Raw genomic sequence first — 144179 nt, forward strand, 5'->3', positions numbered from 1 at the left:
ATATGTGTCTCAGACGACAGACCCAACTTTAATCCCAAGTAAACGTGTCTTTGCTAGATACTCATTCCATTGTTTTGCATGAATCAGGTTGAAGCGTAACGTCTTGTGTTCTCTGCCTTGAGACATCCTGTGGTTGTTAGGTATTATCTACAGCTTTGCACAAACCATTCCTAGAGAAAGAGACTTTGATTTGTTTGGGAGTGGAGGTTTGTTTGCTTATTTGTTTTGTTTTGTTGTTATTAAGGACTACAAAGATAAGAAAATGCAAACTCAATCACTTTGTATTCACAAAACTCCTGTATTATTAGAATGTGATGTTTCATCGAATTGCATACTTTTAAAACATAAAACCAACAAAAACTCCTCCTAAAAATGTATAAATTGTGTGGCCACTGCTTATTTCTTGTACTTACTAATTTTTATTTTTCCCCTTTCCTTCCTTTATTTCACATCTTCTCTATCCCTTTAAACTCTCTTGTGTCACTTATTAAACACCTCCGTGGTGACTTCTGTACCTTACAGCCTCTGTCAGGCAGTAGGTGGCCCACAAAGCAAAGAGCTCATGGCTAATTAGTGTCCCTGGCCTAGCGTCTTTCGATATTTCATTTGTTTGTTTGTTTGTTTGTTTGTTTATTTAGGTCATTCTTTTTTTTTTTTTTTCCGGAGCTGGGGACCGAACCCAGGACCTTGCGCTTGCTAGGCAAGCGTTCTACCACTGAGCTAAATCCCCAACCCCTTATTTAGGTCATTCTTAAGTGGCTCGGGCTAGCCTGGAGCTCCCTAGGTAGCCAAGGTTGACGGTTAATTTCCGATTCTCCTGCCTCCATCTCCCTGAGTGCTGGGATCACAACTGTACAGGTGTATGGCCCTACATGTTTCATGTGCTGCTGGCGTTTGAAGCCAGGGTTTGGGTGTACTCAGTGAGCAAGCATTCTACCTACTGAGCTACAGCCCAAGCCTGCATTCTCTTCTACTAAAACACTAACACAACATACTTTCCTAAAAGGTGCTTAACAGAACACTACTGTGCGTTCATTGCAATTTAAATTAAGTTTAGAATTTTCACCACTTCAAAATGAATGCATTTCCCGAAATTGATAAATGTTTTAGATAGCCAAGATGGCACCCATCGATGGTTCTGGCTGTGAGTATTTTGGTTTGGTTTTAATCAAAGATGAGAAACCCATTAGCATTCAGTTTCCGTGTTTCCTTTCTCCTGCTGGGTGTTGTGTCCCTCTGGAGCGTCTGACATAACTGCTAAGTTGCTGGTGCTGCTGGCATGTCCCGCCCTGTCTAATTTGCTAGGAGAGGGTTTGGCACTCCTAGGATGACCATGTAAACTTCTTGACCGTAGGCAGGGGAATCCTAAAGTCTGGTGTGGCTTCACAGACAGCAAGTTTTCCTTTTCGGGCCTGTCGGAGACCGTGAGGGCTGAACGGGAGATCTGAGGAGCCAGAAGAGATCCTCTGTGCTCATCCTCAAACTCATCTTGGGAGGCTGCTTCGGACACAATGTACGGGATGTCTGTGCTGCGGGAGCGTGTGATCCTTTGAACTTGACATCTCCATTCTGCCGAGTTCCATGTTTGGTCCATGATTGAACTGTACTCGGCACCCCAGTTGCTAAGACCTCGGACAAGCTTTCTTCCTTCAGAATAGACGAAGCTTCTGGACTTCATTGTTTTGTAGGTGTTGGGGTCTCCCGGGTAGTAGCGCGCGAGTTTGCTCTCCCGCAGTGGGTGGGAAACAGTGCTTTCGACGGTCAGCTGAGTGCTCGCAACATTCACTGTGTTCAGACTTGGTGCAACTTCGGCGCTCTTGAAATCTGCCGGCGGATCAGGCTCACCCGCAGAGATACCAGGATCCAATCCAGGTCTCAACTCTGCGCTCAAGGGACCATCAAGGGCAAGCCGGCTGCGACCTGGCGTGGCAGGCGGGCTGGGGCCTGGGGTGTGGTGCAGGCTACTTGGCTGGTCCAGGTGTGATTTTACATCCTCTTCCTTCACGCGGAAGGAGCAGGTTTTTTTCCGGAACACTGTCCCTGGCGAAGTGGAGAGGGCAGGCTCCTCAAACAGAAGCTCCTCGCCATTGAAATGGTAGCGGTACATGCTGTAGCCATCGGCGCTGTTGATGCTGCTCTGCCGCAGCAGGTAGGTGGCCTCACATTCTGAGGATGCTCTTGATCGAGCCTGGATCAGATCTGACCTGTCGATGCCTGCCAGATTCTCCAGAGCGCCCACCATCCTGCCAGATAGCTCCTCCAGCTGAGAGAGCCGAAGGTCGACAGTCTGCAGAGACGCCTTCATGAAATTTTCTCTTTCGTTGATTTCCTCCAGCCTCATTGACATATTTTCAACTCTGGTAAATACAGAAGGATAGGTTTATTAAATTGAGATTAGTTCACTATTGAACACAGTAGAGATAATGTCGTTGTTTGAGCCCCCAGGCTTGATCACCAGCCTTGCTGAACCTATTTGTGCGTGTTCCCTACCCCCAATACAAGCTCTCACTTAAATTATGAGATTAGGAAACACTCACTAACATATAGTGTTTACCGAACGCCAGACATTCTGTTAGAGCAGTGGATGCTCACTAATATGTCTTTACTCAGGGCTGGTTTACACATATTTAAATCCCATCTCCTCCCTGTGGGGTAAGCACTATTACTGCCGTCCCCATTTTACAGAAAGGAAGTTAAGCAATGGAACTTGGACGCGCGATTTGAGCACGCGTTTGCTTTAGCCATTGCCTGTCAGCTGGTTCCTCACATTGCCTTAGTAACCAAAAAGATACTGTGATGGCTGTTTGACAGTCATCTCCATTGGAATCATTGGAATAAGGAGCCTTTCAAGCACCCAGGACCTAACTGAGTACACAGGGCATTTCCACAGAGGATGGATTGAGGGGGGAGATTCGCTGTGTGCAGCACCTTCTCATAGTCTGGGATTCCCACTTTTAAAAATGGAAGGAGAAAGCTGCCACAATAGTATACCCACGAGCCAGATTATCATGTGGTTTACTTAAAGACAATGTATCAGTAAATAATATGCATACAGATTATTATTTATACTTAATATTTATATTTAATAATTTCTTAGTGAGGTTACACAAAAAAAAAGATTATGGCAAATTATAAATATCCAGTGTTAGACAATTTAAAAAAAAAAACTCCTAGACCATCAAGCAACATCTTATGAAACTAATGCTACTTGGGTTGGAACCTGATAGAATAAGCCTTGTTTTATATTTCAGTGTATACACTGTGGATAGGCTCACGACATACATCTCTAGGAGGCAGTGAGGTATGCCCAGGATTTTGAACTGCCTTCTAGAAGTTGAATTTATTCCAGATGTGAGTTGGGAGTCCTGGCTCCAGGGTGCTTCAGTGGCTTGTCCAGGCAGGTTCCTCCCTAGATGGTAGCAAATACCTTGATGTAATGCCACCATGCTTTGATTTCTGTCCCAAGTTTCTTAAGAGAAAATGTGTGGTTTCCATAATAACTTGGCTTGCAGCACAATCTGTTTCCAGAAGGTCTTTGGTGCCCTTGCTACATATCATCGTAAACTCCTCTGTGTCCTGCTGACTTTCTGGATACCTACGCTGTGAGAGTCTGCCCTATGTTTTTCTCTCTCTCTCTCTCTCTCTCTCTCTCTCTCTCTCTCTCTCTCTCTCTCTCTCTCTCTCGTTATAATCTGGGTGATGCATGGTGCTCTTCTTGTACCACCTCTGCCCACACTGGACATCTGGTGTGCCACACATAGCTTACCATTGCGCCAGCAACCCTTGCCTGGCATTTGCCTAGAGTTGTACTGGTCAGTGCTGGTCTTCTACTGCCCACACTGACAGCTGCAGTCTGCTGCATGGCAGAGTCCTGGTTTCTATTCTTAACTCTATTCTTGGAAAGAGAGAGAGAGAGAGAACTATTTATATGCCCCTTGATTAGCCACATCATTTGATCAGGGGGATCTGGCTTCCTGGAAGCTTGGGTTAAGCAGAACCTAATTCAGTGTGGACGAGAAGACATGGCTGCCTTGTGGTAAAACGTTTCTCCACCAGCCAGTCCTGTTCTGCAGATTCTCTCTGCTCTTGCTCTTTAGGGATGTGCAGATGAGTCTCACTGAAAACTTTCCATTACTTATGAAAGATACTTGGAATCCACCGTTAAATGTGTTCCTTGCTATCCTCAGTCTACCACGTCAAACCACAATGCCTTTGCAACTGTCAAAGGTGAAATCCTTCAGCAAACATCACAGCCGTCTACACAGTGAAATGGAAATGAACTGGAAAAAGTAAAAGTAGGCATCTTTCCTCTGACATCTATAATTATCTGCCCCCCATATTAGCTAATTAAGAGAGCAGCTCTACAGCTTCTCATATATGAAGGAAGAACCCTCGACGTCATTGTTCCCCTTGTGCTGATGACCTCCCTAACTCTCCGTCCCACCACCCTGAATCTGGTCTAGCCTTGGAAGGGATCCCATTTTGGCCTCTCACATCTCGCTTCTCCCAGGCTATTCTTTCCTGAAGCTGAGGAAGAGATCTTTGTCATACAATGGAGCTCAGGAGACACTGCCAGGTGCTAAGTTGGACCCCACAAAGTGCTGCCACTTAGAGAAAGCAAAGTTTTAGTCACTATGCCAGATGGAAGGAGCTTGACCTGAGGTGGGGTTCTTTTGTTTGTCTTTTTCCCTTTCTCTCCATGCTGAAATGTTATAGTTTAAATGCAAAAAGAAGGGGAAATGGGCAGAGTTCATTTACTTTTGAAATGATTAATGAAAGTAACAAATTATGAATGTCTTAGTTACTTTTCTATTGCTGTAATAAAATATCATGACCAAGGCAATTGTTTATGAAATTTGCCTTTTAGTTCCAGAAGGTTAGAGAGTATGATGGAGCAAAAGAACAGTTGAGAGATCATATCTTGATCCATAACCATGAGATAGATAGATAGATAGATAGATAGATAGATAGATAGATAGATAGATAGATATGAATGAAGATAGATAGATAGATAGGAAGATAGATAGATAGATAGGATAGATAGATAGATAGATAGATAGATAGATATGAATGAAGATAGATAGATAGATAGATAGATAGATAGATAGATAGATAGATATGAATGAAGATAGAAGATAGATAGATAGATAGATAGATAGATAGATAGATAGATAGATAGATAGATAGATAGAACAAACTACTGGGAATGACATGGGCTTTTGAAACCTCACAGTACGCCCCCACAGTGACACACCTCCTCCAACAAGGCCACACCTCCTAATCCTTTCTGAACACTTCTACCAGCTAGGGACCAAGTACTCAAATAAATGAGTCTATGGGGGCTACTCTCATTCAAAGCACACACTTCATTCCCTTAGCCTATAGGCTTATGGATATACATAATGCAAAATAAATTTAGTTCAACATTAAAAGTCTTCATACTCTTTCACAGTCTCAACATAGTTTCAAGGTCCAGAGTCTCTTCTCAGACTGAAGACAATCTATTGATTGTAGTTCTGAAGTGGAAACTTAAGTGTTCTTTGGAAAGTCATTAGGATGGCATTTTGCTGGGGCGATCAGGTGAAGGACTGTTTAGCTGAGGTGGACACAGATAAAAAGCTAATGCACACTTGTGAAGGAATATTTAGCTGAAGCAGACAGAGGTGAAAGGATGTTCTGTTAAAGCAAGTTTGTGAAAGGACACGTCATGATGGATTCTTTGCTAATGACACACATGTGTTTGTCTGCCTTACATTGCATAGTTGAGCGGCATTTGTTGGGATTCCACAGAGAGAGAGGGAAACACACCAAAAACCATATGGTGGTGCGCTGCAGTTTCTTTCTGCTTCCACGGTCTCTGGCTGATTGGCGGAGTGCTGTCAGCTGAGACAGACAGACATGTTGAGGCAAGACAGGTGCTGAGGAAGACACAAGCTAAAGCAACACCCGTGGAGGACACGTGATATTTGGAGGATATAAATAGGACTCACAAACAGTGACAGGGATTGAGCTGGGCTTGCTTATAGAGCCAGCTGTGCAATGCCTGTGGGTCTTGCATCTTCCCTCATCTTTCTTTACTTTGCTGAGAGAGACACAGCCAAAAACTTCTCCTGGTGTTCCTCCTGGTCCCTCCTGCTGACTTGTGCCTAGTCTGAGGCCTGGGTGTCTCTCCTAGATCATCGCCGCTGTTGCTAACCTGACTCCACTGGACTGGACTACTGGTTTATCTGTGAAGTGTTTATGATAGATCGAGCTACTGCTGCTGCTAACTTGTTAACCGAACTGCTGATTTCCAGACAACATAGACTGGATTTGCTCCAAAGAACTTTTCTAAACAGGTCCACTTCTCCCATATCCTAAGTTTCCCACCACCTCTGGTGGGTGGCGGGCTAAAAGGGAGGTTAAAGCATTTAAGAACCATCATTAAAAATAAGGTTTAAAAAATTAAAGTTACATAGCCCCCTGTAAAATCAAAAAACAAATTATACACCTCCAACATGGCTCAGCTATACATTACCATTCGAGAGTGGGGAGATTAAGGAGGAAATACTGGACCAAAGCAAGACCAAAATCCAGGAGGGCAAACTTCAACTCTTGTTGCTCCATGGCTGATGTAGCAGCCTTCTGATGTCCAAGGGCTTAGATGTCTCCCACCCCTCCAGCTTTGTGTCTGTAATGGACTTCTCTCTCTTGGGCTGGTTCCACTCTGTTTGCAGCTCTCCCTGGCAGGTCTTCCATGGCTCCAGCTTCTCCAATATCCTGATGTTTCTAACACAATCCAGGCTTCACTTTCACAATGCCATGAAATGGCCTCTCTGGACCTCCATGCAGACTCCCCTGACACATACCTCGCCTCAGGGGATCACCTTAACCCCAGACAGAAGAGCCACAACTTCTTTATCCATGTACCCTCCATAGTTCTAAAGCGGGAACCATAAGCACAACACTTCCAAGTTTGATTACCAACTTGGGATGAACCCAGGCACGCCTGAATAGTATTTGTAGCAGCCTTGCTTTGTTATTGCTTTTTAGGAACAGAAAATTCCTTAAGCCATTTCTCTTCACAACTTGGAAGCTTAGCTGTGGGGGGTCTTACCCTGAGGGCACCCCTTCGTTTATTCCATTTCTGATCATAGCTCTTTTTAATTTTCTCATTTCTTTTAGCACAGGCCTTAGTGACAATATTAAATTTATTGGGGCTCTTCTCCCTCCTCCTCCTCTCTCTCTGCCTCCTCCCCCTTCTCTTCTTCCTCCCCTTTCTCCTCTTCCTCCTCCACTTCTTATTCTTCTTTGTTTATTATACATTTTGTATTTCTTTTCGTCTCACTTGTCATTTACAGGATAGATTTGCATACAAGTGATTACTACCAGGTCTACACAGAGAAACCCTACCTAGAGAAACAAAAACAACAAAATAAAACAAAAAGAATGATTACTCATACCAGCACAACAGTCTATATTCATCTTGAATCTCTTCTGCCAAGGAAATCAGTTTGTTACTTTTCAGTTTAGCCTCAGGCAAATTCTTAGGACAAGGGCAGAAAGCCACATTCATTGCCAAAACATCACAAGAATGGTCTCTAGTCCCATGACTGACACTGTTCTTCTGAAACCTCTTGAACCAGGCCTGCACAGCCGGCAAGCTCTCAGCACTACTGTCTTCTAAGCTCCTCCAAAGGGAGGTCCATGATGCTGTGCTTTCGTAGTCCAAAGTCCCAAAGTCTTCCACATCCTCTCACCGCCCAACCAGCATGGTCAGGTCTATCACAGCAACAGTCCACTCTCTGGCTCCAACTCTGTCTTAATTACTTTTCCACATGATAAAACACCATGACCAATGCAATTTCTAAGATAAAGTGTTTAATTTGGTTTCTGTTTTCAAAGGTTTAGTCCATGATGGTGGAGCAAAGGAACACCCAAGAGCTTATATCACAGCCACAAAGCAGAGAGAGGAAGAATGCACACTAGGGATCTCAGGAATTGTTTTTTTAAATCTCAAATCCCACCCCCAGTAACATACCTCCTCCAACGGGGGCACATTTCATAATCCTTCCTAACTAGTTTCGCCAACCGGGGACCAAGTCTTTAAATAAATGAGCCTAGGGGAGCCATTCTCATTCCAAGCACCACAATGAACTATCTTCTTTTCTAGTCGTGCTTTGGGACTAGACAATCTTGGCGTCTGCACAGAGTGATTCCACACGGCGATGACAGGCTACCTAGGGTTTACTTGACGTCTTTCAATGTGCTTAGCTGCCAACATGAAGACTCTCTATTCTTTATAAGAGAGGCTCATAGTGAAGTGGTTAGTTAGCAAATGCATGGACAACCATGTTATTTACAAATAAAAATAGTTCTATTTCTTCCTTTCTAAGAAACATGCAAGATATTTCTCTTTATGGTCTTAGCACAGTAGCCATGACTCCCAGTACAGCACTGAATAGCCATGGTGAGGCAGCTGTTCTTCCACGTTCCCATTTTAGGAAGCAAGCAATTGGTTTTGCACCACATAGCTACAATTTTCTGCAAATTTGATTGGTCAGATGAAGGAGAGTTTCTAATTTCCTTAGAGAATTTCAGGTTTTTTTAATTGAATTATTTTTAATTTTAAACTGAATGTGTGCTTGTGTATGCATGTGTGTGTGTGTGTGTGTGTGTGTGCGCGTGCATGCTTGTGTAATCCGTGTGTGAACATGTGAGGCCAGAGGCTGATTTCTATTTCTCTCCACTTTAGTTTTTCAATATTTACTATTATTTAAAATTGTGGGTATGGGTGTTTATTGGCGGGGTGCCTGTGGCAGCCAGAGGCATTGGATTCCCTGGAGTTGGGCTATAGACAGTCATGAGCCATCCAGCAAGGGTGCTGAAAACCAAGTTTGGGTCCTCTTCCATAGAAACATATGTTCTTAATGGCTGAGTCATCTCTTCAAACCCTTCTATGTTGTTTTTTATTTTATTTTAATATAGATCCTATTTAACCTGAAACTCATTGTTTCAGCTAGACTGGCTGGCCATGATCCAGGGTCTGCCTGTCTCTGAACTCCCAGAACCCCAACACTGGGGTTTAGGCACACACCATATCACTGGGCGTTTATGTCGCTTCTAGATATCTCAAGTCCTCATCAAATGTGTTCATCAAATGGTCTTACACGCTGAGTCTTCTTCTCAGCCTAATTCATTTCTTTCTTTCTTTCTTTCTTTCTTTCTTTCTTTCTTTCTTTCTCTTTCTTTCTGTCATGATTGAATTCTGTCAAGTATTCCAATTGATATAATCACGAGCCATTTTCCTTCTGACTTGTTAGTATGGTCAATTATAATATTTGCAATTTTTGACCTAGACTTTTATCCCTGAATAACCCACTAATTTGTTTAATACTAAAAGACACATGGTCCATTGTTGTATCTTAATCTCATAAATAAAAAATGATAGCTGTTAGGATTAGCCTCCTGTACGCAATGTGTTACTGGTGGGGTTTTGTTTGTTTGTTTTTGTTATTTTGAGACAGGGTCTTGTACTGTAGATCAGAATGTCCTGTAACTCTCAACCCTCCTACTCAGTCTCCCAAATGCCACCAGACCCAGTCACCTTCAAAATTTTCTTTTACTCCAATCCAAAAGATAACACAGATATGCAATTATGGTGCTCTTCTCGTAAAAACAATAGCAGCTTCCACATAGGATAAACAGGTTTTACTGGATGAGGGGCTTTGCTAAGGGGCTCCTATAGCTCCATTGGTCACCTTTTCCATGATATGGACAAGGGATTCTTTCCATAGTGTGGAGAGTGCAGCATCAGTACTCAGCAGGTCTTACCTCCTCCTCTACTGATTTCTGCACCATCCCCACAGTCAGATCTCTCCAGAATCCCCATCCCTCCTTTCTTGCTTGCCCTGTTCTTCATACCCAAATTTGTTAAGAAGCAAAGTTGCTTCTTCACAAACATATCATCATCATCAAAATGGAAAATAATTCTCTGAGAACTTGAAGACTCCAAACACCCAAGTCTTTGATCCCAGCTTTAAAAAAGAAACTATCGTTAGTACGGCAGCAGCTCCCTTGTGTGCAAAAGAACCAGATGAGTGACAGCTATGTGTGTGAGTACCCGGGACCTCAGAGACTACATGGAAAAAGCAAACATTACCTGTCTCCAAATGTCAGGTAGGTAGGCTGGATTGATTGTGCCGCTTCCTGAATAGCTTTTATGTTTTTCAAATATGTATTTTATAAAACTCCATTCAATATCTCTAATCATTTGATCAAGTCACTCAAAACCATTTTGCTCGGATGACGGGTACTCCAAGCTCAAGGGCAAACCTCCTTGTTGAGCAAGCCAGCTGTTTGTGATGCAGTGTGTTTTTGAATGACCCAGACATTGATTCCTTACCAGTTCTCCTCATGGTTTCCCTTCAGACTGAGCACCTGGTTTCTGTAACTCCTATTATATTTGGACTCACTTGAGGATCACACGAAATAGCTCTGGGTTCTGTGTCACACACACAGTAGCATTTACTCACAGCAAAGGGGCCATTTTCCTAACTGGCAGGGCAGCAGAAAATCCCCAAAGGCTAGCCTTCTCCTTCTTTTATATGAAAGGAAATTATGCACAAATGAAATCTGCAGGTGTTTAGGGCCCATGGGCATCATTCCCTTGTCTTTGAGGGAATTGTTTGACCCCTGTTTAATTTCCAACATCATTTGTTTCACCTGTCCTCTTTCTAAAGCCACTGAAGAGGCCAGAAACTAATTTGCTTAGTCAATTTAGACTTTAATTAACGATTGTAGTGTCCTGTACCCCTTCAGATTTCTCCATCCCATTCACAGGTTAATAGAGACTGACTCAGGGTTTCTCTGTTAAAGGGGCATGCCCTAAATGCCAATATCATCCCAGGGTTTCAGATTAACAGGTGACACTGACATTATGTTCACACTCTTTTGTTTGTTTAGTTTTTTTTTTTTTTTTTTTTTTTTTTTTTTTTTTTGGTAAGGAAAAAAAATCTCAAGGCTACTTTTGATTAACCCAATACCAACTTTTGGAATTCTGTTAGAACTGAGGATAGAGTGAACCCCCCCCCGTAACTTCCCTTTATCATGCACCTGCCACCAAGAGTCTCCTATAATCCAACAACAGAAGTGACTGTAGAACAGTGGTGTTGGGAGACTTGCTTGAAACTGTACATGTGAAGGTTCTCCTGTGCACTGCTGATGCTGTGCGGGGATCAAAGAATATGACTGTGTAGAATTAGGGAGTCAATGCCAGCCTCATCCACATCTCCAGATCTCTCTATACTCACTACTAAATGGGTGTTTGGTTATTAGTGTAATATCCATGAACCTTGAACTTGAATGAAACCTTATAATAGATTGAACAATATACAACTTCTGGACAATATGTGGAACTTTTGTCATAATTTCTATGGAATTAGCTGTGCATGGTCCAACTTTGTTGGATTTTGCATGGGCTCTCTTAATGTAAGTTTTCCCTTTATCTTTGCATGATGAAACTCTGTGTGTCTTTTTGAAGGAAAGGACCTAGGCTTGTGGAGCTCTTCCCTGAACCAGTTATTAAAACACATTTTTTTGGGGGGGGTAGCCGCTTTTTCGTGTGGAAAAACAGTCACAGTTTACCTGCAAGGCACCTCCTAAATTACACAGAACATTTCCATAATGACAGAGTGAAATATTCACATCAAAACACGATCTTGTGGGAGTTAGGTCCAGTTCATTCTTGTATAAACCCATGTTTCAAGATCTCCTGGGATTCTACGCTTGAGTTCTAAGACTGCTTCTACTCTATAATTTTATTCCAGATCCATAGATCATAAACTTGTCTAATCCACTCTAAAATTTTTACATCTGGTTGTTTTAGTTTCCAGCTACTTCCTTTCATAGGGCCGTCTTTAAGGTTAGTAATTACAGGGAGAACACCCAGGGGAGCACCTTGTCCTGACTTGTAGAGATTTTATACATGAAAGGCTGAGATGAAGACTAATAGTGACGAATAAAGCTCAAGCCTTAAATCTCTCTTCTCTCTCCTGTGTCGTCCACAATACGCTGAGCAGTTACTAAAGGAGTACTAGGCTCTCTGTGATGTTCCTCAGTTACACACTACCACTGGCTGTCCCCGAGATCTCCCAGGTTCCTAGAATTCTAGGCATCTGAATCACTAGCTCTCCGGGCACTTTCTGTGTGGGCCAGACCTGTAGTCTGCTGCTGAGTGGAGCCAATTTGCATCCTGTCTTCTTCCATTTACATTCCCAGTGCCTCGCCCCTCATCTCTCATCACCAGGACTGCAGAGCCTGGCAAAGGTAAATAGTACCAGAAGGCAAGCAAGTGCGTTTATGCTGCCAGCGGTAACATTATCATTGTGACAGTATCCCTGCTGTTGGTTCTGGGGAGTAGAGTCCCTCTTCCTCCTCCAAGCTCTAGGTCTCCTTACGTTTGGGCTATATAGGGCGTGTGCTGGCTAGTTTTATGTCAACTTGACATAAGCTAAAGTTATCTGAAAGGAGGAAACCTTGATGGAGAAAATGCCTCTATAAGATCCAGATGTAGGACGTTTTCTACATTGGTGATTGATGGGGGAGGGCTCATACTACTGTGAGTAGTGCCACTCCTGGGCTCGTGGTCCTGGTTTCTATAAGAAAGCAGGCTGAGTAAGCCATGGGGAGCAAGCCAGTGAGCAGCACCCCTCCATGGCCTCTGCATCAGCTCCTGCCTCCAGGTTCCAGACCTATTTAAGTTCCTATTCAGACCTCCTTCATGATGCACAGCTATATGGACGTATAAGCCAAATGACCCCTTTCTTCCTTAACTTGCTTTGGTCCTGGTGCTTTGTCACAGCAATCAAAACCCAAACGGAGACAGGATGACACTGATGAAGGCCATGGCAGCTACAGATAAGGCCCAGTACAATGCCACGCTGTCTCGTTATGGATGCATCTCAATGACTCTGCCAAACCATCCCATGGCTACAACCATTTTGTGTATATTTTTTTTTTCCTGAAAGTAAACAGGTGCCACTAGAATCACCCCTAGTGGATCCATGGCCAATGTGGCACTCAAATGGGTGGCTGTGCTTGGCTCTGATTTTTTTTTTTTTTTCTTTTTTTTTTGGAGCTGGGGACCGAACCCAGGGCCTTGCGGTTGCTAGGCAAGCGCTCTACCACTGAGCCAAATCCCCAACCCATTGGCTCTGATTCTTGACTCTTTTTTTTTTCCCTCCAATGTTTCCAGTCTTCTCTTCATGTAATGCTCCTACCTTTCTTGTGGCCTTTATTTATTCACAGGAGGAATGGTTTTTCTGGTTGGGGAGTTGGAATTCAGGCCGCCTACACATGTTTCCTTCCTTCTTTTCAAGTCAGATGCCTGCAAGGAAGGTGGTTTTCTATTGTCTAAGCTGCAGAAGCTTGGTGGGGCTGCTGACAGTGTCTGTGAGCAGGTGCTGTAGGCAATGATTGCTGCTTGTGACTGAGCTGGTATGCCTAATCCTGGGGGCATATTCGGCAAGCACTGAGCCATATCATCCAGTACAACTCTATTCCTAATGAGGTTGAGATTTTCGCCTGTTTGCCTACGTCTGTGTCTCTCTCAGAATTGGCTCTGGGTTGGTTAGTTTTATGTCAACTTGACAAAAGCTATAAACACTTTGGGAGAGGGACTCTCAGCTGAGAAAATGCTCATGTGATTTATAAGATTTGCTTGTAGGAAGTCTGTAGAGAGTTTTCTTGATTAATGATTAATGTGGCTGAGTCCAGTTCACTGGGGGCAGTACCGCCCCTGAGTAGTCATGGATGATATGAGAAAGCTAGATGAGGAAGCCAGTAAGCAGTGTTCCTCAGTGGCTTTTGTTCAGTTCCTGTTTCCAGATTCCTGCCTGGGAAGCAAAGAGTTCCTGCTTTGGCTTTGGCTGTCATTAAGAAATTATGACCCAAGATACGTAAGTCAAACAGTTCCGCCCAACTGCTGTTGGCCATGGTATTTTTATCGCAGCAATAGAGAATGTAATTAAAACAGGCTCTCCAAGGCAGATGAAGAGTAAGGATGTCATTCAAGGAGCCCACAAAGCTCCAGCATTTAGTCCGTCCCTTTTTCTGTTCAAGCAGCCTTGATTCCCATGAATTTGTATGATGAATCAGCCACGATCCATCCCAAATGTCTCTCTCACCACTATGTGTTTTGTCTTTTTATGCTCTCTATTTCTTTCTAAGATTAACCTCTCGGTACTTTGTCTAGTTACCATCATGTCTTCTTCTTGTTGAGATCTCTGTTACCAGTGCCTTCTCTTCCTAGTCACATGCCAAGAGGATGCCAAATAACATCTCAAAGCCATGGGCTGTTGATTTCCTGTCAACTCAACTGGAGACCCAAGAGTAAACCCAGATCCAGGAATCTGACAAAAAGCCCAACTGTCAGAATCTATGGATATAAGTTTGGCTAGCTTTCTAGGTACAGGACCAATTACATTCAAAATTTGTAACTTGCAAACTCTAGGCGCCATGTTTTGAGATAAACATAATAAAACTTATGTAAGTGGTCCACTTGAAGGCTGAGACAGGAGGATATTGAATTTGAGGCCAGAGTGGGCTGCACAGCAAGACAAAACAAAACAAAGCAATATAAATGGCAGTGGAACAATTTTTTAAGGGGAAAGGAAGAAGAAATATATGACATTCTAAAACTGAGACTAATGTATTTATTGTATTTAAACATTAATTTTGGTGCTAGACTTCCTTGAAGCCACATGGAAAAGAACATAGTTTTTTGATTTTTGAAAAATAGAAGCTAAGTCTCTGATAAAGTTTTTGTTTTTCAGTAAGTACTCTTTCCAAACAGTCCCTCTGGACCCATTGCAGAGAGGCAGGATATGAAGAGACCCATGTGTTCAATATTAGACTTGGGGAGATGTTGATACAGCAGTTGCCAGCCATACTCATTGCCAACTGGTTATCATGGAGGAAGTGACGGTCTCATTTTCAACTCAACTAGATTTGAATCAACTGGGAGACACAGTTTTGTACATAGGTGAGGGTGTTTGTAGAGAGCGTTAACTGAGTTAGGAAGACCTCCCCTCCAGGTGGGTGGCATCATCTGAGCCGAGGTCTCAGATGGAGTAATGGAGAAAAGGAAGTGAGCTGAACATTCATCCCTCAGCTTCCTCACCGAGGATGGAGGGTGACAGCAGCTTCATGCTCCTGCCGCCATGCCTTCTCACACAGCGAGCATCAGACTGTCAGCCTAAATCAACCCTTTTTTTCCTAAGCTGCTTTTATCAGGGGTTTTATCACAACAGCAGGGAACTTAACTAATGCACACGAGGATGAACCGTTCAAGTTGACAATTCTGCGGGTGGGTATTACGACATAGTCCCGTGTCCCCTGAGTCTTGGTGGTTTGTTGTTTGTGGAAGGAGGTAATGCCTACCGACATTACCCTTTGTTCTGGTGTTTCGGATACTGAGCATTCCTCCTCCCTTCCTCCTCCCTATCTTTCCTCTCCCTCTTCACTCCATTTCCTCCTCCCTTCCTCCTCTTCTTCCCATTTCCCTTCCTGTTCCTTTGATATATATTTCAGGCTGCTCTGGAACTCACTACAAACCTCAGAATGACTTCAAACTACTGATGCTTCCGCTTTAGCTCCCAAGCGCTGGGATTACAGCAATGTGCCACCACGCCCAGCTGAAACCAAATGTTCTGGGAGCTGGGCATTGTATGGTCCTTTGCTTTTCCCATTTATAACAATAACCACCAAGTCTTCAGGAATCCCAAACCTTAACTCAGATATGCAAGTCTGACAGACAACCTCTTAACAGGGCTGGGAAGAATCAGAAACTGCTATTAAAGGTTTGGACCATTTAATAGCTTCTTTACTGCAGGACCAAGTGCATTTAAATGTATACTTCCTGGGCTGCATTATGTCCTGTATATTTTGAAGTATCAGAAGACATAAAACGAGTAAGGACAAGGCCCTATAATTAGATTCATGCACAAGTCTGTGAAAATTAAAAACAAACAGAACCCAAACCTCTAGTATAGAAAGTTCTGGGGGATCAGAGTCTGCCATTTTAAGTTTGGTAAATTAAAACCATAAAAATTTGAGCCAGGAGGGAGCAAAATTGGGTCCCATCTCCTGCCTCAAAAAAGCTGAATGACAATGGATTAGAGATTTGTAGGCAAGTCAGAGGAAATAAACATTCATTCATTCATTCATTCACAAAACTCTGCTCATACTTGGTGGACAAAATTCAGACATGCTGACTGCATCTTGGGGTCCAATGGCCTTGACCCAGTGAACTGTCAGGTAGTCAGGAAACTCTTTCATATGGTATTGGTATTTGAGCAGAGATCAAAGGATGAGTAAGGAAGGTGGGTGTGAATAGACCAGTTAGAGGGATTAGCATGGGCAGAACCACTGTGACAGAGAAAAAGGTGCTTTGAGGGAGCCAAAGAAATGTTAGGTGAGGAACATGGATTCATGGAGATGTTCAGTTTCTGCCTTGTCGAAGCAGCTCAGTGATGGCACCATTTACGGAACCTGGAGCCTCAGAGATACTGTCTGTATCTGAGAGAACCATGAGAGGCAGCATGCAAATTGGTGGCACTTTGGGTTGAACCCTCTGCTTTAACTCAAGGCTATGCTATCTAACACTGAGTCATACTGTAAATTGCTTTCTGAGGGGCCAAACACTGGGGTTTACAAAATATTGACATTTGATAACAAAAATAAGTGTTAGAACTTAATGTTCATTTCCCAGCATTAAGAGGAAGCCGTGAGCCGCATTCCCATGCTGACATGCTCAGCAGACCTTGCGTAGAGGAACTTGCCTGATGTGCAAAGCCCCGTGTAAGCACATCAGGGGAAAAGTACTGAGACTCCCTGGCTTGTGTTACAAAGGTACTTGGGCAACAGAGGCATGAGAGGAGGTCTGATGCATGCCTCACCAGACCAGACCCAAACCCACACCTCATGGCTGATGCAGATACCACCGAGAGAAAGAGCAGTCAGTCATCGAATGGCAAATATGGTGCAGAAATGAATTGACCGAGTAAATTAAAGGGGTGGAAGAATTAGCAGACATTTCCATACACATGAGTGTCTGTTTTGAAAGTAACCACAAGTGCCCTGAGCTAGGTTCAGAAGCAGAGCATCTCTTCCCTTCCTCTTATGACTTGCTCCTCCGGTGGTCTGGTTACTGGGAAGACAGCTCCTCCTCTCGCCTAGAGCATTCACCTGTGAGTCAGCCTTGGCAAAGAGTAGCAAAAGGAAGCAGAGGGGCAGGAATGTGTTCCCTTCTCTTGTGGGGACCTCAGCCAAGAAAACAGGAAGTAGTGTGTTTGTATTGCCCTGCACTTTCTTACCTATTACGTCTGTACAGAGCCCCAAGAGAAAAATGCAATTTGACGGTGCACTGATAACTACGTTCATGAATCATTGGTCCAAGAATGATAAAAATCCAAACAATGCTAGGGGAAGGGAGATGGGAGAGAGGCAGAACAAAACCAAACACAATCTCCATTGTGAACGGCTGACTACAATTACAGTTAACGTGAATGTCTAAGTGGAAAATTTTCACTACATTATGAAGAAATAATTCATGGTTTTAGAAGCTGAGCAACTGCTGTAAAGCTGTCAAATGAGTGTTTCAACGTCTCATTAAAATGTACTTTATTAAGGGTAAGTGTTGGTATAGGAAACATTTCGATTTAGCTGTCTAGACTCAGTTGAATTACAAAGCGACAGGGATAGGAGGGGTCAGGGGTCAGAGGCATATCAGTCATGTGGGCTGGGGTAGAATCAACAGCCTCACATGCTTTGGGGGGCGGGCTGGAGATGTACCTGTGAGTTCAGTAGCAGTTACTGGGCTCTTGATGGTCAAGTTTGGCTGACCTATCATGTTTGTTTCTCGGTATACATTGGCATCTGTATCAGAATAAGTATTCAAGGATGTAAGGGTGGGCCAGACGCCACCCCACCTCACTCCTGCCCTCCTGCATCTGTTTCTACACACACTGTTAGTTAAACACTCCTGAACAACATACTAGCAAGATCTGAAAAAGCTTACATTGCTTTTTCCTAAACTGTAAAGGGTTGCAACAATGCTGATTTCAAAAAATATAGATAGAAAGAGTTCATGGTTCCTGCCTACCCTTTCTTTGCTGGCTATTTATTCCCAGTGGAGAGAACAGAAATAGATCAGACTGGTACACCACCAGCTTTCTGTTCCTCCTTGATCTTCCTTCATTCATTGATTTATGTGTCCATCCATCCATCCATCCAGCATGATTAAGCAGTATCATGCTGATTTCTGTCTGCAGAACACGCCTGTCCAATTCAGAGAATTATGTGAAGCACACCTCCTCCTTACCCCAGCCCTCCTAGATATCCCTATCATGTCATTCCAGAGGTGGGAGCCTTTTTTTTTTGGTTGTCACTGCAGCAGCAAGGAACGATGTATACATGCAGGGTGAGGAGCTCAGTCCCCAGTGGACCATTTGGCTTGGCAAAGGCAACACCACGCTAGAAGTTGGGGAATGATGGCTTCCTGTAGCTGACACAGAATTTGAGGTTGGTGTACCACTTAAGGAAGTGTGCATTTTTCCTTGCCTGTTTGAAATAAATATTATTTTTCATGTTTATGTACAATTCCCATCGCTATTGTAGAGCAATAGGAAGGTGAGTCTTTAAAACACAGTTTGAATAAGCAGGAGAACTCTGAGCAACGACATGTGATCTTAGCCAAAAACCCAAGAAGTGATTTAAATTGAACAACACCCCACACAGAGTGGAGCGCAGAGCAGGGCGTACCTCTCGCTTGTGACCCGGATGCGCTCATCGCTGGACGACTGCTGCTCATCCTCCTTTTCCCGGAAGTGCTCCTGCACGCACTGCTCCTCAAACTCATGCAGTTTTTTCAGTTCCTCGTCGCTGAGGAACAGCTCTGTGTAGGGGAAGAAGTGTGGGGCACGTCAGGAACCACGCGAGAAGGATCGGTTTAGCTGCGCCATTGGGAATTTTATACTCTGACTTTGATTAAGCTTTAATCTACACCAGGGGCAGGTAACTCCTGATCACTTCAAGTCATCCTTAGCCCTCCTCCCTGCCCTTCCACTCCCCAAGACTGGAGCAAAAAGGGTCACATTTAAAACAGGCAGTGAATTGCAACTGTTTGGAGAGCAAAAAGGTTTCCCAGGGGAAAAAAAAACAAAAACAAAAAAAAAAAAAAACGTTTTGCACTTTATTGTACAAGCAGCCAAGCTTATGTAGGTACTTCTCTCACCCGTTTTAGATGGAATGTATTAATACATTTAAAGGGGTGTTGAAGCATATGGAAGTGTATATGGAAGAGAGATTTTTGAGAATTTCAGTCTCTGGCCGCCATGACTCGGCTTTTACCAATACTGATTCCAATATAAGTGAGCAAAGCTAGAATACACGAAAAGCAAGAAATATTCTAAAGCACTCAGCAGTTGAGTATTGTGTCTTTCACACACCTCAATATTTTGCTGGGGTGGCTATGGAAGTGTCTTTTAAAATAAAATTAGCCCACAAGCATGAAGAATCCCCAACGTACTCAACCCGCGATCCCGCTCCTCCTGGTCCCCTTCTCTCTTTTTTCTGCAGCGACCACTGAGACGCATAATGATGATGTAGATGTGGCTTAAGATGATCATTGGCGGGGGCAGGACCGGCCTGTCGTGAAATGTCATGATCAGTTGGTACCGCTGGAACTTCCACACTTGATTGGATATTGACTTGACTTCAAAGAAGGTATTGCTTTAAAAGGAAGACATTTTTACAGTTACTTTCTACTGTGATTTTGGGTCATAGGTTGCTTGGGTTTAAATGGAAATACATCATGAGATGGACCTGGTCCAACCTCTCTGAGGCTGATTCCTTGGTCACCTGATTGCCTGTCTTATGCACCAAGGTGGGTTATCTTTGCTCAAAGACACATAGTATGGCTGTTGACTTTCAGTGTACACTGTTTTCTTCCACACGGAAGTCTCCTCTGTATGCTAGGTCACTTACGTAAAGGTACTTTGACAAGTTAATACATTCGATTCAAGTCAAAGAATTTGTACTCTGTAGATGAGCTGCTCACGAATGACTGAGCTTATCTGACTGGAATGCACACTATTTTGGATGTGGGTAAGTGTGATCTTTGTCGAAGTTGGCTTCCAGTAGGAGCCAGTCAGCATGTGATGGCACTGTCTGCTAGCCCTGGGGCTTTAAGAAAGCCCACTATTGTCTAGAGACCCTGGCGGATTGCTTTCTCAAGCCCCAGCTGGAGGCCTTCTCTACAATGCCTTGACTTGTTATATGACATGACTTTAATTCTAGGGAGAATTTGTTTTCATATTTTTCAGTTTAGCAGATATTTGGTCTCCTCCTCCTCCTCCTCCTCTTCTTCTTCTTCCTCTTTTTTTTTTTTTTTTTTTTTTTTTTTGAGCCTGGGTCCTGTGTAGTCTCAGTTGGGTGTGAACCTGCTCTGTGGCTGAGGGTGAGTTTGAACACCTTGGTCACCTTGCTTCTATTTCCCAAATCCATCTTAGAATGTAAAATCTATCTTTCAACATGTATCCAGTATTGTCAACATCCTCAGTGGATAGCGAATGAATGGGCAGTTCTATAAAAAGCTGGCTCTAGACATTTAAGCCACCTTGCCTCCCTGCCTGATAAGATTTGATATTATGTATATAGAACAATCACAGCAGCATGTGGAGTTAGCAGTTTTGTGCTTCTCTGGCGGTAAATGAAAAGCACAGCTTCTTCAAGCCTTCTCTATCTTGGGAGATGTCTGCCTAAGAAAATATTTCCATTAGATTAAAATGTGCACTTCAGTGTTAAAACACTAGCTGAGATTAAATTGAAATGTATTTGCGTATGGATATTTGATTTATGACTATACCCAGACTGACTAAAGTTGGAAGGAAAAAAAAAGGGACTGCAAAAACCTTATCAATTTAAAAGCTTCGTTAAGGTTCTCTGAACATATATGCGGGTATCACCATAACTTTCTGGACCTGAATTAGGGATCTGTAGAGCAATGACCAAGGGCTGTGAGGCCCCTGTCACACTCTGTCATGGTACGTACTTGAAGACAGCAATCAGCAGGTTGACCAGCAGGATATTGGCCACCAGGAGATAACAGGCCATGAGGGCGGGTGTGAGCCAGGCACCAGGGATGCAGGGGGGGAGCCTCTTGCCTTCCTCATCATAGAGATTTTCACCACAAGGAGCTGAAAAATGGGAGGGGGCCTTTATATATGAAATACAAGGATGAATATCTATTATATTGTTTTAAATAGCCTATTTCTTTTGGAGTGATACATACATGATGTGTGTGCAATGCATATATATGTATCTATGTAGAGGCCAGTCTAAAAAGGTATTGGCCTGAGAAAACTGAAGATATGTTTTAAAATAGGAAAAGACAATCAGTGATCAGCTGAGAGAAAAAAGCTTATTTAATAAAACACTTCACAAAGCAAACCCACCGATTCCATATGAACTTACGGTTGATTTCCATGGCATAGACTAGACGATCATTGGATACGAGGAGTGTGTGTTGTTTTTTCAGTTGTCCCGGGAGGGGAGGAAAGAAAACAAGATGATGGTTGAGAGGATAAAACAAATTACCAACACTGGCACGGATTTGTTACTAAGAGATGCAAAGGCTGAGAGTGACACATTGATGCTGGATTTGTTACTAAGAGGTGCAAAGGCTCAAGCCTGAGAGTGACACATTGATGCTTGGAAGTACCTATAATTAGTTCTGCGAAGTGGAGTTCATGAGTATCTACATGGCCATATGTGTATAGGCCACAGCAGGAGCCAGAAGTTAAGCCCTGGAAAGACACAATGTTGCTGGCAGATGAGCCTTTTAACTTTTGAGCTGAACAATCAAGCACTCCCTGTATCCTACCGTGAAAAACTCATCAGCACAAATGGATACCAAGGGACAGTTAAGCAGCCAGATGAGGAACTAAAAACCTGCATTCAATGATGTTACTAGAAAAAAAGTATAGTCCTTTGTTTACCTCTTTGTCATCTGACATTAACCAGTATAATTAAGAACATGAGCAATAAAAATATTAGTCTATAGTCCAGAAACTTCTGTTTGCTTGCTTTAAATATACATTTAATTAAACTCATTTTTAGACAATTTCTCACATGTATACAATGTGTACCGACCACTTACATCCCCACCTTTCTATCTCCCCTGACAACCTCCCCTCCCCACCCCTGCAAATTTTTCTCTCTTATTTATGACTAGTCATTTGTGGCCCACTTAGATTAATCAGGATGACCTGTATGCCCATGAGTTTGGAACTACTGTTTGAAGTCTGGTGGGCTCAGTAGAGGATATTTAACAAAGGCAATGATTCCTCCCCCATTCCCAGAGACTATCAATAGCAATGGCCAATAGTTCAGAGGTAAAGGTTAGGGCCCTGTGAACCCTTCCCAGTTCCTTGACTTAATAATAGTCCTGGTCTGGTGTGGGCCCTGTATAGGTAACTAATAGTTGTTGGGAGTTAGTGAACGTAATAGCTGGGGTTATATCATGTGATGTCATAGCCAGCAGCTCAAGGGATGTGAGACTCAAAACTCCATGGAGTGGGTTTTAGAGAAAAACAGATGATACTTCAAAATCTACACTTCAGTCTATATTTCTTCGTAAAACCATCCAATGCCTGTGGCAGAATGAAAAATACTTTACTTCCAAATTAATGAGTGGTCCTCCATTAATTTGAAACTGATCGTCTGCCCTGGAAGCAGGGAAGAGAGTCTTACTATGAATTCTAGTCTTACGGTCTATCTGGTCTGCAAACACCTCTCCGTAGATCATCCAGTAGGGCATGTAGAAGATGTTTCGGGCCAGTTTCCAAGAAGGCTTCTCCTCTGGGTGCAAGATGGCTTGCCGAGCTACACCGAAACTCATCAGCACAACCAGCATAATGACCACAAAGTACAGCATGTCAATCATCTGCGTAGGGAGAACACGCGTCTTACAGTTTGACTCCGGGACCAAGTTCACAGTGGCTCACGCTACTGCGCTCTCCAAAGGTGTCACTTTAGTTATTGCGAAGAACGCTTCTTTCCCACCTTCCCTTCTCACCCACGGGCTCTTTATACCCTTCCTAAAGCATTCGTCTTATTTCAGAACCCTGCTGCCTTCATCTGCAGGGCATCCTCCTTGCTTCTCTTTTATTGCTGTCCACCACTCTAGTTCGGTTCTAGAATGCCTCTCACAGAAGGCTTTTGAATTACGTCTTTTATTAGTCTGTGTCTCTAGAATACCCAGCACTAAAGGCCACGTGTTAAAGGCTTCGTTTTCAGGTTGACACTATTGATCACCAGGATGGAGGTGAGACCTTTGAGAGGTATGGCTTTTGGTGAGGTCCTTAAGCCGTCAGGAGGACGGTTGGACTTGGTCACCTTCCTCTCTCTTTTCTCCTTGCCTTACTCTGTAAGCATGCTTGCTCCAACATGTACCCTTACACGAGGTAGTCCTTTGACGCACACCCAAAGCAGCAGGCTCAGCCAACCACGCCTGTGAGCTGTAATATACATTTTCTTTTATAAGTTGTATTTTATTATGGTGACAAAAAGCCAAATGACACACCCATACCCAGATGCTCTTCTGGTAATTATAACTGCAAACAGAGGAAGGGCTGGCCATGGTGGCTTACCGGCACTTGAAAGCAGAGGTCGGAGAGGGGGTTGGTTTGCGAATTTGAGGCCAGTTTGCTCTACATAATGATTGCCAGGCCAGCCAGGGCTAGTAAAGACCCTGTCTTACAAATGGCAAGGAAATAGAGGAAGGAAGGACTCATATCAGAAAACATGGGAGGTTTTAGGAGCATTAGCAAGAGAGAGTGCATCTTGGAAATAAGGATATGAAGAATTGTGAGGACACACATGAACGCCGAGTGCTCCAGATGCTAAACTGATATAAATCCCGTTTCCTCCCTTTTATGTAGTGCCATGGATTGAACCAAATGTGCTAGGCACTGAGCCACACTGCCAGTGCTGAACTACGATAACCCCCAATCCAAACGAAAACACTTTTCTATGTATATGGGTGCTTTGCCTACAAGTTTGTCTGCACCACATACATGCAGCGCCAGTGGAAGGTGTCAGATTACTTGGGACTGGAGTTACAGACAGTTGTGGGTCAAAATGTGGCTGCTTGGTTTCAAACAAACTCATAGTCTCTGGAAGAGTGGCCAGTGCCCTTAACCATTTAGCCATCTTGCTAGGTCCTGTAATCCTTAATTTTGAACACCTCTGTGTATAAGAATCGTCACTGGAATTAACTAAACCGTATGTCCTGTAGCTCAAATCCACTGGCTCTATTAAGCTAATAATCATTATTCTATTATCCCATTGGTCGATTGTTATGTAACTTGGAAGATTGCCTTTCTTCTGAACTAGTCCTAACCCAGTCCATTTTAGGAATCAGGAATAACTTGCTGATTTGTGAGCAGTCTCACATTCTGTGACCCGTTTTGAAATTAATGTCACCATGGATGTTTCTCATCCCAATCATCCAAAGAACTTAGTCACCCCAGGGTAGAGCACATGAGCCAAAGACTGTTGGGTTATAAGTAGGGGCCAACCTTAGGTCTCACTGTCCCTGACTACGGCCAAAGGCTAGGAAGTTATCAATCTGAATTTTATATGAGAGCTTTCTGAAATGGATGCTACTTCTTAAAACATGAAATCCAGATCCTAGTGTGAATTACTTCTGTGATGGTTCTAGCTTCCAAGATACAGAACATGTATATCGAGATACAAGAGTTGCTGCTGAACTATTCTTTAAATTTAAAGTTATTTTATTTTATGTGTATGTGTGCTTTGCTTGCATCTATTTCTGTGTAACATGAATATAGTGCACTCAGAAGCAAGAAGAGGGTATTGGATCCCCTGGTACTGGAATTACAGATGGTTGTTAGCCACCACGTGGGTGCTGGGAATCGAACCCAGGTCTTCAAGAAGAACAGCCAGTGTTCTTAATCACTCCCCAGCTTCCTGCTATTGAACTCTTACTGCATCTAAGAACTTAGGCTGTCTTATGACCTGGGACAACAAAGCAAATTCTTAGAAAAGTGAAGGATGTTTTCTTTTCTCTTATTATTGAAATATAATCACTACAGAATCAGAGCAAATTTGATAAATACAATTGATGATACTAAGTTTAAATATGACACGGAAGAAGGAAGATGCCATGTAAATATGACACGGAAGAAGGAAGATGCCATGTATCAGGTCCCCGGTACACAGTAAGAGAGAAATGTCTGTGTAAGGGCGTGTATAGGAAATGTGCAACTCATGCTCTCCTATTAGAGTTTATGAAGACGTCAGCATGCAGGGTAATTACATATGTTAAACAGCTGCAAAGGAAAGACAAAATGAACTCAAAGGAAGCCACACTCTAGCCTGGTATGGTGTCCTAATGCCAAGTTATCTGGTTACTCATAGGGAATTGTTACTAACCATCTTTCCAATCATCATCACATAGGGGCCAAGATACTTGTTGACACCAAAGATGTCTAACACTCGGATGTACCAGAGGATGATATCCACACAGTAGATGACCCGGCCATAGCCCATGTATGGCTGGTTCTGGAGGCGAAGGATGGCCCCAACCATGAACATGGAAATGGCCACAAGGTCTGTGATGTTCCAGTACTCCTGGAGCCACACTTTGATTTTCTGGCTGAGTTTGCCTGGTTCCGACATGAGGATCTGCAAGTAAACCCAGAAGAGCAATAAACTGAGAGGGTCCTATTAGAAACCTCATCTTCATTAGAATCTAGGAAAGATAAGTGTGCCTGGACAGTGCATGGCATCCAGGGCCATTGTGGCTGGAGAACTCTGCACATGACTTTTTCTGGCAGAGTGTATATCTAGAGGGGGGAAATTCCACAGAATCCTCTGTATTCTTAGATGCAGGGGTTTCACAGACTCAGGAAATGCCTTCCAAATTGTCTCCTTCTGGCTGTAATTACAACAGCTGCCTTTTGATTCCCTTTTTAATTATCTGGACCCATGCCTGTTGGCCCACATTCCAGAACTATAGAGAAGGACAAACTCGAGAGCGGGGACAAGTTCTCTCTTACCACAGAAGGATGACCCACCTGGCAGAGGATGACTGGATGGGACTGGGAAACATGGGCTTGCCAAAATTCCCTCTCAAGTTAGACATGAGAAGTCAGGGAAAGTTGTACCAGATTTTTCCCTCCTGTTTGAGGTATCCTTGTTCTGCATCACCAGTGACTAAAAGGACACTTCCACAGAGTAAAGGGGAAACTATTCAGCCAGCAGTATGCATAGTCATGCACATAAAATCATAGGCGGCCGTGCCAGAGTACGCCTTCAGCTTTGGAAATCATGGGTAGATCTCGGGATTCCAGGGCCAGTGGGGTGTTAGCTGCCTATCGACTAACACAGAAGGGCTCGCTGTCTCAGCAAGCCATGTGTGCTGGCCGACAGCTGCCCCATCTCCTGTAACTCTAGGCAGGATCCAGATCTTGACGGAGGAGAGCAAGTTGGCTCAGTGGGTAAAGCCACTTGCCATACAAGCCTGATGACCTGAGTCTGATTGCCTGGGACCCACATAAAGGTGGATACACAAAATTGGATTCCCAAAATTGTTTCCTAAGTCCTACATGTGCCCCTTCCCCTCTCTCTCTCTCTCTCTCTCTCTCTCTCTCTCTCTCTCTCTCTCTCTCACACACACACACACACACACACACACACACACACACACACACACGTCATACGTGTTATATAATTGTAAGCCAGACCCCTTGGCAAGTCCTGGATGTAACAGCACAGAAATCTAATGGCACCCAGCCAGAGAAGCAGTTGTAGTTGTGCAAGAGGGTGGTGTGTAGAGGGAATGCCCAGCATTCTTGACTGCTCACTTGTCATTTGACCGACGACATCAAACTTACTCCACTGGATGAAGTCAACAGTAATTACAAAGCAACAGTATTGCTTCTATGTCCGTCAGCAGTCGGTACTATGCGGTTTTCCACTTTAAGCTCCTATTCTGCCTGGATAAAAACTTGCTGTGAGTGAGTGAGTGTAGTTAAGTTCAGACTTGAGGGTGACAACAGAAAGACCCATCCTCGGTGGCGGTTCCTCAGCTTCCAGCAGAAACTGCCTCCTTGGCCTCCTTTTTTCTCTTTCTTTTCCCTGTGTCCCGTGTATGAGTGTGTCTGTTCTTTTCCAGCGCTTCCTTAGAAACTGGGCCCCTCTGCTTGCAGCACATGCTCTGGGCCCCGCCCAGGTTCCCTGGAGCCTCTCACCAGGTGGGCATGCCACCCATTTGCTGCAGGTGCCGCTGTGAGGCCCACACCTGCCCCGTTCTGGGAGGCCTGCCCTTGGGTTATTGGAGTCACCACTGTGCTTGGTGCCAAACAACTGATGTGGGTAAGAAACTCCTCTCCCTTCTTTCAGGTTTTCTCTCTCAGTGGGAGTGCTTCCTTCTGAAGCCACACCTCGTTCAGCTCCTTCTCCTCTGGCCCCTTCCCCTGCTTCCGTGCACCCCTTGAACAAGAGACCGACTGTGCAAGTGCACGATATGACCCGATGTCCTGAGTTACAGTCTGTATGCCAGGGCTGGGGAGGAGGATCTGAGGGGGAAGTGTCTCTTGGGCAAGCATGAGGCCCTGAGCTCAGACGTCTGGAACGAATGTAAAATCTGGACATGGTGGTGTGTGCCTATAACCCTAGCGCTGTGATGGGGACAGGAATGTCGCAGAGACAGAGGGGTCCAGAGGCTTTCTCAGCAGCCAGTCTAACAGTTTCAGGCTCGTTTAACAGACCCTGCTTCAAGCATAAAGGTGGAGAAAGGATCGAGTGAAGCCAATCTGCACCATCATGGGCAAGTCCACCCACATGGATGGGCGCATTCACACAGATGCGCACACGCACGCTCAAGCACACACGAAGGCGAGGGTCTGGATGCACACGCGAGGGATGGACACACACACACACACACACACACACACACACACACACCCCTTTTAAAAAGTTCTATCTCAGGTATCCCTCCAGTTTAACTCTCAGGTCGCAAAAGACAGCCAAAATCTGTGCCCACTTGAACCTGTTGGCTCAACTCAAGTGGCCGGCAGCATTTGGTACGTGCCCTCAAACTCATTTATGCACTCAAACCTAGTTTTATTTATTTTGCCTCGTGTTTTGAAAGAGAGGGGGGCGTACACATCCGAAACAAACAAATAGAATGACTCCGGAATGGCGATGCCTCACACAGGGAGGGAGGCTCACTAGGAGCCGTCGTCCTCATAAAACTCTGCGTTACTGGCATCTGAAATTGAACTCAGCAGTTAGTAGGGGGTCAGGGGTGAGACGAGCCTTTTCAATAATCACCTCTCGTATTTTCTCTAGCGCCAGGCTCACAATGTAGGAGATAACGATCCATTCTTGGGGTGAAGGCCAGCCGTCCATCCGCACCAGGATGACATAATTGAACAGCAGCAGGTAGCCCAAGTAGGAGATCTGGAGAAGGAGAAGATGGCGGGCATGTCTGGGGGATAGCGTTCATCTATGAAGGCTTCTTTCTTCCCATAGACCAACCTACTCAGAGGACACCCTCACTTCATGCTTGTCACTGGTGCCGAAACTGAGGTAGCTTGGGGTACAGTACAGGCTCTGACAGACCGATATGAAGTTGCAAGAATCATATTCTACCAGGAGCTTTTTGGGAGTTTGCTGCTGTCTATGACATTCTGAGAAAATGGCAAGGGTGAGTTAGCATTCCTGCCTCACCCAGCCTGCTCTTACATTCCCCCATTGTAGATGGACAACTGAGAAGTTAGAAGAGAGGCCATGTGGATGAATTCTCTGCAAAGGCCCGCAGTGCTGGCCTAAGATCCCTCCCCACCCCCACCTCCCCCATTTCCAGTGTTAGGTCTGTGATATTCTGTGGCCACAACCAATTATCTTTTGACAAGGAAAGGGATAGAATTGGGGTGGGGGACGAGTTGAGGCCCATGGAGGGAGGTTCTTTGCAGCTGGCTCTTCAAAATGGCATTGTGCCCAAAATACCATGCCCCTAGGCACAACTCTGGGACTGCTCCAATCTGTTCTTGTGTCCTGTCCTGCTCTTGTAACCAGTGAGCCTCATTCTCAAAGGACTATAGACCTAAGCCTGGAAAATGACCTGCTGGTTCCAAGCACATCTGTTGGTGAGGGCTTTAGAGAAGATAGTCTTCGTTAACTCTGAGTGTGTTTATGACCTGGGTTCACCCTTGCTGTTGTTTCTATTGGAAATGCTCCCATTGGCCCATGTGTTAAACACTTTGCTCCCAGCCTCTGGTGCAGCCCTAAGAGCTGGGGCCCAGAAGGAGCTCAGGGGGGGGTGGGCCTTCTGAGGGAATATTGGGACTCTAGAGCACCTTCTCTTTACTTTCCTTTGTTCCACAGCTGTGGGAAGTGTGGTTCTCCTCGGCCACAGACTCCCAGGTACAGTGTGCTACCTTACCCCTGGTCCAAGAACACCAGGACCAAAGGACAGATACCGAAACATCAGTACCATGAGCTGAAAGAACCCTGTTCTCTTTATAGGTCGGTCAGTTTTGGTGTGTATTACAGTGCCAAAGCTGACACAAGCTATGTTCTTTGAATATCCAGGTGAATTTAGTGGGAAAAGGGAATCTGTGAGTCTGTTATTTAATTCATTAGTCATTTTTGTTTAAAAACACTTTCTTACATTTATTTTAAAAAATCTTTGTGTGTGGGTATTTTGCCCACATGTATGTCTAAGTACCATGTGCCTGGAATCTGTGGATGCCAGAAGAGGGCATTGAATGCCCAGGAACTGCAGTTACAGACAGTTGTGAGTCACCATGTGGTTCTGGGAATTGAACCCAGGACCCCTGGAAGAGCAAACAGTGCTCTAAACTGCTGAGCCATCTCTCCAGCCCCACACTTTGTTTATCTTAAAACCAAATACAACTTCCCTAAGTATTAATTACTAACAGCATTTAAAAATCCTTTCTGTTAAGCAGATAGAATGTGGCTATTTTGCTTCATGAAGTCATGGGGGCCTCAGATGGCCAATATTCTTACATACCTAAAATATGTATGACAATATATTAGGATCTAATTTTAAAGCCCTCGACTGGTCCTAGTTTTGTTTTTAGCTTAATGAACTTTTGGACACCTTTTGAAATTTGTCTCGACTCCATTGTAGCTCTCAGTACTCCCCACATGAGCAAGGGCAATCGTCAGGGAGGGCCTTACTGTGTAAAACCAGAACTTGACAATGGGCGCATTATAGAATTCACAGATCTTTGTTCCAATGGGAATGCTCCTCTGCTTTTTGTGCTCATTCTCCTCATCCCCCTTTCTCGAGCCAGCATCTGCATTTGCATCCTGGAAAACAGCATAGTATATGGCAGGCAGTCTGCAGGTGTGAATAGGCCATCTCCAACACCTGGCAGGTGGTCTGCAGGTGTGAATAGGCCATCTCCAACACCTAGCAGGCAGTCTGCATGTGTGAATAGGCCATCTCCAACACCTGGCAGGCAGTCTGCATGTGTGAGTAGGCCATCTCTAACACCTGGCAGGCAGTCTGCATGTGTGAGTAGGCCATCTCTAACACCTGGCAGGCAGTCTGCATGTGTGAGTAGGCCATCTCTAACACCTGGCAGGTGGTCTGCAGGTGTGAATAGGCCATCTCCAACACCTAGCAGGCAGTCTGCAGGTGTGAATAGGCCATCTCTAACACCTGGCAGGTGGTCTGCAGGTGGGCCTTTCCAGCACAAAGTAGCCTTAACAAGAGAAAATTCTCCAAGTGTCCCAGTAGCAAGCTTTCTAAATCCATGGTAAAACAAATCCTAACACTGAAAATGAGAGCCACGTGACCCCCTTGGGTGCCACTGACCACATTCTCTTCTTCCTTTTCTTTGCCATCTTCGTTCTCCTTGGATGTTTGATAGGAGAAGTCATCATATGTACGGAATTCCAAAAACAAGATGGTGGGCGGGATAAGGATCCCCATGATGACCTGCGACAGGAGGAACAAACCAAGTTTTAAGCTGTGGTGATTCTAGGAAAATCTAGTCTCTGCCAGTTACTTTTTTGTGTGCTGTGACAAGATACCTAAGAAATCTCGTTCTGGGAGGAAAGACTTGTTTTAACTCATCATAGTAGGGAGGGGAGAGGAGGGCAAAGCAGCCCACATCCTGGCAGGGGAGGGCATCCCCACCCCAGTGAGCCTGTACTGTGGGCTTTCTCTTTCTCCTTTTATTTCACCCACTGGTAGCCTGCATGCTGGTGGAATCCACATTTTGGTCAGGTCTCTTGAGTTAATCCTTCCTGGATATGCACTCATAGTGGACCCAGAGGATACTCTACTGATTCACCAACTGTTGATACCAAACCCATGGATACTTATGGTCATCAAGTGATACAGTATTTGCATATCACGTGTACACATCCTTTCACATGCTTTGAATCATGTCTAGATAGCGGCTAACTCAATGCAATGTAAATGCTGGGTTAAAAGCTGTCATACTGTGTTGCTTAGGGGATTAAAGAGGGGAGAATTACTTATACTCTATCAGTTCAGATGTATATACAGTGTTTTCTTTTATTACATACACATCACCCATCTAGCGCGTGCATATTACATGCTACAGTGAATTTGTAGAAATCAGAGTACAACTTTGGAGAGTTGGTTCTGTCCTTCAACCTTGTGGCTCTCGGGGATGGAGCTCAGGCCGACCGGTTTGGCCTCAGGCACCTTTACCCACTAAGCCAGTTTGGAAGCCTCTGAAGAGGTTTTTGGTGTGTGCTTGGTTGATATCAAGAACATGAAATCCTCGGAGCTGGAGGGCTGAGTATACAGTGAAATGTGTAAAATTAGACTGTCCACACTTGTCAGTTGCATAGGAGCCTGGACTGTGCCAATGATCCATGACTTTGTGTGCTGAGTACTTTGGTAGAATCATGAGAAATTTGAAAAGCATCCACTGAGTTTTTGTTGTTGTTGTTCAAAAGAGAAACAACAAGCAGTAATGTGGGTAATCAAGGCTCTAAAAGGCTACAATCTAACACTGAATCTCCATGCAGGTAAGTTGGGGAAGAGGCTTAGCTAGAGTACTTGCCTGCATGGACGCATCCCTGCAGTAGATCCCAACACCACAAAACCTAACTACCCAAATAAAGCAAGTACACGACTAAACTAAAATCTAATAGCGCCCTTGTTTTATATAAAAGTACTTGAGTGTGATGAGGATCTGAGTACTTAGAGCTGGGAGGCTCATGAGACTCAGCCCAGAAGATGAAAGGACACTCAGCGCTCCCCGCTGTTTTATCAGGTGCTTCTCTATGCTCCACTGATGGCTAAGACGACTCCAACTTTAAGCCTAACCAAACCTGAACCTTAACTTTGTGTGTGTGGCTTTAATTTCACCCGGAAATTTCAGTTCCCCATCTGTTTTCCTGTTAAGGACCGTCAACATTTCGGCAGTGTTTGCTTCCCTGAATCTGCATCCCTGACACTTGCGGACTTCTTAGCTGTTCATTCAATCTATCTGTTAGTTGTTTCCCCACCCTCACCCCTGCCCCGTGTGTATGCATGTGCACATGTATGTTGTATATGAGCTCATGCGGAAGCCAGAGGACCTCAGGTGTCATTTCATGGGAATGGCTACTTGGTTTTGTTTTTTTGATACAGGATTTTTCCCAGCCCCCCACCGGTTAAAATCTGCTGCAAACTCCAGGGGCCGGTCTGTGATGTCTCCCTGCACTGAGACTACACGCCTGACATTGTTTTAAATTATGCATTCTGGAGAATCAAACTTAAGCCCGCAAACTTGAATGACTGAAGCATCCTCATCCCCATCCTGTTCTTCCTGAATACAACCTTCTCAGGTCCAATCAAGTCTCTGCTTATTCAGTCTCCATACCTCTCACTCAGTTGCATAAATTTGGCATGGGGAAGGGGCTGACGGGTGTTGTAAACCACAGGAACTTACTCATTCTATTAATATTTTGAGATACGTATGTTGAAAGCAATGTTTCAGTGTTTGTCTAGTTTGTTTTATATTTAATTTTGAAGTACTTAGGCTTAAACCTAGGGCATCCTGCACCCAGGCAAGGGCTCTGCGGCCGAGCAGTCTATAGTCCTGTCTTTGCTTTTGATTCACCCACAGCCCATTAAGTTGTACTAGCTGACTCAAACTCACTCTTCAGCTCAGGCAACTCTTAAATTTGCAACTTTCTTGCCTCAGTCTCCAACGAAGCCAGGATCACAGGTGAGCCCCACTAGTCCGGGCCTGGCTCTGTGCCTGTTTTTAGACAATCTGCTTTCCTTGTGCATTTGCCTTGTTATTCTGTTGCCATGTCAGGATTGAACGCAGGGCCTCAGGCAAGCTAGGCAAGTGTTACACCGCTGAACTGCATCCCTGGCTCTCCTCATGTGTTTTAAACAGCTGGATCAGGTTTTTAAAAAGTTTCCAGGTTCTAAATGTTTCTCCAATCAAAACTATAAAGACAAAGGCCTTGTTTCTCTGGGGCCTTCTAGGCTTCGGTGCTGCCAATGACTCGTGATGCTGACCCAGCATTCCTCTCGTCACACTTGACCTGTTTTCTTTAACTCCTTTTTGATCTTGCCATTCTGAAGACAAACAAACTATATTTGTTAATATCCAAGGCCACACACAGCATCAATCTAGAAAATTTGTGCATTGTGTAGAATTGGATAGCTAGGCAGAGCGTCTGTATTTCTAAGAGGTGGACTCTCTTCTGCTAGTCACTGTGCCATACAGGACAAGTGCCTTTTTAATACTCCAAACTCTAACCTAACACAGATAAGTGGGAAGTCACCCAACTTAATGTAACGAGCCATAGTCAAAATGCAGGCACCCTAGAAATAGCAAATTAAATGAATCTTTAGACTGTGCAATAAAGTGAACACGAAACACTTAATTTTGCATTTGGACTTGAATACCATTTGCAAGATAGCTTATTAGGTCTGTGCAAAAATTCCAAACCTAAAAGGAAACTGGAAACGCTTTTGGCCCCAGACATTCCAGATAAGTGATACGGACCCTGCTGTGTGAAGACTCTATTCTCATTGAGATCCCACTGAACCACCATAGTATAACCACTGGATAGTCGGATTTTCAAAAACTTTTCTCAAGATAAATCTAGGAGTTTGTTAACAGTAATTTTTCTCCCAATTTATCATCTTCAAACATTTTCACTGCTTCATATTCTCTCCCAAGCCATGTGTAAGGGAGATATTGTTGGCTAAAATACTGTAGAAACAGAGGTCAGATCTGTACTTTGATTTTTTTAAGATTAATTTATGCACATGGGTGTTTCGTTTGCACGTATGTCTGTGCACCATGTGCGCACAGTTCCTGGGAAGGCCAGAAGAGAGCATTGGATCTCCTGGAACTGCAGTTACAGACATTTGTTAACCGTTGTGGTGCTGGGAATGGAACCTGGATCCTCTTCAAGGGTGGTTTTAACCATCGAGCCATTGAGCCATCGAGCCATCGAGCCAGTCCCCAGATCTGTGCTTTAATTGTAAGTTGGTGACCTGTCTGGAGAGTGTGATCAGCATGACAGGCTTCGGCTGAAAAAACAGGCTATACCAAGAGCACTGTAAGGCAGGCATGCTGGCTATACTGAGACTGGAGTATCTGACCACGTCAGCTCAGCTCCTGTCCCACACTGAGCAGCTCAGACTTTGGGCAACTTAATCTCCAAGCTTTGAGTTCCTCATCTGTAAAGCTAGAACTACTGTAGTGTCTCCTTCGTGGGGTTACTTGGGGGAATATAGTGACTTCCTTATCCACCCTAACCACCAGTGGATGCGGAAACAGTGCTGGGGTGCTTCCTCAGTGTTGTTTACATGTCCTGTAGCATCGCCACCTAGTGGCAGAGCTAATGTGCCATACATTTTACATCGCGGTGTCTCCTGGGGGTCTCTCCTCTTTAAGACTGTTAGTAAGGAACTTGGGGGTTACTTAAATGCAAGCACTGGAGTGTTGTGATAGTTTATCTGGTAACCAAGATATGTGCTAGACGACTGTGGGTAGGAGCAGAACACATTGCAGATATACTGGGCAAGCGGATGATGTACGTTGTGGATGGGACAGAGTGTGATCGTATGAGACTTCACTGTGCTGCTCAGAATGCAACTCAAGCAAGGGGCAGAGTCTTCATCTAATTTACCACAGGCCCTTGACCGCCCCGCAAACAAGCAGAGGAACCTCATGAACTCTTGACTTTTTTATTTAACACTTTCAGTCTGTGGGTGATGGGGTAACTGAAATGGAGGAACTGTAGGACCACTGTAAATGGGATAAGCCGCAGGTACAAAGCTCGGCCCAGTGTCCCCCATCCCTGTGATCCCTGATGGCCACAGCACACCCACCTTCAGGCCAGGGTTCTTCCTCATGCGAAGCCTTCCCATCCACATGTCTGTCAGCAGCATCTGGCTGCAGGTGTGAGCGATGAAGTCCCTGTGCTTGGCCGCCACGGCCAGCTTAAGGCAGGTCGAGTTGCTCCAGTTCTTGAGCTCATAGGTCAGAAGTTTCATGGCCACCTGCTCATCGTGCTTGTAAGACTGGTCTAACAGCTCCACAGCGAGCTGGCCAAAATCCCTGGAGGGAAGACGACGTCGGCGGTGACGAAACCATGGAGGTTATGAGTTTGTACGTATTTAAATATATGTGCCACAAGACACAGAACGCAGGACTGAAAGTGGCTTTGAGGGCCACTGTACATTCTCAAGACCTGCCACCAGAGGAGGGGGCAGCAAGTAGCAGGCTCCATGATTGGTCTGGAAGGGGATTGGTTGCTCTTCCTGCAACAGAGCTTTAGGTGAACCTAGCTATGTCCCTCAGACCTCAAGGAGACGAAGCCCATTTCCTTGGGCTGTACATACAACAGTGAGGCAGATGGAAAAGGCAGGATCTATGGGGTTGCGAGTGGTAACCAATGGCTGCTTCTGGAACCCCAAGGAGTAGGGCATGTGAAGCACCAGGATGACCTGTGGTTAGGTTCTGATTGTAAAGGTGGGTGTTGGCCATGCCCATGTGTTTGATATAAGCCAAACATTTTAGCCATGTGCTTTTCTTGTGTTGTATAAGACTTCAACAAAGCCTTGATGACAAGATAACCCAACGTTCTCTGTGCAATGAGACAGAGTGTAGTTGTCATAGGGCCCAGAGCAAGAGATCCGATTGCTCATGGCAGAGTGTGGGGCAAGTGTCACCAGACAAACACTGGGAAGATTGAAGGGATTCAGAAACCCTAGTATTCTCATATCTGAGACGGGTAGATGTTTTACCCACTCCTGACCCAGTTCCCTCCTGGAGCATGTGACCATGGCACCCTGCATTAGAATTGTGACCCCTAGTCTTGTAGCTTAGAGCACAGAGTTCTCTGTGTTAATGAAGTGTCTAGATGGGCCACCCCAAGGATTTAGCCAATAAGCTTCCCTTCTCAGACATTGCTTTTTGTAAAAGGTATTTAATCTCTGGTCCACCATGAGTAAGGTGTTTCCACAGCAAATAATGAATAAACAGTATGGGCAAACAAGGGCTGTCTGTCCCGTCAAGAACTGCTGTTGGGGGAATCCTTCACCACATAGAGCCTTGACACCTATGTCTCTCCCACAGAAGGTCCCTCCATGCTCCAGGACACTCACAGCTAAGCTGATCTGGAGTCATCCATCCCTCCCACCCCACCTCCACCCCCACTCGCACCCCCACCCCTGCCCACCTCAGGTTGGTCATTGCAGGCCCATGGCAGCCCCAGTTCCAGACTCCATGAGGTTTCCAACAACAACTGGACTCCTGGAGTTTGGGAACCCCTGTCTCCTCGGCCTCAGCCTGCTTCATTGCTCACCCAGCCTGAGGCCCCCATCTGAGGCTAAGTTCATAGCCTAATGCCACCCGTTTTGTCTGCCAAAGCAGAGTTTACGCAGCCCAGTGGCAAGACAGAACTGGGAACCGCAGCAGGGAAAGTGTAGGAGTCAGGGGCACAGGGAAAGTGACACAGATGAATTTTGAACGAAGTTTGTTATTTTTCTCCTCATGACCCTGTTTCCAATATTTAATGACAGCTATATCCATTTCTAGCTCCTTTGCCCTTTATTTTTGTCATGGGATGTGGTTGAAATATGGCCACATAGTTATCATTCTCCTCTCTGGCTTTGCCTCTCCATGTCTACGAGATTTTGTAACAGTTATGAAGACGGAGATGAGGGAGGGAGAGTGGCCATGCTTGTCCCTTGAAGCTTCTGCAGTGTACAGCATTTTCCGGTCCTGATCCTAAGCTGAAGGGAGGACTACATCTGGAAAAGCAAGGCAGATGAACATATCTCTGTTCTTAAATGCATTGGGTTCTGGAGTTAGAGGGATGGCTTAGTGACTAAGAGCATTCGTCTCTCTTGCAGAGGACCCATGCTCAGTTCCCACCATCCACATGGCGGCTCACAACTACTTGTAACTCCAGTTTTAGGGGATCAGAACATCCTCTCCTGACCTCCTCAGGCACCATGCATGCATGCACATGGTAGAGAGAGAGAGAGAGAGAGAGAGAGAGAGAGAGAGAGAGAGAGAGAGAGAGGCGCAAAATAGTCATAAAATAAAGTAAAATAAACCCAAGAGAAAAGCATTTAAAGCCTTGGGTTCCAATCCTTAGAAACCAGCAAATCATTTGGAAATTACAGACACTTGAGCACAAGCAGAAGGAATTCAAACTGAGCTGTGAGATGCTGGCACAGCTGCCCGGCTCAGCTGCCTCGAGCACATGTGCCTGTAAAGTCATTTCTGGACTCCAGATTTCCAGTCTGTCAAGTGACAAGCCTGCAAAGAGCTGGGAGAGCTGTTGTCTCTCCCAACAACAGACAATCCCCTGAACAAGCTGGAAGTCAGCATCCCTTCTTCAGTCCATCACAGGAAAGACTGCTGTCCCCAGACTGCAGGGGCAATGGGCAGACTCAGAACCATTGCTCACTGTAGCAGACAGGTCTGCAGAATCAGGGTGGGCTTAGGAAACGAGCTATAACCCATGAATTGCTGAGCGTTTGCTGTGACCAAGTCGAAATGTGATCAAGTCCTGGGACCCACCCGGCCAGGTTGTGACAGCTAACGTAAAACTTCTCCTCTGGTAGGGGAAAAGGAAATCTGGCATTGAACTCTGTTCAGTACTCTGCTCTCCTTAGCTAGGCCTGCTCTCAGGAGAAACTAGTTAAACAGCACCATGCTGGGGCATAAGAGCCTAATCTACACGAAGAGAAAAAGCCAATACTACCCCCCTTTCTAAAATCCAGAAGTCCTCCTGACATCCAGCACCCAGTTTATATGCAGCAGTCGTGAATGTTTCTTTGATCATATGCATAAGAAGGCAGCAGACTAAAACAGTAACAACTCAGAAAAAAGCCAAAGGGGCAGCAGTGAAAACACTGACAGACCTGATGGGCAAAGCCGTTTATGAGTAAGCCTCAACCACGTGGTCCTTCCATGAGAAGTGCAGCGGTCATGCCTTCAGGGTGGAGAACGCCAGACAGTAGTCAGCCTTGTCCTCAGATTCCCTCAAGATACTCACTTGGAATTGTTGTCCAGATCCTGGGAGATGTCATCCACCAGCTCGCTCTCAGAGGACTCGTGGGCCATGGCCTTGTAGAGCTTACAGGCCACCAAGGCCTTTGCCATGCACTCCTCCCCACGCTGCCACAGGAAGACCGCCATCTTCTGGCGCTTCATGAGCACAGCCCATACCATGAGCTCGTGGAACGGATACTGGAACCGACTCACAGCGGGGTCGTCCACATCTATGTCAATCTCTTCCTCTTTCTTCTTCTTCTTTTTCTTCTTCCCCTTGGCTGGGGGCTCATCATCCTGAGGGGAGAGAAACACACTTAAAAAAAAAAAAGGTCCCTCCTAATGGACAACAAATGGTTCCAGAGCTAAAAGAGGGGAAGACTTCCGTGTCAGAAGCAGCTAAGAGACTTGGTAAGCCAGGCTCTGGTCGTCACTCTGCACACTGACTCCTTTGAGAAAGCCCGTATTTTTTTATGAAAAGCAAAGCATTTAAAACAAAGTGAACTGAAAAGGAATGTTGCTATTTGAATAACTTATCCCACTGGGTGAGCAGCTTCTTTTTTTTTTTTCCTAGAGGGCTTTAACAGAGGAGACAAAACAAACACCCCCTAAAACTTCCCATAAACCAAATACAGATAGCACAACAGGAATGGTGAAGTCGCTGTTTGTCTCTTCAAGGACAATATTCCAACACAGCAGAACATCTGTACTTGCTTGCAAGATGTAGCTGAACTAGAAACTGATAGAAACAGTGTTAAGTGGAGCCTGGTGGTCACAGGACTTTAATACCAACTCACCTGGATACCAAGGTAGGGAGGTCAGCAAGTTCAAGACCAGCCTAGGCTACGGAGTGAGTCAACAGCAAATCTGGGCAACTGAGTGAGATTCTGCCTCAAAACAAAAGTAACACGGTTGCTCTGCAGCATGAGGAACTGAGTCTGTGTCCCTACACTGTGCAGCCAGCCAGCTGAAGCAGCATGCACTGGTAACCCCAGCACAGGGAGACAGAAACAAGAGGATTCCTGGGCTCCGGTGGCTAAGCCAGTGTAGACAATCAGTGAGGTCTGGGTTCAGTGAAAGACTGTGTCTCAAAAAATAAGATGGAGGGGAAGAGAAGGGGTGGGGATGTATGTGCATTATTTTAAAACTCTGGAGATAGGAAAAGTGGCCCAGAAGGTGTCTGCTGCCAAGCCTAAGGATCAGAGTTCAACTCCCAGGACCTACCTGATGGAAGGAGAGAACTAACTTCTACTGGTGTGTCGCTCTCTCTCTCTCTCTCTCTCTCTCTCTCTCTCTCTCTCTCTCTCTCTCTCTCCCTCTCTCCCTCTCTCCGTCTCTGTGTGTATGCGACACACACACAAACACACACAAATAAAATGTAATTAAAAAGACAACTCAGAATAAGCATTGCACGTCACGGAGGCTCTTGGACAGGCAAAAGCCTGAATGTTATGTAAAAGCTTGTAAAAGTGAACTTGAGAGTCTAGATGAAATAACTTTGAGGAAAACAAAAATTTCCAAGTTCAACTCTGTTAAGACAGGAAACCTGAATGAATTTGTATTCCCAGTGTCTGTCATCAGGAAATGAAAAATAAACCAAAAGCAGGACTGGGAGCAGAGTATTACATTGAGGGAAGAAACGGGGCGGGATATGGGAGGAGTTGGAGGGAAGTTAATGATTAATGAGGGTGGATTTGGTTGATTAAAACACTTATGCATGTATGAGATTCTCAGTAGAAAAGAAAAAAATTTAAATATGATAATATTGGGCTGAGGAGATTGCTCAGTGAATAAAGTGCTTGTCTCTGAAGTATGAGGACTGAGTTCAGATCCCTAGAACTCATGTAAAAGCTGGGTGGCTGTCATAGCAGCCTGTAATTAGGGCTTGGAAAGCAGAGACAGGAGATTTCCCCAAGCCAAGCTGCTTAGGTAGAGTAGTTGTAATCAAGATTCAGGTTCAGTGAAAGCTCCTGACTCAGTAACTACAGTGGAGAGCAACCGAGGAAAACGTGATGACAACCTCGGACCGGCACACACCCACACGCATAGGAAACATAGGACACACACACACACACACACACACACACACACACACACATATACAGGAAAACACAGGTCACACACACACACATACACACACAGGAAAACACAGGCCACACACATATACATACACACACATACACACACAGACACACATACACACACATACACACACACACACACACACACACACACACACACACACACACACACACACACACACACACACACACACACACACACAAACACACACACACACACACACACACACACACAAACACACACACACATACACACACACACACACACACAAACACAAACAGCACAGGCCACACACACATATAGGAAAACACAGGACACACACAGGAAAACACAGGACACACACAGGAAAACACAGGTTACACACACACACATACACACACACAGGAAAACACAGGACACACACACAAACACACACACATGTGCACATGCACAAAGCAGTTAAATTTTGTAAAGGTATATGGGCTTTTTTATGATTTAGCCAACTCATCTAAGATTTTGGTGAATTGTACAAAATATTTATTCATGGAAAACATTACTCAATTTTGTGTTACTATAAATCTAAAGGCTTCCATTATAAATCTAATGACACAGGTACAATAAATAAACACCACAAACATGTTCTACTTACTTCCATTCCCAGGAGTTTAAGTGCTTTCGGCTGCATAATGAAGAAGCAGGAAAAGAAATGTTTAAATATTTTGCATCTCAATTAATAAGAATATCCAGGTGGATCAACGCTTTTATATGAAAACTGCTTCTGTCCACAGAAGTCAGTTGGGGAGGACAGACAGACACACAGCCTTCCTTGTAAGTAGAACCAAAGGAGGGTTGCAGTACAAACAGGCTGGAGCAAGAAGAAGCATTGTGGCGGTCACTTTGACTTTGGTGGAGGAATAAGGTCTATTGATGTAGGGTGGGGATGGCTCGCTGCAGCTGCCTAGGATGACTGGGATGTACAATGAGGTAGGCTGTGATTGAACAACAGGGAGCTCCGGACATCTGTGGGCAAAGGATGCTTCTTCTTGTGCCTTGATTTGGAAGACAATAGGAGCTCCAGTGATCAGTGGGAGAGCAGGTTGAGAGAGCAGAGACTTGGGGACCAGAGGGAAGGCTATTGTGGGAAGGAAGGGAGGGCAGACATGCTTGACAGGTTGCACTGCCCGGCCCAGTCTTAAGAGGCGATGTGAATGGCTGCATGTGGAAGCTAGGAGGCCCGGCCTTGGGTGTCAGGGCAGACGCAGGGTGGTGTACTTTGGGACAGGTGAGGTGAAGAGTTGCATTCTGCACAGGTGGGCTTGTGGGGGTGCACATCAAGGAACCACATGTCACTCTGGGACACACAGGATACTGCATGTCTGCTGAGCTCTACCCTCTTAGGGCCAAACAAGTTGTTGTAGAGAGTCCGGAAGCTTTTCCGAGTGTAGTTGCAGCGGTAGGCACCTCCCATGAGGTACTCCAGCACCAGTCCTATATCGATGAGGCTGATGTGGTAGTCAGGTGGAAGGTTGCTCTGTACGAAAAGGAGTTCACAGTGAGGACATCATCCCAGGAGCAACTGGCTGTTACTATAACAACAGTGTTCATTCTGTTACCATATGATGTACCAGAACGATAGGTTAAATCATATCCCAGAAACTGGCTTCCGTTGAGAATAAAGAGTTAGGCAGCCAACTATTATAGAGTCTATGGTACACCCATGGCCAGACAGAGTGGTCTGTAGCTGTATATGGTAGTGGAGGGAGTAGTGCCACAAACTATCAGCAGATGTGTTTGGATGACACATACACTTGATCAGCCCTTGCAGACGAAGGACTAGCCTCAGGGAGGGGCCAAGTTTCATGGAGGAAGTAGTGAGTCTCATGGAAAACTGTAGGAGGCCAGAGTATTTCTTAGGACTGGAGCCTCACCAGTGAAAGCTTTAAATGGTGCCGGGGTTCGGAAGTCACCTCGCAAACCATACAAACACCAGTCTCAGACAGAGATAGCTTATTGAGCACACACCCCACGATTGGCTGACCAATCAGCATCACAAGCCCAGACTCAGAAGCTGGTTGTGATGTTGAGTCAAGATCCTAAAGTGCTTTTGGAGCCTAAGATCCACAAACATTGGTAGAAATGATTCCACCAATCAAGGTTTAGGGATAGGGGATTTCCCCAAGAGCATGTCATTGCTGTACGCTTATCCTGCTCCCATTGGTTGGGGTATTCTTCTGTGGCAGGGGACTTGCCAACCAGAATGTCAGTTACCCACATATATGTCTCTGCCAGATAGGTCAGTTCCCAAGGAGGTCTTGGGAACTTAAACTTAACTCGACCCTTACTCAAAATGGAAGTCTTATTTCAAGTAGTTTCTTATATTGTACAGGTGCCTCTCTTATGTTGAAGTTCATCCCAAGGGTAGCATATAAAAACAAATACCATAAAGGCTCATATACTGGTACAGGAAGAGTTGCTGATGGTTGGTTCAGGTCCAAGCTTATTATGGGTAACACTACAAAGCAGTTCTACTGACTTCTATGATGATTGGTTTCCAAAGGCACAGAACATAACAGAATATGTAATCAATTTGGGCATGAGAAAGTTTCCTAATAACCGCAATAACAACATACGAGAAAGTTTCCTTATAATATTAGTAACAACACCAAGTGGCAGGCTAGCCAGGTAACAGTTACCTAGGCCTTAACATTTGACCTAGGCCTTGTCATTCCATCTAGGTCTTAATATTTTACCTAGGTCTTAACAAATGGTATTCAGTGACTCTGGTGACACTGAACCTTCAGTAAAACACAAGCAGCAGCTGTCTGGCATGGCTAGGAGCATAAAAGGACTGAATCTAATCAACGTGGAAGAGGGTTTGCCGGGACACAGTCCCAATGGTGCGTCCCACATTGTACCATTCCTCTGTAACCCAGATTGGCTCATACATCATGTCATTGGTTTTGTAAGAACTGAAATGATGTTAGCACCCTAGGATCCATTGAAGCAGACTTTTTACACTGGCTGAATTTTTGCTCATAAAATATGTATTTCTTCTGCTCTGATTATATGGTCATTATATGGTCATTATATTGACCATGTTGGATACTTCTTACTAATAGGACCTTTTTTTCCCCAGCATTGTGGATTGAGCTCAGGGTTTCATACATGATAGGTCTGTACTCTACCAATGAGCGCATCCCGGCACAAGGATCTCTTATTGGCAAGGAGGAGATGTAGGCCTGCTCTGAGGAGCTGCATGCTGGGGGAGAGGGATGAGGCTCTAGAGAGGTCAGTGTAGCAACATGTGTAACTCACAGAAGGAGGGTTTTGTTGGTTCCAAGATGGGTTGTTAGGGCAGGTAAGGGTTTCCAGGAAATGGTGACGTACGAGCGAGCGGTGGAGCAGGGGTGATGAGGTAAGATGAGAAAGAGTGGGTGCTGTGGATGTGAGGAGGTGTGGCCCAGGCAGGATATAGTCTCTCAGGGCTGCCCACGTTCAGATGGGTCAGTGTAGAGTGTGGTAGGAGGGGTCTTGGGCATGGGCATGCGCCAGGGTCAGTGGGCATTTGTGTGTACTGGGACAAACCTGAACTTCACATTGCAGCCTTTACTCGATTCCAGAAACCTGAAGTTCAGTTCTCACGTGTTCCGAGCTTTACAGCTATCTCTCTCCCTGGCCCTTTATTCTTCTCTTCTCAGTGTTGTAAGTAAACTCTTACTGTGAATAGAAGAAATCAATATTCCTACACCCTAAATAAGGAGATGATGCCTGTTAGAAACAGAAGGTGTTTTTAAGAGCCACTTTAGTTATGGATACTAGCAGAGGGTTCAAGGGGGGGGGGCTCACCTTCTTCACATCCCGCACCAGCAGATGAAGGGTGTTTGGTGGGCCCAGTCTCTGAAAGGGAAGCAGTCAGCCACAGTAAGTACGGTTGGTTCTTCAACTCTTGAGCAAAATTCTGCTCCACTGACGTGTGGAGTTCGTAGCGTACTACTGACTCACTTCTTTCATAAGACAAACTGGCTGCGGTTGCCACATTCGAACACGTGTGGAATTCTTTGAATACTCTTAGGGTTCTTGTAGTGTTAAATACCTGTGTGTTTAACACCATCTCTGCCACTGAAAGTCAGAACGGGGAAGGAGTTATAAACTTTCAAAACTTGAATTGTTCTAGTGTAAGCAAGGAAAATTTCATCCGCCTACTCCCCGTTCTGACACAGCACAGCTCCTGACTGTTAAACCTTGTTTTCAGTGTAGCCCAAGGAAACTCGAGGGTCCCAAGCAAGAACTGAGTAATAGCCCTGGTGACTGTTCAGTCTGCTGATGCCTTAGGACACGACATCCTCTTGCTTCATAAGCGGAGGGTGTAAATCAGGCTTCCCATGGTTTATCTGGCTGATCTTAGACTTTTCCCTGTTGCACAAGCATCACACAGGCCTTCATGATAAACCGAACCTGAATCCTTTCCCCGGGCAAGTGATGTACAGTCCCAGCCTCATTCTCCACAGGAGCTGCAGCTCCTGGTGACCTCCATGACCCCTGGGAAATGCCTGATACTCCAGTGGTCTGCGTTGCTAAGTCATGATGTTCAGTGGGTTGGGACTATAAAATACATCTCCATGTTAGGACACTTCCAGCTCAGAGATTGCTTTATAGAGATGGGAGCCCACTGTACAGCGAGGATCATCTGCCCACTGCAGCTGGAAGGCCTGACTGACTGGTATGGCACAGTCACTAAGAATATGAATGCACACTGGCCAGGAGTGAGTGACAAGTAGCTGCCCCCCCCCACTACGTTTGTGTCTTCCCAGCTGAAGCTGCCCCAGTGAGTCTATTCTCTGCCCAGTGCTTTGTGGGAAGCGGGGTATGTGTCAGTGACGGGCGTATTCTCGGTGCTAGCTCGCCTTCCTCCTGGGACGCTCACAGTGTTGTAAAGCTCCTCCAGCCTCGGGATAGTGAGGAAATGCTGCATGTTCACTCCGTTTTCAATCAGGAGCTTCACAAAGTCAACCCGGTCTAAGACAAGAGCGTCCAGCATGGCTTGCTCCAGGGCGTTCACCTGCATGAAGCCAGAAGGGAGAGGATGAGTTGCCTCCCAGGAGACTCCAGGCAGGAGACCTTAGGACATATCATGGAAAGTTCTGGAAAGTTCTGAGCTGTATTCTCGGAATTTTTGTTTGTTTTATGAACGTGCATGTATGCGTGTGTGGGGAGGGTGGGGGGCATGTTTTGTTAACCTGGTGCTGGGAATTGAGCCCATGGTCTCACACATGCCTGTCGAGAGTTGAACTAAGGGCCTGCACCCCAGTCTGTGGTTCCCAGAGTTGTTTCCTTTGAATAAACATGCTTTAACCTTCTGTCCTCCATCCTCAGTCTGGTCCCCACATGCTCTGTCAAAGTTTGTAAGGGATTTTATCTCTTAAAAAAATGGGTCAAGGAGGGCTAGAGAGTTGGCTCAGAGGTCAGAAGCACTTATTGCGCTAGAAGAGGACCCAGGTTCAATCCTCAGCTCTTACATGGTAGTTCACAGCCTCTCTGCTAACTTGAGTCCCAGGGTATCCAGTGCCTTTTTTAATTTCTGTAGGCTCTAGGCATGTACATGGTGGTAAAATACATACATGCAGGCAAAACACTTACACATGTAAAAATAATATAAATAATAAATAAATCTAAAAAAAAATTTCTAACAAGTTGAAGACAGCCATCCCAATGTTGTCCCTTTTAATTTCTCTCTGCTGTTTCCTTGACTGAGGAGCATTTTTTTTTTTTTTGGCAGTGGTGGGACCATGTGGGTTATGTCACAGGCCACTAGGATGCTGTGGGGGCGAGTGATGACCACACACTCCTATTTATGGAATAAAGGTACCACTCTGAAAGGAAGTTCTGGTCATCTTACTCAGTAGTAGCTCTCTGCTTGGCAGACATGCAGACTTGGTGCAGGAAAATGTGGGAAACAAACCACATATTTAGAATTCATGCCACAAAACCCTTTTGCAGTGGTAGTGTAGAGAAGGGAGTTTGGGAGGCCGGTGCCATCCATGCGTGATGTTTCCCAGGTCTCCCTGCTGCTGGGGCCCAGGCAAGCAGGGACCCTGCAGTGGCAAGCATTCACCAGAGGGACAACCACTCCTCCTTAGGGAACAGTTGTGACCACCAACAGCTACATCGCAGTGAACACACTATTGCCATGAAGTCTTGGCATTAACCCATCTATCTTCCATCCTGGTAGGGATGAAGCAAAGGTAACAAGGGCGTCTCCTGCCTGGAGACAGGCGGTGCCCATGCAGACCTCTGAAGACATGAGCAAAGACATGAGCACTCTACCACACACCCAGTTCAGCAGCTCGATCTTCCGGGGGTCCGTTTCTTCCTCCACCTCCTCTTTCACTTTGCCTTTCTTCTTGCCTTTCCCTTTTCCTCTTCCCTTGGTGGTGGCTGTGGGTGGCTTCTTCTCCTTCTCTGCGACTTTGGTGTCCACAGGAGGGGCCAGACTTCCCAGTGGCTGCAATCCACAACAAGCACATTGGGAAAAGGTATCGAGGCTGCCCTTTATTCTAAGATAAGCACAGGGACACCCTGAACTCTACATGACCACGCGTGCATGCATGCACATGTGCATGTGCATGCATGCATGTACATACACACATACACACACACACATACACACACACACACACACGAGTACACACACATACCCACATGCTCACACAGACATACACACCTCAGACTCACATACATCTGCACACAAGAACAACACAGATGCATGTACACATTGTAAGGTACACATCCATATTCCTGTAAACAATACCTATCTCCTCCAGGTGCACATGGTGAAGTTATACACATCCATGGTTAATGCTATGAACGTATACATGAGTATTCACACATGCATACACCCACGATATAGGTGCACCAACACACACAGGTATACACACGTGCACACACACAAACCGTCACTGTGGCATGGCTGTTGGATGGAGATCTTGACACCGTGAACCACTGTTCCTGATGGGCACAAAGAGTTAGCTAGCCTGATACAATGGCCGTGTATATTTGAGGTGAATAAATATTGATTGGTGGGTGTATTTTGAGGAAAGGATGCTGAGAGACTGATTAAAGGGTACCAGAGGTGTGGGCATCGTCCTCTAATGGTGGGAGCATGTGACTGTGAACAGGTCAGAGTCCACAGATGTAATGCAAGTTGCTGTCTAGGGAGAAATGCGAGCTGGAGATTACTGTGGCTAAAGCAGCTCCGGCAGGTACCTTGGAGCTGTGCAGTGTGATGGGCGGAGGCTTCGGGAGCGCATGCGTGTGGTAGCAGACTAGAGGCCTTGAGAACACATCCAGTGTGGTGACGCACCGGAAGCTTCAAGGCTCTTCTATCTTCTACCACTGCTCTAGGCCCAAAGCTGCTAACCGGTGACCCCCCCCCAGGGACAAGCCGGAGCTGGAGTCCTCAGGATGCCTGCTATTAAAACCAGAAAACAAAGACAAAAAAGGAAGTAAAAGCTGTTGCTGAAGTGAAGGGCACCCAGGAGACATCTCCAAAGCAATCCGTTTCCGTGTCCCTCGTGTCTGTGAAGTGGCATCCTAACTTGTCACCGCTAGGACCTGTGGAGCTAAGTGTCCTTGCTGATGTCCCTGCCCTCCTCTGTGATTGGCCCATCCCTACATGGCCAGAACTGCTGAATTCTACCCCATTCTTGCTTTCCTTTCTGCCTCCACTCTAGGTCCAGATGCCTTTTCTTGCTGTATCATTTCAGCAGCCCATTAGAGGGCCCTGCACAGCCGCCATGAATGATACCCTCCCAGGGCTCCCGGCAAGACAGTCCAAAGCATCCCGGAATAGAGAAAGAAACTATGTAATACACACTTACACGCATGCATGTGTGCGTGCGCGCGCGCGCGCACACACACACACACACGCAGAGACAGAGACAGAGACAGAGAGACAGAGACAGAGAGACAGTAATAGTGATTATAATGATACTGCCAAGTGAGTAAAGGCAGCCCAGTGGTTCTCAGCCTTCTGAATGCTGCAACCCTTTAACACAGCTCCTCATGTTGCAGTGACCCCAGCCATAAACTTATTTTGTTGCTGCTTCATGACTCTAATTTTGCTACTGTCATGAATCATAATGTAAATATCTGCTATGCAGGACATCTGATGTGTGACCCCCCCACAGAAGTCACGACCCACAGGCTGAGAACCGCCGCTATAAGGTGGGGGAATATATGGCAAATCGAAAATGTGAAAAAGGATTAGTGTTCAGAACGTATACAGAACTCCTAAAATGCAACAACAAAAATCCAATGCAAAAATAAGCAAAAGACATGAATGGCTGTTTCTCCAAAGAATTTCACAAGTGGACGGCACAGATGTTCACCCCACGAAGGAAACACAAATAAAAACCAGCGGATGCCATCCCAACCCAGTAGGATGGCTATTATGGCAAAACAGCAATGTAAAACAATCAAAAATAACACATGCTTCCGAGAGAACAGAGAAGTAAGCATGTTTGCACTATAGGTGCTGATGTAAAACTATGAAAGTGTCATGAAAAAGATCATTGTAACCACCAAAACATCGAACATAAAATTATCGCTTAATGATGAATCATGACAGAAGTCCACTTCTGGATATATTCCCAAAGGAATTTATGGCAATGGACACCTGCACACACCCACATCCGTAGCAATGCTGCTAATGACAGCCATGACTGGATGGATAAGCAGTGTGAGCACACACAGGGTAGGGCTTCTCCACGCCCTCCACACCTCCCAGAGACAGGGTCTCTCACTGTGTAACCGTGCTGGCCTGGAACTCACTTTGTAGAACAGACTTGGTCTCAAGCTCACAGTGTTCCACCTGCTTCTGCCTCCCAACTGCTGGGATTAAAGGTGTACGCCACCACAGGATACCAGGATAACAGATACTTACCATTGCTTTAAAAAAAGTCTCCCTGTGAATCCTCGCATTCAATCCTGGGTTCTAATTTGCAGGACTCAGCAGCACACACCCTGGCCAGCTTTCAGCCCTCTCCTGAGTCACCCCACTCTCACTCACTTTGTATTCCAACCATACTTGTTTTGCCTGTTCCTTTCTTGCCTCCTTCAGTTTCAGTTGCCCTTCCCCCTGCAGGTGCTCGTGGGCTGCCATCTACCTACCAATCACCCAGACTCAGTGTCCCCTCAGCAATGTCTTTCCTGGAATCCCATTACAAAATAGCACCCTAGACACTCTGCCAATTTCGTACACTTTGGGATCCAGTAATTATCTGCTCTTTTGATCCACACCAGCCTTTTTCTCTCTTCCATCTCCTACCGTGATGTCTGCCCCAATGAAGACTTTGTCAAAGGCTTTTGTGAGTCTAACTTCTATGTCCCCAGCACAAGAAACAAGGGCCCCAGACACAAGATGCAACCGTCAACCAACATTTCCTGAATTTGTGAATAAAATTATGCAGTTTTGAAAACACACTGAGCTTATCTCCCTGCAGCGGCTTCAAATGAGCTCACCTGCTGGGCTTCCCGGCTAACTTCCAGGATGCCTAGAGCACTGTGGGTAACCGCAGAAGAAGAGCTTGTAGCCCAGGCTGGCAGAGCATGTGCTCCTGAGGAGGGGCGTCAGTGCCCTCCAGAAGAGGGCAGCCGGTGGGTGAATGTAGCTGTCATACACTTTAGATGTGGATGTTCCCCACTAGCCGTCCTGATAGGTTTAAGTGGAATATTATGGAGGAACCCCAGAGCACAAGAGAAAAGTGGTACCCTCGAGAGAAACCAGGTATTGATGCCCTTTGCTTCAGCCACGGGGAAAGTCAGTGGATGATACGATTGGAGTCTCACAGACTGATATACTTGTGAAATGGTAGACTAAACATAGCAAAGCAAAAATATAACAAGGAACAGAATCCACCTCCCACCTACCGCACCCCTACCCCTGGGTGCCACCTGTCTGGCCCTAGGACAGACACCTTTGAGCTGTGGAACGAGGGGAGTGTGAAGCAGGAGGGGTGCATGACAGAGCCTGTGAGATTTCTGCACATGGGTTAGCAGGGGTGAAACGATTCTGTTTCAGGGCTGAGGGGTGTGTGTGGAGCCGGCACAGGCAGGCGATAGTCAGCTGTGCTGTGCAGGTGAGATCACACCCAACACAGGGTATTACACTGTAGGTGCCACACCCTTAAAAGGATGTGGGTTGCAATGGACCGCATCCACGAGGAAGAAAGTTGGCTTTGAACTTCAGATACAGGTTTGGCAATTATTGCTGGAAATAGTGTCCCTGGCATTCCTTTGGGACCCTTATGCGACATCCTAGTCTGTCACAGGGCTTATGGCCTGGTTTATGCTGCAGTTTTTAGAGCAAAGAGTTGCTTGGATTGAAGGAGTGACTGAAGGATGCCGGAGTCACGTGTCACGCATGCTATGCGTGCTAAGGATATTGAAGGCATTGGCTTCAGCCACGAGGAAAACCAGGTGGATGATATAATTGGTCTTACAAACCGTGATATGGTTGAGACACGGTAGAACACATGTGTGGCACACATACACACAGCTTGCCCTACATCACAACACACACAATCTTCTGACCACACACAAACGGTCTCTCTTTCATATACATTGTGACAGGCACAACCATACAAAATGTTCCTCAATCAAGCACACACACACACACACACACACACACACACACACACCTACTAATCACACACACACACCACCCATGCCCACATGTATTATTCACCCACACGTCACACCACAAACCCATCACAGAGCACACGTAGACAGACACTATTTTGTGTTATGCACAAAAGTTACACGTGTCCATTCCCACACATTCACATACGTACATATATACATGTTATTTATAATCCACAAATACCACACATGCTAAACTACATCTGTATATCACAAGCCCCATACTCCACAAACATGCTGTGGACAGACTTGCTTCATACAATACATTAAGCCACATCGCAGATAATAGACCAGAGACACCAAACACAATGATCATATCACATATACATGACACATGGAGTTCTCTAGACCCTGCCCCCAACGTTTCATGAAACACAGTCCGAAAGCTCAGTGCTCTAGAAGGAATTGCTGCCATTAATCTTAATTATTTTCTTCTTTCAAAGAGTTAACTGTCAGCAATGATGAAAGGTTTGGTGGTTAGTTTCCTCAGGAAGATCCGCTCAGTGCAGGGTTTATGCCTGGAGCCTTTGTTTCTTTGATGTTAAACAGCAACATCTTCCAGTAATCTCATGGATTACCCAGATCAGAAAACCCTTAGATCATCTCCAGAGACCCACATCATGAGTAAGGACACACTAACACAGCACCATGACAAGTCACAATTAATATTCTAAACAGAAAACAGTTTCACCGGCCAGTGTGGGCCAAAGACGAAGATCTGGCTTCGTGCTATGTCCACGCGGTTCCAAGCCAGTGCCAAGCTCAGCTGATCTGGAGCTGACGCGTTGGTTCCTGGGAAAGAAAGAGGTGAGAGCATTCCTTGATTGTGTCTGAACCACTTGAGCTTGGCAGGTTCAGGGTTGGGAGGTTGGGCTTCGTAACCAAACACCTATCACTTCCTTCTTTCTTGCACCCACATGACCACCCAAGCTAAGAATTTGGCATTTTTTAACGTTTCCTGAGAGAAAACCAGGGGCAACCTCATTCCAAGTCAACTGGGCATGGTTTTCTGGAAGGGATGGAGGAGAAGCCAAGTAATTCATGGCCCTCATCTGAAAAGGAGAGAAATCTGAAACTACAGGACATTTGCCAGGACAAGCCAAGGACTATAAGCCCCAGGGCAGCACAGAGCCCAGCGCAGTTTAAAGCAGACACTCAGTGGTGAACTTCCTCTTGTCCCTATAGCCCTAGGCTAGCTGAGAGGCAGGGAGGACTTGTGCCTCCCACCAGGAACCTCCTGTACCCTGAGCTCCTGATTGCAGCCTGTCCTTAGAGGTGGGTTAGGCTCAGGAAGCAGGGCTCAGGAAGCAGCCTCACTGGAACAGCTTTGGATGGACTCAGCTCCGACAGCTTAGTAACATCTACGGGTAACAATCAACCCCTTTCTCACAAAAGCCCTCTCAGAGTCTGGTCATTCCAGCATTTCATGCCGAGGTCACCCCAGGCAACCTGGCAGGCTCAGGGTTCTTTTACTAAAAGTCCTTAGTAGGAGGGGCTACGAAGGAGATCTCACCATTGACAAAGCCCTTGCTAGGCAGCTCAGGAAAGACAAAAATCAGAATCACCATTTCCCAAAAGCTCACCTTTGAGCAAGGCAGTTAAAATTGCCATCTCAACATCTTGCTGACCCTCAGAGCCCATCCGAAACACAGTGACCTAGAAACAGGTGAATGAGGAGAAGACAGAGTCAAGGCAACATCAAAATCAAGAGGAGGAACTGAGCTGTTTTTTTTAAAAACAACAACAACAACAACAACACAGGACTAGGGGAATGAAGCAGAGTTTCGAGCCGGCTTGATATACCCAAGAGTTTCCAACCCCCAGGGAGCTTCCATGTTGCTCTTGCTGATTGAATCCTTGCCTGGATTAGGAATTTATTATCCTGCCATGGGACGAGGGTAAACACCAATCTAATCAGGATTACTCAATATTTAAATGGCCATCTGAGCTTATGAACACATACTTAGTCAGAAGGAATATGTTAACATGAATTTAGAATTTTGAATATGTCATCATCCATCAACAAGAAGTACCTATGCCCTATAATGTTGAAGGAAGTTGAAGGAAGAAATGAGAAATGGGCCCTGCATTTGCAAAGGGAAGTGAATTTGACTTTGTGGCCAACCACATCTAAAGGTGTGTCTCTTCCCAGGGAGAATCTGATTCATGTTTTGAATTTCTGAGTTGAGTGACATGATATGTATGATGGTTTGTGTATGCTTGGCCCAGAGAGTAACACTGTTGGGAGGTGTGGCCTTGTTGGAGTAGGTGTGTCACTGTGGATGTGGGCTTTAATACCCTTGTCCTAGCTGCCTGGGAGCCAGTATTCTGTTAACAGCCTTCAGATGAAGATGTAGAACTCTCAGGACCTCCTGCACCATGCATACTTGGATGCTGCCATGTTCCCACCTTGATGATAATGGACTGAACCTCTGAACCTGTAAGCCATCCCCAATTAAATGTTGTCCTTATACGAGTTGCCTTGGTCACGGTGTCTGTTCACAGCAGTAAAACCCTAAAACAATGTGACGTCACTTCGTGTCGACAAGGTCTGGAAACACCAGGGACCCTCTGTGGCAGCGGTTCTCAACCTTCCTAATGCTTCGACCCTCTAATACAATCCCTCATATTGTGGTCATCCCCAACCATAACATTATTTCATTTGGAATGGGGTTTATAAGCTGCCTTTTGAGAAGGTCAGCTGAAGTAGGCAGATGGTCCATCAAGGAAATGTGAGAGAGCCAGACACAGAGAGAGCTCTCTACTTGGAAGTTGTTTGGAAATAAATTCAAGACACTCACGAGTTCTTTCTTCTTCATGCACTCCATGATAATTGCAAACAGCTGATGCGACTGGGACTTGCTGTAATTAAATGTTTTCTGAATGGTAACTAGAAGCTGGTCCCGCAGGGACTCGTTTATGACCCTGTTCAAAGGGGTGAAGAGAGAGAAGGGAGCAAGGGAATTAGGGCAGCTCCCAAGTAAACCAGACAGCTTCGCCCACCCAGTACTTTTGATTTTGGACTGCTAATGGAAGAGATTTGTGTACAGGAGACAAAAAAAAAATCACCCGGGTCTAAAAGCAGCATTAAAAATTGGCTTATGCCCAGCTTGTTGCAAGGCTTGAAATGTAGAATAAAGTTGTAAGAGAGACTTTGGCAGAGAGGATTCAGTCAGGAAGATGAGCTCCTGGTCATTCTCATGTTGATCTTGGGAACTCAGGAGAGGAGATCAAGTAAACCCTTGTAAGTTAGACATTTTGGGGATATTTGAGTGGATTGTGTCAGATGTTTTCCCCAGTCTGACAAAAGAACAAACAAACTAATCCTACCCTCCTTCGTCGCAGTATTTGTGTGCAAAAGACAAAATGTCGGAGGCGCGTCCACTGCCGTCACAAACCACCACAGGGACAGGAGGGTCTTCTCTGAGATACTCCAGGACGATAGAAACCACATTAGGTCCACCTTCCACCACGAGGCCCACGACAGGTACACCCTGGCCCAGCCCTGCAACACAACCACACTGGCTGTTCACACCAGCACGAACATCTCCAACACGAATGAAACGGCCTAAAGCACAAACTTCCTGCCCCAGCACTTTCCCTGTGGCATTGGTGTTGACCAAGGCTCCAGCTGAGTCAGTCGAAGGGTGACTGTCTTCATTCTTGCATTTAGAACTCCACTTCCTGGCCTCCCACTGTAAACTCCAAACTTCAGAACTCTTAAGCTCCCTGACATTCCCATGTGACCTAACTCCCATAAAGAATCTGACGCAGGGACACCTGGGCAAGTTTTAAAAGCATCGCTAAGGCTCCTTTCCTGCCTTTGCCTAGGTGTGAACTGCTGGAGGCTGTCTTCTAAGAATGATCCAGTGTAAGCAGGGCCGGACTAGCCAGAGGGGAATTAAACTTAATCCAGGGCCTCTCTTGTATTGGCAGGACAATGCTGGACCATTGATTAAAGCACCATCTCATAGATGACCAGTTATAAAAGAAACATGGCCTCGCTTATCTCAAGAAGAGCAATGGATCTGAAATATAGGACTATATTTGCTTTTTAGGTAGTGTTTGGGAAGTTGAAGAGGCACACATGTGCTCTTGTTGCTGCCTCCAGAGCCTCAAATATAGAAGAAAAGGTTGAGTATTCCCCATCCCAAAAGTGTTTCAGGTATCAAATTTTTGGATTGGAGATGATCAATGGTAAACGGTATGCACATTTGCCAAAATTTTAGAAATCCAAGACTGAAACACTTCTGGCCCCAGTATATTATCTTAAACATGGAGTTTTAAGTTAATAGAAACATGGAGTACTATTAGCCCATCGCTAATAGCTTGTTTCAAGGGCCTGCTCTGATTTAAAATAAATAGTAGGGCTCAAGAACATAGTAGACATATTCAAAATTTTGGCAATAGATAGCAGGGTTGGCTCTGGGAAGCAGAAAGTGATAAGAGAATTCTGAAAGCTTAGATAATACGGGGGAATGGAGGAGGTGGCAGTGGCGGTGGTCAATGGTGGAGAAGAATCTTTGTGACAAATTTGCCTACCTCAAACTGTCATCTCTGCCTGGTCAGGACATACTATATAGCTGTTCCTTGGCGTCTAGCTGGGGATGTTTTCCAGGACCTTACAACATCCCCCTAGACACCAAATTCAAAATGCTCAAATCTCTTGTATAAAATGGTGTAGCATCTGCACATATACAATCTCCTGTGTGCTTCAAGCCATCTCCAGGGACCTATAATCCCTGGCATGACGCAACGGCATGAAAGTAGTTATATTTGTTGCTTAGGGATAATAACCGGGAAAGAACTCTGTACACATTAATTAAAGACAGAATTTCTCTCCTGAATGTTTTCTGACTGTGGCCACTGACGTTCTGGGTGTTGGATCCAGTTTACATGCAGGCTCACTGACTGCTGGTCAGGTTTTGCCTGGTTTCTGCAGTCATGAGCAATATCACCAGAGGCAAGCGGTGGGGGAAATGTCCTTGACATCACGATTTTTGAGAGCTTCAGATAAAATCTGCCAGCACAGGTTTGAAGAAGGCTTGGGAATACCAATGAGTAAATTCAGAGCCTCTTTTCCTACCCTGTTTTCCCCAGGGGATACTTAAGTATTTAGAATAACTTTGTTGTCTCCTGCCGGAAGAATTACAGTTGCGTTTATTTCAGCAAGCAAACGTTGAAAGTCTATCATGGGCTAAGCCAGCAGTTCTCAACCTGTGGTTCTCAACCCCTTTGGGGTCACTTATCAGATACCCTGCGTCATTTCATCACGAGTCATAAGAGTAGCAATGTTGCAGTTATGAAGTAGCAATGAAAATAATTTTATGATTAGGGGGTCCCCACAACACGAGGACCTGCACTAAAGGGGCAGAGCATTGGGAAGGTTGAAAACCACTGGACTGAGACATGAATAAGAAACGATGGAAAATGGATCAAGGGGACATGGTCTCTGCCGCTGAGATTTCCATCCAAGCAGGCTTGGGGTGTTACATCATCAGGATCGTGGTGACTTCGTTTCCAGAAGCAGAGTAGAACTTGCTCTTGGCTCAGGCTAGGCTCCCAAAACTCTCTGCAGTAGAGGTGACCACTGAGCCCCCCTTTGCTGTCCTTGCCCCACTCAGAGGCCTAGGCAAAGGATGACAAAGGGAAGCCCAGAGGTCACAGGTCCAAGCTGAACTGACAAGTCCAAAATTACTAAAGTGTAAAACCAACCCAACCGATTTATCCACCAGTCTGATCCTTAGGACCGCCGCACTCTGAACTCGTGGCAGCTGTGGCTGACCGCACAGGAACAAGCCGGTCAGTATTCCAGCATGGGGGTGGGGAGGGGTTGACAAGTTGGTAGTTTCTGTGGGAAGGGAGTCAGTTTTCTTTAAGCCTGTGGCCCTTGTAAGTTGACCACACTCCAGTGAATGACCCCACACCTGTGAATGCATGGTCAGCACAATAGGACTCAGGAGTCATTTTCTTTTTTAAAAGAGGACATGAATTTACGAGAGGTGTTTGGGGGTGAGGGTAGATTTAGGACAAGTAGGGGAGGAATAGAATGAAAATAAATTTATGAAACTTCAGAAACTAATAGAAATAGTTTGATTCTTGGAAATTCCAGCCTTTAGGCATAGGCTAACCCCTTGAGTGATACCGCAGTTCCTTACATTCTGACCTTTCATGTAGTTCTAGATTGAGGTGCACAGAGATATTTCTAGAGATGTTAAGTTTTGCATGTGGGCATTTACCAGGAGGTTATGCAAATACCTTAGTTCTAACAAGCTTTGTCCTCTCATCTGGCTGGGAACTGGCCCTTTCTCCCTTACTTTCCCTCAGATCCTCCCCTCAACCCCCAGCAGTGAGTGTTCCTTCCTTAGAGCTGTGCGCTGGACCAGCAAGGATGGTACCCATCAGGAACAGATGGCCCTGCAGCCAGGCCCAGGGACTTCCTCATCTCACATCTTAGTCCACATGAGAGACTGAGAGCTACAGAGAGACATGATGACCCTCCAACACTCATCAGTTCATAATATGAATCGTAACAAGCCTTTGAGAACAAGGGTTCCCCCCACCCCAATAAAACATTAGGGAAAACAATAGCAGTAAGTATGTTGAATAAGAACAAGGGTAACATGATGACAACCATGACAAACAGTGCAAGGGTAAGTCTCAGACCAACGGCTGCCCTGTGAAGGTGATTTGGTAGGTGGCTAGGGTAGAGTCTGAGCATGGTTCATGGACCTAGCAAGAACCAAGGCTAAGACTCTCAACACACTCTGGCAGTTTCCTTCTCCACTGGCTTCCACCCTGGCAGAGTCAGCCCCGAGTTGGTGCCCACGGCCTCCCAGGACTTACTTGTGTTGATCTTCTGCAGGGAGATGTGTTTTTCCAGCTGTCTTCGAAGCTTCACCTCGGCACCATACTTGCCAAGGGTGCCATTGTCAGCCAAGATGAAGTGAGTGTGAGAATTGTTGAGCACGGAGAGCTTGCTCAGAGGGTTGGACATGGTCTGGTAGACTCTCGTTACCTGACAGAAAGCAGGATGTGAATCAAAGCTGCAGAACTTAGATGTTAAATGTCACGGGGGACACAAGAACTGTGTACACATACCGCATGCAAACTTGGTTGTTTTGTTTTTCGACACAGGGTTTCTCTGTGTAGACTGTGGGACTAGCTCTGTAGATCCGCCTGCCTCTGTCTCTGCCTCTTGACTGCTGATATTAAAGGCGTGTGCCACCACGGCCTGACTACCACATGTAAACTTAAGTGTCATTTCTCTACCCTACACTCTGAAGGCTATTTTCTCAATTAATGTATTCAAACATTAAGAGACTTGTTTCTTTTAGACAGCAGCAACCCAATAACTGAACACATGTTTACTGCAGAGAAATGAAAACTGACAGTAACACAAAATTCTGAGCACAGATTAGTGTCTCTGTGTGCACACCTCTGTGTGTGTGTGTGTGTCTCTGTGTGTTTGCCTCTGCATGTGCATGTGTGGTGGCTACAAATGCCAGTAGAGATGAGAGGTTATTTTTCAGACAAGATCTCTCACTAAACGTGAAGCTCACTGGCTTGCTAGACTGACTGACAATGAGCCCCTGGGACCTGCTGCTTCATTTCCAGGCCTGAGATTACAGTCACCTGCGACCACACCTGGATTTGTATGTGAGGATTGTGAGTACAGACGCAAGTCCTCATGGTTGTTCAGCAAGCACTTTATCCACTCACTGAGCCGTCTCTCCAGCCCCCTGAGCACAAATTTTATAGCAACTTTATTTTTAATAGACCAGCTATAAACAGCCTAGATACTCCTCCAGAGATAGTGGTTAGACAACCTGCAGTGGTGTATCCATGTGACAACACCATTGAGCAGCAAGAGGGAAGCCATAGCGATCTGAGTGTCCCAAGAATTACACGGGAAAAACCCATCCTCCTGAGATCGCATACTGTGTGATACCACATCGTAAAAATAATAAGTGTCACGCTGTAGGAATTGTCAGGGTTACGGAGGAAGGAGAGATGGAAGGAAATTGGTATAGATATTTAAGGACAACAGGGGACTTCCTTAGGTTAATGAGGTATCTTGACGGTATCAATGTCAGAATCCCGATTATACCATCATTTTGCAAGAAGCTTCCACCAGAGGAATGAGTGAAAGGTGCTCTCTGGTATTTCTTATAACAATGTACCAATTTACTGCAATCTCAAATTACGGACTTCAGTTTTTAAAAACTGTCAATGCCTTCAGAGAAAACTTACATCTTTCCCAACCAGGTCTTCCTTGTTCTCCACCATGCCCCAGGGAGCGATTCCGATAGCACAGAGCCGGCCTCTGGACTTGGAGGAGTGGTCCTTCAAGGCATCCCCCACATGGCTGACGACACCTGTGACACCACATGCCACGTTTCAGGCCCTTCTGTGCCACACCATACCACATCACCACTGATGAACTTCAGGGGTGCCTACTCTGAACCTCCATAATCCCCGTGGATCAGGGATGGAACCTGTTCTCTTCGTGAAGAGAGCACATCCCACAAGTCTGTGCTCATCATAACCACTGATCCTGCATTAACTCCTAGAGTAGGGAAAGAGAGCAGAGCCCAAAACAGCCGGGCATGGATTTCTGTGACCCATAGCTGGAAGTCACTGGTCTCACTGGTGGTCCTTAGCTACATTCTGCTATCAGTAAGACCCGGACCACCAGGGATGTTCCTTAATTCATATATGGTTCAGTTCATTCTCCCATAATGAGTGGAAACAATGCCTATCGGCTCATGGGAAATGACACTTCACCATGGCTATGCCCAGGGAATGGCATAGACTGACTCAGGGGTTCACTATCTTTGCTATTACACCCTCTGAGGTTTGGACCTCCAATGCTCCCCCCGTGTTAGATGCTTGGTGTCTAGCAGAGCATCATTGGAAGGTGGTGGACACTATAAGAAAAAGGACCCATCATGTGGTCTGTGGGTCACTGGGAAGTGCCTTTGAAGAGTTGTCAACTCTAGTGATCTCTCTTTGTCTTGCTCTATTATGTACTTTCACCATGAGATACTGACCCAGAGGCCCAGAGCAATGGGCCAACTGACCATAGGCTAAAACCTCTAACACGGTGAGCCAGAGTAAACCTTTCCCCTTTATAAGCTGATTGTCTCAGCGGTCTGTTATGGTGATGGAAAACCACCTAACAAAAACTTATGTTTGTACAATTTAAACAAATCGATCACAATAGCAATAGAACCGTGTTGAGTAAAGCTTTCACTGTTGTTACAGTTGGGATCAGCTTCCACATGTCTAGTCTTCTGGCCATTCTTACTAGAAGGCCCTCGGCAACCTCAGTGAGTCCATTTCCGTAGACTCAGCAAGAGCGGGACCACTCTTACCAGTGCTCACTCCCCCGGTGAAGATCCATGCCCCTGTGGTCATGGCAGCCTTGATCAGACCTTTCCCAAAGACCTGCTTCAGCTTGGGCTGCATCTCAAAGCTCTGGAGGCCTCCATGCACAGATATCAAGAGCTTGGGGAGCTCCAGCTGCCAGTCCTTCACCATGAGATGGAGCAGAGAATCTGGCTTGGTGTCGTAGGAGACTCGGATGTACTGCAAAAGAGTGTGTGGTGCTCAGTGCCCACGCTTGGTGTCGTTTGTCTGTCAGAGGGGAGCAGGGATATGCCACACGTCCAAACAAGAACTCCCTCAGTATCCCGAGGCTCTCCATGTCTTAGGCCCTCTGCATTAATCTGCAGCCAAGTGACTAAAGGTTATCTGGGGAAAGATGGGCAGATTTAGCAGAGGAAAATACAGGACACCGGTACCATGATTCAAGTGTTTGTGTTATCCTGACAGCCACACGTTTAAACTCTATCCCAGTGCAGCAGTGGTGAGGAGTAGATACAAGACGGTGCTCCCGAGGCCCATAGGAGTTTGCTCATTCCTCTTATATGTGAGCACACACCAAGAAGGCGACATTTATTAAGCAGGGGGAGAAATGAGATCAACTGGGACCCTGACTGTGGGCTTCTTAGCATTGAGAACTGTGTACAGTACAGTTCTATTTATAGATTACCTCATCTAAAGTGTTGTAGCATCAGGTGACCAGGCTAGTGTGCCTGTCTAAACTTGAATTTTAGATGAATGTTTGAAATGGTTTAGCATAGTGTCTTTACTAAATGCAGGACATCACATAAGAGTTGGTACAGAATTGTATTAAAAATGGTCTCTTCTTTTGTCTGACATCTGAGAGTCTTGCACTTGATTTGCAAACTTAGCCTTGAGAGACTCAATCCTAAACTGGCTCCGCTAGAGCAAAGGTCCAGAATGGTGGGCAATGCTATCGCTGAGTAAGGAGGAAAGTGGTTACCAGCTCTTCTATCCCTCAAGGTGAAAAAGACATTAGTGGCCAGAAGCCATGGCCGCCCCTCTGTGCTGCCTTTGTGTGCCCGTGCCAATACAAAGGGAGCCATCCCAGAGAATCTTGTATTGTGGTGTTCAGAATATAACAATCGTATTTGAATCATACTGTTAGACCAATGAAATGAAATTGCAAAAATAATATTGAGAATCAGTAGCAGGTTACACCCTGGCACCTCCTTCTCTCTAGGGTCCTCCAGAAAGGGAGCTAGCAGTCCTACCTACAGCAAAGTGAGAGACTGTTCCTCTCCTCTTGCTATGAATGGAAGACACAGGGAAGCTGACTTCAGGGGAAAATGCTTGCAGAGACTCCACATGGACTGAGGGGAACGGCAAGCCCATGGTTATTAAGACTGCTTTAAAGAACTTCCTCACCAGTTGGTGTGCTGGTTTGTTTGTTTGTTTGTTTGTCAACTTGACGCAAGCCAGGGTCATCTGAGAAGTGGGAATCTCAATTGAGAAAATGCTTTTTATCTACCAGACTGGCCTGTAGGCAAGTGTGTAGGGAGTTTCTTGATTAATAGTTGGTATGGGAGGGCCCAGTTCACTATGGAGGGTACCACCCCCAGGCAGGTGATCCTGGGATGTATAAGAAAGCAGGCTTAGCAAGTGATGGGGAGCCCGCCAGTAAGCAGCACTCCTCTGTGGTCTCTGCTTCAGTTCTTGCCTCCAGGTTCCTGCCTTGAGTTCCCTTATGGTCACTTATCATATTACCTAGAAACATAAGGTGAAATAAACCCTTTTTCTTCTTACGTTTCTTTTGGTCACAATATTTATCATAGCAATGCAGAGCACATGAAGACACTGGCGATGGGGCAAAGGAGCATGTGTGCAAGATTGGGCTAGAGCATGCTTTGTACATTAGGTTAGAGCTTGAGTGGATTCTCAGAGGCTGCATGTTCTCTTTTCCAATGATGTCAGTCTCTGACGACTGGGTAAAATCTGTCTGCACAGATCCATCTCATGGACTTGAAGTAATGTTCCTATGAAGGTTTAGCTGTAAGCCAGAGGAAGACCCAGGTCTCTGCATCCTAAGGGCCAGGAGCCAGGCCCCGGTGAAGGCGAATTCCTGTGTACAGCACCCCATAACCCCTCTTACCATGGCTTTATTGGAGTAGCCCCCACCCTGGAATTCGAGAATCCCATAGGAGTCTGTTGGGTAGCTCTGGGTGTGTTTGCTGACAGACCATTTCCCGGACTGTGCGTCCCCTTGCTTAGTGTCCTCTGCTGTTGAGCTAGGAGTCACACTCGGCAGCGGGGGTATGTGCTGGTTAGTGAGCTGACCACAGCAACATCTGAAAGAAGAGCAAAGCAGGCCATTTGGCAGCATTTCCTCCCTCCCATCCAACTAGTGAGTGTAAATTAGCCAGAGTGGACAAGCTGGGACCAACGAGGGCCCGGAGAATATCTTAGTCATTGGCTTAATCAGGGACAGAAGTGTCCCATGAAGTGCCTATTGACCAAAGAGCAACATCACTACTTATATACCAGTCTGTTGGCAACACTTGAGATGGGTGCTCTTTCTCACTGGGTGACTGGTTGTCTCTCTAATGTCTCAAGAACACTAATAGGAGCTGAGCCCTGCAAACATTGCTGAACATTTTGTACCAAGTACAGTCACAGCCTTGGAACAGGCAAGCAGTGGCCTTCCAGAATTCTACACTGCTGCATGGTTCTTCTGGGTTCTGTGTTTGCTTGTTTGTTTCAGTGAAATCATTTTTTTTTTCTGCTGGAGTCTCAGTGAATGCTGGGTTGTCCTGTCCTGGGCTGTCACTTTGGGAATCCTGATTTTTGGCATCTCTGCATTGCCCAGTCAACCTGTGACCCACTCTTCTTTCTACGCTCCCCTGAGCATGTCCCTTGGTCTTTCCAGGCACGTCCGGGGACTACTTTATCCCTGTCATGGTTGGCTGCCACATAGTTTATGCCTGAACCACCAAAGCTTCGGCTGCCCTGAGTGATGTCTTGGGACAAGTGGCGAGTTCTTCCTCCCTGCTCTCTGGTTGCTTCACCAGTGGTATGGGAGCTGATATTCAGTTACTTGCTTTCACTTCCTCTCTCTTTCCTCCCCTGTCCCCTTTCATCCTCTTTCTTTCATTTCTTCCTCCCTCCTCTTTCTTTCTCCTTTCATTTCCTTTTTTCTTCTCTCTTCTTCTTTCCCCTTCTGCCTTCCCCTCATTCCCTTCCCTGTCTCTCCTTCCTCTCTCCTTCCTCCCTCCATCCATCCCTCTCTCCCTCACTCCCTCCTTCTCTATGTAGAGAGTTGGTCTGGTACTGTTATACTGGCCTCCAAGATCTGGTTGCAAGGAGATCCTTACATACACCACCTTTTGTTGTGTGAACCTTGCCCCCCAAATTTTCCCTGATTGGTTACTAAAGATGCCTAGAGCCTTGGCTGGGCTGAGGTGAGGGGGCAGAGCAAAGGTTCCTGGGTTTGTGTCTGAGGCAGGAAGGAGAAGGAGGGGGAAAAGAGGAAGGAAGGGGAAGTTGCCATGGAGTAGGTGGGTCATGAGCGATGGCCATAGGGGCTGGCCCAGGTAGAACACAGCAACTGATACCTCAGGGTTACTGACAAGGAAGTAGGCAAGCTAGCATGGAGGGTTGATGTCTACCCAGCTCTAGTGCTTTTAAGTTTATTATAAATATAAAGATTTGTGTCTTTTATTTTGGAAACTATGCGGTTCAAGTGAGGTAAAACCCTCAAAATAATATTTACCACCAGTTCCCTCCCCCCTTCTCTCCTCCTTCCCTTCTTCTTACAAAAGTCCATGTGAGTTTTAGGACTTGGTTCTCAATTGCTTTAACAAAGTCGCCCAAATCCAGGGAGATAATGTCAGTCAGACTTTTGTTCCTGTGACTTGGGGAATGAGGAGGAAAGATGTTTCTCATTATTTCAAAGACCTTTGTCCACCATGGCAGGGAGGAGGAGGAGGAGGGACAGAGCCAGTCACCTTTGAGTGGCTGGGGTTCAAGTGAGGAGAGATTTTTGCAGGGTATGTGGGGCGGGGAAGGGGACAGGGAGCTTGAAGACGAGAGACACTGAGATCAGGCACCAAGCAAATCTGAAGCAGGTGATGCCCATCATCGGTGCCCTCCTATACCAGTGACCCTGCCCACATGGCCTGTGGGTAAGTCTCCCCAGCTCTTCCAGCTGAGCCTCAGCCTTTTCTCTCAGAGGAAAGGTTTCAGCTAAATCCTCTGAATTGCTCGAGTGTTTGGAAGGTTTCCTGTTTACCCTATAGCATGCGTTTCAGATAGGTTAGCAGAAGTGCTGGCCATCTTGTGAACAGGGACCATAGTAATTTCACTCAACCACTGACATCTCTCACAGGGATACAGGTTCCTTTCTGTATAAGTAAATTAGGGGATATCCTGAGACTGTCTAAAGATATTACTCACATCCGGCTAAGAGAGAGCTCACAAGAAACCTGCAAAGAAAAGTTCTCTACCAAGGCATTTGCTTTTTAACAGAGATACGCCAAGTGACTCTGTAAATGGCTCCTGTGGGGACAGAGTCTGGCATGCCCTTGCCTCCCTTCCCTTCCCCCACAGAGGCGAGAAGAGCAGTTGCCGAGATGTGCTCGGCAAACCCCGGCACAGATCACGTCTCCACGATAGCATCTGACTTACCTGTTCGGGTCTTTTGTACTAGGAATCACGAAGATGCATTCCCTTTTGCAAAACGTCTTCTCTATCCATGCTTTCTGACCCTGAGAGAGAAAGGAATGAAAATTAGATGCCATAGGCCGTGTGAGGAAGAAATCACATGGGCTTGCAAGATCAGGAGGTAACGATGTAAACACCATGCCTGATGACCTGAGTTCAACCTCCCTGGAACCCACATAGAAGGAGAGAACAGACTCCTGCAAGTTATCCTCTGCTCTGCCCATGAACCATGATGCATGATTGAACATAATCAATCAATCAATCAATCAATCAATATATTAATATATCAATCAGTCAGTCAATGTAATTTTTTTAAATAACATGCTATTAATAGGAGGTTTTCTATGCCCACAGTGAGTGTGTGAGTGTGTGTGTGTGTGTGTTTCAATGCTGGGGATCAAATCTATGCTTCACCCAAGGTCTTCACAGCCGAGCTATAGCCTTGTCCTTGCCTGTGATAACTGAACAGTCATTTCAATGAAGGGGTTGCATATGTTTAAGAATCTGTGTTTTGCAAGAGTGGTGACCTGGAAACATGTATTTATGGTTCCCATTTGCCTCGAATTTAATTCACAGGCATCCAGTGGCTGAAGATATTCTTGTACAAAGTTCTGTGCTGGGTGTTGTGGAGACGTTCCAAGGAAAGAGAGCAGGGGAAAAGTGTCCTTCGCCCTCTAAAATAGCAGGTGATGGCTTGAGAAAACACAAGGAGGAGGGGAGGGGCAGCGTCAGGCTGCCTCCAGGCCACAAGGATTGAGAGAACTTCCTGTAGTGGCTTCACCAGTGTAGACAAGTCAGAAGCCTTTGTTCAAGTCAGACTGTACTTGGCAGAACACCCTGACATGGAGGAGGAGGCTCTGAGCAGTTATTGCCCTGCCTCACAGGGCCCCTCTTGTCTCCTGGTGGGGCACTATAGGTGGAGGCTCAGTAGATCCCTCTGGGAGCGGGTGCTGGGAGGGCTCTAGGAAAGGCCATCCAGGCTAGCTGGAGGAGAGTTAACCGGCTCTTTGTCCATGGGGCTTCATTCAGAGTGTGTGTGTGTGTGTGTGTGTGTGTGTGTGTGTGTGTGTGTGCTATATTTGTGCCATTATATGTATGTGGACAACTTGAGTATCATGTATGAGTGTGTGTGCCTGTTGATACATGACCAGTGCCTGTGTGCATATGTATGTGTAGTGTGGTTTCTGGAGTGTGGTAATGGAGATATGTGGATTGTGTGTGTGTGTGTGTGTGTTATATATTATATATAGATGTATGGTATGTGTGTGCTATATTATGTGGAATGTGATATATATATGTGTATATATATACATATATATATATTATCTCTACATGGCTTAGCAAATATTTGCTCTGCATGAGAATCCTAAGTAAAAATCTTACAGCAGCATATCTCAACCTATGGATGGATCTTGACCCCTTTGAAGTTGCATATCAGATATCCTGCAGGTCAGATATTCAGATTGTGTGATTCATAACAGTAGCAAAATCACAGTTGTAAAGCAGCAATGAAATAATTTGATGGTCACCACAACATGAGGAGCTGTATTAAAGGGTCACGGCATTAGGACGGTTGAGAACCATTATCTTAGAGAATCTATTTGAGAGAATAAGAGTCTCTGTTACCTGAGACTAGGTGTGAGTCTGGTGTCTAGAGGGACAGGCCTCAGTGAAGCCTGATGTCCTCCTCCCCATACGTGGCATTGATTTTGAACTAGGGACTACCTGTCTCTTTAAAATTACCTCCCAGGGGACTGGGGATTTAGCTCAGTGGTAGAGCGCTTGCCTAGCGCAAGGTCCTGGGTTCGGTCCCCAGCTCCGAAAAATAGAAAAAAGAAAAAAAAATACCTCCCAGGACAGTTGTAGTGACAACCGAGGGCTAAGGTCACTTCAAGTCCTTTTTGGTCAGAATGTTTTATCACAACATAAAAGAAATCACTGCCCTATGTGCCTCTCTCTCTCTCTCTCTCTTTCTCTCTCTCTCTCTCTCTCTCTCTCTCTCTGTGTGTGTGTGTGTGTGTGTGTGTGTGTGTGTATGCACACACTGAAGATCAACCAGTTTCAAAGCCTTGCTCAACCACTGAGCTAAAGTCCCATGCATAAGTAGTTAAGTAGTTTAATGACTGCTTGACAGTGGTCCTCAACCTGAGGGTCTCCTCTGTCTTCTGTGGCATACCTCTATCTCTAAAAATATTTACATTATGATTCATAACACTGGTAAATTACAGTTATGAAGTAGCAACGAAAATAATTTTATGGCTGGGGGCCGCCACAACATGAGGAACTGTATTAAAGGATCGCAGCATTAGGAAGGTTGGGAACTGCCAGGCCTTGAGTGCTGTGCTGTTGGCCTTGGAAGCTGGTGCTTTTGTGACAAGAATGCATCCGCTCAGAGGTTGAAACATGGGGAAGTGAATAGATGCTCCCTGTAGCCCAGACATCACAAGCAGATTGTTAGAGCCCAACTCAACAGTCGGCACTGTCTGGGATGGGTGCTTCCCTTTGTCTGATATTTCTCACCTCGCAGAGAAGCTCACAGAGCATGCTCGTGTGTGATTATGAAAACAAGGTCACAGTGCTTTGGCTGTACACCACAGAATCCAGAAAATACACTGCCCAAACAAATCCTAAACTCCTGCAGTTATGTAACTTTTTCAAAGAAATGCTCGGGGGACAGCTCTATGTCTCCTGTGAATGGATAAGTAAATGGCTTATCCACAAGTTGTGGATAATCAGAACTGGACTTTCACCTTGGATAAAGCAGCACAAATATTGGAAATGGGGAAGAGCTGAATGAACTGGACCCAAAAATAAATTATCAGCACGAAGTAACAGTTTGTGATATGTGAAGTTATCTGAGAATAGGTGTGTCATCTGTCTATACACATGCATGAACATGGGACACACGTGCATACATCCATATGATGTGATGAATATTTTATATATTCTTAACATTACAAACTGCCCCAAGGCCTGGAGACTTAAGACAAGTAGCTATCATCTCCCAGCCTGTGGGATCCGGGAGGTGGGTGTATATGTGTTTGGTGCTTCTGACTCCAGGTTTTTCCAAGCGATTCAGTCGAGCTGTAAGTGGGGCTGTGCTGTCGTCTAAGGAAGAACCACTTTCTGACTCAGGAGATTTGACCCTCATTTCATCTCTTGCCATGTGAGCTCTCCACAGGCCTGCAACATGGCGGCTGAACTCATCAGAGTGAGTAAGCACAAGGCCTCTGTAACCTCTGAGGCCCGTCTTGTTACCTTCCCGTAGTCTGCTCCTTAGAAGTAATTCATTCATCTCATTCCACTCAGAGGTGTCATATAACCATGACCCTGGGAGCCAGGCACCAGTGAATTCATGTGCCTACCATGCACACAATTGAGTCTTTGTGTGTCCACAGCATGCACATCCCTTGAAAGGGCCTAACAGCAACAACAGTCACACAACTATAACAAAAGATATACCCAGTGTTCAAATGATAGTTTCTAAATTCTAGCCTTCTCCAAGTTGGGGTTCCTTTAGAAACAACTGAAGTCAGGGCTGGAGCCTGTATCTCTCTCAGAAAGTAGGGAAATATTTGCTTCCAACCTACAACTACATCAAAAAGAACATAGAAGACCACTTTGAAGGACTCCCATTGGCTTTATCTGGGATTGAGTGTGAAAATAGGGATCACAATACAGAATTACAACCTTCAGCTTGAATGTACAGCCACGAGTCCACACCTGTATAGATGTGCACATTAAGGAAGTACACAGGAGTTGGGGGAGCTGTTTCTCCCAGTGGGGGTGTCTAATTCATAAAAGCAGATGGAATCAGGAAACCAGCCGAGCCTCTATCAATAAAAGACATGAAGGGTAGCAGTGAACCTATCTGAAAACACAAGCCATCGATACAAAGGGTAAGTTGGGCAGTAGAACCATTTGGTGAACACCAGAAAGGTGTAGCCCCCTGAGTCTGCTCAGGACACTGAGACAGCCTGGAGGACAGACATCCTGCTTGTCACTGACCCACACCCTCCAAAGATGTCTAGCCAGTGGAAAGTGAGGACAGTCTGAGGCCAAGCAGAGGTTGAAAAGGCAGGATTGTGCCTGTCCAGGCCCTGCCTTGACAGTCCTCGGTAGTCCCACCATATAGGCCACGCCCCCTCTCCTGCCCTCAGGTGTGTGTGTGTGTGGTGTGGTGTGTGTGTGTGTGTGTGTGTGTGTGTGTGTGTGTGTGTGTGTATCTCAGTCATTGATAAATCATACAAAGAAATGTATTTAAAATAACTATTTGATTACACACTGTATTATAACTCTTTGATGTTGTGAATTTTACTATTTATCGAAAGTGAAGCAATCCTGCACATTAATTGGATGAATGTGCTTGTTTATTTTTCCATAATGAATTCTGTCCTTGTTGACTATTTGACACTGCATGATTCCAATTGTCTCGCACAGCTTTCAGAACTGATTGGTGTTTTAATTTTATAATTGTCAGTATTGAATATGGTGCCTCCCGAAAGCACACAGCACAGAATATGTTTAGGGCCATTTCAGAAGTTGTTGGAAATGTTATCCCAATCCTAAGGCAAAACTCACTTGATAACTTTTTTAAAATGAAACTCATGTCAACAAATCAGGCAGCAGTTTTTAAAATCCAGCACACTGGCACGTCCAAAGATATGCTAATTTGGTGGCTGAGAGGTGGCTAGGAAAATATTAAATATCTTTGCTCTCCATAGCTAAATCACTGTGGGTTTTCTTTTAAGAGCACTGCAGTTAACACAAGTACCAGGATTCCTCAGAGACCACAGCCTAAGTCTTTGTGTTTCAGGTGGCCATAGGGAGAGCTGCCTGGCCCAATGCCTGCCCCGCCCTATGCAGTGCGCTCAGGACCCAGGCGCTGTGGAACCAAGATACACCACACCTGTGAGCACTGCCATGTGGGAATCATCCTGTGTTTGACTTTGAATTGATTTCTGTTCACCCCAATTCAGAAGCCTTTGCTGCAGCTATGGTTTCCGGATCTCCAAATTGACACCCTCCTCTGCTTGGCTCACCATTCACAGTTGAAGGAGGTGGTGGCTCACACAATACTCAGGAGGCTGATGCAGGAGAATTGTTGAGAGTGTGAGCTATACAGCAAGACCCGTTCTGAACAAACAAAGCAAGGGGCTGGAGAGATGGCTCCATGGCTAAGAGTACCAGCTCTTCTTCTGGAGGCCCGTGGGGTTCGATGCTCAGCGAGCAAACATCACAGTCATCTCTAACTCTAGTTCCAGGAGACCCTTCGCCCTCTTCTGGTCCATTCAGGCGTCAGGCACTGACATGATGTACAGACATACATTCAGGCAAAACACCCGTACATATAAAATAATAAAATAAACAAAAAGCAACAACAACAAAATCAAAACGGTGCCTAACTCTACCCTTTCTGTTGCTTTCAGGCCCCTCACAGTAAGAAAGACAAGAGCAGAGAGTGTCGGGGAGACGGCTCTAGGGGTAGCCTAAGTTTGAATCCAGCACACGTGTAAAGAGATGGGCAAGGCCCTGAGTTTGTAAGTCCAGTGCTGCAAGGACAGGGGGAGCCTGAGCATTCCCCGGCCGGCCAGCCTAAGTGACACTGCGAGCTTCCAGTTCAGTGAGAGCCTGTTCAAGGCGACGGAGAGCATGGGAAAGACACCAGTGCCCTGCTCTGACCTGCTCACCCTGAACTTCCGTTCTAGTCCCACGAGGTGGATAAAGAAGCTGGGCCAGCGGAAGGGGATGGCACCCCACAGGAGGACCAACAGAGTCGACTAACGGGGACTTCTGGGAGCTCTCAGAGACTGAGCCACCAACCAAAGAACACACGCCCAGGCTGGAGCAAGAGCCTGGCACATAATGTAGCAGATGTACAGCTCGGTCTCCATGTGGGCCACCAAGCACCTGGAGCAGGGGCTCTCCCTAAAGCTGTAGCCTGACTGTGGTATCTATCCATTCCCCAACAGGAACGGATGCGGGAGACGAGATGCCTAATCTGGCAAAGGATGGGGGATACGGAGTGTTTTTCTTACCCTTGCTTCACTCAGAATACAGGCTTCTCTCCTCATGAGTACTAGCACGTGGGTCCTGGGCAAGCAGAGGGGAGGGTGTGAGGAAGAGGGGGCTGATGAGTAATGGGGTCTGGTATTTACGTTCTGGTAGAATGATCTGTGAATGTGACTAAGGTGTCCTGTGTAAGATAAGAATCTTTATTCTCTAGGGTTTTATTGCAGCTTCATAGTAAAAGGGTGGGGTGAGGAGGTAGGGACAGTGTCAGATCCTGGAGAAGTTTGCCCATGAGAAGAGCTGAGAAGTGGGCGTTCTAGAGGATGAGAGGTTACAAGGTATGTCAACCACTTGACCTTCATGTCTATACCTGAAGGAGGGTGGCCCAACAAGGAGGGTAGGAGGAAGCAGGCACACTCTTGAGACGCCTAGGGCAGGGAGTAGGGTGACTTGGGTGGACTCTAAAGGCAGGGTGTGACTCTACTCTGGCAGAAATGGGAAAAGTGGCTTCCAGGCATAAACACTGGCTTTCTGCTACATGAGTCTGTTTACGCAATGGCCGCTTTTTGGGCCAAAATTAACAGCAAAGTCCACAGTGAAACGACTGATTGGTGGACCAGTTTAGCCAGGATAAACCACTCGCTTCATGTGTATATTTAGAGCAGACAACTCAAAACTCTCACCCACGGCTGCTCGTCCCACACAGGGGCTTAGCCGGACTCTCACATACAAAGCTCAGCTAGCTGCCATTAGCACTTAAGAGGTCTACATTCCGGTTTCTCCTTATATCCCACAGAAGGCAAGGTGACTGACTGGTGTCCCTGCACACTGCAGGTGACTGTGGGGTCCCACTATGGAACCCCCAGGAGGGTACCTGGGGCAGCAACAACTTGCTAGGGAAACTGTCCATTGCAGAAAGTCAGACAGGTTCCACAGCCAAAGAACTTTGTGTGCACAGGGGATTAAAACCCACAGTCATCCCTTCCTGCTCCGCCCTCTGCTTCAGGGGAGGCCCTGGCCTAGAGCCAACAGGCCTTTCTGGCTCTGTGTCTCAAGTTAGACACAGCCTCTCTGTCCCTGTGGTGAAGCACTTCCTAACACTTAACAACACTTCCCAAGCTTCTCCCAAAAAATGAGGGAGAAGCTGCCCCTCGTCTGTGGGCTCAAAGCTGGTGCCAGACGCAAGTGTCATGGTGCCTTGGAGGCTTAGCTAGACAACTGCATGAAGACCTTATTTCTGGTGCTTGGGCCTCAAAATCCCCCCAGAGGCATAGGGCCAGCTTATGTGAAATGTCAGGAGTTGTCCCAGCCCATCCCTCCCAGTGACAGGACTTACACTGTCCTTGCCAGGGGACATTGCTGGGCACATTTAGAAATCATCCTCTAATTGGGAAGCCCTAGGAAAAAGAGTGATCTTTAAGCCAGGGGGAGGGCTAGCTATCTTCCTCAATAATGTGGACTGATAGGTTGTCTGTCTATGGTGAGTCTCCTCCCACCCACACCTAGACAGTCCACCCCAGTTAAACTCAGTGAGCTACACACAGAGAGACTGGAAGGGGGACTAGTCGGAGGAAAGAGGGGAATTAGTAAGAGATGGAGGGAAAAAAAGAAGGTAATAAGTGAAATACAGTGTGTGTATATGTGAAATACATATATACAATGTATTCAAAATATGAATACATTGAGGTATAAACCACAAGCCCTAAAATTTGCTTTAAAGCTTGTAGTTCAGTGCTTTTGGTCCACTTCAGGGATTGTATAACCATTGGCACCATTTACATCCAAATCATCTTCATGACTCCTATCAAGTAGTCATGTGGGCTGACAAGATGCTTCAGCAGGTAAGGTACTTGCCACCCAGCCTTGGGGTCTGAATTCAGTCTCCAAAATCCATGCAGGAGAGAGAGCAGGCTTCTACAAACTGTCCTCTGCCTCTACACCTGCACTGTGGTATACACACACACACACACACACACAGGCACACACACTCATGAGAACACATGTACATACACACAGAGGTGCACACATACACATACACACACATGCACACACAAGATGTAATAATAATATTAGAAACACTCATATACCTGTTAGTGCTACTTCCTATGCCACCCCACTGGCAGCAACTAATGCCCCTGTCATGTGTATGGGTATCATGGAGGAGTAGAATTATGTGGTCCTCCATGCCTGCTTCCTCGCCTGTAGTGTGAAGTTTTTCAAGTTCATCCACTTCCCAGCCCACGTCAGCGCTGAATTCCTTTTCAGGTGCAGAAACAGCACAAGAACTGTGCTAACAGCCACAGAACCATGACTGTGTGAACGGTTTCCACTTTTCCACCATTGTGAACAGTGCTGCCAAACACCATTATCTTTAAAGGAGCTGTTGATTACTACCAGGGGAAAATCCACTCGTTTGTTAGCAGGCAGTGCATAATTTCCCTCTAAGTTCTTCATTGTTTGTATCGCAATTTTAATTTCTAAAAGTAAACATGGTTTATATTAAAGGGAAGAAAAAGTCTGTCCCCTGTGCCACCCAGTCAAGATGAGGACATTCCCATACCTCGAGTCTCCCCAGCATCAGCACGCTCTGAGTCTGGGCTCCCATCACACCCTAGGCATGTAGGCAGCATCACTGATATCTAAGGAATGTTACTGGTTGCCATGCCAAATTCAGCTTCCCACCACTGTGACGAAATACCCAAGGGAATCCAGGTAAAGGAGGAAAGACACTTCCCAGCAGATGTCCTTCCTACACAGGGGGTGGGACTCCTGGGAATAATCATCGGGACAACGTAAGGAAACCGAAATAGCTCCCATTGCTGGCTGGATGACGAAAGGGAGAGCCGTCGCTGGCAGAGAGATTCTTCAAAACTCAGCACAGAATTAGCATTCTGAAAAAGAGCCAAGAGGAAGAAGCAATCCAATGTCCAGCGGTGGTTACATTGATGCACACGATGTGGGCATTCACACAGTAGAATATTATCCATCATTTAAAAAGAAAGAAATTCAGACGTGGTGGCTGACCGATGGCATTATGCTAAGTGAATGAAGCCAGGACAAATAAGAAGGACAAATTCCATATGACTCCATATGCATGAGGTTCCTACAGCTGTCACACTCACAGAGATTGCAATAGTGGTTGCCAAGGGTGCAGGGAGGGGAAATGTGGAGTTATTTAACAGGGCAGAGTTTCAGCTCTGCAAGATGAAAATAATTGAAATTGGCTGTTCCAAAGTATGGGTATAGTCTCTGCCACCATAGGTGGAATGAGACGGAGTCGGAAAGACAGACAACACATTTGCTATTCATGCACCTTAGTGTGTATATAGATATATAAGGGACGGGACTACTGGGAGCTAATAGGGAGAAAGGGTATGGGGTAAATATTCAAAGTTCATGATAAACTTAAAAGAAATTGCCTTTATTATGGACATTATTGCATTGAATAAATACATAACATTAATTTTATTTCACTTGCATTGGTGTTTTGCCTGCACATATGTCTATATGAGGATATTGAATCCCCCAAAACTGGAATTATAGACAGTTATAAACTGCCATGTGGGTGCTTGGAATTGAACCCAGGTCCTCTGGAAGACCAGACAGTGCTCTCAATCTGAGTCTTCTCTCCAGTCACCCCCCCAATAACTTTAATAAATGTCTATAGCTTTGAGCAAGACACAACAAGATGTGTGTATGATACATAAGGAAGTACATTGTTCTGTATCACAACCAAAAAAAAAGTATAAGAAAATAAAAGAAGGTTAAGAAAAGTAATTTACATTTTGTGAATTTTACAACAACTGAAAATTAAGCAGACTTGGCAGTGTGGATCTGTGGGCTGCGCTGAGAGCCAGGGCCTAGGAATGTGCATTTTAATAAGCCCTACTCCGAGAGGAGGCCAGGTCAGTGTGAGTTATACTACACTGAGTGAACACTGCCTAGCTGGGGGTCATTTTCATTCTCCAGGAACTGCAAGTTCATGTGTTGAGGACAGGTCAGAGAGGCCAGTAGTGTGGAGCAGCAGCAGGATGGGGACAGTACACTGGTTGGTTTATGTCAGTTTGACACAAAACTAGACCTACACTGGAAGAAGGAATCTTCATGAGAAGATGCCTCTGTGGTTTTGCCAGGTAAGCGAATTTGAGGGTTCTGTTTTGATTAATGACTAATGTGGGAGGGCTCAGCTCACAGTGGGCAGTCCTGCCCCTGGGAAATAACCCTGGGTTATTAAAGAAAGCAGGCTAAGCAAGCCATGTGGAGCAAACCAATCAGGAGCACATCCCCATGGCTTCTGCCTCAGTTCTTACCTCCAGGTTCCTGCTCTAACCACCCTTCACGATAGAATTGATTGGGACCCCTTTCCTCCCCAAGTTTCTTTTGTTCATAGTGTTTTATCAGAGCAGTAGGAGCCCTTACTAAGGTAGGGATTTGTACCAGGTCATGGGGAATCCCTATGGCAGACCTGGTCCCCTGGTTTTGGAAGATTATGGCGGCATTTGAACTTTGGGCTAGAAAAGCTGTGAAATATTTAGAGCTCAGTGGCTGTTCTTGGGAGCTTGGAAGTTAAGAGTGCTGAGAGAAGTGCAGAGGATGGAACTCTGGCTTAGAAGGTTTTAGAGCTAAATAAAGACTCTTTTGGGACCATTCGATATTCTGAACTAAGAATTTTGTGTCTGGGCAACTGGCACTGAAGAGCCAGTATGGGTAAGAAGAGGCCAGAATTATTAAAGATTATAAGTCTGGGACTATTTCCTCAGAGCAATCATACAGAAGCTGTGATCCAGAGTGGACAAAGCTGCAGCTCATGTTGGCAGCCAAACTTGGGAATGTGTGAGAATTTCCCAAGTGGCACTGGTGTTGAAAGCAAGAACAGGTTATGAGGAATGACTGAGGCTTGGCCCCCATCACAGACCATGAGGAACCACTGGAGAAGGTGCAGACTCAGTCGCAGTTGAAGCTCCAATAATGAAGGGGTCATGGGAAGAGAGTGAGGTCTGGCCCCATGTCACAAGGTTAGAGTCCCTCAGGAGAGGCTATTGGTAAAGGCACCATTCAATTACAGTACAGATCCCAATGTTTTGGAGATGCCGGTACCGTAGATGACACCAAGGACAGCAGCAGCCATGGAGGGATGCCCACCAGACAAGTTGTGTGCGGCAGAGGGCAGAGCCGGAGAAGCGCCACTGTCAAGGCTTTTGGAGCCCACAGGATGATGATGAGTACATCCCAGATGTCAAGTGCTGAACTTTTTACTATTGGACGTCGGTTTTGGTTTGATTTGATTATGACTGTGCCCCTATTCTTCCCTCTTGGAGTATAAAATTATGTAACTTATTATTTTTTATTGTATGAGATCCCACAGACTTTGGACTTTTAGAGAGACTTTGTAATTTTAGAGAGGCTTTGAACTTTGGAAGAGACATTGAATGTTTTAAAGAGACTGAACTTTGTATTGGTTTGGGGGGACAGGGTAGAAACTGAACTTTTAAAGTGTTTGAATTTCTAAAGATTGTGGGACTTTTAAAAGTTGGAATGTTTTATATTATAGTATCATTAATGTGAGATCTTAGGGATGAATAAGAAAGAAAGGTTTATAGGGACAGTGACGCATTGTGTGTCAAATTGACAAGGAATATATTTTGCTGGCTGGCTTTTGTCAACTTGACACAAACTAGATATATCTAGGAAAAGAAAACCTCAGTTGAGGAAATGCCTCCATAAAATTGACCTATACACACTGTGTTTCTTAAGGATTAATATGGGAGAGCTCTGCCTACTGTGGGCCATCCCATCTTTGGGCAGGTGGTCCTAAATTGTATAAGAAAGGAGACTGAGACAGCCATGCGGAGCAAGCCAGTAAGCAGCATTCCTCCATGGCTCTGCTTCAATTTCTGCCTCCAGGTTCCTGCTCTGCTATAGCTCCTGCTTTGGCTTCCATCAGTGATGTGTAGGCCAAATAAACCCTTTCCTCCCCTAATTGTTTTTGGTAATTGGTCCTTACTACAGCAATAGAAAGCAAACTATAGTGATAAATGCAGGGGAAGAAATCTTTGCTTGCTCACCGGGAGGTTGAACGAGGTGCTTTTTTATTGTTCATTTTGAGACATGCCAGCCAGGCTGGCCTCACACTTGCTCCATAGCCTTGGTGACTTTGAACTCGTGGTTTATACTGCTTTCACTTTTGGGAGCTGCAGTTGCAGACCTGTATCATTGTAATTGGCCAATATGGAAACTTAAATAGCAAAACAACCCAAGGCAACGTTCAGACTCAAGGCAGCCTGTGGAGATTGCATGGGCCTATTTTGTAGAAACAAAATCAGTGCCGATTCCCAAGTTCAAAAGAGGTTTCAGTGCATAAATGGACTGTGAATCTTTGGGAAGCAAAAAGAATAAGATTGGAGAACTCATGTTTCCCAGTTTCAGCCGGATCTCACAACAGTGTGATACTCACCCAGACCAACAAAAGAGGATTTCAAACTCAGAAAGAGCAGTAGGGACCTCTGAACCCATTCCATCTTGCTTGCCTTCCAGTCACCCCACCCACTCTGCCACCCCAGAACTATGTGAATTCCTGATAACTATATCCTTAGAGATCTTCAGAGCCAGCCATACCATGTACCAAGATGCCTCGTGCCTGGTGGTGTCTTGTGTCCCTGAATCCAGATAAGAACCTTCAGCTTGGCCTCTACCCTACTTACCTCCACCAGAAGATGGCATGGCATCCTGTTCCACACTTCCATGAAGCACCATTCACCGTAACCCCAGCCTCTACCACGCAAAGACCACTAACGAGCCTTCCACGCACTTCTGACAATTGACAGCAAGTGGCGGTGCACTCCTAGCATTTGGGAGGCAGAGGCAGGTGGATCTCTGTGAGTTAGAGGTCAGCCTGGTCTACAGAGCAAGTTCTAGGATATCTAGGGCTACACAGAGAAACCCTGTCCCAAAACACGTGCACATGTGTCCATGTACACACACACACACACACACACACACACACACACACACACACACACACAAACCTTCTAAGCCTACTGGGGTTACTCCAGGCTCAGAAGTTGGGCCTATACCTAGCTAAGTTAAGATCACTTCTGAGTCCTCTCTCACATCATCGATACAGACTTGCTCCAAGACTGAACCCCAAGTGCCATTCATCTGGTCCACCACCTGACAAGCTTGCACAACAACAAACAAAGATCCAAGTCTCTGCTCAACAAGGCAAGACCAAATATCCATACCAAGAAACACCACCAGCGATCTAACTCCAGATGCATAGAGTCCATCACAAAAACATAAACAACACGAATAACCAAAACAATGTGTCTCTTCCAGGAATTAAACACCCCGTCGTAATGTTTCCTTGGCTGATGCACAGGACAGAGATTTTAAAATTGCAACTATTAGTGTGTTCAGGAACAAATCCACATATGTATGGGAAACCAATGTGGAATGAGTGTGTCGAGCTCTCTCAGTGGTGAGGAGCGAGGTCTTTACAACAAACAGTGCTGGGAATGTATTTTTACACACCAGAGAATAAAGTTAGATCCTTACCTCATGCCCTTCACAAAAACTAACTCAAATGGGACCAGATCTAAAAGTAAGAGCTAAAACCATAAACCTTTCAGAAGGAAGAGGAACATTGGGTTAAATCTTGATGCTGGACTTGGCAGTGCACGTCTAAATGATACCAAAGCATGAAGAACAACAGAAAATAGACAAATGATCCCATTAAGTTAGAAATGTGCGCAGAGCTGCATCAAAGCTGCATCTGTAGAGTGGGAGGAAACATACACAAATCGTCTCTCTGGTTAGGGTCGAGTACCTAGATCGTGCGACTGTGTCTCGTCTCTCAAAAACAGAAAGTTGGAACTAAACTGAAACCATCCCTACAGCTAACTTTCACAGGACTAGGAGGTGCTGGGCGTGCAGTGTGGGAGAAAAGACTGCCCTTACCCAATGCTAGACTAAACTACGGTATCGACCTGCCAAGCCAGATGTGCTCACTGGTGCGATAGTAGCCTGAGATTCTGAGGACAGCCAACTGCTCTCGTCAGGATTGAGGCCTCTTCCCAGGGAGGAAATTCATGCCTGGTACTGTACATTCGCTCAAGGGCCAATGGCTCAGGTAGCCAGAGTGCCCAAGGGGGAACCTACTACTGTTGTTTTGCTATATGAACATGCAAAAACATAAATATGTATATATGTTTATGTTTACACTCATGCATCAATGCTAACCTCAACCTTGGCCAGAGAAGCCACTTTCTGTGGGGGCAGCAATACAGTCTCATAACTGGTCCAAGTGCTGAGAATAAGAGATTGCCGGATTGCCCAGCCCCGAGGGGGACATGCCTGCTGATATGGAAAGAACTAGAACTGATTTGTTGAGCACTGCAGAAACATGGCAGAGTACTGTGTCTGGTCTCAGCAGGAGGGTAAACCACCACACAGCCATTCACCATGATCGTGTGTGTTTCAGAGTCTGCAAGATTCCAAAGACCTAGTATAGAATCGTGACATGAAGTATCGCAAAATAAGTTTTTGGCATTGATGGCATGTTTACTGAGTCCAAAACCTCTAGAACTGAGGTTGATTTCATTTACTCATTGTTTCGTAAGTGGCTTTATTCCATTTACAATCACAGTAGCAGCTCATGCATGCTATTCCGATGTGTCCTTAGCTGAACTTGCCTTTTATCCCCTCGAGACAGTCTCACTATATAGTTCAGATGATGAGGACTCCTGACCCAGCCTTTCAAGTTTTGGCATCACAGGTGTGTGCCACCATCCCATGCAGGTTATTTCCTTTCTAACGGAAGTTTCTAGACATTAATTTCTTTAGGTTGCAGAAGATATTGGTGGATAGGGATCCACTTGCTCCTAGCTAGGGGCTTCCAGACCCAGGCCCAGACTCCAATGCCAATCTCTCTCTCTCTCTCTCTCTCTCTCTCTCTCTTTTCTCTCTCTTTCTCTCTCTTTTATCTCTCTCCTACCTTTTTCCTGTCTTTGTCTCTATCTATCTGTCTCCTATCTATCTATCTATCTATCTATCTATCTCTTTCTGTCTTTGTCCTCCCCCCCCACCTCTCTCTCTCCAGAATATCTTGAAAAAAATATTCAGTCAAAGCAAAAAAGAAAAATTTCAAAACCATCTAATGCCTAGTCCCCCAAGTAAGAGACTTTTAGCTTGTTGTAAAATCTATTTCTACTCAGTTCAGCCTGTGGGTGACAGATGAGCTCAAATGTCTGGGGGACCACTCCATTTCTTGCACCATTCATGAACTTAGAAATTAGAAAGAGTCAAATCAAACTCTAGGCTTCTAGAAAGTAACCAAGCAAACAATTTATAGCAAACACGCGTGACATGAATTGACATTTCCAGTGACATTTTCTGGGGTCTAAAATAAGCTGCAGAGAGTGGCCAACTTACGCTACAAATATAACTGCAAATGCCATGCAATACCCTGCCAGAGACAAGCCTTCCCCAGTCAACCATCTTCCTCCTACGGAAAGGCCAGGCCTTATTCCTGTGGCTGTACTGAGTTCAGACAGCGCTCAAGTCTCTCCTCTCTTCCCACCTCCATTCTCGTAAGCACAGGTCCGCTCTACACACAGTGTCCTTCTCCCTGCCATTTAGGTAGATTGCTATGGGTTAAAAACATGTATATTTTGGTTTAAATTTTTTTCATCAAAACTTACAGGAGGAAAAAAAATGGTGAGACTTACAAAGGTCCAAATAAGCAGGTGTTGCCAAGGCCACATCCTAAAACGACAATTGATAATGTTTGCACCTGCTTGCCCCTGCCTTTTCTCTACAAATAGATTAGGCATGGTTAGGCACAGGCAGCCCAAATCTCAAAGCGATGACAGTTCTGCACAAGGCTATCGAACCGTTTTCTCTGCCATTTAAAGTGTCTTGTGATATTTCCTAGGCATAGACCATGATTATGTGGCCGTCCATCCTCTGTCCCCGGATGACCCTGGGTTGCCCTGTGGTACACCTGCTGGGTGAATGTCCTCATACCTCAGATCATTTTCTCCATGCGGGATTGCTGGCCCTGGCACGCGCTGTTGAACTTGTTTAGAGTCCTGACCACACTTCCGTCATGAGGTGATCAATGAGGGGGAATAGAGCCTCCATTCATGTTTCCCTTGAGCCCAATTAAACTTTAGCGGTTCAACATTGAAGCCTTTGAAGTACACACTCTCACTCTGAACTTCCGTGTTTTGGAGCTTTTAAACAAGATGTCTGTTTCCCCCAAAGAAAGAGGTGGAGGTAAGATATTAGAAAAGGGAGATGCCGCCCAACTTTGAAGCTGCGGTTTCCCACTTGCATAGTGAAGCTTCCCCAGGGAAGCTCCGAGTATTGAGCCATTCCTCAATCCTACAGACCCCTGTCAATCAACCCATCGGGCTTCTGGGAACTCGGGCTGAGCCTGGGTCTAGTACCCAGTCCCAGGGCCCTGAGGCCACCTTTGCAGAGAGGATCGAGGGGCTGAATAGAGCCAAACTCTGTCACTGAGCTTACCTTCCTCAGCTGCGGAACAAGCGGGAAGGGTGTAGTCTAGCCTCCTTCAGCCTCCTCCTTGGCCCAGGCAGGAAACTGGGTGAGGGGGGCTCACTCTTTAAGAGGAGCATCCCACATGAAGAGCATGTGAGTGCCTATGCCCGGTCCTCATGACCCCTGTGAGACAGAAGCCTCATGACCTGGCTCCCAGGCTGCTCAGCGTGGTATGCACAAAAAGCCAGCTCCCTTTGAAGTGGTCCCCACCTCCCCTGCCCCAGCCAGGCCTTCGGTGCTGCAAATGTCAGCCCGCTTTGCATAATTGAGACAATTGGGCATAATCACTCTTTCAGAAGCCCCACGTCAGGCAGCTAATGCCCCAGCCCACATGAGCCAGGAAGAGGAGCCACATGCTTCTAATTACTGCCGAGCCTTTTCAAGTTGGTCAGAGTTGGGCCAGAAGTTTCGATGAATCCAACAGCAAAGGCCGGGTGAGGCCCACATGACTTTCAGGCCCACGTGAAGCTTCTAATCCCTTTCTGTATCCACTCCACCAGCGATCTGCCTGACCGGGGTCACAGTGGCCACCACAGTGAGAGCTTTGGGGATTTGCTGTAACAACAGGCCTGCGGATGTGTCCCAGCCTCCAGTGTGCTTTCTCTGCCGGGTAGAAGGAAAGTCCAGAAAGGCTCCTTGATTCGTACTCCCCTTGGGCTGCTCTTCACCACAAGTCTGTTAGGTTCCTGGGAGCAGACTCCTTTCTGCTTTACTAGGGGCTTGTGTACTTGCAGACAGCTGGGATGCCTGGACAGGTTCCCATCTGCAGATGGGGACACGGAGGGTAGGGAGCGGCTCACTTGCCCAGAGAGTGCGTGAACTGGAGCAGGCTGAGCAGCGCACTTCAGGTTGTTCGTTCACTGAAGAACCCTGAGGGTGGGATGCAGTCTGGACTTGGAGACATTCCTATAGCCAGCAGGCTGCAGAAGACCGTGGCAGGAGTCTGGCAGCTATCCTGGAGCGCAGGGTGTCTAAATTCCCCCCAGAGGATGCAGCTGGGGACAGCCCAGCCAGGCCAGGTACTAGAGAGAGTGTGCCCTTTCCTTAGTTCTTCCAGCTCAGTTGTGGGCACACGTGCACGCATTTGTACGACGTTAAAGTGTTTCGTGAGCTCAACATTAATTTTCAATTCAAATTTGGAAACACGGGGACTTAACACCCATAATGCTACATACATCCTTGGTCCCTTCATTCTGAAGGTCTCACTCCTAATGATGTTCACACAGAAATGCTTGGCCCGCTTTTGATTTTCAATATCAAAACAGGTCTCGATCCTTTCCTTCACACCCCCTTCCTGCTCTCCTCTTGCATTTACCAGTTCCTCCTTTTCTGGAAATTTCCCCATCTCTATGCATAGCTTCGCAGTGTGACTTTGGGTGACTGAATGGAGGTTGCTGGCGCTGGTCCCCTCTCAATGACTCTCAGGGAAGTTAATGGAGCCAGCCTCTTGAGGAGTCTTAGGTAGCTCTCTGTCTTACAAACTACACTGCAACCCAAAACCTCTCCATGAGTCTTTTTATATTCACCAGTAATCTTCAAGTTAGGCTCCTAGAAGTGGGGCTTCTAGAAATGAGTAACTACAGGCAAATGGATGTGAATGCCCCACTGCACAGACAGAGTTTGCTGCCCACCAACGTTCGTGAGGGCTTGCCTTCCTCATCAACACAGGACAATGCTTAACTTCAGACTGACTTTTGCAGATCTCTTTGAGAATGGGATGGGGCAGCATTTGGGATGTTAATTAATTTTTAAAAAAAGAATGATGTTTCCATATAGTTTATAGTTTTTCTTCCTCATCTGGCTTTTCTATCACAAAACTGACCTCGTAGGGAAAACGGAGAAGCACCAAGGAAGGGGGTGGGGCCTCTGCCCTTCTTTACACATTTAGCAGAACTTACCAATGACTTTATCCATCCAGGCCAGTAATTTTCTGGGCAGAAATCCTTAAAATCACTGTTTTTGCTTTTATATATCCGTTCAGATTTTTAAACAAGTTTAAATAATTTTATTTATTTATTTATTTATTTATTTATTTATTATTCCAAGGACTTTTTCCCCATTTCATTTAGTTTCTTGTTAATTTGTTGTTTATCTTTCACGTTCCTGTTCCTTTCGTTTCTCCTTGCTCCTCTGTCTGTCTCTAGGTTTGTCAGTCATGGCCCCCAGCTCACAGAACCAGCTGACCGGCAGCCATTTCTCCCATGACTTTGTCTGTTCTCCGTGTATCAATACAGCATTGACTTTCCCTCAATTGATAGCAACGTGGCTGTTTTGTTGCTGTTGTTGTTTTGTTCCCTAGCTTTCTAAAGTTGAAGATTAGGTCACTCGCTGTTTACAGTTCATATTAACTGTGTAAGCTCTAGACGTGTTGCGACGCCTACCACGAAGGCATTAGGCCTGCTCCCGTCTTTCCTACGAATGCTCACAGCAGCAAACTTCCCGCTGGACAGTTCTTGAGCTGCATCCTTCCAGGACTGACATTTAACTTTTGTTCATTTAAAATTTTCTCTATTTTTCCCCCTCAAAACTTCTTTAGCCCACTGCGCACACATGGCTATATTATATTGATGTCCACATCTCTGTGAATTTCTCAGATCACTATTATGTATCCCTAGTGCGATTCCACCGCGTGTGGAGAATATAATCTGTGTGATCCAAGGCCTTTTCGCATCTGTCGAGGCTTGCTTTATGGGTTGGTAGGTGGTGTATTCTGGGAAACATTCCATGTGCTCCTGAGTAGAAAGGATGTTCTTGGCTTGGCGTGATGGCTCAGTCAGTAAACGCTCTCGCCTCTCAAGTCTGGTGACCTGAGTTCAGTCACTGGAACCCAGAGTGTGGAAAGAGAGCACTGACATCCCACAAGTGTTGTGGACACACACACACACACACACACACACACACACACGCAGGTAATAAAGTAAAACTAAAGAACGTATATTCTGCTGTCATTGGGCGAAGTGCTCTAGTACGTGTTAGGTCAGTGCGGGTTTCATATACGTCTTCTAGGCAGGTGAGCATCTTTTCATATTTGAGGGCCATATGCATTCTGCCTCTGTGGAACTGTGCACACCTCTTGCTCACCTTTGTCCATGGTATGTCCTCCCACCCCTTTAAGAAATGCCATTATACTACAGGACTGCAGTACACGGACAGACACTTGCAGTTTGTCACTTACCCTTCAGCTTCACCTTGGGGTCCTGATGTCACTGTTTTCTTACCTGCTGCCTACTGTCTTAGTGCACTGTTGATGTCATTCTATGCCCAGGCACTGCTAGTGCTGTGTGGGACGAGGTGAGACTCAGAAATAACCTCTAAGGAGTCCCAGGCTGGATGGTAGGCAGTTCCCACATGAACCCATCGGCTTGGGGTATTTGTGGGGGATAAGCTCCAGGGTAGCAAACTCTTCAGATGTTCAAAAAAGTCACAGTATTTGCCCAGAGGTTGCACACATACTCCTGTAGATGGCAAATTATCTCTAGTGACTTATAATACCTATCACAATGAAAATGCCATGTAAACATTTATGTCCGGTATAGATAAGGGCTTTTGTGCACAGTTTGATCTGAACTTGACTGGATGCATTAATGGACAGAACTCAGGGATAAGAAGGGTAGCCAGCTGCTCTGGAAAGGTGTGAGGAAGCACTTCAGTCAGACATGAGAGCAATGGGAAGGCAGAAAGGGAGAGGGAGCCTCTCATATGAGGGAAGTTAGAGGGCTTCAAAGTGTGGGGGTAGTTTGGGCGGGAGTCAGGGTGGCCCATTAGGCAAAGCGGTGGGCATCAGGGCAGGCCAGTGGCCCCTGAGAACTGGAGCACAGTCCTGAGGTCAGAATGGCAGGAAGGAGATGATGCTGAAGATGGAAGAAAAGTTGAGGGAGCCTTGGAAAGTGCCCTACGCCAAGACGAGCACTGCCAGACTCAGGTGGGCCCCTTCCTGGGAGCCCTGGTCCAACCCATTTCCTTTACAGAAGCTCACTTGAGGCAAGCCAGACCAGCAAAACCACTACAGCTCCTGAGATTGGCACTAGGGGCTGCCTTCTGTAGTCCCTATTTGCAATTTATTTACATATTAAAACAGGATGCCTTTCCATGGCCTTTCTATGTCTCATCTAGTGATCAGAGAACCTAGGGCAGAAGATGGAAATGACTGTTTTAAAGTGGCATCATTTCATGCCAGGCCTGCATGAGCAGAGGAAGCCAAGTGGGAACTTGAAAACCTTTGACCTGGAGTTGGGGCCTGGAGAGAAGGCTCAGCAGTTAAGAACACTGGCTGCTCTTCCACAGGACAGGGGTTCAATTCCCAGCACTCACAGGGAGACTCACAACTGTCTGTAACTCCAGTTTCAGAGGATCTGACACCTTCACACGAACATACATGCTGGCGAAACACCAATGCACATGAAATAAAAAATGAATAAATTTTTTTTAAAAAAAATCTCTGATTCTGTTAGATAATTACAAAAAGTTACAAAAGGTAATTATGAGTGACTAGATGAGGCAAGGGTTAAAAGGCTGACCCACGCCTTGGGTGGTCTCTCACGTTATCTAGGCCTGGCTAAATAAAAGCACGAATGTTTTCCCAGCTGGGAGACAGTCAGGTCTTCAGACAATAAGAATCCAGGCTTTGGGAACGCCTGTCTCTGTCTGAAGACCAGTGGGTCTTTCCAGAGAGGAGACTAGTTCAGCCAGGCAGGGAGGAAGATCCCACAGCATCTGCTGGCCAAAATAATGCAGGTCATTCTTCAAAGGAATCCAGGCCTATCAATAATTCAGTATCTCAGCGACTTTCACCTGGAACACAGCCCTGCACACACTCCTTCTGAAGAACCAGTCAGTGGTGGAAGAATCCACAAGTGGCTCTCAAGTAGACGGTGTCTTCCTCTCATCTTGTATGGCCTTCCTTTTTTTTTTTTTTTTTCCTTCTATTTGCCCCTGTCTTTTCTTTCTCTTCTTGCATTTCAGAGAGTTATGTCGTAATGTCGGCATGCTCTGGGATAACTAACGCATTGGTGTGAACGATCCTCCAGGCATTTAATATGTTTTAGGTTGCAGGATAATCTCTACAATAAAGATAACAGACATGGCGGCAGCAAGAGTGTCCTGGGCTGTGGCCCTGTCCATGTCCCACAGGGTTCATGTGCATGGAACTGGTGCACATTAGGACAGGCTCTGCTACAGCAGAGGGTCACAGCTGGAGCTTCTGGGTGTTCCAAGGAGACAGCCTGAGAGATGGCTCACCATGTTCCCACCATCTCATCCATCCTTAGCGGGTCAGTGGCAGAAGTCCCATGTCACTGTGCTGGCTGCCCTCTGCTGGGACAGCAGGACTCATACTTCTTCAGCCGCTTGGGGCTGGCGTGAACTTCCCAGAATGTGGGTCTCATTACAGACAAGCCAATGTGGCTTTTTCCTCTTTCAAGATGTCTGTGTCCCAGAGGACACAGGGGCAGCGTGTGAGATTATTTTTGCCTCTGGCTGGCTGCACACTGGTTTGCAGCAGTTAAGTACATGGGAAGGACACATGGCAATACCATCGCGAGCTGCTGCCCCAGCTGCGCTTCCTCACAGACTGAGTGTATGAGTAAGGCTGTGACTTGGGGACTGGGGGCGGGAACTCTCAGACCAGCCATGATTCCTGCTTCATGCATTGTGCATAAACAGGAGCACTCGAAACCATCACGAGAGTCTTGTCCCAGACCTGTCCTTTTTGAGTACTGCATCATCGCCCCTAAAATATGAATTTTTATCTCTATTTGAAAAACAATAACATTTAAAAAAAAGTAGCCCTGTATTAGTCAGGGATTTGTAGAGGAGCAGGATAGGATGAGAGAGAGAGAGAGGGAAAGGGAGAGGGAGAGAGAGAGAGAGAGAGAGAGAGAGAGAGAGAGAGAGAGAGAGAGAGAATGAGAATGTGTAAGTGTGTGATTCAATGAAGTGGTTTTGAGAGTGTGGTAAAGCTAGTCCAACAATGGCTGTCTACCAACAGAAGGTCCAAGAATCCAGTAACTGTTCAGTCCAGAAGGGGTGGCTGTCTCAGCTGATCTTCTGTTTATACCCGAATCCCAAAGAAGTAGGCTCTAATGTCAGTGATGGACTGGACTTGCCGTCGACAAAATAGACTCTCCAGGAAGCATGAAGGCAAGCAGCAAAAGAACAAGTTTCCTTCTTCCAGGTCCCTACACAGGCTGCCAGAAGAAGGCGTGGTCCAGATTAAAGGTGGATCTTCCCACCTCAAAAGATCCGGGTTAAAAGTGAGCCCTTCCACTTCAAATGATTTAATTAAGAAAGCATCCTGCACAGATGTACCCAGCCGCCTGGGTTTTAGTTAATTCCAAATGTAGTCAAGTTGACAATCAGGAACAGTCATCACAGCCCCCAGAGAAATATCTGGATGCACTCAGTAAATCACATGAAAGCCAGGAAAATGTGCAGGATGGAACACTGTCACTCGAGTCTTTCTCGTTAAAATTAGAAATACATTGCATTTTAATCTTCCACTGAGCATCTTTGGATGGTGAGGCTGCTAATGCGTCACCAGTGCGAGCAAAGGACCTCAGAAATACAGGGCAAGCTGCACGAGACCAGGGCACAGCACGAGATGTTCTGATATTCTACTTTCTTCCATAATTCTATTACATCAGTTGGCGTGTATGTATGTGCATGTATGTGCAGTGTGTGTGTGTGTGTGTGTGTGTGTGTGTGTGTGTGTGTGTGTGTGTGTGTGTGGTTGGCCTGAGTATGAACGTTAGACGACAACTTGTAGCTGACTCTCTCATTCTACTTTGTAGGTCCCTGGAATTAAACTGAGATCTTCAGGCTGGCATCAAGCAGCTTTACCCACTGAGCCATCTCAGCAGGACCAAAGTGTCTGTTTCTCTGTCTTCTTTTAGATAGGGATATCTGGTTAAAGAGTTTATCAACAGTTTATCCTCACTTCTCCCTGAGCCTTGGAGTCTTCACTCAGCAGAGTGTCCTCCTTTCCACAGTGCATGGCTCCTCCTTCCCAGGAGACAGATTTACCTTTTCTAGTGGCTAAAACGGAAGAAGTACCATCTATTTTGATGAATCCTTAACTCAGAAAGGGTCCCTCCTATGAGATTCAAGGAATGGCACTTTTTAAGTTATTTTATGAAGGTCTTCATTTTTTTCTTGAAAATATTTTTTTCATACAATGTATTGTGATCATGGTTCCCCTCCTCCATCCTCCCTACTCACCTCAATCTATGCCCCTCCCAACCCCTGTTCTGTTTAGAAAACAAGCAAATAGGCAAATAAACACAAATAAACCAAAAGTAAGACTGGCCTAGTCAAAACCTCTGCAAAATCCATCTTTGTGTGAGCAGAATTTAGGCAACTTGCATGCAGATTTTCCTCTTGAGGCTCATAAGAAATATGCCGTTACTGCCACACTGGGGACTCTCCCAGTGAGGAAAGCTCTGTACTTCTGGGCAGCCCAGCCTCTCCGAAAACATAAGTGGAAGTTCTCTTTTATTCTAAAATCTCTGTCAGACCCAACGTGGTCCAAGAAAGAACTTGGGAAGTTTTTCCCCTCGGGCACCTGAGCTCTCCATCCTGGGGCTGGCGAGGGCTCTGCATCAAATCCAGTGGTTCTATGGGCTTCTCTTGGAAGGCAGAAGGCTTCCCTGCTGAGGCCCCAATGGCTTTGGTGAGGTGAGAATCACCTCTGCCATGAATGGCTCTATGGAAATTACTTCCATGGCCACTGCATCTGTCTGCTTCAGCTGATGGATGGAGTTTTCCACCTATGAGCAGCAAGAGAAGGGAGGACAAGCTGCCCTGCTTTGTTCAACTCTCCTCTTCCTCCTCTTCCTCCTCCTCCTCTTCCTCCTCCTCCCTCTTTTTCCTCCTCCTCCTGGCATGACCTAGAGACAGCCAGCATCAAGGGAGCCCTGGTGACTGTTCTCTGCACACTGAGTTCTCAGGCCATTTGCATGTTGTGCCAACCCCACTTTCAGGGTTCGACCTGGCAGTACCTCTCCAGCCAGTTTACTCTGTCCTTTCCCTTTAGAGGCCTCCAACCCACCCTGCAGATCTACTCTTCTGACTGGCTGACCTTTAACCTTTCCTCTGTCACATCTATGAAGCCTCTGCTTCTTTCTCCATGGGAGCACATACTGTACACAGGAAGTCTCCATCCACAGGCCTGGGCAGAAATCTGCTGTGCGCCTGCACACTCCAATGGCACAGTGGGCTTTGCCCTCCCTCTATCTCATTGCCTCCACAGCACCTCTGGGGACAGTTAGCCTAAATTTGTTTCTTGAGCGATAAATTGTTGGGAAATGCGTGTGGATCTGTCTTTTATAAAGACCATCGACTCTTCACAAGTCAAGCCTGTCATCTCTGCCTTCCTTTTGCCTCTGTCCCTTTTTTTGAGACATCTGTCTACCACTGCACATGTGTATGTTAATCACCCAGAAAGTGTGTGATATGATGCTAGCCCCTCCCCACTACACCAAAGGCACAGGAAATCATTGTCCCAAACCTGTAGTTGCCTTGCATTTTAGGATGAGCAAGGCTTCATTCACAGGCAGGACAGGATACTTCCAATATGAGAATAACTTGTCTATGAAGGAGAGGCTACAGCCTGGAGCTAAGTCGTCATGTGGGTAAGCAAATCACTCCTCTTAAGAGATAACTGTCACAACCAGATGCACAATTTATGAACCACTTGGTGCTGGAGCAGGGCCATGGGCAGGTCTTGACCAGGACTATGGAATTAAACTTGTCTCTTAGTCTTCCTTGAACTTTCCTCTCTTTAAACCTAAAGCTCCTATCAGTCAGCACCCTAAAAATGGATTGGGGTCCCTGCACCCCTTTAGCACTTCCTCACCCCTCATGTGCAGTGATTAAACCTATGATCTCTGCTTTTTATTATCATCCCTTAACTCCGTGGTTGGCAGGTTAAGGTGGGCGGCCATGCTCAGCTTCCAGGGGCTTCTGGAGACAGTGCCTTTGCCTTTAAACTCTAGCCACAGATCCCATCTTCCTTGTGGAGCTACACTCCACAGGAGGGAGGGGACTTCCTCAATGCTGGGCAGAATCCTCTGGCTCTCAGGCTTCGGTAGGGACTGTCATGAGCCCCCTGGTTTGGATCTGGGTTTTATGAGCCACTCTTTGCTGGTTAATTGGTTTTGTTGTTTTGTTTTTTAAATAAAGTTGGCACAATTCCGAGTCACCGGGAACCTCAGCAGAGGAACTTCCTCCACCAGATTGGACCGTAGGCAAGTCTGTGGGAGTATTTTCTTGGTTAGCGATTGATATCAATGGCCGTCCAGACCAGTCCTGTTTCCATGCTACTGTAAATAGAGCAGCAGGAAACATGGATGTGAAAACATCTCTCCAGAGGGATACGGAGTTCCCTGAATGTATGCCCAGGAGTGGAAGGACTGGGTCACCTGGTAGTTCTATTTTTACTGCTGTGAGGAACGTCCTACCTGTTTTCCGGAAAGACTATTCATTTGCGATCCCACCAGCAATGAAAAGTGTTCCCTTTTCTCTACCTTCTCTCCCACATTTGTTGTTAGATTTCTTGATCATAACTACTTTGACCAGGGAGAGGAGTGGGTGTACCAAAATGTTTAAATTTGCATTTTCCCTCATGACTAGGGATATTGGGCGGAAATTTAAACTGTTATAGGGCATTTCTCTTTCCTCTTTTGAAAACTTCCTACACACGCCAGCACCATTTGTTGATTGGCAGTTCTCTTTCCTTGGTGTCTAATTCGGAAGAGCTTTGCAAATTCTAGATATTGGCCCTTTGTCCGCAGTGCCATTGCTGTGGATTGTCCCCCATTCTGTGGGCTGTCTGTTGGCTCTGCTGATAGTTTCCTTTGCTGGGCAGAAATGTTTAAATTTTGGGCCACCCTTCTAGGTGGTTCTCCAGAAGCCCCCGGAAGCTATGCCTGGGCTGGTTCCTGTGCTGTTGAGGTCCCGTTCAGTAACTACTTACCTGTCTCAAAGTCATAAAGAACATCCCTTGAGCTCTCTCCAGCAGCTTCAGCATTTAAGGTTTTGTTTAGTTGGTGTCTTTGATCTATTTTCATTGATTTTTGTACAAGGTGAAGGCTATGGGTCAGTTTGTTGACTGGGTTCTTTTTCTCCACTGTGGCCCTCATTATGAATTGTGTGGAGACAGGTTTGTCAGTATAATTCTGGGTCTCTCTCTGCTCTGTGTTTCTGGCTGTCAGCATGCTGCTGCCAGGCAGTCCTTATCACTATAGCAGGGTATGAGTCCAGGTCAGGTGTTGTGATGCCTCTGTGTCCTTATTCCTCAGGATTGTCTTAGCTATGTGTCGTCTTTGGTGGTTTCACATGAATTCCCGGATATTTTTTTAGATCTATGAAATATGAAACCAGAATTTTGTCGGTCATTCACTAAATCTGTAGATCAGGCTGTGTGTGGTGGTGCATGCCTTTAATCCTAGTGTTTGGGAGAGAGACAGATGATTCTCTGCCAGTTGGAGGCCAGCCTGGTCTACATGGTGAATTTCAGGACAGCCAGGATTACATAAAGAGATCCTCCCTCATAAAAACAAATAAAGGTGATCTGTAGATTAATTTTGTAATATGGCCATTTGTACGATATTAATTTTGCCAGTAGGGGACATGGCCTTCCATCAGCTCGCATCTTCGGCTTGCCTTTCCAGTGGCTCGAGAGTTATTTGCAAAGGTCTTTACTTTTCTGAGTAGACTTATTTCTAGGTACTCAATATTATTTTTGGAAGAAGGATGGAGTGCAGGCAAACAGATCCGTGGGTCATAGAAGAGCACATAAAGCTAACTTTTCTTCTAGTTTCAATGCTGCCATTTTTTTCTTTCTGTGTGCTGAGCAGGTGAATCAGATGTACTTGATGGTGAACCAACTGAAGCTCCGTGACTTCAGAGTAGCCATTTTGCTACGGAGAAGCTCACTGGGCCGGGTAGAGTTAGGATTGTTCAAGCGTTTGAGTGACTCTGTATGAGAGTTTCTATTTGTGCATTCATTGCAATACAGTGATTTTATTAATAAAAAAATGTGAAAAGGGCTTGTAGAAATAACATGTAGAAAAAAAACAAAGCCTCATCATATATGACTATAGTTAACAGTGAACATAGTGGATGCTAGCTAGAAAAGGGCATCCTCACAGAGGAAGGCCACTCCACTCCATCCTCTCCAGCAGCCCTCCCTGCCCCATTGTCCACAGCAGGATCCCCAATGTCATTCTCTAATACCCCATGATCTTGTATGCCTTTTTTTTTTTTTCTTTTTTTTTTTTTTTTGGAGCTGGGGACGAACCCAGGGCCTTCGCTTACAGGCAAGTGCTCTACCACTGAGCTAAATCCCCAACCCCTTGTATGCCCTTTTAACAGAAAAAAAAATTTGCAAAAGGCAAGTGAGAAGTGAAGTTCCCAAAAGAAAAGTGGGGGAGGGAGAGAGGAAGGGGGAGGGGAGTGGGGAAAGGGAGAGAGAGAGAGAGAGAGAGAGAGAGAGAGAGAGAGACTGAACAGAGTCAGGCTTGATATAGGACACACTCAAGTTTAATTGTAAAGACACAGATTAAAGTAAAATATGGAGGAAGGTTTATCACTCGAACACTGAGCAGAAGAATGTTGATGACTCCACTATGCTAATTTCTGATGGAGCCAACTTCAGGGAGAGATGAAGATGCCATACAAATGACAAAGGGTCAGCTCCCCAGAGGAACACAGCTACCCTAATGACTGTGTAGGTGCCTGATGACACACAGTCAGTCTGTAGGAGGCAGAAACTGGTGAAGCCGTAAGGGCTGATACACGGATCCACCATAGCGACTAAGAGCACAAAATACGTCTATCAGTAATTTATAAGTGCCAATGACAATCAGGAAGGCCATATCAATAAGGGCATAACTGAGCCCAACAGCATCTAGAGATTGGAATTGGACTTATGAAAGATTCCATCATAAGTCTAAATACACACACCCCTGAAGGCAGACCTCCTTAGTGTGTCTCTAAGACCACACCAGAGAAGTCTCTCTGTGCAATGGACAATAGTTAGGGTTGAAACTCACACCTGGTCAAAAAGCAGAGTGTCACTGGAATGTTCCACCACAAATGGGATGTCCATATGAGACAAACAACACCGCATCCAGGGCTCAGGGACCATCAGGCACCTCTCAGAAGAGGAGGCAGAAGGCCTGTAAGATCCAGATGCCGGGGAAGACCACAGGGAAATGCCCTTCTAGGCAAGGCTTCTGAACTCATGAACTTTGTGGTTGCTTATACATGGTAGAGTCAGTCAGCAATCCAGCATGGATGGCAGAAGCGTACTTAAGCCCTGACCACAGTTGAGGACTCATTGGCAGTTGGTGGCTTCTAAGGAGGGAGAGTCATTTTCTTCAAGGGTGTGGTTCTTAGGTCAAGCACGCTGCAGTAGTTAGCTCTATACCCATGAGTATATTGGCAGCGTGAATTGGACTTGGTGGCTTGTAATTTTTTAAAAAAACAAACAAACATGAAGTTGGGAAAGTTGGATAAATGTGGGTAGGTCTAGAAGGAGTTATGGGGAAGAGGAGGTGACCATGATTAAAATATGTTGTTTTCACATATAAAATTCTTAAAAAAGGGTTGGGGATTTAGCTCAGTGGTAGAGCGCTTGCCTAGGAAGCGCAAGGCCCTGGGTTCGGCCCCCAGCTCCAAAAAAAGAACCAAAAAAAAATTCTTAAAAAAATAATAAAATATTATATCAAAAATGAAACATACCCCTAATAAATTTTAAAGAACACAAGTCAGACCGCAGGGGAATTAAACCAGAAAAACAATGCAAAAAAACAACTAGGAAATCTCCAGATATTTGGCGATCAAACAGTGTACTTTAAGTAGCAATCTTTCAGAAAACAGAAGCAGGATGCGCAATCCTTAACTAGCTCGTTTTATTCTGTTAGTGTTCCTAACATAAGCATAAGTAGATTAACTACTATGAGACATGAAAACTACATACTGAAATTTCTCGTAAATGCAAATGGAAACTTTCTCAACAAAATATCAGTAAGGTGGAGGCATGCAAAAATGATAAAGTTGGATTTATTCCGAGCATGCAAGGCTCATTAGCATTAGCACGATTAATTAATATAATACATCATTTAGCAAAGTAAGGAAGATAATCACATAATCACATTAGTAGAGGCCAAAAGAACATTCGAGAAAGTTCAGCATTCCTGCATGATGAAAAGAAACCTCTCCAAGAAAGAGTGGAGGGGCCTGCCATCGCTTGGGAGCAAAGCCTACAGCTCACTTCACGTGAAATGATAAGGAAACAGAATCATTCCCAGTAGAAACAGGAGCAGGACAAGACGGTTCCTGGTGCTCTTCCAGGGGTATTTTGTTTTTCAAAATCATACTGAAAATCCGAGGAAGGAAATGAAGGTATATCACTGAAAAGAAGAAGTAAGTCTGCTCACAGATGGCTTGATGATCTCCAGGAGACTCACAAGGAGTGCATATAGAAGTCATTCGAATTAGAAAAGGGTGGCGGCAAATCTGCAGGATGTACTGGTAAGCAAATCTGCAGGATGTACTGGTAAGAGACAAATGTCGTTTTCCCACGTGCCAGCAACGAACGATTGGCTTTGAAATGAGAAACACAACACCATCTACATTAGCACCCCAAATGAAGTATCTACAGACAGACTTAGCAAAAGATGCACAAGAAAACCAGGCGGGACAGGGTGGCACATGCCTTCTGTCCTGCCTTACTGATATTCTGTTGAGAAAATTTTCATTTACGTTTATGAGAAATTTCAGTATGTGGTTTTCATGTCTTGTAGTAGATAATCTAGTGCTTGTGTTAGGGAAACACTAACATCATGAAGTGAGCTAGTTAAGGTTTGCTCATCCTGCTTCCGTCTTCTGAAAGATTGCTACTCTGGAGGCAGAGGCAAGAGGATCTCTGTGAGTTCGAGGCCAGCCTGGTCTACAGAGGGAATTCCAGCACAGCCAGAGCTACATAGTGAGACCCTGTCTCAAAACAATAAAAGAAGAAATTAAGAAAGGAAGGAAGAGAAACAAGCAAGAAAACCATAAGGAAAATTATTAAACTCCAGTGAAAGAAAGAAATCAAGTTTTAAGCAGAGTTTTCCTATCTGCTCACAGATGGGAAGACTCAGCATCCTTAGGGTGTCAGTTCCTTTCAATAAGATCCACAGAGCCCAATCAAACCGCAGTCAAACTTTCAAAATGCAAGTTATTTTCAGATCCTGACAAACCATAGAGAGACACCAACCTCTGAGACTCAACATGACCTTGAGCGTGGTGGTGACTTGTTAGACAGTCTCAAAAGAAGGACTCATAAGAGAAAGAATCATGAGTTAGACTTTATTAAAATAAAAGTTGGAGGCTGGAGAGATGGCTCATTGCTTAAATAACTCATTACTTTTGTAAAGGATCCAGTTCCCAGGATCCAGATGACGGCTCATAACCTTCTGTAACTCTAGTTCCGGGAGAGCCAAACATCTCCTCATGAGCACATGTAGTGTTCATATATACAGACAAACGAGTCCTCATATACATAAAATTAAGTAAATCTTTAATTTTTTTAAATGAAAAACTTACATTTTAAAGGTACTATTAAGAGGATGAAAGAACGGCAGGGACTGGAAGAAAATACAAAACGAAAAAGGAATTTGATCCAAAGATACATCGAATGCTTAAAACTCACAGATGGCTTAATGATATCTAGAAAGATGGTATGATGGGAAAGAGGCACATGGATGCCATCATGCATCTGTGGAGTCAGGAGACAATTTGCAGGAGTCCATTCTCTCCGTATGGAGCCCAGGGATGAAATTCAGGTCATAAGTTTTGGCTGCAAGCACCTTTGCCCACTGAGTCATCAGACTGCCCCCCCCCCACAACCATCTCTAAATAGCGTAAGAGCTAAACGCCTCGCCAAAGAAGAGGCAAGGGTGGAAACGGTCCTGTGGAGAGATGCTCAGCGTCATGTATCAGGATCCTTGGGAATTTCAAACAGCAGTGACAGGCAAGTGACACTTCTATAGAAATAGCTAAAATGCAAGAAGCGACCGCCACAGACGGCATCGCGCATGCAGATCGACAAGCGCTCCTTGGTGCTGCTCGTAGATGCCTCTGTGAAGGGCAGGCGGGCTGCGTCTTAGGAGCTAAACACTGTCTTGCCATGTGCCCCAGAGGCCAAATGAATTCACGACTTAAATGTGCAGGGCCAGACATAATGGCACATGCCTGTGAATACAGGGCTCTGCAGACAGAGACAGAAGGATTGCGGAAAGTTAGACGCCAGCCTGGTCTACATAAGCGAGTTCCAGGCCAGCCCTGTCTCAAAAGTCCAAACAAACGTAGGTGTCTAAGGTAGGATTTTACTGCTGTGAACAGACATCACAACCAAGGCAGCTCTCATAAAGGAAAACGTTTCATTGGGTCTGGCTTACAGGTTCAGAGGCTCCGTCATCAAGCATGGAGTGTACAGGCAGACGTGAAGCTGGAGGAACTGAGAGTTCTACATGCATCCCATATACAGCCGCCAAACCCAGACACGATTGCAGATGCCAAGAAGTGCATGCTGACAGGAGCCTGATATAGCTGTCTCCTGAGAGGCTCTGCCAGAGCATGACAAATACAGATTGGATGCTCACAGCCAACCATTGGACTGAGAATGGGGTCCCTAATGGAGGAGTTAGAGAAAGGACTGAAGGAGCTGAAAGGGTTTATAACCCCATAAGAAGAACAACAATATCAACCAACCAGACCTCCCAGAACTCCCAGGGACTAAATCACCATCCCAAGAATACACAGGATCTATGGCTCCAGCCGCATAGGTAGCAGAGGACGGCCTTGTCGGGAGGAGAGGCCCTTGGTCCTGTCAAGGCTCAATGCCCCAGTGTAGGGGAATGTCAGGGCAAGGAGGTGGGAGAGAGTGGGTGGGTGGGTAGGGTAGCACCCTCATAGAAGCAGGGGGAGATAGCAGATTTCTGGAGGGGAAACTGGGAAAGGGGATAACATTTAAAATGTAAATAAAAATTCAATAAAAAAGGGATGGGGGAGAAGCCAGGCTGAGAGGGCTGCATATAGTATAAGTCAAACCCTACTGTGTGGGTTTCAGGAGCTAGAGGCAAGGATGGGTAGGTCCGCTGGGCACAGGGGATTTATTTTAAAGTCATTAGTATGTGTGAGTGGACATTAGAGAACGAGTTGACCTTAACCTGAACTCCATGTAATTACCTGGACTGAGGCTGTCAGGCCTCTGCAGCAATCGCCTCCACTTACTGAGCCACTGAGGGGTTAGAGCAGTTTGAGGACCTGAGGTCTCTGCTTAAGGAGCTGCAGGGATTGGGAGCCCAAAGTCTGCATTGCCTGGGTAGCTAATACTCTACTTAAATAAGTTATCTAGCTGGAATCCCAGGTAACGATAGAGTGTGTGTGTGTGTGTGTGTGTGTGTGTGTGTATACATATATATTTATACACACACATATATATGTATATATGTGTGTATAAATATATATGTATACACATATATGTATATGTGTGTCTGTATGTGTGTATACATATATATTTATATACATATATATGTATATGGTGTGTGTGCACATGCGTGTGCCTTCCAATAGAGAGAAAACCAATAAAAATATATAACCAATCTAAAAAGAGAGAGACAGGAATACATAGTAGATCAAACGTGAAACACGTGAGTAGGAAGATGGCAGATTTACGTGAGTCAAAAATTATATCGCATATAATGCTATGATTATTTTACATAAATGATTAAAAGTCATGCTTCTTTTTTAAAAATTGCCAAACTATCATATGCTATTTGTAATCAGTCTGCTTATAATATAAGCTATAGAAAGTTAGAAATCAAAAGTCACAGTGGTTCTAACCTTCCTAATCCTGCACCCCATTAACACAGTTCCTTGTGTTGTGCTGATCGCCAGCCATAAAAATATTTTCGTTGTTACTTCACAACTATACATTTGTGACTATTATGAATCATGATGTAAATATGTGACGGGCAGGATATCTGCTATGTGACCCCTGTGAAAGGGTTGTTTGAACCCCAAGTGGGTCTCAACTCATGGGTTCAACTGATCTAGGCAAAGACCATAAGTCAAAAGAATCATATTATATAACATAATTAATATAATATAAGAGATATATGAAAATCTGGAACATATATAAGATAGAATAATATTTAGCTCTATAAAATGAAATGCAAAATATCTGAAAAATGGGTGGACATCGAATATATATTAAGAAGTAAGGTCTTCAATCTCAGATAAACAAAAAGATCTGCTCTCAGTCAAGTGTAGATTCTTGTCTATGTTGCAGACGTGTATGTGTGGGTGTAGTATAACATACAGAATCAAGAACAAGGAAGGGTGACCCCAGGCAAGGAGGGAGAGCAGAACTTGGAAGGACACAGGAGCAGTGACAGAGCATCCAAAGCTGCTTGTCTTTCCAGTTTCACTTTTTATTGATTATCTTCTTTATCTACATTTCAAATGTTATCTCCTTTCTTGGTTTCCCCTCCACAAACCCCTATCCCATTCCCCCTCCTCCTGCTTCTGTGGTGCTCCCCCACCCACCTACCCTGGCATTCCCCCTCACTGGGGCATCTAGCCTTCACAGGACCAAGGGCCTCTCCTCTCACTGATGCCCGACAAGGCCATCCTCTGCTATATATGTGGCTGGAGCCATCAGTCCCTCCATGTGGTGGTTTAGTCCCTGGGAGTTCGGGGGGTTCTGGTTGGTTGATATTGTTGTTCCTCCTATGGGGTTGCAATCCCCTTCAGTTCCTTCAGTCCTTTCCCTAACTCCTCCATTGGGGTCCCCGTGCTCAGTCCAGTGGTTGGCTGTGTACATTCTCATCTGTTTTACCAGTTTTAATTCTGCCATGGATGTTCCATGTCTTCATGGTAGATAGGTGCATAAAAATGCGATCCAGGGGGAAAGTGTTAAATCCAAAGGGAAGTTCCCCTGCTCAGAATGGCTGTTCTGAGGCTGTAGACGTTCACTGAGACTTACAGACAGGTCTAGACGGGTGTTTGTTTAGACAGCTATGTTACCCTCACTGCGCGGTGTTTTCCTGTGCAAATTCTTTACAGTAAAGTGATTTCTACTTTTTTCAAGTTTATTCCCTTATACTACTGTGCTCTTAATACTATGGAAGGAGGACATTGCCCTACCCTGCACAAAGAACTGCAGGCATCTAGGGAACACTGAGAACGAGAGAGTCTTCCCCAGGAAGGAGCCCAGTGATTGGTTACTAATGCCAACTGGTCAGCTTTTCATAGAGCTAAATATTATTCTATCTTATGTATGAGCTGAAGGGGATGGCAACCCCATAGGAAGAAATAAATATATGTGTGTATGTGTGTGTGTGTGTGTGTGTGTGTGTGTGTGTGTGTGTGTGTAGTGAAGAAAAAGAGGCTGTGAATTTGAATGGAAGCCAGAGTTGAAAAATGATGTAACCATGTCTTAATTTTTAAAAATATAAGAAGTTCATTATTCTGACAAAAATTAAGAGGAAAGATTGAATTAGCCAAGGTGTTTTAAGATATTTCCATGCATAACACAATATTATTATCATTACTATTATTTATTATTATTTTGGTTTTTTGAGACAGGATTTCTCTGTGTAGCCCTGTCTGTCCTGGAACTCACTCTATAGACCAGGCTGGCCTCAAACTCAGAGACCCACCTGCTTCTGACTTCTGAGTGCTAGAATTAAAGGCGTGGGCCACCACCCGGCATGGGTGTGTACAACGTATTAAGCAGATACTTTGGGTTTCTTCGCACTTTACCAATGCGTCCTTCACAGCTGCAGGAGCTGTGCGAACATCCACATTTCTCCAAAGGAGAAATTGAAAGATTTGCCCCTATACCCTGCTGGGTATAGCCCTGAATTTTCCTGTTTTCTTGGGTGTCTGGACAGTCGCCTGATATTCTCAAAGGGTCACTGCACACTGCAGTGCATAGTTCAGACCTTGGTGGAAGTCACTGCATGTATGTGTATTTCTGAGTCTGTCATGTGAGGACCTCCTGTGCACAACCGCCATCTGGCTGCAGTTCAGGATTGTGCAAGGCCTACCTGTCCCTAGGAAACACACACTCTCTCTCTTTCTCTCTCTTCTCTCTCTGTCTCTCTCTCTCTCTCTCTCTCTCTCTCTCTCTCTCTCTCTCTCTCTCTCTCTGTGTGTGTGTGTGTGTGTGTGTGTGTGTGTGTGTGTGTGTGTGTGCTGGCGTGCGTGTGTGTGGTCATTCTCTAGGAATCAAAACTAGACCAAGTGCTCTCCCACTGAGCTGGTACCTCACTGCAGAAATCATTTTAAGGCCCGGGGTTTCTGGGGAAGACAAGATTCTGAACAGTAAGGTTCAGACACGGGAATTCTGAATGACTGCCAACACAGTTCTGCAGGAGAAAGTACGTGGGGTGGGTTGTGCAGAGGAAATAACAGTGGGCAGAGCTCTGTGACAGCTGAGGACAGACAGGCAGCTGAGGGCATCTCAGGACAGCTTCAGTTTTATGCTATTCCTGAACCCACACGACAACTAGACCTCCTACAACTGCCTGTTGGCAGGCAGGGGTAGCCACAGAAGAGACAGGCTAGCGAGGTGGAACTTCTTGACCATGGTGGTTCCCAAGGGAGGGAGTGGAGGGCGATGTGTAGCTGCTTCATTTCTGTTGAAATGCACATCTCTGGTGTGCTGGGAAGGAAGGCCCACCAAACTCACAAGAAGCCCCGTGCCAGAGGCCCTCAGTGAAGTTACGTAAGCAGTGGACAGTTTCTGATGGATAGGAGACTCTCTGGAGGTAACACTTTTGTGAGCCCCATCCTGTGCTGGGTGGGCTTTTCTTTTTGGAATTGTCTGACCCACCTGTGCTTCTGTAAGTGATCCCAATAAACTCAATGGTTCACCAGACTGGGATTGGCTGGCATCATTACTCTGGCCTGTTGTCGCTGCCCCTTTCTGGGCAAACTGAAATAGACTCCCCAGAGAAAGTCCTGCCCACAAATGGGTCTCAGAACAAGTAGCAGTTATAGAACTAGGGAGCACAGGTATCAGAAATCTCAGCTTTCCGGGACACAAGCTAATGTGATTTAAATGTTAAAATAGAGCTATTTTACAGAGTGCCCCTAACGTCTGGTGTGATACGTGCCAGGAATCCATCTCATTCCTAAATGGGGAGAAGAGCTGTCTTTTCTATCTCAGAACCATGAAGCCACCTATCCTGGCTAGTTTTATGTCAAGCCATAGTCATCTGAGAGGAGGGGACCACAATTGGGGAAATGCCTCCATAAGATCTGGCTGTAGGCAGGCCTGCAGAGCATTTTCTTAGTTAGTGATTGATGTGTGAGGGCCCAACCTGCAGTAGGTGGGATCACCCTTGGATGGTTGTCCAAATCATGGAGAACAAGCCAGTAGGCAGCACTCCTCCATGGCCTCTTTATCTGGTCTTGCTGCCAAGTTCCTGCCCTGAGTGCTTTCAAGGATGAACAGTGATGCGAAAGTGTAAGCAAAATCAACCCCTTCCTCCCCAAGTTGCTTCGGCCATCGTATTTTTTCGCAGCAATAGAAACCATAAGACACCGCCCATTACTCAAAGCCCAAGCAGGCTCTGGGCTTACATGAGGCCAAAGGCAGCTTCATATGCGCAGGTGAAGTGTGCTGTCATCTAGGGTCCTTCTGCACTTGGAGTGGCCCTGAATCCCACTTCGTACTCTACTGCCCGTCTTAAAATTTTTGAAAACTTTTAAAACAAGAAAGCATTCCTATTGTTTTGCTCTCTCACCAACAAATCTTAGAGCAGATCTCTGATGAAAATCCCGCCCGTGCCAAACCAAGGGGAGTCCACCAAGTGCCAAAGTCTTGCCTGCAGATGAGGTGGTGGCCTCCTCGAGGTCCTGCATGGTGGAGATGACTCCAGCCAAAAAGAGCTGTACCTCTGACAAAGTGCCTCTGTCACAAGCAAGTGTCAAAGTGAGTGACTCATGAACCCTAACGGACTGGCTGAGCTGCCTCTCTACCCTGGGTCAGTTCAGGGGACTTCTGAGCTCGGGGTGTCTCCTGGCAGGGGGCTAGGAACCCCTGAGCCGCTGCTATTCTAGCAACAACAGTACCCCAGCTTGTGCCAGCTGGACAGTTTGTCCAGCTGGGGGACTTGGCACCCTCCGCATCCCTTCAATGACCCACCTTTCTCTCCTTGCTGGTTGGTGAGTCAGACTCTGCCAGCTCAGTGCTCTGCTGCCCCCACCTGGCTGTCGTCAGAGCCAACCTGACTCCTAGCTGTAGTTTGCTTCTACAAAAGTCATTTAGCAAATTGATGCTCTTTCCCCCCCCCCTTTTTTTTTCAGTCAAAATACTGACCTGCACAAGTGTCGCTTTTAACTTGCACAAGCCAATTCCATTTGGTCACAGGGATTTTACCAGTAGGGTGAAAGCCATAGGAGAGCGGACAGCATTACGAAGGATAATCCTAAAACACATTCCGTGCATGCTGAAAACAGCCTCCGGAAGTCTGAGGTCTGTAGTGGCTCTGGGGGCATTGATACTTCACCATGGCTTAGAAAACTCTGGACACCACAGGAAGCTCAAGAAGAAGGATGACCAAGTGGATGCTCCCACTCCTTCTTAAAAGGGGGAAAAATATCCATAGGAGGGGATATGGACACAAAGTTTAGAGCAGCAAACCAAGGAACGGCCGTTCAGAGCCTGCCCCACATGTGGCCCATATATATACAGCCACCAAAACTAAATAAGATGGATGAAGCTAAAAAATGCATGCTGAAAGGGACCAGATATAGATCTCTCCTGAGAGACACATCCAGAGCACGTCCAATACAGAGGTCAATGCTAGCAGCAAACCATTGAAGTGAGAATAGGACACCCTTGGGGGGAATTAGAGGAAGGATTGAAAGAGTTGAAGGAGCTTGCAACCCCATAAAAACAACAATGCCAACCAACCAGAGCTTCCAGGGACTAAACCACTACCGAAAGACTATACATGGACTGACCCAGGGCTCCAACTGTATATGTAGCAGAGAATAGCCTTGTTGGGGCACCAGTGGAAGGGGAAGCCCTTGGTCCTGCCAAGGTTGGACCCCCAGTGCAGGGGAATATGGGGGGACAGTAAGGGGGATGTATATGGGGAATACCCATATGAGGGAGGGGGAGGGGAGGGAATGGAGCTTATGGACAGGAAACCGGGAAGGGGAATAACGTTTGAAATGTAAGTAAAGAAATATATCTAATAAAAAATTAAATTAAAAAAAGAAAACTCTGGACAGTGAGTTGTGACACTCATGAGCCACCCCGACAGAGCTCTTTCTCCATGCTCTGTGGGCTCCTGGAGCCTTAGCTGTGTGGGCTTGGCACCCCTGCCCCTTCTCCTCCTCCGAGCATGGCGCCTCGTCCTCAGGTCTTCAGCAAGTGTGTATTTGAGGGACACAGTTATTCCTAAGTACCCAAGGGTAACTGGTCACGGGGCTCCGAAGACTGTAAAATCTGCAAGTGCTCAAGGCCCTTATACAAGACAAGGTTGTGTATGCACAGAACCTATGCACGTGCTCGAAGACATATCTCGATGACATAGAATATTTACAAGAACGCGCATGCTCTGTGTGCATATTTCATGAAGATGCACATGTATGTGCCTTGGCAGTGAACCCAGGTCTTCCCACATAAGCTCCAGCCTCGCCCCTGACGACCACACAAAACATGGTATCCTGTGTCATGTAGGAGGTAACAATGAGAAAAAGGTCTGTCAAAAATCCTTGGATTCAAAAGGTTAACGACACATTAGTGTGCTTCTCTGCAGGTCTAGAAAAAGGTCCTTTCCAGAGCCACGGGGCAGCCTGGGCTCTCAGCCACCTTCGTAGAACCCAGAAGTTGAAAGGACCTGCCCCTGTGACTGACTGCCCGGCAGCTGTTCTTCTGCACCTACAGCTGTTTGCCCGGCCAAGATGAAAAGATGAGGTGAGTCAGAGTGGAGAGGAACAGGTACAGGCTGTGTGACAGTAGGAATATTCACTACATGGCTACTGGTGAGTGGGAACTGGCCCAGCGACTTCATCAAAGCCCCAGGGATGAGGAGATGGGTCAGTGAGCTGAGACCCTGGGAGTCCGAACCCTTTTGCCCCTGGCTGCTTCTACGCCTTCAGCGCCAGGCTTGGCCCTGTCTCCCCTTGTCTCTCTGTGCTGCCCGTGAGTTCCATTCTCACTTCTTCACTGAAATGACTCCTGACTCCCAGCATCACAAAGTGATGGGAGCTGGGCTCATCTTCCAGGCCTGCTTTTCCGGGATCAAAGTCTTATCGACAGCCTTTAATCACATGAAAGCAGATATTCCCAGGGCATTAGGCCCCACCAGATGCTGCGCGCCTGCCTGGACCATTAGGAAGATTATGCTTGGACCCAGCCAGCACCCGGCACCCATGGTCTGGGGATGTGGGACTTAGCTCTTGATCTTTAAGCTGAGGACCCAGCACTCTGGGCACCTGTGCTTTTCCCTACCTCCTCTGTAATGGCCCCTAGACCTCTTTACTTAGGAATCTCATCTCCCTAAGCAAATGTGATGATCCTTTCGCATGGCCATGCTGACCTCAGAGAGCATCCTTCTAGCTTGATGCCCAGTCCTACTGACAGCCTGGTAGAGCACAGGATCTGCCTTCACCACAGGCTGGAGGATCTGTGAGCCCAAGGCAAGTGCAAGTGCCCTGTAGGTGCCAGAATAGAAAAGGCTGAGCCCAGACCCGGAGGAGCACCTGCTGGGTACGAGGGCTACTGAGAATTAAAAAGGCCTTGGAAGCCAAAAGCCATAGCACCTACCCTCTATGTGGTGGGCTAGCCACTTAGTGCAGACTTAATCTAGGATACACCACTGTCCAGCATAAACTGACCTCATGGGAGAGGCTTAATCTATCTTTCCAATTCCAGTTCTAGTCTGTATATGGCCAGGGATGGTCCATTTCTCTTACTGACTACCCAAAATGTCCTACTATAGGATTATAGAGGCATCCAAATAACGAGGACGCATCAGTACTTGTAGCTAGCAATGTTCCTTTTGCCAGTAACCATGACAACTAATAGTAAAAAACACATTTGTTTCAGAAGGTTCAGGATAGAACAGACCCTATAGCTGTGATTCTCAACCTGTGGGTCTCAATTGCTTTGGCGAACTTCTACCTCCAAAAATATTCACATTACAATTCAAAACAGTAGCAAAATTTACAGTCTGAAATAGCAATGGAAATAATTTTATGATGGTTGGGGGTCACCACAACATGAGAAGCTGTATTAAAACAGCTGCAGCATTAAGAAGGTTGAGAGCCACTGCCCTAGAGAAACACGCATGTGCTAAACTTGAGAGTCCCCCTTCTTGTAGGGGACCTCTTAGGCCTGTGAACAATACTCAGTGACCTACAGCAGGAATTTGTGTCACTGTCTGGTTAGAAATTCTGCCCAGTGGTTTGACAACTGGAGACTGTAGTGAGACAGACCCAGAGTCAGGCTGCAGGGAGGAATAGAGCAGAGACCCCACCCAGTGAGGGCTTCAGACAAGCCAAGCCCTAGATGCCCCCTGAAAGTCTTGAAAGCGTGTTTGCTGAGCTGAGACACTACCAGCCCCGCCTCTCTCTGGAACTTTCCCTCTACTGGGACCAGGACGGGATCGAGAACAAGCACATCCCAGACGAGTCTGGAGGGGAAATGGTCCTGGGAATGGCTGATTCAGAGTCAAGGGGCCTGAGGAATGAACTACATGGGACAGTGGCCCACTGGGGCGAGGCTGACAGGGAAAGGGACCAGCTGGTACTCGGGCCTTCCTCAGGCCAGCTGGTAGGGACAGCTGGAGGCCCATGTGGCTGGAATGCTGAAGCAGAGTGGGCCCAGGAAAGACTGTGTTGGGCCTAGCAGGGTAGGGTAGGCCTAGCCATGTCCACTGTGTTCTCCATGTTCCCCCAAACTGTTTTGGCCACGATTAAAATTCTTAATTAATTCTTAAACTAAGCTTCTAAAACACAGAGAGGAAGCTGTAGAGACGGCCCAGTGAGTAGGGGGGTTACCACACAAGCATGAGGGCCTGCATTTGGATTCTAAGAATCCAAGTCAACCTGAGCATGGTGGCATGGGTCTGTAATCTCAGTGCTTCTGTACAGAGATGGGAGGTAGATACAGGAGAATCTTTTGCGGCTTGAGAGTCAGCTAGCCTGACGCATGATATCCAGCAACAGCAAAAGACCCTGCCTCAAACACATTGGAGAAGAGAAAACTGGCACTTGAGCTGTTCTCTGACCTCCACATACGTGCTATGACACCAAGTACATATATACATGCATGCGCACAGACACACACATGCATATGCACATGCACACGCATACGCACATGCATACATGCTCATACACACAAACACACACACACACACACACACACACACACACACGAGGAAAGGGATGCAAATCAAATCGAAACAAAACCCAGAAAGGCATGAAAATTGTCCCGATGAGTTTTAACACATGCCACCTCAAAATTCAACTCTTACCCTTTTTATCATAAGGATGATTTTGAGTGAGTCAGTCGTTTTGGAAAACCATAGACAAAAACAACTCTTCGAGAATGGAACAGAAGTAAGTGGTCCTTCCAAGACGGAAAAGCCCATCGCTAATGGGATCTCCATCGCTAATGGGATCTCCATGCTTGGCGTGGCTTCTCCTCACTAGGAAGCAAGGGTGACTCTGTGTCACAAGAGATTCTCACAAGTGAGACTGAAGAAAGGACTCAGCTAATAAGAGCACATATTGCTCTCCCAGAGCACCTGAGTTCCGCTTCCCAGCACCCGTGAAGGGTCCCTCATAGCCCTCTGAAACTCCAGCCCCAGGTGACTCAGTACTGTTTTCTGGCTTCCAAGCGTACCTGCTCCCTCCCCCAAGACACACACACACACACACACACACACACACACACACACACACACACAACATCCACATTTGCAGAGCAAGCCCTATCCTGCTTGCACAGGCCTTTGCCCACACACCCCCCTTTCTGTCTTTATTTCAAGGGTTATATGTGAGCCTGGGGTTGAAGAAGGAAAGCTCTTAGAGATGTGCATGTGGGCGTTTCTCTCTGGGTTTTCCTTTGTGTATACAGCAGGTGGTCTTGCCATTAAACATCTGTTTCAGTTACTCGTGTTAATCTGTCTTTTGTCTAGGGGAGTCTCAGCATGGAAAACGCAAGGAAAAATTGACTCTGCTCCCCCAAATCTTATTTTAGAAACACTGTCAAAGCTCCTGGATGCATGTGTGATCCCCCACACACAGTAGCACGCGCTCCCTCGAGCAGAGAACTCTGCAGGTCGTGCACCACCAAAGTTAACATGGGTTTCCTGGGAGAAAGAGGAAAGTTCAAAGGCATAAAGACAGGCCCCTTCGTATGCCTCAAAGTGTCATGTTGTACATGATAGAGATATACAATGATAGAGATATATGTCAGTTTAAGAATCGAAAAAATGAGGCAGCGGAGATGGCTCGGTGAGTAGAGTTCTTGGCACTCAACGAGAAGAAACCTGAGTTCAAATCCCAGTTAAAAAGCTGGTTACAGTAGCATGTGTTCGCAGTCCCAGAATTCCACCCAGAGACGGGGAAAGTGGAGACAGGTAATTCCCTGCTCCAACTAGTCTGTCTGTCACAAACCATGTGGAAGGCGTAGAGTAACACCTGGACCTTTACACGCACTACCTGCACTCATACATGTAATATGCATGTCAGTCACACACACACACACACACACACACACACACACACACACGCACGCACAGCGGGGAGGGCCGAAGGGAGAGAGAGACAGTCCATATTGGCTGAAGTAGAACAGTAATGAAATTGAAGAATTGAGGTTTAGTTCTGTATTTGCCAAGACCGGGATGCTTTGCCAACAAACCTCTTGTGCATACACTTTCAAACTGGTGGGAAGGGGTGTGGCCAACCCTTTCTTAGGCAGGGAGGGGCTCCACTTCCTTTGGACGGATGGTGGGGTGGGAAGAGTATCCAGAGCTCCCTGGTGTTCCCAAGGCAGCAGGAGGCACTGGTGGCCTGGGATCCCGCGTGACTCCGAGTCTCCGGGCAGCTTCTACAAACAGGCACTTTTGTCTTTGGCCTTAAATACACACAGGCTGTTTCAAATGCTGGGTTGTTTGCAGCCTTCAGGGCTCCTGGGGGCATTGCCTCCAGCTGCAATGCACAGCTCCCCCTCCCCATACAACCACTACTCCCACATCTGAAGTCTAGCGGCTTCTAAAGACAGCCATGATGCTACCTCAACCTGCTCAGACGTTAAATCCCAAGAGGTCTTTCTCTGCATACTTCCTTTACTCTTGGGTCAATGATCTACCAAAGGCCAAAGCCAACTTCAAGTGAAGCCTGCCTCACGGGCCAGAGAGCCAGCAGGTCCTGGGACAGATTCTTCCTTCACACCTCCCTCACACCCATCTCCATTCCCCTCAGACTCTCTAGCCTGTGCACTGTCTGTTCCCTCCATCCTGCTGCTCTTTCCTGTGTCTGCACGGCTTCTTCTTCAGCCTTCAGGAATTAGCTCAATGAATCCCCTACCCTGATACCCAAGTCTCTCTCCCATCCATCTCCACAGCACTTACTCTGACAGCATAGCGACTCCACTATCAAGTCCACCCCTGTTGGGTGTGGTGCTGTTTTCTGACTTGACATTCTAGACCCCTGCTCCAAGGACACTGCTGGACACACTACAATGCTGGCAAAGGCTTGTGAGAAAGGAGGCGTGCATTTTATTAAAGGCCAGCCTTTGTCCAAACACCACAATGGGTTTGCAGAGAAAATTAACAAAGAACAGGCTATGAACAACTCCCTCACTACAAAGAGTTTTTATGTTTGCTTTTGCTTTTGCTTTTCAGTTGGTGTTGTAAACATCAAATCTATACTTGTTGCAAGGGTGGTTAGGCTTAACACGGGTGGAAACTGAAGACATCTTCAATGATGGCTTCCTCATTTTGTTAATGAGGAAACTAACCCAGAGAGGTTGAATAGCTTTCCTGTAATCACACAGCAGAACCCTGCAGACAAGGGTGGTCAGACCCTTGATGCGAATGCTCTATATGTGGGATGCCATGGCAACCTAGATTCACTCCAGCTATAACTCAGCTCTGCGTGGGAGGGACCTGTGGGGATGTGAGCAGGTGCAAGACCCCACAGAGGCTGGGAAGGCCTGGCAAGAAGCCAGACTTGGAATTGCTCTGCGGTTCTGAATCCCAGAGGCAAAGGAGGAGGGAGACAGGATGGAAAGGCCCGGAGAAGGCTCCTGCCAGGCTCTGGGGGGCAGGGTTGCTAGCCGTGTGGAATTCAGTTACAGAGCCCGGAGGCTCTTATGCACGGGTCCATCTATGACCATGCCAGGCATGTCTGTTGGCTTTAAGGTACGGTGGGAGGAAAAGGGGATTTTTAGAAGTCTCTGGCAGCCACCAAAATATCCTGATCTCTAAAGTACCACCCCTATCTCAGCCCCCAAGGAAATGGCAGCACGCCTCAGAGAAGGGCGCATGCGCGTACTCTGCCTCGGCACAGTAGGCTTGTTGCTTTCTTGAAGACTGCTGGCATCAGTCTCCTGAATCCTGCAGAGCCTCTGAGCAGAGACTCAAACTTGTACTGCAGCTGAGGTGCACCCTGGGCTCTTCAACAACCTGCCTCCTCCTCACGTTCTGTCCAGTGTGTTGGTTCTGGAATTTGAACGTTTTCTTTGGCGGGGGGGGGGGGTGTTGATAGTTTCATAACGACTTTGGGTGGTGGCTTACCATGATATTCTACCGGGATCCCCCAGATTCCAGCCACACTCGGAGAAGTGAGGCGCCCTCCAGGGAGCCAGGCCTAGTTCCCCAGCTTAGTTACTGAGATCACAGCTCCTGTTCCCTTGAACCGAAATATGTCTTCTGCCGCAGCTGCTACAGAGGGCAGCAGGGTAAGGAGGGCAGACCGATTTGGCCAGTGCCCTGTGTGCAGTTTCTGGGCTGAGGAAGCAAAGGAGCGGCTGATAAAGACAGTGACGCAGAATTCTTTCTCTGAGACTAGAGGCAGGCAGGGCAGCCTGGTGTTTTCCTTGCTGCACCTGGGCTTCGAGAAGGATGAAGACAATTCTCAATCGTGAAGGCACCGCTTTGATTTCAAAATCATCAGAAAGGCTAACAGACTGGTGATCCCTGAGAGCTTCAGGTGAGCCATGTTAAAAAACAAACAAACAAGTAGACCATCTTAAGGTTTCATTGCTGTGAAGGCAACTCTCACAAAGAGCAACGTTTAATTGGGGCTGGCACAGTCTCAGAGGTTCAGTCCGTTATCATCACGGTGAGAGGCAGGACAGCGTCCAGGCAGACAGTGCTGGAGGAGCCAAAAGTTCTGCATCTTGATTTGAAGGCACAGAGCTTAAGGCTGAGATCACAAAGCCCACCTTCACAGTGACACGCCCCCTCCAACAAGGCCACACCTCCTCGTAGTAGTGCCAATCTCTGTGGGCCAAGCAATCAAACACTTTAATCTTTGGGGGCCAAATCTATTCAAATCACCACAGAGGCCGAGAGAAGGAAAATGATTACATCTAGCCCACAAAGAAAGAAAGATCACAGACAGAACTAACCACCTCTCTCCTAAAAGGACATGTCATTTTTAGTATTTCCTAGTATATTTTGGAGTTTTTATGAGAGGCTTGTTGTTTTGATAACATATGTGCCAGGATTCATCTGTGTTGACATTTTAAGTACTGTATAGTGTTCCGCTGTTCAGGGGTGCAGAGATCTCCACACACCCTTGCCGATGAGCGCCAGGCCACTCCTGTTTGCAGCGGGGGTGCAAAGCCAATGTGAGCATTTTTGTGTATTTCCTTGAGGACCTGTGCTGGAATTTTCTAAGGGGACCTGAGGTACAGTTTTACTGGGCTGTGCTACCATTTAATTTGTTCAAGACCTTGATCTTCCATTCCAAATTGTTCATGTATCATTTAACAAATTAAAACGTAGACAGAATTTTCATGTTCCACATGGCTACCTGCAGGCTTTCCCTGCACTAGAGCTAGCTGGCCTTCATTCACTGATTCACTTGGGTGGCTACTCTTTTGTGGGGTGGGGGAAGGGCTAAGACCAAGTGAGGAGCTGCCTAACAGGAAGAGCTGACCAGCCAGGCCAAAGGCCAAAAGGGCCTTTTACAAGGGAGGGCCAGGCATGATCACCTTTGGAAGAGCACCAAGTTCCTAAGGACAAAGGAGCCTCAAGTGTTTACAAAAACAGAGGAAACTGCACACTTTGGGAACTGGTTTCTCACTCTCCCCTTACAGATTAAGTGGCTCACCCCTGTAATCTAAGCACTGGGGCATGGGGAGGAGGGGGATGGAAGGGGTGGAGACTGAGGCAGGAAGATTGCTATAAGTTCAAGACCATCCTGGACTACAGAGTAAGACTCCTACACCGTGAAACAGAAAGAGTTGGAAGAACCATCCTTCCTTTTCCCTTCAGTGATCTCATTCTTGGCCCGGGTTCTGGCAGGGGAGGGGGCGCTGGAGACTCAGAATTTGGGGGAGAGGTGCCAGGGACCGGTTCTGGCAAGGAGGACTTAGAGAGTTAGGATTTGGAGTGTGGACAGGGGACAGGTGGGACCCAGAGCCTCTCACATACAATTCACGTACCCTACTACTGGACCACACTGCCAGCCCGTGCAAGAGAACATTGTAAATTGCCATGGATGAGCTCGCCTGGGAAGGGGGAGGGGCATCCAATTAAATGTGAGGTAAAATCGAGTGTGGAGTTCTGGAGGATGGGAGGGAAGAGGGAGTAAAGGGGAGAGAGTGTGAAAGAGAGAGAAGGAAAGACAGAGAGGGAATAGGAAGAGAGAGAACGAAAGGAGGGGAGAGAGGTGCTAGTTTTCAACGCTGACCACACTCCACGTGTTCCTCCCGTCTGCTGGGTTCCCACACCTAGACTCTGCTACCTCACAGGGTAAGCACCAGGCAGAGAGCAACAGAGACGTGGAATTCCAGTACAGCACAGCCTGCCTCCTTCCAGAGCTTATCAGTTAGCAGTGCGAGCAGCTGTGTTCTGGGGAGGAGAGGGTCATGCAGCACCGTGTGGGCGCAGCCGCATAGCTAGCGGCATGTGAATGCCGTGTTCCTGCCAAGAGTGGCGGTAGATTTGTGAATGCTAATTTACAAGACACCGTGGGTGTGTGGGCTCTGCAGAAAGGCTGCTGACTCTCACACGCCCGGGAGAACAGAAAGATGTACCTTCTACCACCCACAAGGAGCCCCTGGGGATGGAGCTTCTCTATTCTTGAAACTTGAAAAAAAAAGCCTTCAAAAATAAACCGTTTCCTATTTTCTTTGTGTGTGTCTTCAGGTTCCTGGGACACCAGACATTGGGAAACAACTGGCTGGATACATGTCCAGCTGTTCCTGTGCTGTGAGGCCACAGCCTGGTCAGCTCCCAAGATGACTCAGTGTCCGGCTTGAGGAATACCTTCCCTGAGGCACTCACACTGCTGGCCTGGCTTCTGTTCCCAACGCTGACCAGGGCACTGGCTGGCATGTCAGAAAGAGCTCCTGCACGGGTGCACCTTCTGCTCACACCCTCTCCTTCCTGTCTCCTTCACCCTCTGTGGAGCAGTGTCTTGGAAAGGACAGAAGATTAGCACTACCCCCACCATTCCAGAGCCTGTGGAAATCAGGAGCCTCTACCTCCTCCTCGTCCTCTACCTGAGGGGGGCTGATAAGATGACTATCAGGAAGAGAGTGTAGACTTGTTGAATGAGCCATCGTGCCATGAGCTTGGCCACATCAAGGACGCTAATGCCTCAGATTCATAGGATGGCAAGGCCTTTCCCTGGTCCAAGTATGGAGGTTGGTGAATGGGCGACCTTTAGCTAAAAACAGAAGTGCAAACTATACAGAACTTTCTCAGCCCAAATGGCTACACAGTCAGACCCCCCTGAGGCCGCTTCTCTATACAGACCACCTACCAAGATTAGCTGACCAGCCTTCTCGTCCATACTGTATATAATAAACATGTTAGCTGACCAGCCTCCTCTTATTTTGTATATTTGTGTAGCCAAGTACCTGGTGTGTCTCCATCCGAGAACATAGCCCACAAGATCCCAGGTTTATAGTTACTTGTGTCTGATTTTCTTAATCAGGTCTCTAGTTGTATGGACCATGGTAACATGGGTCCAAAAGACCCCTTCTGGCAGCCCGAGATATCAAGGGCCACCCATTCCTGAGCTAGTTTTCTGTCGCCTTGGATGGAGCAGGTCCAGAAGACAAGTGAGCCTGACACAGTAGACACATTTACAGAGGGGGACTTTCACTCAGCCTGCTTGAAGGCCACAGAAACCCAGACCCAGAACAGGGATCACTCAGGGCCACCCTCACATCTTCTAGAAGCAACCCTGCCCCCATTCGTGTGGTGTACTCCACACCCTGAACCTCGCTGAGGCACACAGTGCAGCATCATGTACCCCCAGACACCCCAGTAATTCTATAAACCTGTGAACAGAACAAAGCAGGGGGCAGGTGAACCACATAAGAGATCTTTCATGGTGTAGACAAAGGATGTCGTGGCTCACAGCCATGAGGATACTGGCCACAGGTACCAGTGCAGGGAGAGAGCAGGGACATCAGACAAGGGACATAGAGGCAGAAAATGCAGGGTCACCTTCTAAGAAAGGAGCTTTGTGCAGTAGAGAGTACATATCACACACACACACACACACACAACACAAAACACACACACACACACACACACAAAACACACACACACACACACACACACACACACACACACACACACACACACAAAAACACACACACACACACACACACAAACACACACACACACACACACACAAAAACACACACACACACACACACACACACACACACACACACACACACACACACACACACACACACACCCACACATAACACACACACACACAAAACACACACACACACACACACACACACACACACACACACACACCTGGAAGACAAGAGCCCATTGGAGCAGCAATCAAACAGAATAGAGGCCCGTGTCCCTTGACCCTGCTGTCCATTTGCCCTTGGGCCTCAAGCAAAGCTCACTCACCTTCTGGGACCCTGATGTGGAGCTCTTGATTGAACCACGCTTGAAGGAGCTGCTCATTTTCCTCATGGACCCCATTGGTGCTTCTGCATTCCCTGTGAGGCCCAGCCTGCTGCATGGGAGTCCCCGATAGGCTGAGGCAAGAGAGTTCTCTTTATCAGGCAGGACAGCAGGGCTCAGAGTTTGGGGGTGATATTGGTGGCTCAGTCAGCTCAGAAGGAGCTGGACCGTTTCTCACCCTCCGTCTGGACTCCCATCCAGTGCTCAGAGACTAGATAGATGGCTTCTGTAACATCTGTAATCAGCCTTAATCCCCACTCCCCCCGCACGGTTTTTCGGAGACAGATTTAGCAAATGGCAATTGGAAGTAAAATCTACTTTGAGAAAGTGGTGGCTGCAGGAGGGGGCACAGGATGAGGATTTGGGGATCCAGAAAGGTGACTGTGAGAACCTTCAGCACTGGTGCCCAAGGCCCCCTGTTGGGCTACGTCTGACTTAATGTCTCTATTGTGCAGAAAAAAATACCATGACCAAAATCAGGTCTGGAAAGAAATGGTTTATTTCAGTTTACAACTCCGAGGTCATACTCCATCACTGAGGGGAGTGAGGGCAGGTGCTCAAGGCAGGAACCTGGAGGCAGGGACGGAAGCAGAAGCATGAGGAACGCTGCTTATGGCTTGTTTGCTCATAGCTTTCTCACCCTGCTTTTCTATACACCCCAGGACCACCTCCCCCCAAGTATGGCTCCGCAAACACTACTGTGGGCTGAGTTTGCCCACATCAATCATTAATCATGAAAACTCCCTACAGACTTGCCTACAGGCAATTCCAGCGAGGCAATCTCTGAGGTTTCTCGTCCCAAATAACACTTGTGTCAAGCTGACAAAATCTGACTAGCAAAGACGGAGGCCAGGGAGTTCATATATGAGTAGAGTGCATTTCCAGGCCCAGGAAGGGTAGATGGAAACTCCCTTCTAGAAACCATTGGGTGTGCTTCTCCCACGAACTGGGGAACAAAGCAGTGTACTTTGTTGTGTGTATCCCATGCCCGTTTCAGGTCCATTCTGTATTCTATGTGGGGGATCAGGTCATCGTATTTCAGGGGTATGGCAGGCTAGGACAGGACACAGGTCTGCTGTGCCGTTGTGTGGGGTAGGGGATGGGTGGTGGTACGCAGCAGATTGATCCAGCAGTCTTCCCAGGTCTATTCCAGCACTCCCATATGTCACCCTCTCAAGATGACTCCATTGGGTGTTTGTATCTGCTAATGTGCAGAGGAGAAAAAAAAAGGCTTACAGTCATAGACAAGGAGCCCCACTGGCATAGAAAATAATCAGCACACAGTACAGACAGACAAGGTTGGAGGTAAGTAAAAGCTACCTTGCCAGCCATGCAGCCCAACATCCAACTTTCTTGGCTATGGCTTCTGGCCCCAAAACAACTGCTTGGCTGTGAAGGTTCAGAAGGTAGAGCCATGGCCTTTGGAAGTCTGACTTAGAAGACTGGGGAGATGGTCTTCTCAGCACATACCTACCAAGCAATGTTGGCCGTGCACTCCCTAACCCATTCCACTCTGCACTCCCTGCAACCGTTCATTTCAACAGGTACTGGGGACACAATGGAGACAAACAGGTGACAGTCCTTGTCCTTCTGGAGCTGGTCCTTCCTAATAAGGGAAAGTTTAGTTAGGGTTTCTATTGCTATAAAACAACATGACCAAAAAGGAATTTGGACAGGAAAGGGTTTATCTGAGTTACATTTCCATATCACTGTTTATCACTGAAGGAAGTCAGGACAGGAGCTCAAGCAGGGCAGGACCCTGGAGGCAGGAGCTGATGCAGAGGCCATGGAGGAGTGCTGCTTGCTGGCCTGCTCCTCATGGATTGCTCAGCCTGCTTTCTTATAGAATCCACAACCACCAGCCCAGAGATGACACCACCAACAATGGGCTGAGTCTTTCCCCATCAGTCACTAATTGAGAAAATGCCTTACAGCCAGATCTTATGGAGTCATTTTCTCAAGTGAGGTTTCCTCCTTTCAGATAAGGACTCTAGTTGACATAAAACTACCCAGCGCGAGAAGAAAAGCGGGGTGGAGTCAGATGTACTATCCTTAAGCAATGCATAAGCAACACATCATAGGGGAGGATGGTGGGGATGAAGAGGGAAGGAAAACGCAGTGATCAGGCTGGGGTTGCCTACGTTTATCGAGGAAAGTCTCAGAAGAAGACCTTTAAAAATCTGGGCCAGAGGGCATAGGATCACACCTTACAGAAAGTCAGGGTTAGGGAAAGATTTTCAGGCAAACACCAGCATGAGAGCAAAGGCCTTGACTTTAAGGTGTGCCTGGCACAGTCCAGAAAGATCTGGAAGTAGCTGGAAAGGAGTGCAGAAGGAAGGAACAGATGAATAAAACTGAGATTCTGTTCATTCTGGCTTACAATCTAAAGGGTCCATGACAGTCCCTGGACTGGATTAGCTAGAACCCAAGTTGCAAGTCAGCTCAGTGGAACGACAGCCTCTGGGACAGAGTGAAGGCTGCAGCCTTGAAGGGTGGTGGCCTGATTTCAGGGAGAGCTTGTAAGTAAAGCCAAAAGGATGTGCTAAAGTGTTGGGTGCCTTGTCTAAGGAGAAGATAAATGACAGGAAACTACAAGGCACTGTCGGGCCAGAGCTGCTGGAAGGATCAGGTCCCTCCAGTAAGGTGCAGACTGGCAGTACCCGGCACAAAGGATACTGAGGCAGGAAAATTATCTTGAACTCAGGAGTTGAAAGCCAGCTCAGATAACAGAGGGACACGGTCTATCTCAAAAAGAAAAAAAAAAGATATTCCCAAAGAAGGCTGCGTGGGGAGCAGGCATGGGGAGTGCTCCAACTTTCACATCACTGAAAGTAATGGCGGCATATTCAGTCCCAACTCCTGTGGTCTCACAGAAGACTTGAGCTGTGCTGATGCTTCATGAGCATGTGGTCCTAGTGTTCCTCCTGGTCACCGGCAAACCCTCAGCATTCTAAACGGTCCAGCTTCTTGCATCTGATCTGTGATTGTTGTCTCTTTTAAGGCTCTCTCTAAGCCCCGGGCTCTCCTCACTTCTAGATTCAAATCTAAATGACTTCTCTCTGGCCCTCAGCCATTATAATTCCCAAGGACACCCACAGCCCTGACCACTGCTCTGGGCTCTGACCACTGCTCTGGCCCCTGACCACTGCTCTGGGCCTTATGTCTTGCACGTCTTCTGTGCTAAGTCCCCACATATGCAGATCAAAGCCAGGCCAGTTCTTGCTGATCTGTTTCCCACAGCTGGTCTGCCTCCAGGCTTCTCCCTTCAATGGCTGGTACCCTGTGAGGAATGTATAAAGCCTAGGAGTTGCTGAGATAGTCATGTGCCCTGATCCCCCACCTTTACCCTGTTGTAGCCACTTCCAAACTGTGGTCTCCCAGACAGCTTAAACATCAACCTATGCCATAGGTACTAAAAAGGAATAGCATTTCAAACTTGCAGATGTGGACATATACTTCTTTTTAAAAACCCTTGGTCCTTAGACTAAACTAGCCCATCCCTCTTCCACCCCCAGGGTGCTGTCCCTGTCTCCCTCTTCTTAGGTGCTGCTCTGGCCTTTGCTCCTTGACCTTCCTCTGAGTTTCTTGGGCCTCATTGCTTCTCTCAGCAATACTTAGACACTTCGACACTAGTAGTGTGTCCTATGGGTGTAAAGCTACACTGTGAATCTCCCTCCCCTCTCCCTCCCCCTTCCTCGCCCTCCTCCTCCCTCTTCCCGTCCCTCCCTCTCTCCTTCCTTCCCTCCTTCCCTCCTCTATCTTTTTCTCTGGAGCTCTTAGAGGCCTTCCCTGGGTCTGTGAGGTTCGCATGGCTTAATTCTACCATTTCTTTAATTTTTGGAACATGGGAAAGTATGGAGACCTTACTGGATAGTGCTGGCACACTTCTAGCATTAAAAACCTGACCAGGAGAGGGCACCTTTGGCCAATTTGCTGTGAAGCTATAACAGAAGTAAAAATTCATTATACCTACAGGCACAAACTGGGCCTCGCAGAATTCTAAAACAAGGGCACCACATGATGGGCAGCCTCCACCCCATTCCCAGAATGCAAGGGGTACTCAGTGCTAGAAAATCCATTCACATGGTTGAGCACATTAACAGATTCACAAATGTGCTCTGTGATCGATCATCTTGGTGTTGCTGAAGCCATATGGCCCATGGGGGGGGGGGCAAAACCAAGAAAAAAGAGCAAAAAGCTCCATGTTTGACAACATACAGCCATCAGTCCTTACTAAGATGGGAACAAATAAAAACCCCCAGCAGCCTAGGACTATGAGAAATCCTGTAGTTTGTTAAATGGAGAAAAGACTTGAAGCATTCCTACTGAAATCAGAAAGCAGTGGAGAAGGTCCAGTTACACCACTCCTGGTCAATAGGCAGGTTGGAGTCCTAGCCAGAATAGTAAGACAGGAGAAAGAAATAAAAGGGATACAAACAGAAAAAGAAGGACTCAAAGCATCCCCAACTGCAGACCACATGATTCTATTCAGGAGAGACCCTAACGAATTCACTACCTAGAGCTGATAAACACTTTCAGCAAAGTGGCAGGCTACAATGTCAACACAATTTGAGCTTCCCTACATACCAAAGACAAACAGACTAAGAAAACAACCAGGGAAGTAATCCCATTCCTAAGAACCTCAAAGCGGGAGACCTAGGCAATGAAAACTATACAACACTGAAGAAAGAAATTGAAAAGGACACCAGAAGATAAAGAGCCCTTCCCATACACATGGACGGGTAGAACTAATGTTGTAAAAATAGCCAACCTACTGAACACAGGTTCAATGCAGTCTCTATGAGAATTCCAACACAATGAGCTCAAATAAAAACATGGATTCAATGCAATCTCTGTCAAAATCCCAATACAGTCTCACAGGGAAAAAAAAGATTAATCTTAAAATTTATATGGAAGCATGAAAAACCCTGGATAGGTAAAACAGCAGGAGCAATAAAAACTCTGCTGGAGCTGTTACTGCGCCTGACTTCAAGGTGTGCCATGGAGCTATCGTAGTACAGACAGCATGGTACTGATGCAAACCCAGACACACTGATCTATGTATGATACAAGACCAAGGGCCAGAGTGAAAGTCCACACACGTGCAGCCACCAGATTTTGGACCACACACTGGAGAGAAGATGGCATCTTTAACAGTATTGAAAAACTGAAAATCTACATGCAGAAGAATGAAACCCAATCTTTCTCACCCTGCACACAACTCAATTCTAAATGGGCCAAAGATCTCAGTGTTAGATCTGAAGCTCTGAACTTCAGGAAGAAAGAGTAGGAGGTACAGGTCAAGATTTAGCCTCAGGTAAGAACTTTCTGAATGGGACTGTGGTTGTGTAGGGAACAGAACCAAAAGGCAACGGGTGAGACTTCATGTGATTAGAAAGTGTTTGTGCTGCAAGGGAAGCTATCAATCAGCTAAAGAGGCTGCCTACAGATGAGGAGTCTCTGATAGAGAGGATTAGTGTCTAGAACATATGAACAACACAAAGAGCTAAACATCAAGAAACAAATATTATAAATGGGATGTTTTTCCTAATTTATTTTCCATTGTTCAATATATATACTGGGTTTATATCCTGCAACTTTCCTTTAAGTCTTTATTAGATCTAAGAGTTTCCCAATAGATTTTATAGAGTTCCATAAGAAGGAAATCACGCCATCAGCAAATAGGGATAGTTTGACTTCTTCCTTCATTTTCCCTTCTATGCCTTTCTATTCTCTGATAGGTTTCTCTAAGACTCTACACACTATAACAAGAGAGAGGAGAGGGGGCCTGCTTGCCTCCTTCCTGATTTCAGAGGAAATGCTGTATGTCTCCATTTGGTATAGTATTAGTTACAACCTTTCTGATGTTGAGATATGCTGCATCTATTATTAACATCTCCAGGACTTTTATCGTGAAGGCATATTGAATTTTGTCAAAGGCCTTTCCATTACAAATCAAGATGATTGTGCAATCTGTCCTTAAATCTGCTTATGTGGTGTGTTGCATTTATTGAGTTGTATATGGTAAACCAACCTTTTCTCTCTGGGATGAAGTTCGTTTGATCTGTTGAGGTGTTTGTCAGAGGTGCCCCCAAAAACAATACAGACCATTTTTCTTGATTAACTACTAAAACTTGATGGGAGCACCCTATCATGTAAGACACACGTGCTTTCATTGTAGTCCATGTTGAAATCAGGTTGGTACTGACCAGGGAGCTTCCTTTGCACTGGTCAGCTTTTACATTACCAGAAATACTTGGCAGGCTGTTGGTAGATTTGCCCAGCTGTGAACACTATGAACTATGGTAATCAATGGAGTGCCATGAATTGGTACAACAGTGGCAGAAAAGTTTGGGGGTGACTAAACTATGACTAAGGCTTGTGGCACAGGAGAAAATGCATGCTTAGTACTGTAAATCTGGCTTTATAAATCCCCTGTTTGGGGAGCTCAAAGACCTCAAAGATGAACATACTTGTTATTATTTTGCTAAATGGACACAGTACCAAACTGCTCTCTAAATCCCATCTCTCTACCCATAGATCACTTCTGCTCCCAGGTCGCATCAGAGAAGTTTCTTTGTGCAGTAAATGACCATTAAGTGGTTGGACGTTAAGGTAGAAAAACACACAAGTCACCAACGTGCAGAGAATAACTGTTGGTGAAGGGCTCAGCCACAAATGGAACCTCTATGTCACCTAGCCCTGAGGCTCAGGGACTGTAGCAGAAGAAAGCATTGAAAAATTCTGAGAGCCAGAGCTGGGGAGGACTGGAGAAAAACCTGTCTTCTGGACATGGCAGGACCTCTGCATTCATGAACTCACAAGGAGCTCATGAACCAACCACTAACTGAGGAGTTATTGCTAGGTGATGGCTTCTGGGGGGAGAAAAGACAGTTTTAAGGATGTGGTCCCTGGTGTCAAACCACACTACATTAGATGTCCCCATACTCATGCATGTATGGGTAGCACAAACTGGATTTGATGGGTTATTTAAAAACAAAACCACAAAACGAAATAACACAACAAAGATGCCAAGAGGTGGTGGCACAAGCCTTTAATCCCAGCACTCAGGAGGCAACGGCAGGTGGACCCCTGAGTTTGAGGCCAGCCTGGTCTACAGAGAAAGCTCCAGGACAGCCAGGGCTACACGGAGAAGCCCTGTCTTGAAAAACAAAAACAAAACAAAGCAAAAAAAGACACCAAGTTAAGAAAGGAAGAGTAGTGAATCTGAGAGGAGTTAAAGGAGGAGTGTGGGCGTGTGTGATTAAAATACATTGCATGGAAGTCTCAAAGGATTAACAAAAACATATTTTTCAAAGTTGGTTCAATATCACTTGGCTTTCAAGGATTTCTGGGATACATTGTCATGTAGGGTGAGGTGCAAAGAGAGGCAGAAGGGTGCTGAAAGGTGTCATTTTTTTATAAATGTGGATATATTTGCACCTATTGCCTACTAGAGCTATCTACCTAGTGACTCTGTGAAGCCTTAAAGCACTGCAGATGGTGTACAGTTAGTCCGCCTCTGTTCTGGTTCTATCGTTTAGCAGTAGATATGGGTACTGAGTAAACCTATATGGAAATTGTAGTTCTTGTTCCAAGGGCCATCATTTCTGACTCCTGTGTCTGTTTCTTTGCTACTTCCTTATGTATCCTACATAACATGCTTTCGATTTTATTTTTTGATCTTGTGATTTTGGACATAGACTTGGGTTAAGAAAAATAAACATGCAGATGTTGAACACCAGAACTCAGCACCTCCTCCCTATCCACAATTCTGTACCTTCCATATGGGATGGTCGCATACATCTGCAGAAGAGTGCATTTAATGTATTCATGACTTTCATTACAAAGCTACTTATGTATAACTCATAATAATTCTATAATTTACTTCATGCCTTTCCCCTTTGAAGTTGACGCTTGCTGTATTTTCTTTTATTTATTTATGTTTTTATGTGTCTTAATGTTTAATACCACTAAATTCTGCATCTAACCTGCCGTGTTACTCTCAATATTTGTAAAGTTGGTAACGGAAACGGGATTGCTCATTATTGTTCTAGCGATTGCTACACGATTGTAGCGCGAGAGTTTATGACAATCTTTACGGGGTCTCCTTCCACTGGGCCCTGGATCCCATCTGATCCTACTTCTCAATATGCTTGTTTATTTGAAAATAGCTTTTTAAAAAATAATTTATTTTTAATTATGTGTACATATGACTTGCGTGGGTATGTGACGTGAGTACAGGTGCCCAAGGAGGCCAGAAACCAGCATTGGATCCCTAGAACTGCAGTTACCAATGTTTGTGAGCTGACATTTGGGTTCTGGGAAACAACCTGGATCCTCTGGAAAAGCAGAAGGCTCTCGTACCCAGTGAGCCGTCTCCGATAGCAGCTTTTGGTTAAGGAAGTCTGAGGAGTTCATTTTTCAAGACACCGATGTCTGAAAGTATCTCTGTTCAGCTTTCTTATCGGATTATATCTAGTTGGCCAGGTGTAAAACATAGGGTAGAAATTGGTTTCCTCGAATCTCTAGGGCATTTCTCCCACCCAGTTGCTTTACTGGATATTGAGAAGTGCCACCACTCACAATTTGGGGGGACTGGGTCTTCTTATTCAAGCCAGGCTAGACTGGAATTCATTATGTTGCTCGAGCTGGCTTTGGACTTAGGAGTTTCTGCCTTAGGCTTCCTTCTGCGAGCTGGGATTCCAGACATATGGTACCGTGTCAGCTGAGTCACAATCCTTCAACATCATTTTGTCCTCTTTGGCTATAATTCTCTTTCTCTTGTGTACCAAACTTTGAATAGCATGTAGTTTGTTTTTGAAAAATCTATTGTGAACCAGCCATAGTAGCGCAGTCCTTTCATCTCAGCACTCAAGAGACAGAGGCAGGGGATCTCTGTGCGTTCAAGGCCAACCTGGTCTGCTTAGTGAGTTCCAAGAGAGCCAGAGCTACACAGTGAGACCCTGTCTCTGAAAAAACGATAATTAATTAACAAAAATTAATTAATTAATCTAAAAAATCAATTGTGCTGTGTACTTTATGTGCCCTTTCAGCCAGGAAAACCAAGTTATTCAGTTCTAAGAAACATTATCTCTTAATTCCTCTCCTCCCGTTCTCCAGCTTTCTCATTAATCTCAGAAGGCCCTGTTCTTCAGAGGTTGGGCCTCTTAGATTGACAACCTGAGTTTTAAAACTTTCCTGCTCCTTCACAACTTCATTTTTGTCCCAGAAGACTAGCTTCCCTAATTCCCTTCACTATCTCTTACACTGAATTTAACCAATGAACTATCGCTTTTCTATAGTTGCTGTTTGCCCTCTGAATTTCCTCTGAAACGCACCCAACGTGTAATAGAGCTAACGCTGGGCTTCTCTGGCTGGAGATACTGATCACATCTCACTTCCATGTCTTTCTAGCTTGATTCATTTTGGTCTTTGTATTTTTCCTATCCAGGATTCATCCCCAATGATCTTTTTAAAACTAGAAGTTGTGTGTGTGTGTGTGTGTGTGTGTGTGTGTGTGTGTGCCTACCGTGTAAACTCAGCGCTGAAGGGTTTGATGTTGGCCTGGCAGTTGGGACCTGCAAGGGGTCTGGACAAGTTGCAGCTGTAATTTGGAACTGGAGTGTGTCCCAAAGGCCAGTGTATAAAGGCAGGGTCTCCAGAGTGGAACCATTGGGAAAAGATAAACTTTCTGAAATAGAGCCTGCAGTTGGTAAAGTGCCTGCTGATGAGCATGAGGGCCTGAGTACAGCCCCACGCCCTGCACATAAAAGCCAGGTGTCTGTACTCACATCTCTAATCTGTATCTGGAAGGGTTTAGAGACCGTTGAATCCTCAGAGTTCACTGTCCAGTCAGTCTAGCCAGTCAGTGAGCTCTGGATACAGTGAGAAACTGTCTCAGAGATGGAGAACAATAGTGGAAAACACTCAACGACTAGCCTCCACATTCATGTACGTACACACACGCATGCACACATGCACCCACACATGTACCCCCCCACGCACGCACACCCATCCGCGCTCACACCCAGTAATGCACGCGCCCACACACGCACCCATGCACGCACATGCATCCGCTCTCACACCCAGTCATGCACGCACCCACGCACGCACACGCATCCGCGCTCGCACTCAGTCACGCACGCACTCCTCTGCTTGGGTGCCGTTAGCTTCCATTTGAAGGCCATCGTGTTTCAGTTCTGCCCACTCTGCCGAGCTCTGACCACTGGTCCATCCATCTGCTTTCCAGTTTCCTTAACACCGTGTGCATCTCTCGGCGCTGCCTAGGATTCCGCTGATCCCTTTGTTCTTTAGGGATAATGCCTCTGTTATCCACTTGCCATCATTTTAGTGAGGTTTTGAGAGGGAGCAGAGGTTAATGCATATTTCCAATCTACTACATTTAACCAGAAGCCCATAATAGATTTTAAAAGATTAGTGCTTGATGGAGGTGAGGGGTTCGAGAGAGATGTTCAAAAGAAAAATAAATGCATTTTAAAAAGGCGTTTAAATTTTTATGACGCTTGTGTGATATGGCTCTATCACTATGCATGTGTGTGCCCACATGTGTGTATGCACTGTGAGATATGGACAAAAATAGCCCCCATTCCTAATGTTAACTATCTCAAGATAGCCAGATTTTATATATCTATGTATGTGTGTGTATGTATGTATGTATGTATGTATGTATGTATGTATGTAAATATGTTTGTGAGGAGGAGTGGGATGATAATCTTCTTTTCTAAGCATCCTTCTTGCCCCCGCCCCAGGAGTTTGCCTGCAGACATTTCCAGATGTGCTTAAGCTCAGCCTGCTAAGGCAGCTCTGACAGTCCCAGCTTTTGTCCAACTTCTTTCGGGGAACCACTTGCTGATGAATCCCTAAAGGACAAAGAAACTGGTACTCCAAGATGCTGCCTTCACCCAGCAGACAGGAAGCCGAGCTCCTGCTCACATGGGAGCTTTGCTGTCTCTTTAAAAAGAAAAGGAAAGTTCTCTCTAGCCAGACAGCAAGGTGCATGGTGCATTTGTTATTTTTATTCTTCCTGAAGCTAGGGGTTCTCACTGTGAGAATGCCGGAACAGAGGGCGACAGAAAGGCTGGCATAGGCCATGGCCCCTGAGACTGCACTCCAGCATGGATGAAGAGGTTCATGCCCAGAGGAGGGCTCTGCCCGGCCTGGTCAGCTGCTTTGTCCACTGCCGTTCCTGCAGAAGGCTCTATGAAGATGTCTTCAGAGCTACATGGCTGGGGCCTGGGGTGGGAGGGGCAGGATTCTCCACTAAAGTCTGTGGGTTGCTTATCTTTTGTTTTCCTTCTGCTTTTTGGACTTCAGGCACATAAAGTGTTTCTTGATGCAGAAATTTAGATCTAAGCCACTGTCTCAGTCAGGCTGTGCAGAATAACAGAATCGGGCTGACTATCTCCAGCAGAATCAAAGGCAGAGGAAGTTGTCCCCAGGGAGTATGAAAACAGGTCAGCTGGGCTTTGTAGAACCAGGCAGATAAGGCTCTAGGCAGGGGCAGTGGGCAGTGTAGGAAGGTTGCAAGACCCAAGGACAGTCTGAGCTGGCTATTTGGACCCTTCTGAGAGGTGGACTAGGGTGGACAGACAGATGGACAGGTGGACGGTCAGGTGGACGACAAATAGGACAGGACAAAACTGCAAGCACCTACCACGTTGCATGACATTCCTGGGGTGCCAGATGGGCCATGCTTGGAGCCTGGCAGGCGTCCACGGTTGCAGTTTCGGGGTCTTCTAGCTCACAGGTTTCTGGGGGTTCTCCGGTGTCCAGGTTACAGTTTCCATCCCCTGAGAGCATTAACCCAAGGAGAGATGCTGTAATCTCTGCGTGTGTGCCCTTACCAAAATAGCTGCAGGTAAAATTCTATGAGCTATGGAATTTTTCTCAAAGTAATACTGAGGGGAGGAAGTAGCGGGACGCAGAGCTGAGCCTACCACTCAGACAGATACCAGGCTGTGATGTCCCCATGTGTTGAGCAAGATGACGGGGGATGGCAAAGCTGTTTTCCTTAATCTCTCCTAATTGGGATGCTTTACTCCATGGAGAGTTCCGGTTGTTAAAGACTTAGCACACACAGTGATGTAACTCCGTTTACTTGAGACTTTGAACCAGCAGCTATGAAGGTGCTCCTTGGGCTCTGATGGGTTGCATCCCAATGGGCCCATCAGAGATTGAAAATATTCTAAGCAGGAGATAAGAAGATTTTAAGCCACCAAACATCAACGTTAGCGGTAAGACTCTCTGGAGCTCGGGTGGGTTCCTCTCCGTCACATGGCTGAGTCTGCACCTACCCAGAACTGGAGAGAGGTTGCGCTGAATCTCTCCAGGCCTGAGAAAGACCAAAATTCAAACGCACAATTTGAAGCACCATTTCCACTGCCACAAATCCCTTGTGCTTAACCCCTTATCTCTTAAAAGCTGAACCGTTTTACATGGAGGACAACACCACTGGATCTGGAAGAACTGAACCTGCGGCATGTTCAGAAGGCCCTGTTGCCACACTCCAAAAGCCCCACCAACTGAGTTCTTTGATGAGCACACTGCCTGTGTCCTCCAGCTTCGAGAAGCCTGGAGGCTTTCCTTCCTTCTCTCATCTGACTCAACCAGGGACCCCATCCCAGCCTCCCCAGAGCTCTGTGTCCTCTCCTGCCGGCTCACAGGGAAGACTCCTCCCTGGCTGCTTTCTGTAAGCTGATGAGAGACTTCACATAAGGTCCAGAAACCTGAGGCCTGAGCTGTAGACCTCGGTGTTGGGGGAGAGGATGAATGAATGAGTTTTCAGGAGGGATGCGTTCATCTTAGAAGCCACCACTCAGCTTCGTTCTGGAAAACAGGCCCTACCACCGAGGAGCCTCACTCCTGCCAGAGGGAAGTAGACGTTTACCAGGAGACTTGCCTAACCAATACAGCCATGCCTCAGTACGTATGGGGCTGGCTCTGGCCTCTTCCTCAGATACCAGAATCTATGAATGTTCAAGTCCTCTATGACAATGGTTCTCAACCTGTGGGTTCTGACACCTTTGGGGATCGTGTGTGAGATATTTACACTTCATAACAGTAGCACAATTACAGTTCTGAAGTAGCTGTGAAATAATTTTGTGGTGGGGGTTCACAGTTTAGGAAAGTTGAGAACCACTGCTCTGTGGGAGATGGTGTGGTTTCTGCATCTCCCCCCCTGGCATACCCTTCCCTATGCTTTTAAAATTCTTTCTAAGTGCAGTGACTTAAAATGGCGGACAGTGTAAGAGCTGTGTGGGACCACAGTTAGGCTATGTCATTAGGAAATTACAGCAATGAGAGAAAACAGTCCATATATTCAACATGGATTTTTTGTTGTTGTCGTTGGTTCCTCAAATGTTTTCCCTCTGCAGCAGGGGAATCCACAAACGCAGTACCAGTGCTTTGGACGCTTCGGGAGCCTGGCTGTGCGTGACTGTGGCTGTGTGAAGCCACCGAAGCGACTGTTGTCCTTGTAGCATGAGATGGCGAGGACTTCATGTTTGGTGCAATCTCGGAGCTACACATCTCCATCAAAGACCACATATTTGCCAGCTCATCGGCAAGTCTGAACTTCTGCATTCCTCCATTCCTATTTCTGCATAGTTTCTGTTTCTGTTTCTCTGGGTCTGCCTCTCCTTCCTCCTCCCGTTTCTTAGTGAACTGCAGTCTGTTCCTTAAAACTGCCCAGCTAGACCCAAATAGTCACAGGCTATGCTCAGGAAGAATCAACCACTAACAAAGGAGAACGGTTTCTTAAAATGTTAGCTGGTGTGTATGTCTTTAATCCCAGCACTCAGGAGGCAGAGACAGGCGGATCCCTGTGAGTTTGAAGCCAACCTGGTCTACAGAGTGAGTTCCAGGACAGCCAGGGCTATGCAGAGACACCTTGTCTCAAAAAATAAAATTATCTCTACCAAGCACAGAGGGTTTTTGTATTATCATTTCCTATGTGTTATATATAGTATGATGACACACCTTGTATCACATGAGGTATTTATAAGTGGTTTCAAGCTGACCTAAAGTAGTTAAATTTCACACATTGTGCACAAATGTCACATCATTTTTTATGAGAAATGCGAGCATCCGTAGGTTCTGGGACTAGCCCTTCATAACTACTGTGCGTTTTCATGGCCTCTTAAATAAGGAGTGAACTGTATTGTCTTCTCAGGATACAGAAGCTCTGCTGGGATGGGGCCAATGGGCAGAGTCACCTGGCAGCAGCTCTGGAGGAAGAGTTTGACGGGAAGGTGTTTCCTTAGGTGGAAGCCAGTTAATTCTAGAAGCAAAAATAGATCCCAAGACAGCCATGTCATTCAATGTACGACCGTGAGGCTCTGGAGCCCAAATAGTGGGCAGAATTAAGTTCACACTAAGCCCAAACATGACTGCTCTGTCTCCATTCCTGAGGCTTAACCTTCCTGTACTTTGGAGGGCACTAAATCAGGATTAAAAGCAAGCCTGTTGGTGGGCAAAGCCGAGCCCCAGCATGAAAGCTGGGAAGCACCCGTGTTAGTTATCTAGCAATGTCAGGGATGGGGGTGGGACTTCTTATCTCTGAGACACATCTGGCCATCCACCTGCCCCTGTGTCACAGGAAGACACAGGTGGCCGAGCTCTGAGAGTCTGCACACTCTTTGCTAGGTGGGGACTCAGCCAGCACAAGTTCTTCTATGGGGAGCTATGAGCTTTGTTCAGTTATATTCTCCATAAGAGTCAGAGCCCCACATCACCCTCTGTTTGGGTAAGTGAGTGTTCTTAATGTGTGCAGAAGTCACTCATAAACCATGATGTAAGTTAGTCCTAGCTTGATCTCCATTGCTGGACAAATACCATGACCAACTTAGAGGAACATTTATTTGAGCTTAGAGAATCCATAACTGAGGAAAATTGGGGTTGGAACTTACAGAAGGAGGAGGAAATGCTGTTTATTGGTTTTGCTTAGCTGGGTTTCTTATCCAGTCCAAGACCACTTGCCCAAGGAATGATACTACCTACCGTGGAATGAGCCCTCCTATGTCAATCAACCATCCTGACAATCCCCCACAGACATGGCCATAGGCCAATCTGATCTGACCTACTTAGCCAAGGCTTTCCTCTCAGATGACTCTAGGTGGTGTCAAGATGACAAAGCTAGCAAAGGCCTACAGAATAGCCACTATGATGAGGGTTCGAGGCTAGCAGACTGTCTGCGTTTGCTGTTAATGCGTTTCGGCACAGTAATCCACAGGCACAGGAGTTCACTGTAGCCATTTCATTAAGCACTGGTATCTGATATTTGCAAGAGATGGACTCTATGACTAAGAGTAATGGTGAGCCAACATTGAAAGGCCTAGGAAAACTACACGGAGCAGTGAGAGTCAGGTCTGTGTGCCCCATCTCGATGTATCTGAGAACCCCAAACACTCTGCACTGGGTTCTAAACCCTGGGTTTGCTGGGAATGCTGACCTTAACCCCTTCAGAATATCCTGCTATAGAAGGCACACGAGCACTGCCCAGGGGCTTTTGTTAGCTTCTCTTTACTTGGCGATGTTGCATTCTCTGTACATGTTTTGAGAATTACAGACCTTCCACAGCAGAGATGGTGGGAATCTAATGTCACATTCGGTAGCAGTTGTTCCTGGTCACTGCTTCATATCCTCTCTGCTCCAAAGGCAAGACAGTCCAGGGCCTGGAATCCACTCCCATCAGGCATCAGTAGGCAGTAAATCTCGGCATATCGCACCACCTCTGCAAGACCAAGTCCCTTATCCAGCCATTGCACTACACGTCCAAGGGGCAACTAGGAGAGGCCTCTTTCTAACACACTTTCCAGGGATGCTGTGTGTGGTACCCAGACTCCACCTGCATCCCCGGACACAGCCTGGGACAACCTGCTAGGGTTTATTCCAAAAGTGTTACAGGTTTCCCAGAGGAGTCTTGAACCCAGGCTGGGGCAGAACAGGTTTGAATGTGAGGTGCTGGGGTGACAGGGTTAGAGAGACATGTCCTACATGAATTTTATCTTGAAGTTTCTACAAGTGACCATGGGTTAAAGGACCGCTCACCAGTCCGTGGGCTCTTCAGAGGTAGTGGAGCCTTTAAGAGGTGGGACTTCGGAGGAGTCGCATGCTTAGAGGTAACATTGCGACCCTGCTCATTTCATGTCTGTCCCTTTGTTTTCTGAATGCCATAATGTGGGTAGATGGCCCTGACCATACACTCCTGTACCTTGCCCACAGTCCACAGGCTGAAACATCTGAAACTCTAAGCTAAAACCGACCTTTTCCTTTATTATGTTGATTTATCTCTGGTGTTTGTCATAGTTGCCGAAAGCTGACACACATTCCCTCTAGGCAATTGTAGCCATGTGCTGGGGCAAGCATTAACAAGTCATTCTCACCAGAAGCTGAACTGGGAGGAGTTTGCAAAGAGGAAGGATGGGTGGTCTTGGGTTCTGATGCTCAAACGCTTGGTTCCCAGTCACAGAATGCATAAAGAAAACTAATATGCAGGGCCAGGAAATCACTAGATCACTTGGCATGGAGGAAGGCTCGTGTCTATCTACAGATGTGGTTTTCTAGAGAGATAAAAGGAATGAGCTCATGCTCCAATCCACATACCTCTGGAACCACATGTCAACTTTTGCAAATTCAACTCCCGTATTCATCAGGTAGGGATGCTCTAACTCAGAGTTTCTCAGCCTGCGGGTCTCTCCCCCTTTGGCAAACCTCTGTCTCCAAAAATATTTACATCACTATCTACAACAATAGCAAAATTACACTTATGAAGTAGCAATGAAGCCAGGCAGTAGTGGCACATGGTTTTAATCCCAGCACTTGGGAAGCAGAGGCAAGCGGATCTCTGAGTTTGAGGCTAGCCTTGGTCTATAGAGTGAGTTTCAGGATAGCCATGGCTACAGAGAAAAACCCTGTCTTGAAAAACCAAAAAAAAGGGGTTGGGATTTGGCTCAGTGGTAGAGCGCTTGCCTAGGAAGTGCAAGGCCCTGGGTTCGGTCCCCAGCTCGAAAAAAAAAAAAAAAGAAAAAAAAAAAAAAAAAAAAAAAAAAAAAAAAAAAAACCAAAAAAAAAAAACAAAACAAAACAAAACAAAACAATACCAACCAAACCAAACAAAAAATGGAGCAGCAACAAACATGACTTTCTGGTTGGAGAGTCATCACAAGATGAGGTGTCAACATTAGGAAGGCTGAGAACTGCTACCCTAACACAATTGTTATTGACTTCCCTGCCCTCCTAAGCCAACGAATGTCATTGTATTGACAAGTTGGTTTCCACATTATGACACTCTTTTGCGATGTACTGGTCAAGTTTGAAGGTAGGACAGGCCTGGAGGAAATGAGTCACTGTTAGGAAGTGCTTGGGGAGCATCTGAATCCTGGCTCCTTCCAGTCTCGTCCTCTCCTTTCTTTCTAAAATGAGATGAAAAAGCATCTGTCATATGGTCCTGCCACCATGATGCCCTGCCTGACAACATGCCCAGGAACATGGAGAAAAGTGAGCATGGACTGAAACCAGGAGGCAAAATAGATTCTTCTCTCTCTACCTTTAGGTTACTCTCTCAAGTGTTTGGACCACCAATGTGGAAATCCACCCAGCACAGCTATCCCACACACTGGGACTTAAACAGAAGAACTGACTTGCAGTCCTGGGTGCTGGAAGTTCCAGATCAAAGAGTCTGCAGGGCTGGTTCCTCCTGAGGCATCTTTCTTGGCTTGCAGATGGCTGTGTTCTCCTTGTGTCTTGACAAGGTCTTACTCTGTATGTGTCTTTGTCTCCTTCTAAGGAAATATTAGATCAGTGCCCTAGGTCTCAATTTAATGCGATTATCACTTTTAAGGCTATGTCCCCAAATGTAGCCACCATGAGGGTTAGAGTGCCAGCATAGTGATTAGGGGGACTTATACCTCTGGGAGGTCCCCAACTCCAGTCTCTACCCATAACTTCTGGGGCACATTGTAAGAAACCCCTCCATCCCAGTTCCTCATGCTACCTGTTAGCTGTACCATTCTCTTGAGTGCCAGAAGAGACCTGTGGCAAGACCATGTTTACACAGCTCCAGGAGTCTTTGGTCCAGTCCAGGGCATTAGGGCACACAGAAGCATTATTGACCCAACAACATCAAGTGAATGAGTTAGTGAATTCATTCAGAACATTACTTTCCTAGTTGGCCTGGTGAGGGGGCAGAGTGGGAGGGCGTACACATGTGGCCTGGTGGCTGCCAGGATTAAGTCTCCTTGAGGCCTGGCTTTGGCTGCTGATTTCTGTTCTCTTTCTAGTAATGCCCCATTATTGTTGTTCTCTTCCTTCTCCTCTCCCTCTTCCTCCTCCTCCTCCTTTTCCTCCTCTTTAGTTTATTTTCTGTGAGTATGAGATGGTGTTTTGCCTGTGTGCATGAAGTGCCTGTGGAGGCCAGAGAGTACATAAGAAGCATTTAGATCAGGACTTACAGGTGGGTATTAGCTTCCATGTGGGTGCTGGAATTGAGCCCAGGTCCTCTGCAAGAGGAACGAGTGCTTATAATGACCGAGCACCCTTCCAACCCAATACCCTATTTCTGAAGAGATCTGTTTCCCCCATTGGCTTTGAGGATGCATGAACTTGAGTCTGGTTTCCTGTCACCGAGTGTTCTGGACTATCCTCTCTCACTTCCTTTTCTTATGGAAACAAACACAAACAAGGAAAGACCCAGGATTTGCCAAGCATGACGCATGACCCATCGGAAAGAGCATCCTGAAGAAAGCAGATACCAACTGCATTAGCTACATGTGATGAGACACCATGAGCGAGGCAACTTCTAAAAGAAAATGTCTAACTTGGTTTACAGCTTCACAGGATGTGAAGGCTGATCATGGTTGTCAACGTGACTATATCTGGAATCAATTAAATCCCAGGGAGCTGAACACAACTGGGATTTTCTTGCCTGGGTCATTTGAGGTGGGAAGTCCCACTCTTGGTCTGGGCCACTCTTTCTGGTGGCAGCCCACATAAAAATGTGAAAGAAGGAAACCTACTTTTTCCCTGCTTGCCCTCTCTCTCAGTGGGAAATTCATCTAACCTGCTGCTGAGATACTTCCTCGCTGGCATCAGAACCCCTTCTTTGGGATTCCAAGGTAGACTAAAGACCAACTGAGACATCCAGTCCTGTAGATTGAACAATTACTGAATGTCTTCCTTTGAGAGACAGACGCTGTTGAATTAGACAGACCACAGCCTGTATGCTACTCTAACAAATTCCTTTTTAATTATGCATCCATTCTGTCAGCTCTGTTCCCTTAGGGAACCCTGACTAATACAGAGGGTTAAAGTCCATGATGGTCCATAATGGTGGAGCAAAGGCATAGTAGGGTAAACTTAGGTAAACATAGTAGGGTAGGTAACACTTTACATGATGGTGTAAAGTGTTTGGCATAAACAGCAGGGTCAGATGGTGGGATAGAGGTATTTGTATACGTGCACTGCCTGTGGAGGCCAGAACATCTAAGAGCTCACGTCTCAGACCAGAAGCAGGAGGCAGAGAACACTGAGGATAGAAGAAGGCTTTTGAAACCTCACAGCCTGCCCTTGTGACAAACCTCCTCCAAAGCCACACCTCCTCATCCTTCCCAAGCAGTTCCACCAGCCAGAGACCAAGTATTTAAATATATGAATGTTAGGTCTCAAACCTAGGACAGATGGCCAAGTGGATGCTGGCCGCTGTGGTCTCCCTGTATCTCTATTCTTTACAAGGCTTTCCTGGCTAGCATACTCCACCCCCACCAAAAACTTTTTCAGCCCAGGGAATGGGGTTCTCTTCCCCCAACTGACTTTCCCTATGTAATCTAGCCATTTTAGTTATCTGGTCTTTCTGTCCTTCCTTTACCCTCCTGGCCTCTTGGTCTAGCTCTACCCCTCTTTCCTCACCACTGTCTTCACATGGCCACGCTCAATCTGCTCCTGTTCATTCTGAACTCTCCCTGACTCTGAATATGCTCTCCCTTTTAGCTACAATAAACTTTCTCCTCCACCATACCCAGAAGCAACCATATTCCTTTCTTTTTTCTTTCTATCATCATCAGCAGCAGCATCACCATCATCATCAACATCATCATCATCATCATCATCATCATCATCATCATCATCATCATCATCATCATCATCATTCAATGACCCTATGGGGACATTCTCATTTATACTATCACCCCAATTTACAGATGTCTTGTTATGTTCAAGCAGAGGACATATATGTGAGAGGTCCTGTCTGAACTTCATTTGCTTTTGTGCTCCTAGGCTTCAGGGCACAGAGGCTGCTGGCTATGCACATACTACATACTGCCCTGAATTTCATTTTGTTATGCTTTAGTTTGGGGGTATGTGTATATGCGTGCATGCGTGCGTGCATGCAAGTAAGCTAGAGGATAAGCTCAGATATTGTCCTCAGAACACTACTCATCCCTTGTGAGACAGGGTCTGTCACTGGCCTAGAGCTCTAACTAGGCTGACTGGCCAGCCAGGGAGCCCAAGAAAACTCAGTGCTGGGATTAGAAGAACAGGCCACCAAATCTAACTTCAAAAATATACTTTAAAAAGCTTTTTTAATTTACTACTTGAGAATTTTATACATGTATGACTTTTTAAAGATTTATTTTACGTATATGAGTACGCTGCAGCTGCAGACACACCAGAAGAGGATGTTGGATCCCTTTATAGATGGTTGGGAACCACAATGTGGTTGCTGGGAATTGAATTCAGTACCCCTAGAAAAGCAGTCAGTGCTCTTCACTGCTGGGCCATCTCTCCAGCCCATGTATGTACATTTTGATCCAACACATCACATTCTGTTCTCTCCAATTTCTCCCACACCACTCCACCGCATCCCCCTCCCAACTTCATGTAGTCTTGTTCTAAACCCACTGAGTCCAGATTAGTGCAGCTGTCAACCCTCATGATAGAAGCTTCTTTTTGCAGATAACAATTAATATGGCTGACATTTTTATGTGGTTCCTGGAGGTTGACTCAGATCCTCATGTTTGAGAAGCAAGCACTTTACAGAGTGCACCATTTCCTACCCCCTCCCCCTGTTTTGTTTCCTTCAACCAGTAACCAGGCCTCAGACTCACTCCCACCACAGAAGCAGTCCTGAGTGCCTAGCATTTGCTGACGCACACTGAGTGTTGTGAAGTGGACAGAGGCCCCTGAATGACCATGTAGAGAAGGGGAAGTACTGGGTCATCCTGTTGCACAGTGACATTTGCAGTGACTAAGGGCTACACCATCATCTCCCTGCGTTGGCTCCTTTGAAAGGTTTGCATGGTTAAAATGAAATCACACTTTTGTGCACAAGATCTACAAACCGCCCACCTTTGACTGAGACAGAATCTAGCAATTGTGCTCTCTGCATTAAGAAGAGATCAAGCGGAGGAGCTCATCCTGAAGGCATGATGTCATTCAGATGAATTCTTGAAAGTGCTGATTGTTGACACATAGTTCATTACCCTTCAACAGGCATGAAAGTGAAATTCTAGCAGGTTCTGAAAATGAGCATTTCAGAGGAAAGACAACTGTAGCAAACCCACTTCATTGAGAGCATCGGAGAGCTTAGGTGAAGTCCCAAGGCTCCAAAGGTCAGCTACAGAAACGTCACCAAATGTTTGACACGCCGAGAGAAAGAGAGAAAGAACCCAAACCACAGATGTGCCATGGGCAGGTCCATAGCTTTGGAGTCACAGGCAGTGATCATATTCTACGGGTCTCTACAGAAGTCTCTGCGGCCCTACAGAGAAACAGCAAGGCAGCCATAACAGGGACACTCTCCCTTCCCGACCTCTACAGACAGCCATGCTTCCCACTATAACACCAGGCCTGAAGACACTACACTGGTGGGTATTTCATGCAGAGGCTGAGGGAGCCCTTGAGGGGCTGTGATCTCCACAGTCTGGACAAATCATTGTCTTTACCCAGCAGATGTGGATTCACAGCTGATTTACTCCTTCCTGAGCAAATCCTGGGTCTAGGCCAGCAGGAGTCTCCTCTTCGGGCAACATAGCACAAACTGGTAATGACATTGAGGAGCAAGAAAAAAGAATTCTGAGTTCTGAAGACTTTACAGTCATTAATGAGACCCACAGATCTTAGCATCTAGCATTGGGAACACATGGAGGAAGACCGCATAGCATTTCAGTCTTTGACATGCTGTCTGGGCAACTCGGAGCAATCCAGTGTAGGATGCAACACACTTCACTGAGGTATACCAGAAGGAGGAGATGAGGCCAAGAGGCAGAAGACACTTAAGCACGTACGCTGTGATCAGGACTAAATGCTCCAGTATCAGCATCATCTGTGTGCTTAGTGACCGTCAAATTCCTAACTCTACAGTGACATGAAGTAAGAGGAGATACTGTGAAACCCATACCACACAGCTCACCAGCAGTACCAGTCTGTCAAACACCTGTGTCCCACCATCTGTACCCTGCTGTTTACACCAAACACTTGTATTCTGTCAGTTCATTATACCATACTTTCTAACCCCCTACCCCATCACCTATATAATAACTAACCAAAGGCCAGATCCACATCTATACCTGCTTCTTATATCAACACCTCTATTCTGCCTACATTCTACTGTCTATACCAACTGTCTATACTCGACTCTACTGCCTACACCAATGGTCGTCTCCATACCATCTACACCTCACTGTCCATACCAACTGCCTATACCCCACCATCTAGCCCTACTACTGTCTTTACTTCTCATACCCCGATGCCCATACCATGCTGTTCAATCAAGGCTGATTCCAGTGGAGACCAACCCTCCGAATTAGTGTGAGCTGCAAAAGGCTTTCAGACTTTGATCTTCAAGACTCCATTTTGATATCCCGGGACATCCCTTTCTCTAGAAGAGATGGACCACCCATCTTGGCTTGCACCTGATTGCCTGAAGATCATGTTAGCACCCCAATTCTCATCAACACTGCTGCCCCAAGACCATGCTTCGCTTTTTTTATTTTATTATTTTTTAGACAAGGTGTCTTTATGTAGTCATGGCTGGCCTGACACTCACTATGCAGATCAGGCTGGCCTCAGACTCATGGAGATCCACCTGCCTCTCCTTTCTGAGTGCTGGGATTAAAGGTGTCGGGCAACATGCCCAGCCTGCAGCATGCTGTGACTAGTGGGAGCCTAGGAAGACTCAGTCATGACTGAGTCATTGTGTGCCAGGGACTGCGGCTAAGGTCAGCTATAGGAGCAACTAATACCCTTTCCCCATCTCCTGCCTCATCCCCTGAAGCTTTCCATCAGGGAAGCAATCCCCTTTGCCTATGCATTGCACCCTGGAAGACTATGTCCTTCCTGGCCAATGAGAAGTAAAAGGTGGCCAGGCTGGGAATGGGGGTGGGGTGCGGTTTCTTCAGGGAAGGTACTCTTCTCCCTCTCTGTTGCTTCCTTCCTCTCACCCCTCTGCATTGTCATCTGCCTGACCATAAACAATCTGAGATCTGCAGGTGAAGATGCTGCGTTTTGAGTGTAAAGATAAAAATTGTTCACTAGACACAGAGCCTTGGAAGTCTATGTCTCCAAGGGTGTCACAGACCTCTGTTTCAACCTGAACTACTCACTATCAGCTTTCTAGATATAGAAAGAAAGAAAAAAAGGAAGGAAGGAAGGAAGGAAGGAAGGAAGGAAGGAAGGAAGGAAGGACCTCACTTGTGACTTTACTGTTTTACAGTTTTCTTCACACTCAATCAGAGGAGAATCCCCACTTGGGAGTTTTTAGGCCCATTAAAAGGGAAACTTCCCAGAAGAGGCTACTCTATTAGGATCCCATGTGCACTAGACGCATGCACCATTGAGTGTCAATGAGCCTGAGCCGTCACACTCACTGATGTTGATCTAACTTCATTTGGGACTTAATGAAAACAGGGATTACTTGAGAGGAACAAAATGTACTCCATGGATTACAAGTGAGAGACTTAAACAGCACATTTGGCAAAAAAAAAGAAGGCCAGGTTCCACTGAGTCTGGTGCCTCCCATGTGGGACTCAAAAAAGAACAAGCCACTGCAGAACAGGGAAGGTGCAGATAGGGCCCGTCCACCAGGAAAACAAAGGTGTGTCTTTTCAGGGTTCCTAGGTGCCCAGACCCTCCCACAACTCCAGGAAGAACACTGGCGTCATAGTGGAATTGTCATGTTTTCTATGTTCATAATAAAAAGTTCTTCTACTGACTTTTTGAGACAGGGGTTTTCTGTGTAACAGCCTTGGCTGTGCCAGAACCTGCTTTGTAGACCAGGCTGGCCCTGAATTCACAGAGATCTGCTTGCCTCTGCCTCCAGAGTGCTGGGATTGAAGGTGTGCACCACCATGCCTGGCCCTCGACTGATTCTTAATAATAACTAGGCCTGACTTCCCATTTACACCAGGCGCTTTGGACTTGTCCTTTCCTGCTTCTCCCTGAGACGTCCAATTAGACAACCTGAGAATAACAAAGAAAACCAAAGTAGAACTTAGAGAAGTATAAGGTGAATGCAAATTAATTAGGAACCTGACATCAAAAGATGGCCTTGGCCCTGAGCCTCCTGAGATCAGCCTAAGGTAGAAGCAAGCTCCTCACTCCACCTGGAGCTTGAGTTCCACCCCTACTATGGTTGGAGTTCTAAATGTCTCCCATAAACTTATGGCTTGAACACATGTTACTGAACTGCCATTTTGGGAGTCTGTGGAAACGTCAGGCGGGGCAGCATAGCTGATGGAACTAGGTTGTATCTAACTCTCCTGGGACCATCGTGGATGTCTGCCTCTTGGGCTGTTGAAATGAGAGCCGACTCCACCACAGAGTTCTTCCACTGTGAACCGAGCTCCAACATCATCTCTTCTCTCTGAGATTGACTCAAGTCCCACAGAACTGGGAGCCCAAACAGACCTATCCTCCTTAAGTTTTCCTCTCCGGTATTGTCATAGCAACAGCTTCCATTTTTTAAATCGAAAATGCCCCCCTAGTGAGCTCTACCCCCATGTTGTGAATGCTTAGTCCCAAATGTGTGGCACTATTAGGAGGGCTGTGGGCCTTTAGGAGGTGGGGCTGGCCTGGTAGAAGTTATTTTCGGGGGAAAGGTCTTTGGAAGTTCTACCTGCTTCTGGCTCTGAATTGCTCTCCCCTCACCATTTGAAGATGAACGTATCAGCCATTTGGACAAATTATCCTCCTTATCTTCCCCGTTAAGACAAGCTGAAACCAAAATAAATGTTCCTTCCTTAAGCTAGTCCTATGAGCTATTTTGTCACAGTGGTAAAAATAATACAAAAAATTGGTCCACAGTGTGGCCAATTGGTCCAGAAATGTGGCCATTGCCATGATAAACATGACCCTCAGTTAGTTATAAGCTTTTAGAGACAGTTTGTGGAAAGAATGTAAAAAGTTTGTAGCTGGGGTTGGGGATTTAGCTCAGTGGTAGAGCGCTTGCCTAGCAAGCGCAAGACCCTGGGTTCGGTCCCCAGCTCCGAAAAAAAGAAAGAAAAAAGAAGAAGAAGAAGAAGAAGAAGAAGAAGAAGAAGAAGAAGAAGAAGAAGAAGAAGAAGAAGAAGAAGAAGAAGAAGAAGAAGAAGAAGAAGAAGAAGAAGAAGAAGAAAGAAGAAAAAGAAAAAGTTTGTACCTGTGGGTTAAGAGACTGTGGGTGGTGACTCTTTTGGGGATCGAACAACCCTTTTATAAGGATCACCTAAGACCATCAGAAAACACGGATGTTTGTATCTGCATTAGGATTCATAACTAACAACATAACAGTTATGAAGTAGCAATGAAATAATTTTATGGTTGGGGGTCACCACAACATGAGGAGCTGTATTAAAGGGTAACAGCATTGGAAAGGTTGAGAACCATTGGTCTGTTAAGTTATAAACAGGTTAATGGAGAATGCAGGTGGGGTGATGACCAGAATGCCGCTGGAAGTGCTCCTAAGGCTTTGAAGGGGAACAAGAATTCTGTCACTAAACAGACAAGGGGACATTTGCTTTACACTCTGTGGAAGAAAACTTCTGCCCATTTGGCCCCGAAAGTCTGAGTGAAGCTGAGCTCAAAGCAATGCACTGATTTCTTTGGCAAAAGAACGTTCAGGACGACGTGTCAGGGCTGTGGTGCTGTTGTGGCTTGTTGCTCTTAGTGAGATTTACAGTGAGAATCTGACAGGAGTGGCTGGGGAACATAACAGAAAGATACAAAAGATGATGGACGACGTGTGAGTTAGGGAAAGGAGTGAGAGGAGGATATTTACAGCTGAGACAGGGTAAGTAGACAAATTTCTCTCTCTCTCTCTCTCTCTCTCTCTCTCTCTCTCTCTCTCTCTCTCTCTCTCTCTGCCTCTGCCTCCTGAGGGCTGGGATTAAAGGTGTGTGCCACCATGCCTGACTCAATTGTTAGCAAGATTAAGGCATTAAATAGAAGCCACATACTTTATACTAGAGCACAAGGCTAGGTAGGCTCCTTAAGGACACATAGTGCACAAATGTAAACTCATTCAAAAGTATTTCCGTGGAAAAGACTGTGCGGGGAGGGGGCAATGCTTAAAAAGAGGGTCTCCAGGATGTCCTGCTGTAAGGGGCCATGCAGGGAGGCGTCTCTCCAGACGGCAGGCACTTATCATGCAGTGCAACTGTGGTCAAAGGGGAGGTGGATACTTCTGGAGCTAGCTGTAGAATCTGCCATCAGCCATGCAAGATTATGGGTTCATGGCAGCTTGCAGCAAGAAGGAGATAGGTAACATGTAGAACAATCAGATCCCTTTCCTTTCCCTGAGCTCTTGAGGAAGGAGTGGGGAAAACGGTGATGGTTTAAGATTCTCGGATGTTGGACACGCTAGCAAACTGGGGTGTCTGCTGAGGGATGGCTTAGGCTCTGGGTATAGTTGACTTGAGAGAGGCCATGTATGTTATAATGTATGGCCATAGGCTGCCCAACACTGTTGGAATCCTAGTGGCGACACTGTGCCCTGAATGCCAGAAAGGAAGCTGTAGGACTTGATCTTCTGGAGTTTGGTCTTGCTGGTTCATTCTTTCTCGTTGTCTTTTTCTCCTCTGGAATGGGAACTCGGTTCTGTGCCTGCACCACAGCATGCAAGGGAAGTCAGAGGACAACATGCTGGAGTCCGTTCTCTCCTTCTGCCACGTGGGTTCTGAAAGTCAAACTCTAGTTTGGGAGCTCGACAGCCGAAGCCATTACTCATAGAGCCATCTTGCAAACATGATTTTGGCTTATAGTTTTGAAGAGGTACGATCCACCATGGTGAAGGCAGGGGTACTATGGGGTTAGGTACCTTGCACCCTTAGTCAGGAAGCAGAGAGAGGACAGGAAGTATGGTCAGGCTATAAAAACCTCAAGATTCACTGTAACCCACTTCCTGCCGTGAAGCTCTACCTTCTACATTAAACAATCTTCCAAAACAGCACCACCATCTAGAGACCAAGAATTCATGAGTCTGTGGGGAATGTTCCATATTCAAATCACAATAGGGGTTAGTACAACAACACAAAAGCAACCGTCACAATCAGCAGCACCACCAACTACAGCAGAAATGCAGGAGAACTGACCAGTGACCCTGCTGCTGATCAGCGCCCTGAGGAAGGGCTTCCCTTCCCCCAGCAAGTCTGAGGACACTGCCCCATCTCTCATTTCATGGCATACGAGATGTCCTGAAGGAAAAGAGGATTCCACCATGTCAAGAGCTCACCCCAGGAAACATCTTTGTCTCCATCAGGACTGTGACACCAGAGAATGAACAGCACAGTCAAAGAGGAATGTAGCCACAAAACAAATTCTCCTTCCTTGAACGAGTGCAGGGCCCAGGAAGAATATTTGGCCTCTTAGGTCTGAAGAGTTTCTTCCGTCAAGAAACAACAACTGGGGTTGAAGAAGGTCTTCCTGACTTCTCAAGCAGCACCCAAAGGAACCCACTGGAGAGCTAGCCACACGAGAGAAAAAAAAAAAACAAAAACAAAAACAAGCAAACAGACACAGCACCACAAAGGCTCTGAAAATCAGATGTCAGGCAACCACAGTCCACAAAGCAGGTCACACCTGCACTGCTGAACCTTAAACACAGGGGGCCTACGAATAGAGAAAGGCCCAGGCTCCCCTCATAAGAGAGTCAGCCTTTCATGCTACATCCAGCATAACAAGAACCAAGAACACTGAAGGCTGGGAAAGAGAGAAATCGACTACAGCACTGAGAAGAATTGGGTCTTGGAATTACTTAATAGAAACATTTTAAGCAGTCATGATCAAAATGATTCAGTAGTTAATTGCAAACCTCCTTAAAACAAATGGTAGAATAGAAAAATCTCAACAAGGGAACAGGAGTTATAAAAATAACCAAACGCTAATTACAAAACCGGAAAGGGGATTAAAAATTCACTCGATGAACTCAAGTAAAGGTGCAAATGGACTCATGAAATTCACTCAGTTTCAGGACTGAGGAGGAAGATTAGCCTGGGAAGATAAACAGAGCCTCTGGAACTTGTGCAAACAAAACAAAAGACAAAACATTGTGTGTCTTGGGAGACAGTCCCTTAGCTTAAGATAGGAGTCCCATCTCCAGGACCCACATTCTAAAAGTCAAGAGAGGTAATGAGTGCTTGTAAACCCAGCCCCACAGAGGCAGAAGCGGGAGCCTCTCTAGGACTCACTATGTAGACAGTCTAGCCTATTGGCAAGTTCCAGACCAGTGAGAGAAATACAGGGGATGGTATGTGAGGAAGGACAGCTGAGGCAGACCTCTGGCCGTCATGCATATGTGCAGACACACTCAATTGTGGTGTTGGCACAATGGAGCACTTGTACATAATGTAGCACTGTGAAGACAAAAGGAGCCATTGTGATGTTATATCACTATGGCAACAGATGGAGCATTGTGATGGCTGAATGGAGTGCTGTGGCATTACAAATCCTATGAATTCACCGTAGCGCATTACAATGTCACAAT

At 46.1% G+C, this 144179-nt stretch overlaps 1 protein-coding gene across 2 annotated transcripts; it reads right to left on the bottom strand.

The window, feature by feature from the left end:
* Nucleotides 1-748: 748 nt before the first annotated feature.
* On the bottom strand, nucleotides 749-115368 carry Trpm1 (transient receptor potential cation channel subfamily M member 1). 2 transcript variants are annotated; one of them, XM_032895998.1, is made up of 27 exons: nucleotides 115151-115368; nucleotides 65397-65476; nucleotides 62866-63061; nucleotides 60743-60956; nucleotides 59619-59743; nucleotides 58212-58383; nucleotides 54696-54870; nucleotides 54167-54290; nucleotides 52949-53021; nucleotides 52057-52157; nucleotides 46999-47169; nucleotides 45592-45726; nucleotides 44514-44564; nucleotides 42058-42198; nucleotides 41317-41346; nucleotides 38611-38903; nucleotides 35429-35657; nucleotides 30920-31042; nucleotides 30277-30408; nucleotides 28402-28530; nucleotides 25498-25749; nucleotides 22810-22984; nucleotides 21514-21534; nucleotides 21092-21236; nucleotides 19568-19770; nucleotides 18802-18934; nucleotides 749-2357 (listed from the first exon to the last, which is right to left on the bottom strand). In XM_032895998.1, the coding sequence occupies exons 1-27, from the start codon at nucleotides 115223-115225 to the stop codon at nucleotides 1187-1189; spliced, it is 4869 nt and encodes a 1622-aa protein (XP_032751889.1). In that variant the 5' UTR covers nucleotides 115226-115368; the 3' UTR covers nucleotides 749-1186. The 2 variants fall into 2 exon arrangements, with proteins under 2 accessions (XP_032751889.1, XP_032751888.1); XM_032895997.1 differs by having other exon boundaries at nucleotides 22792-22984.
* Between the last annotated feature and the right edge of the window lie 28811 nt (nucleotides 115369-144179).

The sequence above is a fragment of the Rattus rattus genome, chromosome 2, assembly GCF_011064425.1.
Source record: "Rattus rattus isolate New Zealand chromosome 2, Rrattus_CSIRO_v1, whole genome shotgun sequence".
In the NCBI taxonomy this organism is placed as follows: domain Eukaryota; kingdom Metazoa; phylum Chordata; class Mammalia; order Rodentia; family Muridae; genus Rattus; species Rattus rattus.

Excerpts from the sequence above, each read along its gene's own strand:
- Trpm1 (XM_032895997.1), bottom strand. The coding sequence starts at position 115,225 with ATGGGGTCCATGAGGAAAATGAGCAGCTCCTTCAAGCGTGGTTCAATC. Across the intron at positions 58,384-59,618 it reads AAGACCTGGTTGGGAAAGAT|GTAACGAGAGTCTACCAGAC; the intron begins GTAAGTTTTCTC and ends GCTTTCTGTCAG. Across the intron at positions 53,022-54,166 it reads GCATGAAGAAGAAAGAACTC|GTCACTGTGTTTCGGATGGG; the intron begins GTGAGTGTCTTG and ends ACCTGTTTCTAG.